Source organism: Rhyacophila brunnea, unplaced genomic scaffold, assembly GCF_057557595.1.
Source record: "Rhyacophila brunnea isolate RB1 unplaced genomic scaffold, BYU_Rbru_1.0 scaffold_10, whole genome shotgun sequence".
Taxonomy (NCBI): domain Eukaryota; kingdom Metazoa; phylum Arthropoda; class Insecta; order Trichoptera; family Rhyacophilidae; genus Rhyacophila; species Rhyacophila brunnea.
In genome coordinates, this window is record NW_028232752.1 from 20,204,834 (window position 1) to 20,326,729 (window position 121,896).

The 121,896-nt window shown below is 31.3% G+C and overlaps 3 protein-coding genes across 11 annotated transcripts in view; 1 reads left to right on the forward strand and 2 right to left on the reverse strand.

The window, feature by feature from the left end:
- Positions 1-9,264, forward strand: part of CAP (Cbl-associated protein) — a 240,131-nt gene extending 230,867 nt beyond the window's left edge. For all 9 annotated transcript variants that reach the window (XM_085951838.1, XM_085951866.1, XM_085951846.1 and 6 more), the window contains 5 exons: positions 1,563-1,820; positions 2,468-2,708; positions 4,075-4,245; positions 6,595-6,721; positions 7,934-9,264. In XM_085951838.1, the coding sequence (XP_085807964.1) occupies positions 1,563-1,820; positions 2,468-2,708; positions 4,075-4,245; positions 6,595-6,721; positions 7,934-8,102 (966 nt within the window). In that variant the 3' untranslated portion in view covers positions 8,103-9,264. The remainder of the gene's footprint in view (positions 1-1,562; positions 1,821-2,467; positions 2,709-4,074; positions 4,246-6,594; positions 6,722-7,933) is intronic.
- An 11,778-nt stretch (positions 9,265-21,042) lies between these two features.
- On the reverse strand, positions 21,043-97,049 carry LOC147078985 (A disintegrin and metalloproteinase with thrombospondin motifs 1-like). The gene is made up of 17 exons (XM_085952203.1): positions 95,623-97,049; positions 90,685-90,818; positions 89,493-89,664; positions 87,469-87,634; positions 81,704-81,856; positions 79,445-79,558; positions 78,124-78,256; positions 77,081-77,241; positions 70,624-70,778; positions 68,846-68,967; positions 66,748-66,880; positions 65,819-66,011; positions 63,243-63,393; positions 27,578-27,843; positions 25,416-25,529; positions 22,725-22,851; positions 21,043-21,430 (listed from the first exon to the last, which is right to left on the reverse strand). Exons 1-17 carry the CDS (start codon positions 96,665-96,667, stop codon positions 21,155-21,157), a joined length of 3,615 nt encoding a protein of 1,204 aa, XP_085808329.1. The 5' UTR covers positions 96,668-97,049; the 3' UTR covers positions 21,043-21,154.
- A 10,261-nt stretch (positions 97,050-107,310) lies between these two features.
- Positions 107,311-121,649, reverse strand: LOC147078986 (uncharacterized). Its single transcript, XM_085948635.1, has 3 exons — positions 121,388-121,649; positions 111,027-111,208; positions 107,311-109,202 (listed from the first exon to the last, which is right to left on the reverse strand). Exons 1-3 carry the CDS (start codon positions 121,437-121,439, stop codon positions 108,846-108,848), a joined length of 591 nt encoding a protein of 196 aa, XP_085804761.1. The 5' UTR covers positions 121,440-121,649; the 3' UTR covers positions 107,311-108,845.
- Positions 121,650-121,896: the final 247 nt, after the last annotated feature.

Consider the following 121,896-nt stretch of genomic DNA (forward strand, 5'->3'; position numbering starts at 1 on the left):
CAAATCGGGGCGAAACGCTTTACATAGCGTCGATGTCTTGCGAGCTCGTGTTGCTAAAATTGATATTTTTTGTGTTAAACATAAAGTCAGTGGTAAATATTTTTGGTTAATTAAGTAGAAAAGATGGTTCTGTGTGTTGTCTTAAAATGTGGTAGCCGTGCTGATAAGCAAGAAGATGGTATTACGTTTCATAAGTAAGTTGATACATGTTCGTGATAATTTATTTGTATTTTATTATATATTTTAATATCAGTGACCTAGTATTTCTTTAAAATAACTTAAATTATGGTTATTTTTATCTAATGGTTGCATTTTGACCGCTTAAAAATACTATATAACGTAAAAAAATAGAAAATTATATTTTAATTCTGAGCGTTTAGTGCGAGCACTTTGGGCGAGCACTAGCGAAATGGTCTATGGTCTCGAACATTTGTAGACGAATGCGTTCGCTCGCTAACAAACCAAACGCAAGGCATGCGGCTTCATTTAGCAATGCAACGGATGGCGTCTAGATGTATCTATAGTCTAAGGTTGAAATGCTAATAAAAATCATGTGGAGAAAATGTATGCGATTTCTAATGTATTTTGATGGGACAAATAAATATTCTAATTAGTTTCTGTTTAGAGTCGTAAAGATGAATCTGATAGATAGATAGAAACGTTACTATTATAATATTATTATTATTAAGTGGCACAATATGCCGAAATAAAATCTCAAATTAAAATAATTTTTGATGGCTGCGAATATTTATATTGAAATGTAGGCATTCGAAAATTATTGCAAAAGCAGGTTGACAGTTAGGTTGGTAGGTATACAAAAAGTCAAATGGCAACATGATTCTCTACTCGTGATGGATTCAGTTACTAGATGTCTCTTCTATAACACACAGTCATACGATAATAGTAATCATGGAAAAATATATTTTATTATACCCTGTTAAAAAGACAATTTCTCTTATCCAATGAGAAATGACAGATTATAATAATGACAGTGACAGTGACAGCTGCCGTGAGGTTAGTGGACCATAAACAATAATAATAACGGTTTTTTTATTATCTCAATTTCGTTTTCGCACAGCTAAATTAATTGTTTTTTGCTGAGTTTATATTATTCTTTTGATGATAATATTTTTTACAATAATTACTTTTATTTTATATCTATATTTTTTTTGTTAATATCCTCTCAAATATCTGTGCTTTAATTTATATTTGAAAGTGAAAGTGTGTGCATTACGTTTAATGAATTTTTATTGTTAATTTATTCAAAATGAATCAAATTATGATTATATGTATAAGTAAACTTTACTATAAATGCGTATCAGGTACCTATATTGTTTTCATTTGTACACCAAAGATTCTTATTAATTATGCTTAACATAATAATAAATAGATCTCTTCCAAACAATTTAATGTCTTTATATTATTATGTATTATTATATTCTCTTTTTTTTTAATAATTATGCTAAGTAGGTACCCAAACAAATAATATTAATATAAGAAAAAAATCTTTTTTAAATAAATAATAAACAAAATAAATCAAAAATACTATTTCCTATTTTCAGGAGTTGCAGGACATGAACAGTCGTAGACATACAGACAACTTCACCCCATCACAAAAGAGCCCGATATCATTGAACAGATACGATTCGTTTGGCACGCGGCAAGTCGCCAGGGCGCTGTTCAACTTTATGGGGCAGAGCACCCGTGAACTCACTTTCAGGAAGGGAGACCTCATCCTCGTACGAAGGCAGATCGACAATAACTGGTTCGAAGGAGAGCATAATTCTAAAGTCGGCCTATTCCCATCTAATTATGTTGAGGTAATGAAATTTACTACCTACTTACCTAATTTTATATAAATTTTTAATAAAATTAAATTAAGTACATACCTAGGTATGAATTTAATTAGATATACGCTAGAACTTCGATTATCCAGGTTGATTAGAAATGAAGGTCCAGTTGAAAGAACTCCAAACGATAATAAATCCGGCTAATCGAAAAAAATTAAACCAACCTTACTTGAAAATCGGAATAATATTGACAGTTTTAGGTACTTGGAGGCTTGAGGTGCTGACAGGTTTAAGGTTCCCTTGAAAAGATTTTGTCTATGCAATAAACCCTCCACTAAGACATATAAAAAATACAGAAATAGTGATGTTGCTAGAATTTTTTTCTGCTTTCCGTGTTTATCAATTTTTCTCAAACTTTCATTTGTGGTGTAAATAAAAATAATATGCATGCAAATTTCTATGCATGTAACACACAGATGTAAATATTGAAAAGTCATTATCACTAAGTATATCCTGTATTTTTATAACAATTATTATAGTCATAGCTCCAATATTATAGAAAATAATAGTGTTGACTCTATAATAATATTGTTTACAATATTTTACAATACAAGATACAAGTTTACAATAGAAGATACAATTAATAGTTTACATTGCCCGATATTGTGTTATTCCAGTTGATCGAGTACGACAGTAGCAGTACCCCAAGCCAAAGACGGCCCAGTGAAGGCAGAGCTCGCGCCAAGTTCAACTTTGCGGCTCAGACCCACTTGGAGCTGGCCCTCCGCAGAGGAGAACTGGTGACCCTGACACGAAGAGTCGACGACAATTGGTATGAGGGTCGGCTCGGGGACCGCAAGGGAATCTTCCCCGTCACCTATGTCGAAGTTCTGGCTGAACCCACTGCCAGTAGATCAAGTGAGTGAATGGATCTTCAATATTTCTATAAACTAGTGAATTATTTTGATCCCTGGGAATAATAATGGATGCTGTAGATCAAAATCAATCATTGGCATCTGTTTCCATCGCATTGACATCAAGCTATGTGATACGCAGGGCAGCTGCGCCATTATGAGTATATACGATGTCAGTCTAAATATAAACATTGTTTGGATTTTCATTTGTGTAAAATTAATATTTGATAATTATTACTTGTGAATTGCTGTAGTAACGAAAGATAAACTGCTTAGGCACGCCTTAAAATTTTATTCTGCTCATACATACCCATACCAAGTAAAATTTCTTAGTTTGTAAAGTAGGGTTACTCGAATGCCACGGATAAACTAACAAGATTTTTTGAATAGATTATAAATCTAACTCTGAGCAGAATTATATTTTCGCACACAGGGAGGTATTGTTAGACTGTGTGCACTATCTGGTATTTCACCTGCCACCAATAATAATTTGCGGTTAACACTAACAGCAATACCCCGTTTACACGTGCATGGATTTACTGCTGACAGTAGGTACGTATTATCGCGGCCATAAGAAGAAAATGCACGCATGAACCAAAAAAGTTCGGAAGCTTCTGAATTTTCACGCGACAGTTGGATTTGTTAAATATCTGCGCCTCCGCAGTAGAACGATAGTGATGAACCTGCCGGTAAAAAAACGAACTACACCGCACAGACTCATTTTGATGTTAACCGATTTTCATCACCTGTCAAATAGTACTATAAAATGACAACATCGCGTCTTGCTTACTCTTGAAGAATGAGATTAGCGAGACAGTCAGCACTTTTACGTGTAAACAGCTATTGTCGCATAAGTAAATCCATGCAAATGTACAGGCACTATTAGATATTTATGCATAGATACATACCGTAGGCCGAAAACACTCTTATTGGTTGAATTTTCCATCGATTTTTATATTGAGCTTAGAGACGATTCTCATAGATGGCATACTCAACTAGATTTTAACCAAAATTCGTTTTTACACCATTTTATTCAGGGTGTTTCAATTCCAGCAGCTTTATTATATTATTGTGATTTTAACTCCAATATCCAAAGAATCGATTACTCCACTTATTGTTGGGAGTGTTATTAGTTTTTAACTGCCAAGTTTGCAGACTGAATTAATATAATATGTGATGTTGGTATTTATTGTAAAATAGAAAGACTTCAGCCGATTGATACAGCAATGTACTTATACTGAAAAGAGATCAAAACTTCACACATTTTAACAAAGTCATTTTTCCTTTACAACGATCTTGAAACAGGGATATGATTAATTGTAAAATTTGAATAGGTAATAATATTAATAATATGATCTTTTACTTTTCAGCTGAGCTCTCTACTCCGATAGTGAGCAGCAAACCAGTGGCTTCCCCAGCAGCACATTCTGTGGTGGGGGCCGCAGGAGTTGCCTCTTTGGGCTCTCATCATTACACCCCGCAACTCAACAGCCCTGCATTGTCCAATAGTCCAAGCAGTACTGCACCCCTAACTTTACCAAGTAACTATAAGATTTTACTAACCATAATCATCATCATCATCATCGGCCAGGGTTCATCCACCGCTGGAAGAATGCCTGCCCTAGATCATTCCACTGTTTTCGGTTCCTAATTCTATGCTGCTATATACTTCCAGCAAACTTTATGGGTTTTAGGGCATCCAAGTGATCGTTTAGTGCCCCTTGTGTACCACCGTATAACTGCATTTGTCCAGTGGTTGTCCACTCGCCGACTGATATGTCCGGCCCATTGCTATTTCATCGCCTTAAATCAACAGATTAAATGTGACTATCCGAATTAAATAATTAATAAAACTTATTATTTACTTTACTTATCAATGTTACTTCTTCTTCGACCATGTCCGATCCTAATAGGATCAAAATTATTATGAGCCTCTACAGAGTGGAGGTTTGTATTAACAGATTTTATTTTTACGAGAAATGGATGTCAGCCACTTGCTCAACCTATTAGGTCCATACTCTGACTCATACACAAATTGAAAAACAATATGTGTACTTGCCAGACCCAGGATTCGAACCTGGGACCCTCGACATTATAGACCGGCGCTTAAGCAAGACTGCAAGAAAACTTTTCAAGTTGCGTTGATATCTAATTCTATGCCTTGAAAATAACATATAATGTTACAGCTTTAGAGCGCGATGCAGAACCATCTTGATTAACTTAGTCGCACTTTGTAATAAACACCTTTAAGAGTTGCTAATTTAGCTCGACTTAGTTAGACATGTCTTGACCGTATCTAAAATGGTTTCATTCTAGGCCACTGCCATTGTTTTGTATATTTACTATCTGCTATAGGACATATCGTCGGTAATTTTCTACAAACACGTACCTATCTCAATTTTTGTCAGTTTTGAGTTGTGCGATGCAATGAATTCAGAATTTGAATACACACATATTCCACTAATACGTATCTCAAAACATACTTTATAACATAAGATTTAAGCAATGACAAAAAACTCGTAACACAATAAAAGACATTTATAAATATTATAAACTCGTATCTTGAGTTACGTGTTTGTAAATATACAGAATACTGAACCACGACAGATGATTATACTGAAGCACATTCTCGTAAGTCAAGATACGTGTTTACTGCAGTAATATTGTGGAATGACTCACGCACGGTAAAGTTGCAATGCATTCTAGTACCTTCGACAATATGACTGATCGGTCGAAAGTATAGTGCGATAGATTGAAGAAACATAACATTTTTTCATGAAAATATGTGTAACTATTCTAAATGGATATTTCATAGAATAAAATTTATTTCTGAATTAAAAACTTAGAGAATAAAGTTGTTATTTGCCTCTCCTGACAAGTTGTGTTTTTTGAGACACGTGTTTGTAGAAAATTAGCGACGATATTACATTATGTATGGCACAGTAGACGACTCCATCTCAGATGTAGTTGCTGCGCTGGGCTAGATGATAGGGACTTGCCTGCACAGTATAATAATACAGAACACTTTTACAGCGCTTTTCGGTTTGTGTGTACAGTTTTCCCATCCATACACACGGATTTCCCGATACAAACCGGTTTGCGCAGGTAAGCTTGTGGTAAAGTATGAGCGTTTAGCCAGCTTAATAGCCAACAATTTAATGAGTAGAATGAAACGAACGAAATGAATATTTTACATTTTTCAAGTTTTTTTTTATTTTTGTAGTTGAGATTCATAAAACTGCTTGTAAATGTTCATCAGTTTGATCGTAAAGAGTTTTTATTCATATTCATCATTGAAAATATGCACGGTTGATCAAAAAATAACCCAACATTTTTCTAGCAGAATCTTTAACCAGTTAAGTGCCCAGAGCGTCTTTGGACGCCTTAATTACACCGATTCTTGTGTTAATTATTATCAATTAACTAATTGTGGCATAGAAAGGATTAAGTTGTTCGAATTTGTCTGAATTAAGTTTTGTAAAATTTGCAGATTTCTTCTCGACGGTGCAATTCATGTATATTATTTAGATTTTATTTTTAAAAAGGCGTTAAAATGTAGAAAAAAGTATTTTTTTTAGAAATACGATTAAAACTCGCGGGTCCTACAAAAATACTTGATAAGAAATACGTAGTTTGCCCAGGCCTGATCTATATAATTAGTATTGAAAGGCAGTATAGATCAAAATGACAGACTTGCTCAGAACATTTTTAAAACTAAATAAAGAAGATTAGCTTGTTTTTCCTTGAGACAGTTTTAAATCAAAATTAAGAAAACTTTAAAGCGAATTATGTATTTCAGAACTTTGCTGGATATTGTTTATAGTTTTTTTTTTTTTAATTATTTTAGATTTTAACAGAACCTGTAGTTAATGATCTCTCTCTTTTTTCAGGTCATGGCATCACCAGTCATCACGCTCGTCCGGCCAGCGCAACTCTTCCTCGAGCTTCCGATCATACTCCTGTCAATCTTAACAATCACGAGCCACTCTATGTTGACACCAATGCAGAAGCTGTGCCGTAAGTCTCACTTGACTATTTGTGTCGCTACATTTCAAAATCAGCCAAGTCCACCTTTAGATATTTTTTACTTTTTTGTGAATTACTGAAGAACTACTGCTTTCTAACATTTCTGCATTATCAAAATGTGGAATTTATTAATTTTAAATATTCTATACTCGAAATAATATAAACTTTCACCCTTGTGACTGTGTATTTGAGAAAACAAAAAGCTGTTTTTCTCCTATCCATCTATTATGGACTTGGCTGATTTTTAAATCTAGCGACACATTTGTTTATAAACTTATCAATTATTGTAAATTCACCATCTATTTAATTGAAAAGTAGACAAAAAGTAAATTAGGTAACATTATTGTTCTTAGCAGATAAGTTAACACTTCAAATTATGTAAAACTTCATGTGCCTCATGTGTAACAACAGAAAAAGATTGCTAAAGGAAAATGGCTTGCGTACATAAATGTATTATTTCCACAGTTGATAATAAATTAATGGTCATCCAAATGGTCAGAATGTCTTCTAAAGTAGTGTTTTCACTTATGCGAAGATCACATAGCAAGTGGGTACATGCATCTGTTCAAGACATTCAGTATGATGACCGTTTGTGATCATCATACATGTAAAAACGAATGTACACATTCAATTTGATTGTTAGTATAATAGCCACTAAATCCCTTCCAATAGATATTTTACACGCTTCGCAAAATTTCTTGTAATCAACAATCAACCATTTTTTTCAATGTGTAATGTGAATGACAGAAACCGTGTATTCATTTTTTTTTTCTGTCATCGACTTCAAAATAATGTTTTTAAAATTGGAACTGTGCAGAAAACCTGCACGAATTTTCGACAACATTTTTTAAATTATAATAATAATAATATGTAAGATAAGCATTGCATTCTTTTGTATGCACCAAAATAATGTTTTTGTATAGTTAGCAATAAATTCAAGTGTACTAAAACCTGTCCGAAGTTGCCATCAAGTCTTGTAATATAGAAAGATTGTTGACTTTTGTTAATATTGTATTAAGGTACAAATTCTTTTTCACTATGCAGGCAAGTTGTTGCTGTCTAAATGCCATCAGAATCTCATTTTTGGTCTTAAGTACACTTGGCTATTTTGCAGATTAAGCAGTCGATATGTAGGATTTTAAAACATTGTAAATTATTGAGTACTTAGTAAAATAAATAAAAAATTTTTTTATGGTGTTTCAGATACCGGGCAATGTACAAGTACCGTCCGCAGAACCCTGACGAGCTGGAGCTGAGTGAAGGTGACACGGTGTATGTGCTGGAAAAGTGCGACGATGGATGGTACGTGGGCTCCAGCCAGCGCACCGGCCGCTTCGGCACCTTCCCCGGTAACTACGTGGACCGCATTTGACCGCCACTGCACTCCTAGGGCACGGGGAGCAAGGGGGGATGGCACACGGGGGAGAAGGGGGTCATGGCGCAGATGAAGAAGCGCATAACCGCCTCCTGGGGTAGGGCCGTCTCGAGGAAGTGAACATTTTTAATGCATATACTATTATACTTTGCTGTTTCGTACAGCGTGATTTTGAAGACAATTTATAGGTACTATTTACATAAATATATTACTGTCAATGTGCTGATACAAGCTTCTACATAAACTAAATTACCATTATAATATTATATATATCTAAACCTCCAAAGATTGAAGGTTAGGTTCTCTGTCTTTATAAATGGGTGGATATTCTCTTCATCACTCCACCGCAGGCAAACATTCTAATAACTGATTAATAATGTTTGTGTGTGGCATTGATATACTACTAGATGAGCAGTTCCCATACAAGTGTCGTTTTAAAAATGTACCACAAAAGATATTACGAATATCGTCTTATAATATTTCCTTATAGGTATAATGCGTTAAGACCGATAACATGGATTCCCGAATTTCACCCGTATTGCCCTGGCTGTAAAACTAAATTTGCGTTCTTGGAATAGTTAGAACCTAAGGGTGGCTGCAACGCAAAGCAGACAGAGCAAGTCGTCATGCGCTGACTATTAGTTAGAGTAAGATGCAAGCTAGATCGGGCTTACTCAGTAAGTTTTAACAAAGGCCGAGTCGCTGAAAATCGCGCGTCATTTTAAGAAGCATATGATTCATCCAGTAGTATATCAATGGTGTGTGGATACTCAATTTCATTTTAATTGTAGAGGCATATTGAGGTAATTTGAGAATTCAGACTACAAATAGAAGGAGCCGTATACATAATTTCTGTTATAAAGCATGGTTATGTTAGTATACTCCACAAATAATAACATCGCTCAATTGCCATTCTGATTTTCTTATTCACGTAATATGGCAGCCATTTTTAATGGTCACTGTGATCACTTACTCGAGTTCATTTATTGTAATAGTCTTGTAGAATTACCGGCTGCACATCTATTTATCATAACGGATTATGTTTTAATATGCCCTGCAAATCGGCAAATAAATTTCATAGCTGTAGTGTGAAGTTCTCTGCAAATAGACCTGCAATGCAAAGTCATTTGTAACTAACTTAATTAGTGGATGATTAGGTGACCCTTTAGAGTCATTGACTTTAAAGTCTTTAATCAACAATATCTCAGTTTGACATTTGTGTAACATAACAATATGTTCTTCTCCTGTTCACTTCATATTAAAGGAGGTTTATTAGGGAATATTAAAGACATGGAAATTACATGATAACATTATGTAATTGTAGATACAGGCTTGTATCAAAACATTTTGACAGACATTAAAATCTAATAGGAAATGTGTAATTTTCATACATTTTTTTTTTCAAAATTTGAATAGATAATAGATATTATTAATTTAATAAAAAAATGTCATGTGGCAGAACACCAGTATTGTAATACAACATTGCGTTTGTTACAATGATTTATAATATGATCCTATCTTTATACAACAACATTAACAAATTATTAATAACTGCTTTAAATATCGATGAAGTAATCTCTTTTTAATTACCATTTTTATGAAATATAATATAATAATATGATTTCCAATTGAGATTACCTAATACTGCATCTCTCGTTACGTTGAATATTCGTATAATGAAGATAAAAACCACTGCCACACAATGTTGTTATGAATTATTATGGATAATTAGTGAAATTGTCGTTTACGAGTGTAATATTAATGTACATTTTTTCGTTAAATGTATAGTATAAGAAACATGAATCGGCACTATATTTATCAAAATATACTCGAGAGTATATTAATATCCTATATTGTGATGCCTTACAAAAGACCGCATTAAATTTCATTTCGTCGAGACGGCTTATAATTATTATTACATTATGTTCTCAGTGCTATCGAAGATAGTCTGAAAAATAGTTTTAACTGTCATTTTTATTTTTATTTGCGTTTCGTATTATGTTTATTTGCTATACCAATCTGTGTAGGTATTAATAATTTATTAAATTAGATTGCTAATTTATTTATTTCACTCTAATGAATTGTCTCATTAACCTTTTGTCTCATGATGAGTGTGATGACAGTAGCAAAGCTCTTACTACAATTGCTGTAATACTGATGGATTACTTGTGGGTTAGTATTTATAGTTAATTATTCCAACAGATGTCACTGTGTGTTTAATTTTTTAGATTATGCAAATCAATCGACAGTGGCTAATAATTTGATGATTAGCCTGTCGATCACGGCCTCATACATAAAAATACACGTGTAAGAGTGAGATTACTCGTTACTAGAACCGGTTAAAGTTTATTTGTCGGAGCCGTTGATTTATGGATAGATTTAATTGTTTTAGTTATCGCGATGTTGAAGAAGATTAGATGGAATCTAAGGTGTTTTTTGTATCAAAATCATTAATGCAACTTATTGCTGGCTGCATAGTAATTCTAACAACCAATCCACACATTAAACATTAAATTTTACAGCTAAATAAATATTGTAAAATATGTATATAATAGCAAACTGTTTGTAAAGAACTTTTCGTGGACTACGTTTTAATCTTTTAAGATTATTTTTTTTGTATTGTAATTGTTACAAGATGGTTATTATTTTTTTTAAATAAAATTTAGTAGGTACCATACTACTTATTATCTATGACCTGTTCCACCGATTTTAATGATTGCACAGATTTAAATACTCCAAGACAATTCTCATAAAAGACTCATTCACTGCTGACTAGATAATGATTTTTTAATTACCACCTTTAAAATGCACGTTAATTACATCGATCGGCCTCCGGGTCATTACGCGCCAGGTGCGTCTTCAGCGTCCAAAGTATTTATTTTTATCATTTAATACTATTCTAAAAACATCTTAGTGGTCTCTTTTCTCATGATTACGTTCATTTATTTAGACTTTAAATTCAGGTTTTCTTCAATGTCACTGTTTACATTATTTATGTATTAAATGTTCAAGACAAATTACGAATTATGAATTGTTAATACATAGACAGATTGGTAAATCAATAATTATTATTTGTTTTTGTTTTGTAAGTTTAAATATTAATTATTATGATTATCACATAAACATTATTTATTAAATCATGTGGCACTCATTAATCACTAAATTGATTGTTGACAATACTAATATTATTATAGATATATAAATTTAATTGTAATTATTAATAATGCAAACCAAAATCTCATCTTATGATAACAATTTTAATTGCCGAAATATCACTAGTTAGCCTGTAATACATTATTATATCGTAATGAGAATTGAAAAATCAGTCACGAGTTGTAAATATGCTTGAATGTTATTATTAAATATGAACTGATTTTATTAATTCTTATAATGTTATTATATCAATTAATAATAAAAATATCGTTAGAAATGCTTTGGCAAATGCACAAAAGATGATTTTTTTTTTTAAAAATTATTTATTTGTAATAATTCTATTAATTTGGTTTTAATTAATGCATAAAACTTCCAATGGATTTCATAAATTTAATAATTGCTATGTGTATTAAATGAAACACAAACAATGTATTAATAATTGATATCAGAGAAAAGTGTTCCAATACAATCAGTGACGTCCCGTGGGCAGATGCGGCAGTTACTCGAAGGGCGGCAAATTGAGGAGAATCATTTGGTATATATAGAAATAGCTACCTAAACTTAGTAATAACGAAAATATCTTTCCATTAATAAATTCAGCTCACTGGTTGGAAACAAAATATATTAATTAATGACTGTAATTTTTGTTGTCGAGTTCGCGATGTCTAGTTTACTTCCGTTGCCCTTCGACGTCCATAGTGACAAGAAACGATACCGTGCATGGAGGATACAAAATACTATATAAAAAAAAAATGGGGCGAGATTTTGGCGCTGCCCGGGGGCGGCATTTTGTCTAGGGACGTTACTGAATACAATATTATGTAATGTTTGTTATATAATATTATTTTTACAATCAATTAAAAGTGACTAATGATGCCGATCTGCTTCTGATGTATCACAACACGACAAGTCAGTCTAGTATGAGTCCGGCGTAAGAAAGAAAAATAAACTCAAATCACAAAGAAAACCATTTAGAGATATATTATGATATGATAATAATCTTACTTAAATATCAATATTAGACACTTTTAATTGTACAATAAAAATATAACTTGAGAAATGTCTCTGCTTAGTTTTAAATTTTGTGTCAAACAATACAGCTGACATTAAATTCATTGCCAACTATTTGTAGCTTTTTATTGTCTGTCTAAAATTTACCACAAGAATATTTGTCAGGAAATATTTTTCTCTGTGGTTGAACGATAAAACAATTGGCATTGTATTATTTACAAAAAAATACTTTAATAAAATAAATGTCATTAGATAATTTTTACTAATTAAGATTGTAACGGTTTTAGTTTAAAACTGTTATTAATAATAATAAAATAACACGATTGATTTTCATCACTTATAATTATTTATTTATCTTGTTTAGTGCACATTGATCCAAACAAGGTGCACTTATGTTTAATTAATAATTTATTTTAATGCACTAAAAAATTGTATCTTTTAATTCATATTTCAGTTTCTGTACATCTAAAATATTAACAGATTTTCGATTATCCATCTTTTATTGAAAGCTGACATGAAAACATTTTGACTGTCCTGTTCAAAACAGATGTACATAGATCTAGTCATTAGCCAAATATATTATTCTATCTTTACCGTAGATTCTTAGATTAAGAAGTTCAAGCTTTCTCGAAAACATTGAATGTCATCTTACACCTAATAATATTAACATTATAACCAGACTATTCTAATGTATAACTCCATTATTGTGTTGTGGGTAGGCAAACTGATACGTTAATTATTATCGGTCATAAACATTAAATAAAATACAATAATTATTATATCTTTTATTAGAATTTATTTTAAATTATACCCCGTTTAAACGTGCATGGGTTTACTGCTGACAGTACGTATTATCGCGGCCATAACAAGAAAATGTAATAATACATGTAAACATAATATCGTCACTGTTCTGGCAGAAGACACTAATTCTAAAAAATGACATATTGAACTAGTTAGTTATACCAAAATGTTCCTTATTTCAAACTTTACCGTCTGGAAACCTTCTTAATAAATAAACAGTCTTTATTTTAAAGTCATCCTTTTTACGATTACTTAATAAACTCACATGATAGACTATTTCAAACATTTTAACAACTTCAAAGTCAAATTACTCAAAACTAGTATTTTCCAGTTAGTGTGTTCTGCGAGAACAGAGACGATATTATCCTGCAGTTGCAAGATTGCAGATTGAACGATAGTGGCGAACTTGCCGGCAAAAAAACCAACTATACCACGGAGACTCATTCTGAGGTTAACCGATTTTTACGACCTGTCAAATAGTACTATAAAATGATAACATCACGTCTCTCTCACTCTTGAAGAATGAGATTGGAGAGACAGTTAGGACTTTTACATTTAAACAATTATTGTTACGATGGTTTAAAATACACACTATTGCTGCCATTCATGCATGGCGTGTATTGTTTTGATAACAAAATGCTAGATGAGTAAAAATGTTGGTACTACCCATAACACTCTAAAAAAAACTTTCCTCTATACTCTATGAAAATTATCATATTTATTATGTAATTTTACCTTATGTATGATTTTATTACATACCTATAGTTGCTTGTAATTATGCAATTTATAAAATACTTCAATGGTAATTTGTTCAATATACCTACTGTTAAATTTATATTATGTTACCATTTTAAAACTGATATTATTAATAAACAAAATGTCTTATGACTGATAAAAAACTGCTATTTATACCCATATTATGTAGACAATTTTTTTTTTACATTACATAATATGTATCTAGCAAAGTCTACCAAATTCGTTACCTTAGTATCCAAATATATAAGTAGCATCTCCAAATATTACTTTAAACACTATATAACAAATTATACGCTCATTATTAATTAAATTAATCCCCCTCATATCTTCAGTTCAGTACAAGACTATAAATAATATAATATTATATTAACAGATTAATCCAGTAACAAAACGTTAATTATTAAAAGATTATTATAATATTTAAATTTTATTTTATTATTTAGTTGTAAATTTTTATGCAAAAACCAAAAATATTGTCAACATATCGTTTCAGAATCAATTAAAATTTTATTGAATAATTTTTATTGAGTCAAATTAAGATTATTTTAAGTTTTTTTAAGTGTACAGTGCTTTGTTTCCTTTATTCATTGTTGCATCATTAAAAATATCTTTTATTTCATATTAAATGTAATTTTTTATTATTATTTGCAGCTATTTTATTCAAAATATCACAATAAAATTTCTTTTAAAAATAACAAAATGAGATGTATTATTTTACCATTACACCATTGACCAAGGAGATTATTTATGAATTAAATGGACAAAGTATGAATAATAAAACTAAGCCATGCCATGCGGTTTACATGGTGCAGTGCATAAAGCGGGTTCGATTCCCGGTGAGGTATATTTAGGTGATTTTTCTCAAAGCTTGGGTGTTGCAACACAACTGTCGTGTTGTAGTGTTATAAAGAATATATTATATGAATAAATATAAATTAGTTTCAAAGTTGGTTACCTACCTCAATATTCTGCTATTTTGAGAAAATCACAACAAACCGGCAGCACATTTTAGTACTGCAAATAGAATATTTTCATTTTGCAAACAGTAAAAAATTAGAGAAATAAAATGTCTTTGTCGTCATTAAAAATTAATGAAATAAACGTCGAAAGATATAAAAAATGGCCCCTCTTGAATATAACTGATGTAATTCAATATATCTTACTAAAAAATAGAGATGGATTTGATATTTTATGAATTACATACATACGATGGAAAACAATCTACTTAAAAATATTTAAACTGTAACCGACATTTAAACCGACATTTAACCGACATTCTTACGTCTGCTTGAGTCAACTCACTTTTTTATATTTAAAGAAACAATTCACAAGATTTAAAAAATCAATTTATTTATTTCATCCCTTTAAAAATCCTTCGATATTAAAGAAAAAAACTCATCGAGGAATGTTTTGACTTCATTGAACTCGTTGAACAAATTTTTTATCATTAAGAAATTTTTGCAGAGATCGGAATAAATGGTAATCACTTGGTGCCGATTATTTCTCTTTGGGTAATTGATGCAACATGTGAAAATAGCACCTTTCCTGTTTATCAAATGAGGTCGTTTTTTAATTAATGCCAGCATAATTTACTGTCTCATTCGAATTTAAAAGGTCATAATACACAATGACTTAAATATCTCACCACACACACAACATTATCTTTTTTCGGTGTATTTTGGCTTTAGTGGTAAAGAGGGATGCTGCTCCAGGGGTTGACCATTGTCGTTTCCACATAATATTGTTGTAGACGATCCAATTTTCATCACCCATTATAATTCGATGAGAATGGATCCTGATTTTGTCTGGAGTGATCCGCAGATAGTCAACATGTCGAGCAAATTCTTCGGTGACTTTTATTTATTCGGGTCCATTGCTAATTCTTTTTTCGGGATTGTTATATGATTGACTATTGAAATGTAACTGGCCAAAATAGGAAGAGGGTGTACCTTTTAAGGAAAAACAAAAGATAACCGTTTACACCATCTACAGGTACCTTTAAAATGGCAAGAATTCATGCACCGGCCTAATAGATAATAATTATTTGAAACACCTCAAAAATATAGGTACCTAGTTGGAAAAATATTAATACAAAAATGTGGTATCAAAAATAAACAACTGAACACCAATTGTTTGTATTAGAGATGGGAAAACTGGTCGATTTTGAAGACTAAGTATACTTACTACCAGTATAAAAAAATACTTAGTATATAAACTTGTTCCAAAATATATAGATCTATATAGATCGTTTGGCGTGCGTATGCGACAAAAGTTTCATACTAAACTGAAACTTAAACCAATTCCATATTATTAGTATTTTAAAATACGTATCGGCTCAGGGAACTCAGACTGTGTATCGGCTTCAATATAATCGCTAAAAATACGCTGAGCTCCGCTTGTTGAAAAGTCCCATTTATTATAAAATTTTAAATTTATGAGTTGTTTTTCTGTTAGGTTATAATAATATTATTGTTAACAAAAATGAATAACAGTGATTTTTTTAAAATTTCAAACATTTTTGAGCGGTATATAACAAGCCTAAGCCTGTGCGTCATCTCACTACTGTGCTGCGACACAAAATTTATGACCTATTATTATTCATACATTCGAACGCAATAGACTAATAAATTAAAATTATATCTATATTCAAGTGCTATTTAGTTTGTGCGCATTTAATGTCAATAGTGTTGAAAGTCTACCAACTGGCGAGTGCACAGAACAGCGACTCGCGATGATATCATCACAAGTTTATTGGGCCACAAATACTTAGTATGGGTAGTTTCATCCGAAACTTGAGTACACAAACTGGTGACAGTATTTCTAACTCACCTCTAGTTTGTATTCTCTACGCCTGATTATTACGTGTATAGGGCAAAGAATTTCCATGAAGCTTTTTTTTCTTTATTTCGTAATGCATAATATTACTAGTGGGGCGTGTTAAATGAAATTTCAACAATTTATTTGTAATATGAACTTTTTATTAAAAAATGTTTATTACAGAATAATAATATTAAAATTAAAATTACATTTGTGTTATAATTATTAATACCTATTCAGTGCATTAAAAAATATAATATTATTTCTTTCCTGTATATGTCATGATCAATATAATATTGTTTTGAAATTATAATAATAATTATAGTTTCCCTATCTGTTTATTAGTTTATTTTAATATCTATAGACGTACGTGAGGTTGAACATATTATAATTGATTGTGTAATGCACTCTAAGGAATTAATATTTATATCATTATACAAATATCTGTGAGTTCGGTATAATATTATATTATCTAATTACATAATAATATTTTAATTTATACCAGTTTTATTCAGGGGCAGTTTTAAACACTTGGTGGCCCCCACTAGCAGGACTTAGAGTACCCCAAAAGTATCAAGAAAACCTGCAATTTCATAAAAGCTTTTATATTTTAATGCTTTCATTTCTCTTCATCCAATCAATATTAAGTACACATAAAATGTCATGTAAATCAACAGCTACATGATAGATTTAATTGATTCTGTTCTCTTCTACAAATCTAAAACTAATGTAGGCGTGGCCCCGGAAGTAGCAGTGACGTCTCATGGGGGTAGGCAGATTGAGCGTCGCTTGGGGGCGGCAGTTACTCGAAGGGCGGCAAATCGAGGAGAATCATTTGGTAAATATAGAAATAGCTACATAAACTAAGTAATAAGGAAAATATCTTACTATTAAAAAAATCAGCTCACTGGTTGGAAACAAAATGTATTAATTAACACAAAAGGTTTAACAGGACTGTATTTTTTTGTCGAGTTCGCGATGCCTAGTTTACTTCCGTTGCCCTTTGACATCCATGGTGACGAGAAACGACACCGTGCACGGATGACACAAAATACTGTGTAAAAATAGGGTGACATTTTTCCGCTGCCCACGGGCGGCATTTTGTCAAGTAGGCCCCCTACAGTAGCGTTTTCCAAATGGTGTTTGAGGAAAAATTAATGGTATTCAGTGTATTTTTTGCGATTTTTTGTATTTTTTAATACATTTGGTTGAATTATGATTAGTGGTTGAGTTAGGAATTATTATTTGTCAAGTATTGGTTCGAATCCTGGGTCTGGCAAGTACACATATTGTTTTTCAATTTGTGTGTGAGTCAGGGTATGGACCTAATAGGTTGAGCAAGTGGCTGACATCCATTTCTCGTAAAAAAAACAAAATCTGTTAATACAAACCTCTACTCTGTGGAGGCCCATAATATGATCCTATTAGGATCGGACATGGTCGGAAACAGAAAAAATTGACATACAATAATCAAAAATTGTATCCCACAATCACATATTTTAAGACGTTTATACTCATGAAGTAAAATAGCACTGCAGGCAACTTTATAACTATTAGAGCAAATTTGTAATGTGTGTTTATCTCACTTATCTGATTGACCTGTCACATAGGGCCACTTGGGCCTGGGGCCCCAGGCTAAGACCCTGCCAGCCCCCCCCCCTCTTGTGGGGGCCATGAATGTAGGTAGGTATTACGGATCAAGACATTCTACAGAGGGCCTTGTCACAGACTGTTTACTGTTTCAAGAATATATTTTCGTTCCCGTTTAAAAATGATTCTAATAAAATGTTTTCATTGTCATTGAATTTACATTGGCGTTCGACGATTTTGAAAAAAGAATTAACTCCCTTGTTTTTTGTTTGTTTGTTTTTTAATTCATATTATCAAGTACAAGTTTTAAAAATCTCATATATTATGTTATTCAATTAATAAATGTTTGAAAATTTCTTATAATTATTGCTCTCTTTATTACGCATTTGATCATTTTCTTTCAAGTTGATGGGATAATTCATCAAAAAAAATTAAAAAAAAGTATTTATTAATACATAGAATTGTCAAGTTTATATGATTTAACGGAATTTAAAAACGTGGTATATTTAAGTTTTCTTTGTCTTGTAATTATTTTGATACTATTTTTTAGATATTTTTTAATTGCATTGCCCCTCCCTACTCATTGTGCGCACTCAGATACTGGTAAATCCGCCCCTGATTGCATTAACCTCAAAGGAAGAAAGCAACGTAAGTAATTAATTAAAACTTATGAATACATGTAAAAATACAAATTTTTAGGCGTATTATAATACTAATTCTAATACTTATTCGAACCATTCAAATAATGGCTACATTAATAACACCACCTATACACCTTTATGATAAAACTATATTTCGCCAGCTGCGATATTACTATGCATTATTATGATAGCACAGCTGTTGAAAACTCTTATCTGCGATTGATTTTAGAGACATCTAGGAACAGGATTACGAGGCATGCAATAATATAATAAAATTTACAGAAAAATTATCATCCACCTTCAAAACTGTAAAAGGGATATATAATTTTATTTATAAAACATGAATTGTAAACCACTTTTTGACAGAATGGCCCCAGAAGATTGGGTTTTATTAAAACAATGCCATTTCCTAAGGTGGGGACTACTTATTACAATACGTTACAATATTAATAATGATAAAAATAAATGACATACTATAATAGGTAGCTTTAAAAAATGAGTTAGGAGCAGTTTTCACATAACCAATAACTACTCAATGAAGAGATATAGGCATACAATTCCCAATATTGGAGTACCTACCTATACACGATGTGCATGATATTGTATAAAAATATCTTTATTATTTTCGTAGCAATCACACTATATAATTTGAATGTTTTGACTTGACTTGTCCTGCCTTATATTCTTTGGATATATAATAATCATTTGAGAATGAGATGTCATTTAATCAACAGTTATCTAAAATTATCACCAGATTTAGCACAGGGCTAAAGCGGCTGCAGGCCATGGGCTCCGAAATGTTAGGGGACATAAAGCTTGAAAAAATTATTGAAAAATCCACGAAACAAATTATGTAAAAGCGAAAAGAAGCATCTGTTTCCAAAATAAGCAGGACACAAGTGGGAAAGTATTATTATTGAAATCATCTGTAACAAATAATACGTCAATGAAAGCATTATACAAATTTAATGCACAATAATTATTAATGTATCAATATTTATATTTTTAGATTTATATATCAATAATTATATATGTTTTGTTTCAACTGAGCATGCGCAATAAAAATAAATTATGATTAAAAAATGTTAATTTTTTGGCCTCCTCGATAATTAATAGCCCAGATCACCTTCAAATATAAATCTGGCTTTGTTTAGCCCATCAAAAACTGGGAGGTATTAGCATGATAGTACCCAGCAGGCCACAAATTTCTAAGAAAAAAAATCTATTAAAACATATATTTTTTGGAAATATATTAAGAGATCATAAAGACTTCTTGTATTTCAACATATTTCCGAGAGATATCAGTATGTGTACCTACAACAAATTAATCAATCGACCAGGGTTAATATTACTATAATAATGAGTGTAAGGTATAGTCCACGCACTTTACAGAGTCACTGTTGTACGCTAAAATTGCTTCGCTTTGCTTTGGTATTATTTGTGTGTATGCATTAAGGCCTGTAATCAAACTCTATTTAGAACCGCCTGCAATCATAACATTCTCACCCATTGGTAAGGCGTGCAGTGTAGGAGAGGAAAGGGCGGAGTTTCTATTGTTATTGAGAGTCCCTGGTAATAAACATGCCATAAACTCATTCTTTGCAATCATCTACAGTGTATATTCCTAATGCCAACTAAATAAATAATAATACACAATGTTTTCATTGAATTGTAACTATCGGTATAAGTAAATAATATATAGGTACCTATGTTCTAATGTACGCATTTTTATTCCATATTTTATTAAAACAATAAGTCATAAAAATATGCTTATTTACCGTAATTCTTCATGCACATCTTGTGTCAATACTACCAAAGAACACCGACACAACTGCAAATCGTTTTTAGCGTACAACTGTGCCGCTGTAGAACGAAACACCTATACATCGTGGTTTTCTATAAGCAGCCCTTGCGCGCACGGAATTGAAGAGCTTATGGCATGGCATACATCCGGCAAGAATTTAAGCTTTGCTACGATTTACTCAACGTGGTCACTGGTGCACGTTGAGTAAATAGTTGAACACTCAGCATATTCTCTCAATAAATTATCAACGAAAACTCTTCAATAAACGTCCATATATACGAGTACCTATATATTGTTGTATGATTATCTTTGATACTTACTTATTTGATATTTTTCTTATTGTTTTGACCGAAGTACATGTGTATTGATTACAAATCTATTTTATTGCATGTCTCATAATGCCACCACTAAATGTATTTAGTATCTACTTCTTATACTATATCTCAAGCTTGTATTACATAATCAACATTGCCTCATCAAACATGCGTGGGGAATTCCCTGAGGACGCCTTCGCAAGACTTGCAGCAGAGCTTCTCAAACGTGGGTACGATGCAGTAGCGCGCAATCGCGGGCAGTGAACAATATTCACTTCTGTCCTTGTTGCAGTGTCGTCTTTCATGGATCCGCGGCCCACGAAGCCCGCACTGGCCGCGGCAGTTTCGCCAACGTGTCGGCGGAGGCGGCCCGCAATTGACACTCCCTGAACAGTACATTGGTCTCGTTGATATACCTGGTCCGCAAGATGAGGAACACTGAAAATTAGTTCAAACAAAATATTATCATTGTATAAAAAATATGAAATAACGAATATATAACTAGAGAATCTTGTGATCGAGAAATCTCTAAAAATGAACTTGATTCCCGTTTCTCTAGATTTATGAAATTTAGAGGAGTTGTAAATAACTTTCTCGTAAATTCAATTTCTTCTGAGGTAATAAACTTAACAGTTCACACACGGTGATAGCCTAAAATATATTAGGATAGCTACATGCGCTTCATTTTTACAGTGTCCATACTTCCATAGGTTGTATCTTCCATTGCCTAAGAAGGCAGGTACTATAGCCTGAAAACCCGACGTTTTGTAATCAACTGAATACCAATGACTGGTGTCTCTACTCGGCGAAGATATGAATGCCGATATACGTGACGAGACAGAGAAACTGGTAAGTATATACGATATATCCTTAATATAGATATCGGAGACGCAAAAAAATAAAATTATTTTGGTGAATTGAATATTACTGCCTCTCCTTCTTCCATGATTGAGGATCGTAGCCCGGGTGATCAATGGGTTGTCCCCAATTTTCTCGACAGTGGAAGACCCATGGCACTCATAAATAGTTGAAATCATCTGATGCATCGAATGTTTGCTTTACTACTCGGCACATCTAAAAACATCGCGGCGCAGACAACACACGCGGACTCTAACGATCCTAATAATTATGACAGTTAGACAACGCTCATTCCTCGTAGTTATAGATGTAGAGTAAACTAGGAATTCATCGCTAGTCTTAATGTATCAATTGTCTAAGCATGGGAAATGTGCCCGTAATGTTAAGGAGTAAATGCGATAGTCAGTGGTACCTGCAAAATGTTGTTAAGCCCGGACCCAACATGAATATTTTCTCGACACTGACACCTCCACCCCTTCATAGCATTTTCTGTTTGCGCGTCTGATAAGAAAAGACGAACAATGGTATATTGCAGTACATTACAATCTATAATATAATTACGTGGAATTGCTGCCAAAAGTTGGTAAGTCGATAATTTAGGTAAATATTTAAAGTTAACAACGGATAATGTGTCTATATATGCTATGCTACATTAAAAAATCAATTTCATCCGATATATAGAGCATGCACGTAAAGCACAAAGTAATTAGCATCATGCCTGATTTTAGAGGGAATGTCAAACTGTTAAGATTGCAATTAGTCCATAACATGATTTCGAGACTTATCAACTTTTGGTAGTCATTATTTCGTTGTAGGTATTCTGGTATTACACTATCATAATATTATCAAGAATCAAAACGTAATTATGTGATACCTGTGTCCATGGACCTTCCATCCAATAAGCAGGGCATGGATTGCTATTACAGGATTTGCTCACATCTGGCTTATTATCGGAACATCGAGTCGGGTCCACCATATATTTCCACATATCTGCAGACGATCTATAAAAATGCAAACGAAAAAAAAATATTATGGTGTTCTTGTGAAGGATCGAAAACTATGTAAAATGATTTAATATTTTTGTAATATTATAATTCAAGTGCTTAAAATCAAACAACGTTATTTAAAAAAAAGGCTTTTTTAGATACACGTTATTTTACATTCTCGGCTATATGATAGTCAAACGACTTAACGTCAATCTTTTCTAGTTTCTTCTTAAATCGTCAGTAGAGCTTAATTTTAACCATATAAAGTTACTCTTGTTTTCATATATTTTTTTAAAACCATACCTATAAATTGTAACATCACCGTAAGCAAGATAAATGTACAATACACAATAAATTATAAAATATGAATATTAGGTTTTAAATAAACATCTCCTTTGTTGAGTTACGTTTTGTAGCTCTCCTGTAATGTGGATTTTTTTTTAGATAGTGTTGTTTCACATTAAGACCTCGAATATATTATGTATGTATTTAGAAAAATACTGTCTACCCACCTACATCTATTTCATAAAACCCAATATTGTGGTAGTGTCCGTTAATTATACGTTCAATGAGGTGAACCGAAGTAGATAAGTAGGAATAAATAATAAAGAACATGTTATTTAAAAATCCAGGTAGGTACCTATCAGAGGCGTGCGGTGACTTTTGGTTGTAAGGATGTTGTTGAAAAAATACATATTTTATAATATGTGTAGGTACATATATAAAAGTTTTTTACTACTATAGAACCATTTGAGAAATTATAGTTAAGGGGAGACATGCTCAGCGTAGGTCAAAATGGAGCTTTTGTTCTATTTCAAAGCATGATCCTGGACATACCTTAAACGTTGTAGATAATCTATTTATATAATTTTGAAACCTTTTTCCCGCTTACGGTTAGGTACATGTTCAAACACGCGCGTTTACATCATTTTACTCCCTACTTCAATTATAGTTTGTCAATTTATGGCCACGGCCGTATGTTGTAGCTTAACTACTGGGGAATGCCAAAAGAAATGGCGTGTTTCAAAAAAATACTTCCTTATTCTTATGTCAATAATTATTATAAAGCAATCATTGTTCGTAGGATGTTTATCACAATTGAATGGTCAAAGACATAGCTTAAAATTAATTAGTATCTTTAGAATTATCTTTAAATGTGTTAATCTTGCCCATTTTTTGAATAATAAAATACCTAATTCTTGTCAAATCTTGTCACCGAGATTATCAATATAATTTTTTATCGTAAATATTTCACTATAATAATGTCAATATAAATTATACTGATGGTTTTATAAATGCGCTTAAAAATTAATAAATGTAAAAAATTTTAACACCACTGCACATTTATGTACTGAAATATGACTATATTTTAAAACATTAGAGCGAGAGGTTCAAAAGAATACTATTTTATGTAATAAAAATACTTTATGCAGTCATAAAATGTTTAAAATAAATATAACGGATAATAAGGCTTAAAAATTATGTAAATAGATTATCTACAACGTTTAAGGTATGTCCAGGATCATGCTTTGAAAATAGGAAAAAAGCTCCATTTTGACCCACGCTGAGCACGTCAAATTACACTGAAAATACACAATATTATAGCATAGTATTTTATCGAATATTTCTGGGCATGCTCCGCATTTACAGCATCTATGGATTGCACGCTACTGGTACCTACATATGCACCAGACTCAATTCATTGGTAAATGAATGCCTCTTTATATAAATTTAGTACCCATATTTAATCCTGACATTCATTATCATATTATCTAATGATTTTTACCTCTACAATTTCATTCTGACTAGGTCTTGACATCTTCCAGCACCGCTTCCCAGTTGCAAGCATCTTTAAATCCTTGTGAGGCAATTTAGCTATCTCAATTTTGATCGTCCGGGTTTTATATTGCTCTCTGGGGAGGCGGGACATAGCCAGTATCCACTATGCACGCAAGTGATCCAGTGCAGTTTTCATAATATTATGTCCCCCATAAAATGTGTATAGCTCTCCATTGCACCTCAACTTGTAAATGCCATTTTGTTTAATAGTTATGGAGATTCCAACCCCATATATCAAAACCATAGATATCTCGGTGTGTAGCAGTAGAGGGTGGCGAATGCAATAATCCACAATTTATGGTGGAGAGATATTTATTTAAAAAGGAATAATAATGTTAATTTATAAATGCAACCGACACCCTTACTAAAAAGACAGAGTTCGACTAATTTGCTTGCCTACGATCTTAGGTGAGTGGCAAGTGACGATATTATCTAATTACCACCCCATCCCGCTTTACCTTCTACCTAAAGGTCCTAAAGCTAGAACCCTTCTCAGAATGGTTCACTGGAAGTAATTTTGTCTCGGCAAATAGTCTGTCACTTTATTATATATTATCCTTAAATCTAGTTAAATGTACAGAAATATAAACATGTTTTAAAATCTCAATAATAATTATTACAAAATAAACTTAGCTAATTCCTAGTTATAAGACTACTAGAGGTAGGTTCCAGCATAATCCCTGTAAATGAATGTTGGTAGGTATAGTATGTTCACTGCTAAATAAATTAAATACACTTACGTATAATTATCGACGGACATTGGCACACAGTAGATCTGTCTGGTGGAAAGTCCCCCTTCCCCACACGTGGTGCTGCAGTATTCCCAATCGCCCGGTGCCCAGCGGAACTTGCAACTGCAATTTTCATTTAATCAATACTGTAATATTCCCATCGGCACGCTATAGCCCGGGAAGTTTCAAGAGTTTTCCGGGAGAATGAGAAAAAACTACCATAAGGTAGTACTAGTTCAAAAAAACCTCCTGTAGAAAAGTGGTGTTTTAGGTTATACGTTTGAGGGCTCTGGAAACGGTTGTTTGCATTTTCGTAAAATCTTGAAAAGTCAACAAAAATATATAAGTGGATACTTAATTTCTTTCTTATAGATATATCTTCTAAAAGGTTGTGTATATACTAAAAAAATCGAATTTGAGATCAGTTTTTTCAGAAAATATACTTATAAGAAAGATATACTTAAGACAATTTTATTGACTTGCTCATTAGTGGCACAGGTGTCCATATAGATACATCGATTTTGTCGTTGGTGTGACATGAATTTTTATTTGTTTTAAAAATTGTTTATTTACATTTTTTATGTATCTGTAATATAACAGAGAATGAATAGTGAAAATAAAATTTTCATATCGTTTTTAAGTTTTGAGATAATAACCGATAATAACAGATAATAACAGCGTGACACTTATGTTATCAATTTATTTATTTTGGATTTAATGGTTTATTAGTAGAATTATTATAAAGTATGATAGTTTTCAATACATATTACACACACGCTAATATTGCATTTTATTCACTTCGTTCTGATTTCAGATGTTTTTTTTTCTTTCAAAAAATAAATCACAGCGTCGATTTTTTCTATTTTTCTGAATAAAATAATTTAACTCATTAAATTGTATATCTGCTAGAACCATTGATTTTGATGTACATAGTTTTGAATATCCATCCTATCAAGATCCATCAGTGTTCTTATTTTCCACATTTTTCCCGTAAAATCGATATTTTGTGCAGCTAGGTGTAATTGCGTGTAGAATCTCCAGTTGCAGTATAAAATATCAGATTGGTTTATCTATGTTCTTGCATTCCTAGATTTCACTTGTGTGTCTGCTTTTAATTGTCTATGATTTAAATTATCGATTGTTCCACCACCATCCTCATCTGTTAAAACCGCAGGATCTGGTCGGTGATGAGATAAATAATAATATTATATTCGTCGACATTCTCATCATCACTAGCTTCATAGAGTGCATCCAATGCATTATTTAACAGCATTTCTCTTTCTTCAATCTTGGACATATCCCAGAAACTAAATAATTTGACAAAATGAGAATAATATATGTTATAAAAAATATAGTGATAACAAACCATAATTTAAATTTGTAGTGTTAAGTGGCACGCGTATCCATATGGACACGCATTAATTCATTATGCAATAACACCACATAAACAAAAATAATTCCATTTCTAATTACATATAATGAAACTGCACACGTTTATAATGCATTCAATGATAGAAATATTATTCTTTGAAACAATATAATCAGAAAACCACGGTTACCTTTAACATAAGTCCATCTTTTTGTGATTATAAAACGAATGGCCACTTTGACACTTGAAATTAATTTTATTATGTCAGCTAAATCATTCAAATGACGAACAATTGAAGCAGTGTACTTATTTCAACTGACTAACGTTTATAAACCAAATTATTGTTTTAAAATAACAAGTAAACTGTACTACAATAATTGCGTGTCCATATGGATACGGGTGACACTAACGTGAGCCATTGGGTCTGGCACTAAAGAGTTTTAACATGATACGAGAGTGGAGACTGCTATTTTTGGTTCCAACGATATTTGGTTTGTCATTTTTGTTCAATGCTACTGCTTGAATTTAAATATAATATATTTAATAATAATCATAATAGAAAAATATTTTGTACAGCGTCTGCACACGTGTATGAACTTACTTGCACCAATAGTGTGTATTTTAAACGTTGTCATTGTAAGGTACTATTTGACAGATTGTGAAAATCGGTTATCCTCAAAATGAGTTTCTACGCGGTGTATTTCATTGTTTTTACCGGCAGGTTTGCCACTATCGTTCGCACAAATATCGCATAGTCCAATTGTCAAGCGAGAATACTGAACTGTGGTGTTAATAATCTTACCTGTATTCGCTGCACTTCCTATCCAGCTCACTATGCGAAGGACACTTGGATGGATGCGTAGTCCTGTTCTCTCTCTGAGTGTCCAAACATCTTCCACCTGGTACTCCGGTGCCGTTAGATTCGCAACTGCATTCATCAGACCAGACGAACCTTGCCGGTGGAGAAATCCGCGAAGGGGTAAACGAAGAGTTAGGCATGCCGTGTATCGTATAGTTCACTTCGACGGACATCTCGACAGTGTTCACGTACTCTTCCGGTGAAGAAACCTGAATTAAAGAAATGTTTGTATAAGTTATTTATTGCATATTTTTGAATTTGTACTCGGCTTTAACCGGAGCATATTAATTGCGGTCATCGCAGCTGACTTCAAAGTAATTTCAAAGTAATAATACTATCACTTTGTCCATGTGTATGTATATATATAATGTGTTTATTAATCAATAAATTATGGGTCGTTTCATCAATTTATTGTCAGTAGTAATGTAAAGGTTTTCCTACCTTAATTTAATATACTAAAACCGATAGCCAACATTATAACGCAATTCATGTAACAACTACTAGTTTAAATCGTCGTAATTAACTAAGAAGCCCGTAGCTTAACTGGAAAAGTGTACTGGCGCAAATCCAGCAGATACAGGTTCAAGTCCCGTCGGGTGTCGTATTTTTTTTTTACAAAATGATTTTTTCTAGTGTAGATATGCATGAGATGTTTTCAAATTATATATATTCAATATATAGAATGTTACATTCTCAAATTTCGTATATATTCGTTGAATAAAAAAATAGTTTATTAAAAAATAATCAGTTCGCAAGCATAATAAATAATTATTTCGTATCTAAAATTGGTTACCGTATCTGGAACGGTTACTGTTACGACTCGCTAATGAGTACCCGGCTTAAGAAGACAGAAAGGTTTCAAGTTGAATATACATAAATTAATATCAATTAATGTGACATTTTGATTTTTACTGCGACTTTCTTATATTATTAGGTTATTATGTACCTATTTAACCTAACTTAATTAATCTAAGATAACAATATTTTTTTTTGTGATTTTACCGAGGCTTTGACTGCGACTCGCTGTCATATCGCCTTTTCTCTTCTAGAAGGGGATCCGTTGATCAGGTCCTCACTTCTATTCTGTTAAATAACTTTACAATTTTGCCTAGCTCTTCCGTCTTACCCACCGCCAGGACACCTTTCAATTCGTCGACATTCTCATGGATATCCGCAATTTGCAACTGTACTCTGTGAAGTTCATATTTTGGGCATTGTAGTGCTATATGTACAATGTCCTCTAAAACATGACATTCATCGCAGAGTTGCGATTAGCTTCTTCCCATTAGGATATCAATTCTTTCGCATATTGTGTGCCCTGTTCTTACCCTCAGTATTAACTTAAGCTCATTCCTCGTCAAAGAAGACTCTACAAACCAGGGCACCTCTCGTGGTGATGGTAGAATAGACTTACTCCATTTCCCCTTTTTTAATGATGCCCTATGGTGAAAATCTATCCACATACTTTGGCCCATTTTCTTTATAGCCTCATTCCAGTTCAGGTTTTCTGGTATCCACTGATATGGTACCCCTGAATGGCCAGCTTCCTTTGCCAGAACATCCGCCCAACAATAAATTAAATATACATAATTTGAAAACATCTCAGAATCGTATCTATTAATTCGAACCCGCATCCGTTAAATTCCGGCCAATGTGATTTACTAATTGGGCTATCTGCACCCTACCTTATTGTGATGAAAGTAACTAATATTCATGCTTCTCAAATTTCCCTAATTTTGGAGACTAGTTTTTGTGGTTTGAATCAAGGTACCAATATGTAAAAGGCTATTACTAGCCAGCGTCAGAAATCTCTCATAATTTTAGTCTTGTTTGTTTTTGAATTTGTTGAATAATACAAAATATTTAAATAAATTATGAATAGTTGATGTGTTTGTAACTATCACTAATAATAGGTGTATACATCGTCAAACCCCTAATAAAAGATCATTAAATATATTCAAGAGGTGTAAAATCGTCAATACTGGGAAAATAGTGGCAACATATTGGTAATTTAATGGAGTTCACTAATGAGATATATCAACACATATCAGTCTTTAAAAAAATATATTAGTTAAACAAATAATGTTCTTACAAGTTACTTACGAAAGGCGAAACCCGTGAAAAAACGACTCAAACGGAATAGTCCAAGACTTAAATCCATTTGAATTTAAATTCAAATTCCATCAAGCACCTTAGGTCGATAGTATTAATACTATATTTAAATATTTGATTTGAAAACGAGCTAAATATATATTATTACAACATTTTATTAGGTCGTATTCTTATTTGTCCGGTGGTTCTTTGTCCGGTACAAATCTTGCAATCGATTTTTAACTAACTTCCCGACTAGCTAGACATTTGAAACTTTTAGAATATATTATCTGAGCACGATGCCAATGCATTTTTTTTAACACGTTTAGCCATCTTTAAGTACAATTGAATTCATTTTCAGTTAATTCTGTTTTGTATGAAAGTTATTTGTCCTAGCAACTAAATTATTAATATATGCGTGCGTTACTATGAAAATCAATATGACATGTCAAAATGAAATTTTTGTGATCGTTAAAGCTAGTCAAGTCAAGTTTATATGATTCAACAGAACATTTAAAAACGTTGTATATATAAAGCTATTTTTATGTTGTATTTATTTTTGATAATAATATGTTGGAACCATCTAACTGAATGTGAAAAATCGTATTTATAATGTTGAGTGTACCTATTATGCAAAGTACATTTTTAAATATACAATAAAGTACCGGTTTGTTATCCATCATTCATAAAATTCTTTCACAAAAAAGCTTTCACTAAAGCACAACACTCCGCTACAACTCAAAAACCTTATCTTACCCTGTTCTAGATACATTGATTAATTATGCGGAATCCTCAACAGTATTGGGAATTCGCTTCCCGAAATTGACCTAATTACCACAAGGGATGGAGATAAGGGGTCGATGCAAAAATACCACCATAGTAAGCCTACCCAAACTATAATTAATAATAAAGTAATCAAGTCGGTGGTCTACTGAACGTTAGCTAGATAGGTACCATAATTAATTACCGCCTAGTGAAGAGTTTTTTATCGACACTTTCCAAAGTGATACTGAACTTATTTTCACATCAATGGAAAAACTACTAGCGACTACTTAGTACTTGGAAGCTTTATAAACCTAGCTCAGTAATTATATATAGGTATATAAATGTTTACTTATATACCGAGATCAATCAATATTCAGTCAAGAATACTTTTGATAATTTTTCTTCGTTAAAAGCTTCTCTGTAATTTTTGATGTGTTCTAAATATATTTCAGGTAAATTGGCGAGATAAAAAAAACTATAGATTTGCTGAAAATGAAATATTAAAGACACTTTATTCAAATAATTCAATTATGTAACTAACTTGGTACTACATCAGTCAGTAAAAGTTTTAAAGTGATATTATCTTAATTGCTTGTCAAATGATACATTTTATGTTATTAACGTTAAAAGACTACAAGACTTACTTTCTTTAAAACTAAAATAAATTTTGGAAAGATCCTGGCACCATCTACTTTCATTCAAATTGGATGTTATACCTTGGACGTATTATACATTTTGATGTAATTAGTATTGCACCAGTTGTTTGTAGTAAACAACATTGGCTGGAATATAATGGATGCATTTTCCAATATGTTTTACCAATTAAGTCACCTGCATGTTACATATTTACGGTATAATTAACCCATAGTCATGCAACTGAAGCGCTTTACGAATTTCGCTAATATTGGCGGCTGGCTTTTGTGGTTTGGATCAAGGTACAAAATTAGGTAATTACTTTGATAACTAACGAGCTACAGGAAGCTTTCCAAATTTTAGTTGCACGTTGTTAATAAAAATATTTTTTATTCAAAAGATTTGAGAATATACACTATATAAAAAACTACTTATTTGTACCCATCACTTTGTATTGTGTAATTGTATTGTGCTTAAACCCAAAGCATGGAGGAAGTGGCTGACATCCGTGTCTTGTAAAAAAAGATCTCCGTTTCTTTTATTCAATAAATAATTGAAGAGATTTGAGAATGTAACATTCCGTATATTGAACATACATAACTTGAAAACACCTCATATATATAGGTACGCACAATAAAAAAAGCATATTTGAAAAAAATACGATACTCGACGAGATTCGAACCCGTATTTCCACTGGTATCGCACCAATATGTTTTAACCAATTAAGTATTAAATATTTGACGAGAGCCGGTTGTCGGTAAGTAATTAAAGTAATTACTATTCCTTGATTTAAAACACAAAAACCAATAGTCAATAATAACACAATTTGATAAGCATTTCAAGTGGGACCTACTAGTTTAAATCATCGCAATTAGGTATGAGGCTCGTAACTTAATTGGTTAAAGCTGATTGAACCGATACTAGTGGATAAAAGAATTCAAATCCCGTTGAGCATCGTATTTTTTTCAAATGTGATTTTTTCTAGTGGGTATATTATATCTTAAGTGTTTTCAAGTTATGTATGTTCAAAAACTTAAGAAATCTTTTTGTGAGTCGGTTAAAATCCACATATAGACTTGATGAAATAAAAAGTGTGCTAATGTGGTACTTACTCATGTATTATAATTTGTTAAATGATCGTAAATAAATATTATATTAATTTCAAAGTGAACACTAATAGTAACAGTTTGGTAAGAAGCCTTCGCGTCATTGTTGAGTCGTACTGACATTTAATTTTTATGAATGGAAATATTTTGTTGACTTATGTATCTAAAATGAGTGGCAATAATGTATATGAGTTATTTTCCTGAATGGTCCGTGGATAATGGCCGGCTATAATTTTATTTGTTCATACTCTCAAACGAGTCCGTTACTCGCCAGTCTGATTCAATTTGCAAGGGAGTCGCTTTGTGGGGTGGCAAGGTAATACGAAGGGAGGGTTGTCTAAATAATTTTTAATTCCTATCAAAAATTAGTGACCAATATGATATAGTGCAAAGCCAATCAAAAATAATCCAGTATTAATGGAATGCCATGATGAGACGTGACGCATCTAGCTTTTAGGTATATGAATATCTCGGTACCTTTAATGAGTTTATTTTCTTATAATATATTTGTCTTGGATTATTTTGCAACATAATATTATGAGAGAAAATATATGAAAACATATGACAGTGAGACAAGAGAAGACATTAAACACACACATATTAACGTAAATTCTAAATTTGAAATGTAGAAGTCATTTATTTAATCGGATCAGAAAGAAAACAAATGATGATCAAATATTTTGACAGATGTTTACAGTGCGGTAATAGGATAACAAGTGACAGACTAACGAGAAAATATTGTGTTATCCTGTAACTGTATCCTGGCTGTAACCTAATGTTACCTTAGGTAATATAAACAATTAATCAAAAATAGAAACATTATGGATGAGGAAGGACCATGAGCTAAGCGTCGCCGCTTGACATATAACGAGTTCAACGATTGTGTGTTCGGCAGAATCTACAAATATTCCGTATATACGTATATACGTAAACGTATGAGAGTGAGATGGAGACATAAAAAAGGTAATATTTTGATAGTTAGCAAAGGAGTAAATAATATTAAAAAAAGGTTGTGCTAACACTAGTGTTCTCCATATTTTTATTTTTATACGGTGTTGAGTCATGGACCCTGAAGGCAAGGGAGCGGAAAGCAATTGATGCCTTCGAGATGTGGTGTTGGCGCCAAATTCTTCGTATTTATTGGACAGATCACAGGACGAACCGGTCAATCATCCCGAGACTGCAAATAAAGGAACGGCTCTCGACAATATGTCTGAGACGCATTCTGCATTTTTTTGACATATTGTCCGGCGCGGACCGGACAACCTGGAGAGACTGGTGGTTTCGGGTGGCCTCCAGAGAAGAGCGTCGGCGCGCTGGAGCGACCAAGCGAGGGACTGGGGATACCATTCATTCTGCCAGAAGAGAAGCGGAAGATCGAGAGGGATGGAAAGCCTTGGTCGCTCAAAGGATGGCAAAATATAAAGGTGGTCACGATTCTCAGTCATGAGGGTACGACAAAGAAGAAGATAAAAATGGCTAAAGAAATAATTCTCCTATGTCGTAATATAAATTTCGTTCGCCTTTGGTTCACTGTCATGCCGAATATATGTATTGTCCATTCATTACTAAAATAAATTAATTGATACTTATGTTATTATTTAAATAAGTAGAGCTTTTTTGATTCTTATAGAATTCTGCGATTCAAAAATATTTGATTATTGAGAATTTCAGATTGGTCTATTGATTTCTCGAGATAATTTGTGAATTTAAAAAAATACAAATACCAACCAGAATCTGTAACAAATTCCGTGAGACTTTTTCAAATAAAATTCTTGGCAACGCTGCTTTCGAATCGTAATTAGTTATGTACTCCTCCTGGTAAGAATTTATGGAATTCTCGACCTTCTCATTGATGATTTCTGATTGACAAATGACAATCTGTAAATTTATGAACACAAGTGTCGAGAAACGAGAATTAACTTACGAAGAATTTTGATGACAAGCTCTACTTATTACTGGTACTGTTTTCAGTACAACTGCTCACGGTGAACTATGATACGGCGAACCGCATACGTATAATTTATATGTAACCAACCGCTATAACTCGGATTAAAGAAGTAAAATAAAATACAAAAATGCGACACCATGTCAGACGGGCTGGGAATATGAAAATAGACTTTCAAAGGGCAAATTGGCGACGTTTTCATAGAACGTTCGCCCACTTTATAATAAAATGATGTTTTATTATCATCATTTAATCTTTCGTTATAATACCATGTAATATTTATAGTGCATCGATACATGTATCGAAGCGATTCAAAATTGCAACTTGATGGGTCCATCCAGTTCAGTAATATTAGTCTCAATCATATCTCAGTTTCAGTATCACACGGCACAGTATGCACTTCCACCAAGCCTCGGACCAGTGCACTCTCTCGAAACATCTCGTTCTGAAGCATTCACTCAACGTGCCATGGACTACAGCTGCACTTCCACTGAGCCTCGGGCCGGTAACATAACTTATGTATCATTAACTATTCTACCAACTGTATACTGTTTACGCACCAATAAACTCTCACTCTTCCATTCATCTGAGCAACTTCCAATCCTACTTTCATCACTACTCTGGTCATCCCTAAAGTCGTCTCATCCCTCTACAATCAGACCGTCTAAAAACTATTAATATTACTAACACACCTTTTACGGTGATAATATTTTGGAATGCGAATTCAAATATTTAAAAACCTGACAGTGATTATCCAGGCATTTTTTTTTTTTTTTTTTTAAATATTACTCAGTATTTTTCGTTTGTGTCGACATCCCTTAAAAATGTGTGGGTGAGTAACTGAACGTGTAACTAAGTCTGTAGATGTTGAACGAATGAAGAAAATGATAAATGTGAAATGCACTCAGCCACACAAACAGGAACAGATGGCCGGAACACTCATTGAGTGCCGTACATATTACAGCAAATGTTAAACTTTTTTATTAAAAAAAAAAAAATACGTAGGTAGGTACTATAAAACCATCTGGATCAGAAAAGCTTTCCAGTACATTCAGTAACGTCGCTGCGAGTAGGCAGGTCATATACTGCGAAGGGGTGTTACATTCAAAAGGGCAGCAAAAGAGATTCTATTTTTATTTATAGAATCGCATACTCTTGTTTGTTCATTTATATTTTTATACAATAATTATAATATGTTAGTTCGTTGTCTTTATTTGGTTTTAGGTTATCGCATTGTGCTTTTATTAGGCATCCTCACCTTTTCCACAACATTTCTGTGTGTTGCAGAAATATTCTTGTTAAGTGTAAAGTTAGAGCCAGAGCCCACTACACCGACGCTGTTTCCGACCGCCCGCATGCCTGGAAATAAAGCTCGACTCCCTCATTTCAAATTGATGACCACGTAGAATGTTATTTAACACCTTACTTTACCTTCCAGGTGGTGAGGCAAATTGTTTATCTATTATATATTTCACAAATTCAAAAAACATTTTTGCCAAATATAGAGGGATTATTTCGGAGTAGATACTTAAAAGAGAATTCATGGATCTAACGACAATTGATTTATCAGATTTTTTATACTATATTTTTTTCTAAAAATCCTAGTTTTTTGAAACGTTGTACTATAGGTCCACCTGAAAAAGGTGGCAACATAAACTAAGCATAATAATATGATGCAATTGAGATTTGTTTCTAGTATTAAGTGTGGGATTTAATTATCAATTTGATATACTTAGACTAACCCTTCGGCATATTTACTTGAGCCACTGACTCGGCAAATTTTATCTTATAAATATATTTTCTTTTTAGGATAGAAATACGGTTTCAGTATTATCACTTTGAGACATATTGTTGTATGTATCTGCAAACTCTACCTGTGGTAAATAAATAATCTCATGTCAATCGGTGATTTTTATTTTATAAGGAAAACGGAACAAAAAAATTAGTGATTTCGCGACTATTGGACAGTCTTAATATTTAGGAACACTCTAAAAAAACTAGAATCGAGAATGTAAGACTTGCTTTTCTCAAAATGAGACGCCTCCTTAGCAATCGAGACCTTAATCTAAATAATTACAAGATAAAAAGAACTTTTTATTTACAAAGTTTTCAAATTTACTGTTGAATCATATAAACTTGACTTGACTGGCTTAAACGATCAAAAAAAATTGTACTTGATAGAAATACTGAATAATTAAATGTCATTTCATATTGATTTGCATAGAAACGCACGTATATATTATTATTTAATAATTTAGTTGCTAGGACCCCCTAGCAACCAATAGTGGTATCGAAATAACTTTTCATACAAAACAGAAATAACTAAAAATGAATTTAAAAGTATTAAAAAAATGCATTGGCATCGTGTTCTGACATATTCTAAAAGTTCCAAATGTCTAGCTAGTCGGAAAGTTAGTTAAAAATCGATTGCAAGATTTGTACCGGACAAATAAGAATACGACCTAATAAAAACGTTGTAAAATGTGACTGCGTTTGATTCGTTATTATATTCTCTCAATAGGTATGGACGCTAAACTATGGTATTTCACGGATAGTTAAGTATTTCGAGATATTGCTGAGGGTGGAGGTAGGCTGTTTAGATCCGCCATAAATAGTGCACATTAAACTTTGTTAGTTATGTGTATTTGTTTTTATTGAACTAACACTACAATTATTTACAGATGGTGTTGGTTAGTTTTTAATATTCAATTACACCCTGTCTAAATCAAACCATAATAGTTTTGGTATATTTTGAGCGAAAAGACAAAATTGTGCATACTTTTTCATTCATACTTATTTGTTTTCATTGGATTAAAAATACATATTATTGGTTCATTTTTTAAATTCATTAACCTCTACCTAAACTAAACTATAATAGATAAAAAATATTATTCTATCCATAAAATTAGTTATGTTTGATTTAATTGCATAATTTTAGATATTTTATAGATAGATGAGTATTTTTTGACTAATATTTATTATAGCTCGGGTTTAATTGAAATTTAAAAACTAACCAACATCGTCTGTAAATTATAGTCTTACTTCAATAAAAAAAATACGTATTATAAAGATTAATGTGTACTATTTATGGAAGATCTTAACAGCCTACCTCCACCCTTTTCCACTGCTGTATAGGTACATCCTCAAAATTCCTTATACTTACCCGGTGACAATTATTATTAATGTTGTCGTTCTCAATTTAAAGGGAGAGGACCAGAACCAGAAAACTACATTACGTTATGTGAGGACAACAGAATACCATTACTCAACTTGTCATCCAAGGAAAGATCAACAGTAAGCATAGCAGAAGACGACGCCGCATTTTGTGACTTAAAAACCTCTGTTATTTGTACGAGCGCAATTCTATTGAACTGTTCCGGATGGCAGATGATAAGGCGAAGATCGCCCTGATTGTTGCCGACCTCTACTAAGGGACGACACGATAAGTAAAAAGTTGTGATCATATTGAGATGCACGTCGCGTACCGTCACGCTGTCACGGCGACAAATTTTGAACTATCACCATCTCTGCAAATTCAATGATGGAGAGTGCCGACTCTAATGTATTAGTAATTTGAATTATTATTCTTTATTCATGCTAATTTTATTTAATTTTAATAGTTTCTATGTGTGAGTACGTTAAAATTACTTGCGATATAACATCTATAGATAATATTTTGAACAGAACCCCACCTGCAGACCATATATAATAGACTTCTTATAGAAAATACATAGTGCGATTTTGACATATGAGTCGAAAATGTGTAGGCATATAGGAAATGATAAAAAACGTTCATTGAGTCATGCAGGTATCGATGCAGTGTGGTACAATGTGAGGTGACCTCATTGTTGTTATGGTGATTTCGGAAGACTTTGCTAACTGACAATGTTCGTTTAAAGGTTCAAAATGTGCTACGGGATGGGAGCATCAGTCTCGTAACATTTTAAACACCAAGAAAAATGACATTACACACACTTACGGCAGCTTACTGTGATGTCACGTGATAGTACGCGATGTGTAGCATTATGTAATCACAACTTAAGCGCGACCCAAATTGAGGTGCATGTCGCCTACTGTCACGGGCTGTTGCTACGGGGAAAAGTATGTAATGTCGTTGTTCTTGGTATTTAAAATGTTATCAGACTGATGCTCCCATCCCGTAGCACATTTTGAACCTTTAAACGAACATTGCTAGTTGGCAAAATCTGCTGTAATCACTAAAACAACAATGAGGTCACCTCACGTTGTACCTACTACACTGACGTTTTAAAGTTTTTATCATATTTCACATGCCTACAATTTTCGAATGTCATGTCAAAATCACGATTTTTTGTTTTTAGCGGTTGGCGTTATATATTTTCGATAAAAGTGTATTATCTATGGTCTGCAAGTTGGGTTTTGTTCGAAATATTATCTATGGATGTTATGCCACAAGTATTTTAACATACGCACACAGAAACTGTTAAAATTACTTTAAATTATCACGAATAATTAATAATAATTCAAATTACTAATACAGTATAGCAGGTACTCTTCATCAGTGTCATTCTTCAGTGAATTTACGGAGGTGGTGCACGTTCAAAATATTATGAAAAATGACGAAACCATAGACTAAATTTTCGCCATGACAGCGTGACAGTAGGCGACATGCACCTCAATTTGGATCGCGCTTTAATAGTATTTATCGATGCATGTTGTTGATTTTCACGATAAACGATCGAGTTCCGATTTCCGTTTATTTCATGGCAACAGCGCAATATCGGCAAGCAACGGAGCAGTTTCAGATAATCGCATTTGAGTCGCCGGACGTCGGTTTTATTCAATTAAGACGTCTCCGCAGCTGAAACTTGCTGGCAAAACGTACGAGTAAACACAGGATTTGCATGTCGTTACACAGAAACTTCGCCGTTCCGGTTTACCCGTATATAATACGCCTGCGTCTAATCACTAATGAGACCCATAGGAGGTACCACTTGGGGCGTATTAAATTTACAATTGTTGATGAAACAACGCTTCAATCAAAGCTGACATTATATCACTTATTATTAATAAGATCAATATGACCTTTTCCTTTACAAGGCGAAATATTTTGTCAGCGTATCTTGCTTAATTACGACGAATTTAACTAGTAGTTCTTTGATAAAATGCTTATCAAATTGAGTTAATAATATTGGTTATCGGTTTTTGTGTATTAAATCCAGGTGGGTAACAATTAAATGCCTTAATTACTAACCGAATAAAATGAATAATTTATTGTATAATTTAATAATATGTCCTTTTAACAGTCCCACGATGGCCTCGCGGTTTAAGCGTCGACCTATAGCGTCGTGGGTCCTAGGTTCAAATCCTGTGTCTGGAAAGTTCAAATATCGTTTTTAAATTTATGTATGAGTCAGAGTATGGACCTTATAGGTTGAGCAAGTGGCTGACATACATTGTAAAAACTAAATCTGTTAATACAAACCTCCACTCTGTGGGAGGCCCATATGATCTTAATGGATCGGAGATGGCCAAAGAAGAATATGTACTCGAAAGTTTCTTTTATTAAGGAGTTATGAGATTAATTATAGATTAATAATTAGTATTAGATTAATTATGGAGAAGTGTGGGAAGTTATGGGAAAATGTATTTTGAAAATGCACTTTATATTAACTTACGAAATCGTCGAAGAAAGTTTTTCAGATACTTTCAAATTATTAAACATGCCTGCATCATTTTTTCTTCATTCAATATTTCATTTCACTTCACGATACCATCAAGTTTTTAAGTTACTTCTTCCCATTTGTTCTTTTTATATTGATGTCTAAATATTTATTGTAAAGAATCTGCCGCTTTTTCACCTCATCGATTATTTTTTCAGTTTGGTTCTCTTCCTTAAGCATGGTTCAGCAAAAAATAGAAAAAAAAAACAAAACATGTGATTTTCTTGCGGACGCTGATATAATTCTGGTAGTAAGAAGGAAAAGCGCTAAACTATTGCTGTATTCTACATTTCAAAGGAAAACAAACGGCTGTTAGGCAGATATGTCTAGAAACAGTTCGCATGGTCGCTAGAGTATTGGTTCAGTGTGCGCATCTCCATCCTGTACTCATGGTCCTGATTAAACACGTCGACTATCTAACCACAGTCATTACTATAGCCAGCGCTTGGCCTAATAATATCATAGAACTAATATTTTAACAAGCAATTAAGAAACCACTTTGTGTCTAATGAAGTAAGTAATTGAATTAAAATAGTGCCGTTTACATTTTACTTTCAGCAAATCGATAGTTTTATTTAGAGCTTTTAACGAAGGAAATTATCAAAAGCACTTTTGTTTTAACTGATTGATCTTAGGGTAGTAGTAAAAGTATATATTTATATATCTAGATTTAAAAAAAACAACATAGATTTTCAATTTTACTTTCAGTATCTCTTTAGAAAGTGTCGATAAAAAACTCATCACCGGATGGTAGTTAATTGTGTTACCTAGGTAATGTGGAGTGGAACCACCGACTAAATTTGGTGGTCACATTACGCAGCGAACTGAAATGTCTTACTGTTTGAATGCGACTTGCTAAGGAGTTCGGAAAGTTCACAGCTAACCACTTCTGAACACCACTCGTACCACTACCCACCGCATCGTTTCCACTGCAGGCTCCTGTAATTTTACCACGTACCTCGTACATTATCCATGTCTAGAAACTCAGCGTATTGATAAGTTATCGTGTGCGCGTGGACGCAACAAACTAATCATAAGAGACATAAACTAGATCACGTGATAATGGGTTTGCTAATGATAACTATGTATATCTCTCTAGGGTCATAACGAAAGTTCAATACTAATACTATAATCTTTTAGGTTTAGTGGCTATTTTTAGTAAAGTTTACCCTTTCTATAATTGGCACGATAAAATTCACCGTCTCTAGACAAGAAAATAAACTCTCGTGGGAGTCAGTAAGGAAATAATTGCTCAAGTTTCTCGTGACGAGAAAACACATGAATAATGCATACAAGTCCAATCTAAGTAATTTATTTTAGATAAGGTGTATCATAGTAAATGTCACAAATGCATTCATTCACTCATAGCATTTTAGTCTGGACGTTCAGTATAGGTTACACCAGTGGTTCTCAAAAGCTACTTAAATCTAAAATCTAACGGCTCTCCGATTTTTTAAAACTATAAAACTTGCTTATAAAACAAAACAGTGAATTTTCCAAAAATCTGATTAATCAGACAAAACGTGGCAAACTATCTAAATACTTTAAAATAACTACATATATTATATTATTGAGCAAGCACAAGTTTTTAATGAATAAACACTATATATAATTGTGCCGAAGGCGACATTTGTGTCTCAAAATATTCAGTAATAGCAAGTTCTCGATAACCTCTGCATAGCTCAAGACATGGCTACATTTTGTTGGATTATACAGACATTATATGTAGATCTAGCTAGAGTTAAAATTACCCCCTTGGGTAAATTTATTGTGTACGATGGTCGAACTGTAACGTGTCAGTTTATAATGTCGTGGATCCCGGGTTCGAATCCAGAGTTTGGTAAATTCAAAGTAGGGACCTAATAAATTCAGTGGCTAGCTTATATTACTCGTAATACAAAAATCTGTTAATACAGATTAATTATTATTATTCTCTTGAGATCGAACATGGTGATTTAATGTAATATAGTTGAAGTACTAATGCGGGTTAAAGATTTCTAGGAATTTGCCATTGCGATATATGTACCTATAAGATAATTCGTATTACCGGGAATAGCTCAATATTAATCCGACAAATCGGTATATTATATATCTATCAACTTCTTTGTCATGTATGATCAATGACAATATTAATTATCATTAGATTGTTTGTACTAGATCGACAAAAATGAAACTCTACAAGTGTGCCAAATTTCAGCTTAATACTTTATTTATGAGATCAAATACATTCACTTTGTATGTTACAGATATTGATGTATTAATATTATTGGTTCCAGAAGATAAAAAAAGTCGTACGAATATTATAGCGCCTGTAGGTACACATGCATGGAATTGCTGTCGGCAACTGTGCTTATTTTAAACTGTCATGACAATAACTGTGTACACGTAAAAGTGCTGACTGTCTCTAAAATCTCATTCTTCAAGAGTAAGCGAGACGCGAGGTTGTCATTTTATACTACTATCTGACAGGTCGTATTGAAAATCGGAGCTCAAAATGAGTAGTTCGTTTTTTTACCAGCATGTTCACCCCTATCGCTCTACTGCGCAGGCGCAGATCGAAAATAATCTTACTTGCGCGCAATAAATCATCACAATTTGGAATCTTCCAATCTTGTTTGATGTATGCACGCAATCTTGCTAACTGCAGGATAATACATGTTTCTCCATACATGCACGCGTAAACGGGGTATTATAACAAATATGTCTCAGTATTAAAATGTATTGTAATTAATTTACCAATGTCACTAAACATAATATTTATATATATTTATTAAAATATGTTTCGTTATAAATTTTAGAAATGTAAGCTAATCTAGAATGTAATAGATATAATATCTAATATAAAAACATGAATTTACGATTCAGTCATATGTATTATAATAAAATAGTAATCTGTATTTTCAATAGTTTTTTATAAGGATGGTGGACCTATGACAAGGGAATTAATTTTAACGTAACTTACGTAAGTTATCTGTAATCTACATTTTTTTTAATTTACTGAATCTAGCAATACTGGAATGTTTTGACGGCATTTTTTAAAAATAGGTTTGCATGTATTTTGGAGCATTTGTAGAAAATAATTTGCCATCTCTGACCTATTATAAAATGTAATTGTTCATCACTTTCCGACGGGATCATTATTTGTAGTTGTTTAGTATTTTAATTTGATAAGATGTCTTAAACTACTAAGTTTAATTGTATATGGATACATTTTTGATTAATAATACAAAACCGTTTTAATGGTTATTTATTGTATACACTTGTACACTGTATGACATTTTGAAGATGTATATATTTAGATAATATTAATTTAGTTATTTGTGTGAATTTCTTAAGGCTATACCTCAGTTGAGGCATGGTCTAAAAATATCGTGGCTAGGCGATGCGCGAATTGTGCAAATGACGCGTGCCAAACGAAATATTATTTGTCATATAAATCCAACATGCGTCCTTTTAATGTTCTTTTTATTGTTCTATTAGTAACAATAATAATATATTCGTTGACATGTTTTCTTTTTCAAGTAAACGGGTAACGTTTTTTAGTCACCTTTTCACGATTTAAGAATTAATACCCCCGTCGCCACCACGAAACAAATTGACGTGTGCACAGCTCAACGTTTGCTCTCCGATTGCCAGCGAGTCCAAAATTTCGTCGCACCTATAGTTGAAAAAATTACGTCATACTCGGATAAACACAGTATGAGTGGAACGAAAATTTAATTGAGAGATTTTTTGTGAACTGCTTAATTGAAAAGTTTGATATCGTCCAATATAATGTAATATGATAAGTTCGATTGACGAATACTTAATTATTGTCTGAGATCGTTAAGATGTTACCATAAATACGTGTAAATTTAAGATTCCAAATACGTTATTTCTACTTAAAACTCTATGACAAAGGATTTTTAAAGCTAATGAACATGCTATTTACTGTCTTTGCTTGCGTGTTACGTGGATACGCTAAATTTTATTATTTGATGAAAAGTGATTTATGATAATAATAATTATTCAACTGTAATAATATAATATTAAATTATTAACTACTAAGTTTAAAGTCCCGCCCTACATTATTTTGTTCACAGTAACGGGTTGCTATTATGTTTTAAGAAACTTACAAGAGTAAAAATTGCACGTATTTATAGACAAGATGTGAGCAAACTCTATTAGCTAAGTGAAAAGTATGGTTGCAACAACTCTCACGAAATGCAATCACACTATTTGTATTTATAGACTATGTGAGATGAATGTTAAAAAAGGGATAACGTTAACGATACGTGAGAATGGTTATTTAGATGCTTTATTACGTGTGGACTTATTTTCAAATTATTATTGGTATTACATTGTATACTTACGTAGTTTACTGTAGATGTAGCAGTATATTTCTTTATATTAACTTTTAAATAGAACCTTTGTTGAGCTTTTTAGAATATAAAAGACTATTCACACGCAAGTTGACAACATTTTTGAATCAGCTATCAGAAAAAGTTATAAAAATGAAGTCGTTATTTGCATAAAAGGTAGGTACCTTAGACTATAGATACATCTAGATGTCACCTATTGCATTGCTAAATGAAGCTGCGTGCCGTGCGTTTGGTTTGTGGGCGAGCAAACGCATTCATATTCAAATGTTCGAGACCATAGACCATTTCGCTAGTGCTCGCCCAAAATGCTCGCACTAGACGCTCAGAATAAAAATATATTTTTCTATTTTTTTACGTTATATAGTATTTTTAAGCGGTCAAAATGCAGCCATTATGTACAAATATTCATAATTTAAGTTATTTTAAAGACACACGGTCACTTGATATTAAAACATATAATAATATACAAATAAATTATTACGAACATGTATCAACTTACCTATGAAACGTAATACCATCTTCTTGCTTATCAGTATGGCTACCACATTTTAATACAACACACAGAACCATCTTTTCTACTTAATTAACTAAAAATATTTACCACTGAATTTATGTTTAACAGCAATTTTAGCAACACGGTTATCGACGCATAGTTAAGCAATAAGGTAAGATTTGGCGGCTACACCGTAGCAAACCATCTCCCACGTCTGTAAACCTTTTATCTTACTCTAGCGCGTATCGCAGAGAATGTAAGGGTGCCGAATACTTTCTCACTCGCACTTATGCATCGTTTTTGTTCAGACCTTGGTAGGTACCAATTAAATCGATCTATGGGAAACTAGGTAAGGTTGATAAGATTGCAGTAAACGGCGTCTACATAATGACTGGAACCCACATTGACCATGAAATTAATATCGGAATTAAAATGGTAAGAAGCACTTTGAAAAAAAAACTCTGGGTACTCGATTAGGTATTACATCTTACCAGTAATAGTCTACGAAATCGAAGACTGAAACCTGGTGGGTTTTGAGATGTGACTATACCATTAAGATATCTTGGGTTAATCATATTACCAATGAGGAGGTTTTAATACAAACCAATACAAAAAAAATAATTATCAGCTGGCAAATCTGCATACTTCAGCCATATTTACTCGATCGCATGCAGGGAAAGGCAGAGTGCAACAGGACCATAGGTAAGAAAGGAAAGATTCGCTTGGTTTTCCAAACTCCGTAAATGCGTCACTATTCAAGGCGTTGGGGATCTGATGAATGGCCCAAGATAGGTAAGATGTACTGCCAGTTGAATCTTCGATAGAAGACTAATAATTAATTTTAATAAATATTTTTGGAGATTGCCAACTTTTTGTGTGATCACGGTTTAACATTATTCGACGAAGTAAGATATTTATTTTAAAGCACAAAAATCAAATTTAGATAAGTTACATACTTGAGTTTATTATAATGGCTATATCCAAATATTATGTTATGTAATTATTAAGAAAATCAACATTATATATCTACTTGTAAAATATGTATAAAATAGGCACAACATAAGTATTATTGGTTAGGCCAATTATGCTGACCCTCGTTTCCTTTATTCCCACCTACGTGAACCCTGAACCGGCTCCAGCACGTGCCAGCCCTCTCAACATAAAAGATCATCCTGGTTAAACTACCCCCCCCCCCCTAGATCCCCTGTAATCCACCAACCAGCATCTTCAAATTACAGCCTACTGCAAAAAGCGCCACTAATTATTATTAAATACGCTGATGCGTCAAAAACTATAGCATGGTGATTATCGATTGATAACGCAAACATGATTTTTATATTTATTTTATATAAATTATATTCAAAATTATATGGATGAAATCCATCTTTTATTAATTTACGAGGTTTTCAGATTGATATCATCATAAAATAAAACACATAGTTTTATTTTGACAATCGTTGCAAGGGAACTCCACGTTAGGAGTACTAGACTAATCTCTTGAATCTTGAATAGGATGTCGTTATTGCTGCCAGTACCGCATTAACATCATCTGTATATTGAATTTCAAGCCCCTGGATTTACGGTATTATACGAAAAGCATTCTACAGCCTAAATAGGTACTTGCATATAGTATATAGGTATGTATATATCATATAGAGGCCAAGCAAAGTTAATATGTGGTAAATAAAATTGATTTTACACGCTGGCATATCTCTACCTCCATAAAATAGTTTACAAGTATCTAACTAAGTATTATTAAAAATGTGGAGCACTTATAGTGCTTACACGCAGTAGAGTTGGAACGATAATGCTTCCCATAATGTAATGTTATCATTATCTCAATCCTAACCTTAAAAATTATTACTACTTAAATATTTGGTATAATAATATCTACTATAACTGTCTTGTAAAAATAATTACAAGATAAAAAGAACTTTTTATATACAACGTTTTTAAATTTTCTGTTGAATTATTATGCTCAATATGCTCAAACTTGTACTTGATATGAAGTAAATAAAAAACAAACAAATATAGAATACTGAAATGTCATTTTGATTTCCATAGTAACGCACGTATATATTAATTATATGGAGCCTAGGACCACCCACTTAGCAACCAATAATAGTGGATTGGATTACGGATTTCTTCCGAAATAACTTTTCATACAAAACAGAATTAACTGAAAATGAATTCAATTCTACTTAAAGATGGCTAAAAGTATTTAAAAAAAATGCGTTGGCATCGTGTTCTGATATATTCTAAAAGTTTAAAATGTCAAGCTAGTTGGGAAGTTGGTTAAAAATCGATTGCAAGATTTGTACCAGACAAACAACCACCGGACAAATAAGAATACGAGCTAATAAAAACATTGTAATAATAACAACAAGGGGGTAGTTATAATAATATGGTGAATAATTAACTAATTATTTATGATTTAAAATTTATGCAAGAACAATAATCTGCAAAATAATAGTTTATAATAAACCATTTCTTTTATTCAACGAATAATGTACAAGATTTTTAAAAATACAACATTCTATATATCGGACATACATAACTTGAAAACACTTCAGATATAATATATAAGCACTAGAAAAAAATCATATTTGGGATATGAACCCGTATAACGATTGGTATCGCGCCAAATGTACATTAAGCAATTATGCTACGAGCGTCCTGTCTAATTACGACAATTTAAACTAGTAGGTCTTACATGAAATGATTATCAAATCGCGCTGTTATTGACTATCGGTTTTTGTGTATTAAATCAAGGAATATTAATTACTAGCCGACGCCCGGCCTCTCGCCAACTATTTTAGTTATACCGTCTACACTTGCTAACAATAATTTGTAATAAACCATTTCTTCTATTCAACGTATAATTCACAAGATTTTGAGAATGTTACATTCCATATATTGAACATACATAACTTGAAAACACTTCAGATATACTGTCCGACAAGAACTTCTTGGCTACGTGCTAAAACTGTGAATTAACAAGCTCCTTTGGTTTTTGCCTAAATCTTCTTGTTGGTCAGTAGTCGAGCACCGCATTTTTTTTTAAATATGATTTTTTCTAGTGGGTATATATCTGAGGTGTTTTCAAGTTATGTACCTATATAATAGTTTATATATAACTTTTAATAGTTCATAAATAATATACTTTTCTAATAAGTATCTAATATATTATTTTGAGAAGGAGGTACTTATTCCAAATTATGTTTGGTGCTTGATGTGGAGGCAGGTAAGTGGGTAACATTTACATCCATCTACACTGCTTGTCTTGATGCAGAGTACAGAGAGTTACACTGGTAAGGTATGTGATCGATATCTGTTTATGATGATGATATTAATGAACTGCGAGACTTGTGGCTCGTATCAATACTAGTGCGTCTCATGACGGACTCGATGAGTTGAGTGAGGATTCGTGCATTGTCCATAATACAGGAAATTAATATTGTCGTAATTAGATTGAGAAAATGCTGACGATTATTATCACTCTACTGATTTGTTTTGACAACAAAACATACTTACATATTAAAGTATGTAACTTATTTAATTCTAAGTGTTATGATTGCTACATAATTATGTATATTTAATAATGAATAATACAATCATAAATTGTGTGACTTATTTTTATTGAGGAAGATTAGGAGTTTGTTTGTTTGTATTTCGGGTGCTATAAAATTAAAAATATTCTACATACCTATATAAGTATCGAATCAATAGCAAAATATTTCATTACATCGTAAATTCATGAAATCGTACTGATGAAAACAATTTATTTGTTCAATTCATGTAATCACACTTTTTACAAATAGTTATAAATGTTTCGCAGAATAATGAAATATAGCGAATCATTTAGTCTGAAATATTTTAAGAATACATTTATCATACTTATATGGCAGAGCTTTTCTTTAAAAGCACTAATGTAAGCTCTTTCTAGCAAACAATGCTGTTGATGAAGACAAAAGCGTCTCAGTTATTATTTAATTACATAGCTTTGTTGGCACTGAGAAACCAGTGATAAGAATGAATAATGCTTTTTAAATTGAGTTTCTCCAGATAATTACAGTGAGTTATGAGTGTGCATACTGTATAATATACTTCTGTAGAATTTTTAAAAATCTACAATCGTGAATACAATATTTTACCATTTTCGAAGAAATGAATACTAATTGAAAATATCACTTTAATTCCTTAGGAAGTGAAACAAAGCTAATATTTAAAATAAGAAGGAATTCTAAGCAATTCCTTCGTGATTTTGATATTATTATCTTTATTGTTATATATGAATATATAAAAATATTACCAGCAATAATTATACATTAATAATTAACAAATTCTAAACGAAAAGTACTCCACACTCAATTTTGTTGTCATTAAAAATTTGTATCACCTCCAATTAATAATAAATAACTTGGAATTTGACCAACTATCCCTTTAGCACACCGCATAGCATCTTTTTTTACTCACATGGCATAGTATTAAGAATATTACCTGTATTGAAGTTAAAATTATCGATTAAGTACCACTTATTCTTGAGAAGTTTATAGCTCAGCCTAATATCAAAGCATTTTTGTGTATCTATTTTTTGAGTGAATATAAGCTGTAAGTATGAATTAATTTACGGTTGAAGCTAACATGAAATATTACATACCCATTATGTATGAAAAAATTCCATTTTTTTTATAATATAATACATCTTGTATAAATAGAATGTAATAGTATATACGTCATTATAATATACAGCAAAATAAGTCTCAGGTAAGACATTGTAGATTAATAATTTTAAAAAAATACGTTGTCTAATAATGTATTTACCAGAGGCGTGCGGTGCGGTCCATACATGCTGTAAATGCGGCGCATGCTTTAATTGTTCCAAGCTATTCATATTAATATGATAATAATAGTATAAACAATAAATAAATCGATACTGTATCATATTTTAGTAAATATGGTATAGTATAGTATCTATTTTATGCTTTAAGACAAAAACGTTAACGTATTTTTAATTATGGACACTTTAACGGTTAAACTAAATTAATTTATTTTGACAATCTGCCATCGAGTATTCAGTAGAAAAAAATTGATTTAAAAATTAGAATATACAGCATTACATGTGTAATCTCAAAATACCTCTAATGATTTTAATATTATGTAAGGCTTGAAACGGACCAGAGCGCACTGGAGCGCAGCTCAGGTTCATGAAATCCCATCGTCTTGTAAAGAAATGAATTTTACTGTCTGAGATAAGTAGGAAATAATAAAAACATAAAGATAACTTTTTATATACAATGCTTTTAAATTTTCTGTTGAATCACATAAACTTGACTTGACTAGCTTAAACGATCATAGAATACTGAAATGTCATATTGACATTTCATTTTGATTTCCATAGTAACGCACGTATATATTAATAATTTAGTTGCTAGGACAATCTGCTTAGCAACCAATAATGGTGTCGAAATAACTTTTCATACAAAACAGAATTAACTGAAAATTCTACAGATGGCTAAAAGTAATAAAAAAATGCATTGGCATCGTGTTCTGATATATTCTAAAACTTTCAAATGTCTAGCTAGTCGGGAAGTTAGTTAAAAATCGATTGCAAGATTTGCACCGGACAAAAAATCACCGGACAATGAACCACCGACAAATTAGAAAATCTTTGTAAAATAACAAAACATCTGACATAGTACTTATTTAAAAAAATATATATTATATACAATAAGATAAATATGTTATTATTTTCCGAAAATTATCGAGCGCTCCAGTTTGTATCATAAAATTTTATATTTAGATTATGTGTTATTAAAATGTGTAAAAGCATTTGTACAAAAAAAGATTTTGCTGCAGAAAAAGAGCAATTCTGAAAATCTTTACAAGATATGAAAAAAAAATATAAATTCAATTGCAATCCTTGAGTAACAGGTCACCTGTGCTCTGAATTTCATTTCAAAATATTAAAAAATAACCTACACTCGTTTTTTTTCACTCAAAAATAACTTGCCCTTACGCTTTTGGGGCGACGATATGATCTCAAAAGTGTCCGCACGCCATTGATACTTACTACTAAAAAAATGCTATTGTAAAGGAAATAATGTACCTGCAAAAATACAATTATAAAAAATAAAATAAAAGAAAACTTTCCTTAAAATCAACGGTAAATTTTCAATTATGCAAATGAATTTTTCGTGAAAATTTGAAAAAGAGAACATGGTGAGAGTCCGTGGGGAGAGATTGGTATAATTAGTGCAGATTAAAGGGCCACAATCAACCGGACTGAAAAGAAAGTTTGACGACAAAAGCAATTTGAGTTTAACTTTATGATTATTTCAATCGCACCTCTCCACCAAAAAAGATAAAAGGACTAACGAGGCGAATGAAATAAATTATTTTTTTAATATAAAAAATATATATTATATTACTCAAAAAATTGAGAGCACTCTAAATAATCGTCAAATTCACAATAATTATCATTGTCTAATAATTTAAAAAAATATTATTCAGTTCCTAAGTATTAACAAGTAAGTTAAGTTGAGTTAAATTAAAGTTAAATTGAGATGCATATCGCGAACTGTGACGCTGTCATGGCGACAAATTTAGTCAATGGTTTCGTCATTTTGCAGAATATTTTGAACGAACATGATCTCTGTAAATTCAATAATATTTTGAACGGAACCCAACCCGCAAACCATAGATAATATAAAACATTCTTATAGAAGATACATAGTGCCAACCGCCTTCAATTATTTTATTATATAGCTGCGTGACTTCGAAAGAAGACCCATAGATGGCGCTGCCCATTGACTGGACACCGCAAGCGCTATGTGAACGGATGAGGATTTAACTCTATGTTAACTCCATAATATTAATCTTTCACCCGACTCCTCTGTAGACTCATCCATTTCAACTCGTGACACTCAGTATGCGGATACATAGGGCGCTTAACATCAGCGGACAGCAGAGCCAGTCCAAAAAGATTTTTTTTCTTCCTTTCTTAACTTTCTTCTTTAAGCACTACGATGTATGGTTGTAGCGTCAGTCCCGTGCGGCTCCGTTTCGGGACGGAATGAGCACTTAAAATCACTTCTTTCAGACACGTTTATAGTCTCATAGAAGGCGGCCGTGCATATCCACAGGTGTACATCAGACATGACGGGTGGTGGTGAGAAAATAATGTAGTCTTACAGCCAGTCAGCTTAGTCTGATTTTGAAACTAAGCACCTTACACAATCTAGATTTGTTTTTAATGATATTGTGGTTTCTAGTTGTCAAATGTGATAACTACCTGAACTGAACTAATCCTTTGGCAAGTTCACCTGGTTAATTGGTCGAGTGAGTCATCATATCTTGTTAATCTGTTTTCGTGTACCTTTTGCAGTATTTTCTGTTATTATTGATTAATCTCTGTAAACTCCTACTAAACCCGGAAGTGTTTATATTTTATAAATAAAAAATTTCTTCTTTTATTTATTTATTAGTAGTTATTAACAGAATATTAATTTAATATTAAATACGTTTGACTTAAATGCGATTAACTTAAAATATAATATATATTCTAAGAAGAGCTATAATATGAAGAATCATAAATAAAAAGTGAATTATATATATGTCGATTTACAAAAGTAACAAAGTTAGAAAATGTATCCTGAATTCTTTTCAGAACCATTTTGCTCAGGTTTTCTATTTAGTTCAAAAGCAAAGTTAAATTGGAAACGAGTGGCAGTCGGTGTGTTGCGTTGAAAGATAAAATTTTTGATTACACGCCATACCAACATTCTATAGAATTATTTATATGCACATTGCATTTAAGTCACAGACAGTTTTATCTAATACTATTTATATTAAATTTTCTCGCAACTCTTGCAAAATCCGAAGGACGTTTTAGTATATTATAATATATTTTTAATAAACATGTTACGTATTTTAATTATCTAATATTAATACGTCAAACTTTCATATTATCATCTGTTTAATATGGCATAGATAATTCAGTTGCGAAGGATGGAGATAGGCTGTTAAGATACGCCATAAATAGCGCACACTAAAATTTGTCAGTCATACGTATTTGTTTTCATTGAAATAATACTACAATTTACAGACGGTGTTGGTTATTTTAAAACGTTTTTATTAGCTCGTATTCTTGTTTATCCGGTGGTTGTTTGTCCAGTACAAATCTTGCAATCAATTTTTAACTAACTTCCGTACTAGCTAAACAGTTGAAACTTTTAGAATATATCAGAACACGGTGCCAATGCATTATTTTAATACTTTTAGCCATCTTTAAGCAGAATTGAATTCATTTTCAGTTAATTCTGTTTTGTATGGAAAGTTATTTCAGAAAAATCCGTAAAAAGTAAAAGACTATTATTGGTTGCTAAGGGGATGGTCGTAGCAACTAAATTATTAATAATATATACGTGCGTTACTATGGAAATCAAAATGAAATGTCAAAATGACATTTCAGTAGTATATATTTGTTTGTTTGTTTGTTTTTTATTTACTTCATATCAAGTACAAGTTTGAGCATATTGAGCATACTAATTCAAATTAGCTTGTAATTATTTTTAAATTCAATTAAACACTGCGTTTAAATAAGCGCGTAATATAAGAGTCTTTGCCACTGGTGTATACCATTTACAAGCATGGTTTTGGTAATCTATTTCTACACGCTCACAACAAAACTTTAAAAGAAAAGTTAATTACAGCTAGTTACGCACTAATATAGTTATAAATAGTGTGGAGACGTAGCTTATGTATATAGGAGAGGTGTACAGCTACGGCAAGATTCGCTTGCAGAGTAAATGTCAAAAATTCTAATAAAAATGAAAAGACAACGCATTTAATAATATCTAGATATGGAATTTGAATAAAATAGTCTTGTAGACTTACCTGTAATTTGATTTCTAAATTTTGCTGTCTGCAATATTCGTCTGTCTATTCCAGGGATCCTTAAAATATTATTCATATGCCGCTCGTTATAATAAAATTGAGAAATATATATCACGATCCGCCAGACTATTTGATTATAGTACTCATATATCATGATATGGTGTAAGTATAATCGCGTACATATTATATTACGATAAGAAGTGAAATTATTTTTCTTTGAAAGAAAATTGTAATATGAATATTTTATAAATCAGTGGCAATGAGTGACTGTTGAAAGTAACTAGCTGTGGTAGATAGCTGAAAAAAGTTCAATGAAAACCATATTTACAGCACCTACTTGAATTTATATTATATTAAAAAAAATATATATTTAACCCCTTTATGATAGATATTATACGAAAAAAAAGACGACGGGCATTAAAATAAATATTTAAAAAAAAGTAAGGTCTAACCGCAATTCGAACTCGGGCTAGAAGATTAGGTGGCCATTCGATATAATTAGCATGCTATTTAAATGTGCTAATTAAAAAGTATCTATCTACTCAGCAGTCAATGTGTTTTAATCGAGTTATCACTAGATGCTATATTTGGATGTGAAGCATCGGTAATTGTTTACGCCTGGGAGTATCTCAAGAACAGATGCCCAAAACTGAGGTCACCACGCACTCAAATGTGCTTTGACTGAGTTTACAGAAACTTTCTAATAAAGAGAGAGGAGCACAGAGAATTAACAAAAAGAAACGATTATAGTTAATTTAAATATAATATGTAAAAACAAAGCTAAAACAATACAAACATGCTAAATAAACTATGTGAAGAGGCTGATCTTCACGTCCGCAATGAGATGCCGCATTTTTAAAAAAGCATTTTGACTTCGAGACTATTTGGCATCGAGTTCAGCGCGCCTAAATGAATGTATATAATATTACTTCGCTTTAAGCATTAGGCTTAAATATCTACAGCCTCAGGTCACGTGATAGTATGGAACTGGTTTTGACATTGTACGTTTGTATTTCTTACAATACGTGTGTATGTGTTGTATGCGTAAAATGTTACTTTATTACTTAGAACTTTTTTTAAATAATTGTTATAGTCTTTTAAATAGTGATATAGCTGGTTACGTGTTAAGTTAGAGCCATGTATGTGTCTGTCTGGTTATGCAAGCGGATAATCAATTTATAATACATACCTACAGATGTTGTTGGTAAATTACATATTTTTATAGATCATATAATAATGACGTTATTAATTATTACAATGACAAAATATTTTTCTTGAGAAGGTACGCTTTAAATAAATACCTAGTATGTAGTCTTTGTCACTGTATAATTAGTTTTCGCTTTAAGTGCCGAGTTATTTAATAAACTATAATATTTATGTTTTATAACATAAAAACACGTATTATCTGGTTGGGCCAAATATGGTGGCCGTCATCCTTTATTTTCCACCTACCTCACATCCTTATTTATTATTGTCACAAGACCAGGCAAACAGCAATTACGGGTCATGGCATGACCGTGATTGCAAATAATATTCAGTTACTCCAAGGCAGCCGAGCGCGTAGATTCGTTAAGGGGGGACATGCTCAGCAGAAGTAAGGAGTAAGATCATGGTAACGCGCGTGTTTGAACATGTACAGTTTAAAAATAAATCGGTTAGGTACATGTTCAAACACGCGCGTTAACATGATCTTACTCCCTACTTCATTTATCGTTTGTCAATTTATGGCTACGGCCGTATGTTGTAGCTTATCCAATGGGAAACGCCAATAGAAATGGCGTATTTCAAAAAAATACTACCTTTTTATTAGGACAATAATTATTATAAAGCAAACATTATTCGTAAAATGTTTATGACATTTGAATTGTCAAAGACATAGCTTATAATCAGTAACTTTAAAATTATCTTTAAATGTGTAAATCTTGCCCATTTTTTGAAAAATAAAATGATTAATTCTTGTCAAATTTGGGATCACAGAGATTATCAATATAATTTTTTATTGTAAATATTTCACTATAATAATGTCGACATAAATTTTACTAATGGTTTTATTAAAGCTTTTAAAAATAATTAATATAAAAAATCTTAACACCACTTCACATGGAGGTACTGAAATATGACTATATTCTAAAACATCAGAGCGAGAGGTTTAAAAGATTACTATTTTATGTAATAAAAATACTTTATGCAGTCATCAAATGTTTAAAATAAATAAATATAAAGAATAATAAGGTTTCAAAATTATGTAAATAGATTATCTACAACGTTTAAGGAATATCCAGGATCATGCTTTGAAAATAGCATAAAAGCTTCATTTTGACGTACGCTGAGCATATGGGCCGTTAAAGTAATTGCGTTATATATATATACGATATGAACGAGGCCGCGTTAAGAGGGGGCTCAATAGAAGGAGATTGAAATATAAACTAGTATAAAAAGGACATCGGCGTCGTTAGGACGTTAATTTAGATCGATATTTTCGCAAAAATCACTAATCATCGGAGATTTTATTTAAAAAAAAAATATATATATTATTGGTATTGTCGGCCGTCTTACACATTATTATTTGATAAACAACTGCACGTGTCCGCCGATCAGAAAACAGGGCTGTCGAAATATTATATGGATTAATATTTTTAAAATGTTAATTTCGTCATAGTTTTTAATCAAACCTGTAAGTACATACTGATAACTTGGGTGGATATCGTAGCAAACATACTATTGATATATCTACGGATATATTATTATTATTACCTAATTCAAATTGAGCATAGGTTGATATTCAAATATTATTATAGTATGTTTATGATTTCGAGAAAATAATACGATGGTATATAATCCATATCAATTATTTGAAAACATTACATTTGCATGTATATGTATAATGAAAAGGTCAGATACCTGTTAAATTTGCAAGATATCAAAATTTGTATATACTTACCGAAATGAAGAATGACATTCATGAGTGAGCACGGCTCAAAGCTTGGAAAATGTGTTTTTTTCAATTTGAAAATATTTTAATTGTGTATTATTTTATTACAGATTCATAATAAATTATATAACTAATAGAACATAATGTTTTTTTCTATGAATAAAAAAGACTGGACGGAACATATTGTGTCACGGCAATCAAGAAAGACCGGAAAATATGGCCAACAATGCATGATACACAAACATAAAATACACAAAATTACCTATTTAAGTTTACCGCACACGTGCAGACCACGCGATATTTGTTTACGCAAAGTCGTCGCTTTTCAAAATGGCGAATTTGGTTGCCAGTTTTTATGGCGATGAATCAGTATGTTCCTTCCTGTCTTTTTTATTCGTAGGTTTGTTTACTATGTACAACAAGAAATTTCCATTTATAAAATCGGAAATGAGTTTTGGAATATAATGCAACTAAAACTGAAAAAATTCTATCATGGGTGTTTACTTCTTGAATTAGTTGACCCCAGAAATAACAGGTCCATTCCACTACGTGAACCACAGTGGATATTATGCCGGGTCCACATTGGCAACATGTCGCCGGCAACCTCGTTAAATTTTACGATAAGTATGATAATTATCGTAAAATTTATCGAGGTTGTCGCGCGACATGTTGCCAGTGTGGACCCGGCATTAGATGTACAAAACTTGAATAAAATATATTATAAATAAAATTTAAAAAGTACAAAATAATTAATTGCGTCGACAGCCCTGGCGTCATTTTTTATACGCCCGCCAGTCGGATGGACTAATAAAAAAATAATGTGTCTAGTGACTGTATGTCAATAATTATTTTAGGCACTCATGATATAAATTATTTCGCCCATTGGCTTTACATAAAATAATGGTACTACCTACCACTTGATTCACTAGTATAAAAGTGAAGTTGCGCAGGCAATAAAAAGTCACTTTCTTTTTATAATAGGCAGACACTAAATTCTACGTTTTAAAAAATATGCATTAGAATTAAACAATACCTATTATTTTTAATACGTAGGTCCTACACACTATTCATTAGTAATGTTTTTTGGATAGCACATCAAATAAAAATGTAGGTAGATATGTATTTCAACATCCTTCGTATGTTTAGTTCTCGGACAATTTCAGGTTAAAAAGTTATTAATATATTATTAAGTTTATATCGTGGCTAACACATAATCAAAAAAGTTATCATATCCATCATATCAGTTGCAATACTTCCCACCAAAGAACTGATAAACATATTGAATTTAGTAACATTTATTAGAAAGTACTATTTTTTGGTCACCCCATAGCTTCACTTCACAAGCTTCACTTGGAGGGAGTTTATTGAGACAAACATTGGCGGCAACCTTTTTATATTAACTAGTAGACCAGTTATTATGGACCACATGTAAAAAAATCATATTTTCAATTCTCAAAGCCGATTCTGTAGAGCGTCCCCTTAATTACAGAGTGATTCATAGAAAATGCATCTGTTTGACCTTCAATGCGCTAAATTTGATACAGTTTGAGCGAACGTCGCGTCTATCATTCATCCCAAAAAAAGTGAAACCGTGAGAGTGAATTTCTGAACCTGTGTAAACCCCCCCCCCTAGATCCATAATCCACTAGCAGCTCCAAAATGAGACATGAAAAGAGTCGTAGGAAGAAGGGCTGTATAGTACAACCTAGATTTGCCTTATACTTCGTGGCTGGACTGTTAAAGAGTGATGGAATTTTGCATGGAAGCAAGCCTTAATATCTCAAAATATTCAAGCCAATCAGTATTTAATAGGAGACATGCCTCTAATACGTCGATGGGCGCATATATATGAATTTCGTAGACAGTATATTGGCAAGATTTTCTAACTTGCCGTCTAGAAGCATAAAAATGTATACACCAAAAAAAAAAATAGGCGGTCGATAGGTATGACAGTCAGTCAGGCGATCAGACGATATTATGAAAATAATATGATACAATTTTATTATACTTACTTACAAATTTCGCTATCTGAATTCTTCTAACGTCTTGTCTCCCTGCAGGTTTTTATTCACATTCACAATATTTAAAAACAATCTATTTATTCAATTGGCTAAGATAGAATAAAAATCAAACAGATAAATTAATATTAAGTATATTATTACAAAATAAATATAATTATTAATAATTAACTATTTTTTTATTAGATTTAAGACTGTGACATTCTAATTATTGAAAATACCTACATCATTTTAAAAACTATATTTAGAATTCTACATTCTTGAATTTTGTGAATTATTCGTTGAATAAAAAAAATGGTCAATTAAAAATTATTAGCAAGCTCCAGTAAGTTACAATAAAATATCTTGGAGTGATTCGTGACGTCAGTTAGTAATTAAAGTATATCTACTTTGATTTAAAATACAACAACCGATCTTCAATTCAGAAATCATTCAATTTAGAAAGCGCTTCAGTGAGTATTAAAAGCCATTAGGTAAAATTTGTCGTAATTAAATATGACTCCTTTGGCATTGTAGTCAATATGCGTGGGAGCGATACCCGAGAGACGCAGGTTCGATTCCTGGGAGGTGTCTTATAAATATTAATAATCAACTATTTTTTTTATTCAACGAATGATTCACAAGATTTAAGAATGTTACATTCTAATTATTGGATATACATAATTTTGAAAACACATCTGAGATCTTTTTTCAAAAAGATTTTTTCAATTGGTTATAAGTTATAATTTATTTTCGGTCGTTTAGCGGAGATATTTTATCGTAATCTTACGTAAGTCCATCTTATCTTTCCATGAGAAATATTGCAAGCGAAATAGGTAGGTACGAGGCATTTTATCAGTTACCTTCTATCTAGATTATAGACTAGGGATCAAAATTATACGTATTTTGTAAACAGCACGACTAGGAACTGTTTTTAAAGTTCACAAATGTTTTACAGAGTCTACAAAATGAACAAGGGCCTCAAGCAAACGGTTGTTGTAATGAATGCAAAATTAAAATGCCATTTGAAAGTGACAGCTGAGGCAGCCATTTTGAATGGCGCGTAACGTCAGATTGCTTACGTCACAAACAGTGCTATACGTTATATGATGGAAAATCGGTTAAATAGCTTATAAAGAATTTGGGAATCTCATACATATGGCCCTCAGCGTTTTCAAAATTATGTATGTTAGATAAATTAATAGTAAGTATATGATTACAAAATACATATACATATTAATGTATTGTCCAAGAGATTCGAAATTCTTTCTCGTTCTTGAAATTTATCGTAATTTCGATGTTTTTTTGTACATTGGTGTAAACAAATTAAATATATTATTATATTGTTTTCGCGCTCATTGAAGAAATATGAATCCTTCCACAATTATTTCTACTGACGATGTTGAATGTTTTTTTTCCATTGGATTTTCTACTTATTTTGCTTAAATTTAATATTCAAAATACAATTAATAATAATACCAAGGTATGCTATGAAATTTGTTCTAATAAAACGGTTATAGAAAAGTGGTATGAAACATATTGTTTAATATTGCATTGTAATGTCTCATTATTTTAATCGTCATGGTAATATAATATTTATTATAAAATTTTCTACATTGAAAGAAAAATAATAAATAATCCTCGCTTAGTAATGTCAGACATAACAACATTAATAAAATATTCTAATGCAGAACAAGTGATATCGTAGAGTCATAAAATGCCTTTTAGAGATCTGTTTCAAGGCAACGAATATGAGCAAATGTAAACAAAAACCAATCTCTTTAACTGAAAAACCCCGGCTTCCTTATGCCGTTATTATTTTTCGATATGGCTTTTTTATGTCCTTGCTTTTTAAATAACGTTATATGGAAAGTTAATAATGTGAGAGAGCCATCTTAAATATTACTTCCAAAAACTACATTAAGAGCTTTTATATTTTTCGTGAAATATTTTTAATAAATGAAAATTTAAACTGTCCTATACGTATGACTGTGGAAAAATGAAAAACATCGAGGATTTATTTCTGTCAACCACTTTCTACGTCTCCATAACTGTTATAAAGAGATTTTTAATGTGGTGAAATGAATATTAGATACTCTTCAAAGTTTTGCCGAAAATTTCCTTGGAACAAACTCCCAAGTTAATTTTTTCTTAGGTGCATTTCATTACGTATTCTGAGTTGAAACTGAAATGAGTGAAAACTACGCCTCAGTTTAAAATGCGTGTATTTACATTGTTTCTTTCTAGGAATCACACGGCAGGCCGTGAGTTATGCAATACGAATCAAGTGATACGATGAGGTTACGTGGGCTTCCCCGTGGTAAATTTGAACGACTTTCACGTAAGTGTATTCTATTACCTATTCTGAGTTAATCTATTATAGTAATGAATTAATCAATACGATGGCAAGGGAAACTATTCCTCAGTTTAAAACGTGGGGACTTACATCGTCTCTTTCTCAAAATTATACGGCAGGCCGTGGGTGATACAATACGAATCAAGTGATACTACGGGTCACGTGAGCTTCCTCGTGGTTAATTTGAACAACTTTCTCGTAAGTGTATTCTAATGCCTATTCTGAGTTAATCTATTATGGTAATGAATTTATCAATACGATTGCAAGGGAAGCTACTCCTCGGTTTAAAACGTGCGGACTTACATCATTTCTTTTTTGCAATTCTACGGTAGGCCGTGAACGATACAATATACGATGTAATACGATATAAGACAAAGTCACGTCGGTTTCCTCATGGTTAATTTGAACGACTTTCACGTAAGGTGGTTAAGAAAATAAAAATTAGAATGGTAAATGCTTCCCTTTCAAAATCTCAATGAAATAATTCCAACTTAATTATGGGTCGGGTCTATGATGTGATCGACCATAATTTAAAAGTGTTGGAAATGCCTAATATAATATAATAGCTTGACTGAGGTTAAAATAAGGTTAGTTAATAAATGATAAACTTGGACCATAAGACTAGGGTGACTTCAGGGATCAGTTTTAAGAAAGGTGGCATGAATTTTCGTAGTACCTGCCGGTTCGTAAAATCGGCACCTTGACGACGCGTTGACCATATCTGATAATATATAAGCATACATTTTCTATGGTAAAATAAGAAGAACATTGTATTCTTAAATAACCTAATTTATAACTTTTGTATTTATTTTCTAAAACACCCGTGAGGTAAATAAAACACAACAGCTCTCAAAAATATTAAATATTTCCGAAATAATGGCGAAATTCTGAGTAGGTACAATCACTTGCCTTGGGTCTTTTTCGAAAATTTTAATATTTAGCAACGCTTCCGGAGAAAATATGGAAACGATTTCTTGTAGCATTATATTTAAAAAATACATATTTTATTAATAATAATTTGTTCGGTTATAAAATGTAATTATGAATCGTGAAGATATTAATATCACACATAAGTACCTACCTATCGTTAAAAATATACGTAGATATAGAAATAAATCAAAACGTTCGAAGAAAAGTATATTCAATATCGAGAAATAACTCCATTTGATCTGGTAAAAAATTTGTATTGGTAAAAAAATCGCTAGACGTCATATTAATCAATCAGATCTGAAGCAATATTATATTTGCATGAATTTACGTATGTACAATATATTATATTAAATTATATAGTATTATAATATAATTTATTATGAGGAAGGTACGCTGAGTATTGTAAATTCATAGAAAATTGAAGACACAACAAGAATACTAAATGATAAAAATATTATTGAAGGCAGCTTCTAGAAGCACAGAATTTCGTAAAATCAATTGTTTTATTGCGTAATACTGCAAGCCACACTCGGTCTTAATCAAGCGTATTGTGAAGCCTTACGTTTGGGTATGAAGCATCAGCAGTTTTTAAGCGTGGGAAGGTCTCAGGAGAAGATACCCAAGACTAAGTTCACCACGCACTTAAGTGTACTTTGTCTGAGACTTTTTAAATAAAAGTGCCCATTGGAGAGTGGAGAATATTGAATTAACAAAAAAAAAGATTCTAATTAATAAATATATAATACAAATAACAATATGGGCAAACAAAACTATGTGAAGAGATCTTCACGTCCGCAATAAGACGCCGCAAGTATTTTAAGCACAATCAAATTGGCCTTTGTGGCGACCAGGTTGGGTGGCCCGATAGTCCCGACAGCTGGTAGGACAGATTTGAGCATCTCTTCTCTTTCGGACTACATTCTCGGACATTATCAGAGGATGTGGGATGCATCCTGCAGTTATCTGCCACATGTACAGGTCGGGTGACGTGTAAAATAAATCTTTAATCATAGTGTGTACGTTATGCAAATATCGCGGCATATCTGGCTCAGTTAGTCCACGGTGGGTATCAGCACCGTCAACACGCACACTTACAAGTCATACAAAGTTGTCCTATGTTGTTACTTATATCATGTTAAACTATCGTCTTATATAGTATAATCAACTCAAATATAAAGATATCAAGAATTTACACGTGTTTCACCGATGAACTATCAAACAATCCCACATATATATTATTTTGGTCAACTCAACACTTATTTTGTACATCAACTCCCAGAATCCTGAGTAAATAGTGGTAACAAAGGCAAGGCTATTATTTATCTCCCTCTTCAGAATCATAGCAATAACAAGTTTGTAGACTTGTAGAAAAAGATATTTAAAAAAAATACGTTACCATGATGACGAGATCTCCAGCCAGGGGGCCTGTGGCTGCCAAGGTGAGAGCCCCGGGAGGTCTCGTGGCTCTGATGGCCGCTCCGGCCAGGACTGCCGCTGGACCCTCTGCTGCACCGGCTCCTGCACGCAAAAGGTTTTCCGGCTCTGCCCTAAAATATAAATTAAATTACCACATTATGGTCACAATAGTCAAGATCTATTCCATATAATCAAAAATAGATTTCAAGTTATACACATTTTTACTTTCTAGAAAAATTATGTTTTTTAAATTAAATATAAAATAATTACAAGATAAAAAGAAGTTTTTTTTATACAACGTTTTTAAATTTTCTGTTGAATTATTATGCTCAATATGCTCAAACTTGTACTTGATATGAAGTAAATAAAAAACAAACAAACAAACAAATATAGAATACTGAAATGTCATTTTGACATTTCATTTTGATTTTCATAGTAACGCACGTATATATTAACAATTCAGTTGCTAGGACCACCCCCTTAGCAACTTATAACAGTCTTTTACTTTTTACGGATTTTTCTGAAATAACTTTCCATACAAAACAGAATTAACTGAAAATGAATTCAATTCTACTTAAGGATGGCTAAAAGTATTAAAAAAATGCATTGGCATCGTGTTCTGATATATTCTAAAAGTTTCAAATGTCTAGCTAGTAGGGAAGTTAGTTAAAAATCGATTGCAAGATTTGTACTGGACAAACAACCACCGGACAAACAAGAATATGAGCTAATAAAAACGTTGTAATAACTATGAATGATTCGAAAATATTTGAAAAAACTTATTAAACTACATTTTATCGATAACACTATCCATATAAATACTATGACCTAATAAAAATCGGACACATTTTATATAGATTTTTTAAATTATATGTGCTTAAAATATATTAGTAAGTATTAAAATATTTAATAATTAAATATGAATTACTTATCAGAAACATGTATAAAATATCTCCAATAAATTCATGAGTAAATCGAGATTCAGGCTCCAATCCGAAAAGATGTACATATATATGAGGATTATGAATAGTGTGAGGGTAGAGAATGAAAATGACAATAATCAGAGAGGGTTGCGAGCAAGAAATGAATTACCCGTTTATTTATCTTCCCACATAAAAATTTTAATACAGAATGTTATTATAAACTCAAGATAGGAAGATTTCGCAGATAAGAAATTCACTACTATAAGTAGGTAGCAAGAAGTGCTGACGCGATACTATTAAAAATTACATAATTGAGTGACGTGTAGTGATTTTAATGAACGTCTCGGAGAGATTGATTGAGAGAGTGTCTGAAAGTACATGTTTGTATAGCATATTAATAGATTGAAAAAATGCATAATACCGCCTGTACACATGCATGGAATTACTGTCGGCAATTGTGCTTATATTAAACTGTCATGAAAATAACTGTTTACACGTAAAACTGCTGGGTGTCTCTCCAATCTCATTCTTCAAGAGTAAGCGAGGCGCGATGTTGTCATTTTATACTACTATCTGACAGGTCGTATTGAAAATCGGAGCTCAAAATGAGTAGTTCGTTTTTTTACTGGCATGTTCGACCCTATCGCTCTACTGCGGAGGCGCAGATCGAAAACCTACTTGCGCGCTGAAATTTGGAGCCTTCCAAACTTGTTTGATTCATGCACACAATCTCGCCAACTGCAGGATAATACATGTTTCCCCATACATTTTCTTACTGTGAACAGTGAATCTATGCACGTGTAAACGGGGTATAATGTTACTATTTTGAAATGACAATGAAATGCATGTTTGAGTGGTCAGGTCTGTTTTGTTTCGTAAATTGTAAATAAATATGAATACCACTTTTGCTAAATCAGCTGTCTCTTGAAATTTAATTGACCTACATAAATGACTTGACATAATTGATTCCAGAAGACTTACGCTCGTGAATTTTCATTAAGTAGTTTCAATTATTGTAGAGATGATGCTATGAGTATAATATACATTTGTGACAACTGATAATAACTTTAAAAAGTCTGCCTCAAAATACTATGATAACGACTTGTTGGACCCACAGTATGGGCATTTGTGATGTCCTATTCACCTTCTCTCATTAGCATCTCTTCAACCATTAACACTAGTTAAGCGAGTTTCTAACAATGAATTCCTTCAATAAACATTTTTTTTATTTAATGAATAATTTACAATAAATGTAATCTTCTTTTATTGGAGACACATAATTTTAAAATACTAAGCGAATCAGAAAACGCTCCAGAGGTATTATAAAAATCTATAGTTAACTTCATCGCAATAAGATATGACACGTATACCTTAATGGACGTAAATTCTGGGGGGGGGGAGCGCAGGTTCGAATCCTACTGGATGTATTTTCTAGTGGTTATATTAAATGTCAGTGTTTTAAAATTCTGTATGATGAATTCTTTCATTAAAGTTTTTGAAATATAATTTAGGATCCACATGCTATTCAAAGAGGATTTCTTAATAGGCGAGGTGAAAACAGCCCTGTTGAGGTTTGGGTTAGGTCTCCCGAGATATAATGTCAACAAAAATACAATTTGTATGAGTATCACACCTGTGTTGTAGCAACTGCGCTTGGTCATTAAAGGTCCTCGCCATCATTCTGTATAGCCTCTTGGACTTATCTCTGACTGCCAGATGAAAGAGGGAGTGTGCCACAATCTGGTTGGTCTCCGGTGAAGAATGGAAGGTCACACGGACTCTCACATGACGAGAGCTTCTTGGTAAGTTTACCAGTCTAGTCAGGTCTGTTAAAAAAACATTTTTTTTAAATGGAGGTACCTAACCAATATCCTCAATTTTGTCACTGACAACATAACTAGGGATTGCAATACCGAATGAAAATGTCAATACCGGTTTTTCGGCATTTATTTCTGAATACCGGTATATCTTAACATAAAAAAACAGAAGTTGGTGCTTATCAATAAATATAGCTAGTAAAATCTTTTTAAAACATTATTTTATAGAAAAAACCTACATACCTACATTTATTATGTTGACATTTAAAAATATGTATTCATCATAATTGTAGAACTAGTGATTTTTTACAAATAATTTGAATATATTGATAATTTTAACTAAACCCTCAAAAGTTCATTGTGTGCAAATAAGTCCTGGCTGCAGGAAAAGCATATTAAATTCAACGCTTGCACAGTCATCAATTAATAATTATAAAATAATTGAATATTTATATTTGATGAAATTTGTTTTATTATTTTTTCACCTCTGTTGGATTCACTCAATATATTTGCATTTTAGCAGCACATAACTTACAATTCATTTTCAAAAACGAAAACGAATGTGCTTTCTTAATACCGAAAATTCCGGTATTTTGGATTTTTAAAACCAGTATTGATAAATAATGGAATACCGGTTTTGAAATACTGGTATTGCAATCCCTAAACATAACATTACATTTTTAAATTACTGTTATTAACAAAATACTTGATAATAATATGGTTGATATTGTTATTTTGACCTTACCTTTTTTGATAGTCTTAGCAAATTTCAAATTGGTGTTCGTGCACGTATCGTCCCTCCCACCGCATACCCCACAAGAGTCCTCTGCAAGGGTGGAATTTTCAATCCCATCACAGCCCAGCCTGTGGCAATTACCCTAAAATTAAAGCCTTATCAGCCGATATTCATCTACGGTAGAAATTCAAAGTGATAATAATAAATTTTATCGTACGAGAATCGTAAAATTATGATTATCCTGTATGGGAGTGGGTACTTAATTATTTTAGTTGTAAATAATCAAATTTAGAACATTTCCAATTTAGTTATTGAAAACGTTATCTAGGTATTGAATTCATTGTTCGCGCGCTAGTTTTCCACTATAATTCTTATTCTTCACACATGCAAAAAAGGCTTGGTATAAATGCATGTTTTTGTATAAAGTGTGATGGTGTTTATCTTTGACTAGGGCATTTAATTAACCGGTTAAAAATACTATTCGATTGCAGTTTTTTTTAATATAATAAACCGATTACAGGTTTAAGCCGTCAGAATTTTTAAAAATATTTTCCATGTAAGTATAAGTATTTATGATATAAAAACCTTTCATTTTCAGCAAAAGCAACATATGATTTCTCATAAAATAAGCAAATGGAATAAATATTCTGTGAGTAACAAAGTGCACATGGGTTATGAACTAATCTAAGTAGGAGTTGTGAAATTCTATTTGCATTCGTAAAAGGATTAATAGTTGCCACTGTGCTAGAGTATCTCTCAGCAATAATAATAAAGAACAGTTAATTTGTCAGGTAGTAAACAAATTTAAAAGGTCATATGTTATTTTTATCATACCGTGGTATATAGTTAGTTATTGATGTGTCTTATTACATAACTAATTCTATTTTTGTTACTAAAAAATAAGCATTTACCCTCCACGAATTCGGTCAGTTGACCGCGTAAAATTACCCAGTTTTCAGTCAATTTATAAGCACGCAATTACCCGGTTTTAACCGGTTTCAGATTAAACCGGTTCGGACGCTCTAATTGAGATTTTAGAACTGTCTACGTTATTATATGAAACGACTAGTACTTCTACAACAACGCTTAACTGTCTTTGTGCATATTTTGTAACAGCTATGTTGTTTCGCGCACATGAGACAAAGTCCGGGTGGCTTGCCGGACAAGAAGCCCAACTAAGTCGTAGATTTTTTAGCGCAAGTTAGATTCCTGGTGGACAGCACTTTTTTGTATAATATCTATTGGTACTGTTCGGTTATCAGGAATACAGCGGAAAACACATTTTGAAAATAGCCGATAAACTGGATTATTTGTTAGGTTAACCTAACTAAACCTTACCTTACCTAACCTAACCTAACCCAACCTAAACTAACAAATAATCCAGTATATCAGGTATTTTCAAAATGTGTTTTCCGCTGTATTCCTGATAACCGAACAGTACCTATCTATTTTATTGCATTATATTTTTTTTTAGTAAAATATCTTTTATAATGTAAAATATAATATTTGAGCAGAAAAATATTAAAGATGAAATCGTCTCACAGCCTATCTTCCTTCAACAGGGATCCCAATCCATACCAGCGCTGGTATGAATTAGGGCTCTACCAGCATCAGTCGTAGTCAGAATTATTTTTGGCAAAGTGATTCTAGGTTATTTCCTTTTGTCTCGTTTCTCTGTTATCTAGGTATTTCTTACGATATGGGTGATTGAATGAATACAGAAATAGATAGCCGTTGAAATATAATATACTTACGTTACACCTGTAATTTAATTTAGTAATAATTAGTAATGGTTCCACTTAACGTAGTGGCTTTATACTTAGCATATAATAATATTTAGAGAAATAGATACTAGGGCATCCCTATTCATTTAGCTATTTCCTGAAATTTATTTTATGTATGCCAGTGATACTTAATTAATAATTACTATTTTTATTGTTTTAATTTATACAATTTTTCAAAATAATATACTTAGTGAAATGATGAATCAAACATTTCAATACTGTATAAATATATTTCATGGAGAGAGAAAAATGTAATTTGCCAGAAGCGACATTCGAACCGACTGGTTGACGGTTTCAGAAGCTGTCATTTGTTGATAACTTACATTAATACAGATGTGGTGCTCGTTGTCATAAGAGCAAGGAGTTCCATCAGGTAACAGTTCACCGCTCCTCATCACTTCGCCAGAATCCCATTTTATGCACACAACTCTGCAAAGCATATCCTCTGAAATAAATAAATAAAAAAAAAACTTATACACCTATTATAACAAAATATAAACATTGCATTGGCAAGCTACAAATTAAAAACATATACAGAGAACACACCAGAAATATGACATGTATATAAAATCTTTCGTTAAAGCGTTAGGGTTGGTTTTTTCCTCTCACAACTAAAACGTGTATTTTCCATACACTAAAAAGTAATTACTAGTAGTCGTCTGCGTTTATTTATAGATATTTTTGAAGTTATACTACTTTATGCGTATTTGTTAAATCAGATCAGAGTGTATTTTTGGCGTGTGACATGTAACACATAATTTATATTTTCACACACAAATAAACGCACTCGATTGGATTCGAACCATCGATTGTTCGGTTATCAGCCGAACGCACTACCATTACGCAACAGTATGATACTTTAATCGTGACTATTATTATATACAGTATAATATTATAGTTTAGAATTGTTCCATTGCCTAGGCAGCGAATTTATTATTGTCAGCCATTTGCAATTCCTTACGTAAAGAAACTATTAAACGTCATAGTGGCAATTGTTACTTTAAAAATAAGAACAACGATAAATAATTATATAATTTAGTAATATAAGTTAAAGTGTATAGAAATAAACCAACGGCGGTCCAATAAGCGGTCCTTTTTCTTGAATGTGCAATTTAACAAAATAATTAGGAGCTAGTCGAAGTATCTAGGTTATCACAAGTTTTGTTTTTGTTTTGTTACGCCAAAGAAGTATAACTTCTAATGCGCGTACATAAGTACACACACCGATTTTTTTTTAAATTACGGAACTTTTAAAAATACACAATTAGTCGTATTTGTTTTCAAATTTGACTAAAACATCTCTTGCACCATGACTTGCACAAGGCTTAATATTTATTTTAGAGATATATTTGGTAAGGAAGAATATTATGAAATAACCTATCGACTGGTTTTCGTAATTTTATATTTGAAAACAAAGATGTTTGGCCATTTTAATTTCAGTGAGACTGACCGAGTTTGAATGATTTTTTTCATATAAAATAATATATACTACAAAAATTTAAAATATTTTTATTACAATAAAAAATAAGTCGCATTGAAACTAAATACAACATTGTACCTACTTTGGCATATTATGCGACTATATATTAGCAAAATACATCTTACGTTATCTGAAGTCTTTCTCTTGTCAGACGTTTTGGAAATTAAATTATTTAACCAATACCTATGTCATTAATTATTGTTAAAACATCATTAATTTTGAGATTGCTTACAGTTTCACGTTTTGTTATTCCAAAAATAATTTACTTCATAATATTGCACCTTTTTTATTGGTTTAAAGGAGGAATTTAAAGTTTGAAACTCATCAATGAAACATATCAGTTTCGTAAATATTTTAAAACCAATAAAATGAAGCCATTGTTGTTTTTATTTAATAAAGCGCAATTTTTTTGTACCTAGTAGTTATTCCACTTTTAATCAATAGATTAGGATCAGTTTCGTCCAGAAAAGAAAACAACAATATAATGCAGTTTCACCATGAATTGACAGTTAACAACATAAAAGAAAAAAAATAAGCCATATTAAGATATAAACTTAGATGCAAAAGCAATTTGCAGATTTGGTTTGACGCCAACTGATAATAGTTTAGCTTTACCCTCACCTTCGTCCGTATCATACGGAAGCCAGTGTCCCGTAAGTCTGTTGCAGAATTCAGCTCTGGCATCTGAATCTGCTGACCCATCGCAATATTTCTCCTGGCGACACGGAAGAGCTTCCTCCGTTTCACCTACGCATTCATCGCCTCCTAGTTCAGGACTGAAAACAATAAATTACCCATCTATAAACTTTTAACTTAAAGTTGAGTTGCATACTGAAAGATGAAGCTTTCTTTGGTTGCCATGCATCAAACAACTCTTATAATTTTGTCATTTAAAATATTTAATGAATTTGGCAGGAATCATATTTACTGATCATAAACCGACCAAAAACCTCATAATTTCTTCTTGAACATGAGTAAATGCGATTTCTTTAGAGCGCAGTAAATATGAGGGGTGAATGTGATTAGTGTTACGATTGCTATTTCTTGACTGCATCGATTTTTTGGTCAGTGCAACGTTTTCTGTGAAAACTTCCAAACCTCACGGTGATGTGGTATGTTTATAGAATGGTTCTATACTTTATAAATTTTATCCGTGAGTACTTAATATTTTATTTTTTAATCTTAATATACTAATTATCTATTATCGGCATCTGACGTGTAAAAAATATTTCTATCGGAGAAGTATTTCCAATCCTGATTTTCCCATAATTGATTATTTTGTTATTAACACACTAATGTGCATATTAATTGAATTAACGTTAACATTGTAGACGTAAACAGCCATTATAATGGTTTTATTGTTTATTTATAACAGAATTAATGACAAAAAATATATAACTTATAAAAAGCTTCATTCTGGTTTTCTAAACTTAGATATATTATGTCATGTGTATATTATGTCGAGAGCAGCCTATTAATTACGAAATTGATTTGTAGCTAACTTAATCAGTAAACAACAAAACAAACAAAAAAAATTAAAAAATCAGTAAAAAGGGTTATTTTTACAACGTTTCTCTTAGCTCGCTTTCTTATTTGTCCGGTACAAATCTTGCAATCGATTTTTAACTAACTTCCCGACTAGCGACACATTTGAAACTTTTAAAATATATCAGAACACGATGCCAATGCATTTTTTTAATACTTTTAGCCATCTTTAAGTAGAATTGAATACATTTTCCGTTAATTCTGTTTTGTATGAAAAGTTATTTCGACACCATTATTGGTTGCTAAGGGTCTGGGGTCCTACAAACTAAATTATTAATATATACGTGCGTTACTATGGAAATCAATATGAGATGTCAAGTACAAATTTTTTGATCGTTTAAGCTAGTCAAGTCAAGTTTATATGGTTCAACAGAAAATTTAAAAACGTTGTATAGAAAAAGCTCTTTTTATCTTGTAATTATTTGCTTCATGTTCACACATAAAAGAACATTTTCTTCTACATCTTTGTTTTAAACTAAATAAGATAGTGTTTTAGTTTGAAAATAAATATGAATATATTATATGCGATTTTGGTAATACATAATAATATTATGGCAGAGTAGAATTTCGTGTAGAAAAAACATAACAGATTTGTAGCGGCATTGTTTCGACAGTGTCAGAATTAGCAAGTCATTTAACTATCGTAATCATCCCTTCTACAGTCAGCATTATTCTACACGCATACCATTATTTGATGAGATTCAACTACCTCGGGTTAGGTTATCGAAACGCTTGAACTTGCAATAATGCAGAGGCCAGCAGATTTTCTAATTGTAGACTACATCAACAATGACTCCCTTAATTTACCGAATATTTATATCAATCTTTCTTTGCACAGCATCTCATCCACCGAGCCTCGGACCTCGGACCAGTAACATAACTCTTGTAACATACTTTTGTACCGATTATTTACGCTGCAATAAAAACTCGCTTCTCCATTCATCTCTTCATTCTCTCAACTTCTAGTCACTTCCTACAGCGATCTAGTCCCTTTAAATATAAATATAATAATACGACTCTTAAACACTTGTATTTTTAAGGAAATAGCTAAATTATTGTAGTAAAGTAATGAGTCTTCGCTACCTACTGTTAATCACTCATATTCTCATATCTATTAATAATTAATCTAGTAACGCATCAAGCGTTTAATTGCATCTAATAAATACATTCATAGCAATATCTGACTACCTGTACCTCTTCGGGTTATGTAATAATATGGGTGGTTCAAAATAATTATGGATCAAGTCCATCAAAATGGATCCTGAGATATTTGGATCTAAAGTTAAAACTCCTTTTGTAAAATTCAGGAATGTTTTCACTGTATATACTTACCATATTTTGATATTACATGGATCAATAATTCATACAAATAGTCAAAACGTCAATTATATTCAGGCTTTATTAAGATTTGCAAATTAACGTTAGCAAATACCTCTTTATACTGCTGAAGGAACTGCCAAAATGGACATGATTCACATTCAATTTGATGTCTTATCAATGCTAGTATGTATTTCCATTTATGTGGAAAATTGTTGAGCTACGATTTTGATATTAACACACATTAATATATAATTCTGTTTTATTTAATCACTGAAATAAAAAAATGAATTTTATGAAAAATGGACTAGATCACCGCCATCTTTAGATTAATAAAGCCTAAGCATAACTTCTTGCACAAGCCACGAGTGGTCCATTTTTCAGCTGTCAAAATCAGATACCAGACTGCTTGACATATTGATTCGCCCTTTCTCGTTTCAAATTGAATTATAAAAAAATCTCAAATCAAATATATTAACTATCAGTATTATTTATAAATAATATACATTCCTGTTATTAATCAGCTGTTTTAGTCAGACTAGTCCTTCACACAAAAACAGGTGGTACCTAATATCGATTTTCAAAAAATATGTAGCATTGATCTATGCATTACATTTTTAGAAGGTGTGTTAATGCTAGTGTATTATTAATCATGTAACTCATCTACCCAAATAAAACCATTCCCTGTGTGAAACGACAGACGCGTGAGTATGAGCATTCTATAGAACAACGAAAGGTCATCCATAGACAACAACGGGAGGGGCGAAAAAAGTAAGACCAGTCGTTGTGAATGTATCGGTTTTCTACTTGAGTCGGTAATGACTTGATCCATAATTATTGTGAACTACCCATATATTACTCGACGTCCATAGAGATGTAAAAGGTGTTTCGGTTCTTCTTGGCAGATAAATAATTTTTCGATATTTTTATTTTATATACAATATCAGTGTAGTTAGTTATTTAATGATACGATACGTTGATACAATAATTACATAAATATCGATATCTTTCTGTCGAAACGATGTCAATATTAAATATTGATACTTTATTTTGATTTGACATCCCTTCTCGTGCTTACTAACCCTTGCCCTTTCGATTTATAGTATACTGTCGGTTTGTAGGTAATGGTAGTAAACGGTAGGTAGGTACCTAATAGGCTTACTGATTGCCTGTTAGTTAATCTCCTTTGAAAGAGGTCGCTCAAAGACGCAACCGCGGCCCGGAACTTGTCAATTCCGTACCAATAAATCGCCTATCAAAACCACGACACTGCTTATCTGGTACGTGTTAATTATTATTAATTTATTATTTATCAGTACGTTAAAGGGATTAACACAGCTAATAGATATTACATGTTTTAAATATAAGTGAATTTGTAGCCGTATAAAAATATATTGTACATACTCTGATAGCTACTGATGGCAGAAAAGAACATAAATTTTAGGGGTAGGTAATTGATAATAGGCACTTGATATTCCGTCGTATACATATTATTAGCACGTATATAATAATATAATATAGCAATTGTGTCGCTACATTTCAAAATCAGCCAAGTCTACCTTTAGGTATTTTTGACTTTTTTTTTGAATTGCTGAAGAACTACTGCTTTTTAACATTTCTGCATTATCAAAATGTGGTATTTATTAATTTTAAATATTCTATACTCGAAATAATATAAACTTTCATCCTTGTGACTGTGTATTTGAGAAAACAAACTGTTTTTCTCATATTCATCTATTATGGACTTGGCTGATTTTGAAATCTACTGACACAATTATACAGGTTATGAATTTTGTTAACTTATTGACCGAGAACACAACATGGTCTCTCGGCCTAAAAAAACAAGCCTCGCAAAGTCACATATTTTGATCAGCTAATAATAAAATTGTTAACACAGGTGGATAGCAACAGACCCTTTTCTCTCTTCCTGCCTAAAATCAAAGCACTTATGTTGGCGCTTTTCACAACTTGCTAAAAACACGTAAATTTAAAATAAAATCAAACTGAGTCAGCTTTGGTCAATCGTTTATAACTACAATAATATATCGATTCACAGGCATTGTTGATATATTATTACGATGGTAACAATACATATTTTGAGAACTCCCCAGAAACATACCCGTAATATAAAATATTGTATAAAATACGACGCCAGATAGGACATAAACCTGTATCCATTGGATTTCAGCAAATGTACTTTACCAATTGTGCTACGTGCGTCCTACTTAATTACGATGTAATTAATTAGTAGTCTGAAATAGCACATGTAACAGACAGATACCACGCGAATATTTAAGACAATGAACTGTAAATACACGTATTTTATTAAAAAAAAAACACACACATACAACGAAAGTACTTGAAAAAATATTTTCTCTCTCTCTTTAGAGTCGGTCTAAAAGCTTAGCGAACCTCGCTCATTCTCTACATATTCTATATCCCAGCAATCTCTCAAAAGCTCCTAGTGCATCCGGCTAAAGCTCGCATCTACGTAAACCAGTCATTTTGTATGAGGTATCTGATTCTAAGGGCCGTGAGGCATTGCCGAGATTTTCCTGTCAAGGCTTAGCGATGGCGTAATACGATTACTTGGTATCAGATGCCTAAGATTAGGTATTTATTTTATTACAATATAAAAATATTTTGCGTTATGAAACATTATATTATTTCCTAGTGAGTACTGGTAGTGTTTTTAAATTGCCAAGCATACCAAAGCTTTGAGTTTATTATAATAGAATTAAATTTAAATCTATCCAGAAAATGAGAAAGATATTTTTAATATAAAGTCGAGATAATAGTAAAAATGCACCACGCAGTAATATTGTATTGTAATATTAAAAGAGTTGCTATTTTGTTTTCATTCAAGTTTTATCCAAGCTCAGTATAATTAAATTCTTATATTAATATACTATAATACATCAGGAATGCTACAGTTACGGTAATTGCTTAAGGCAGTGGTGTTCAATCTGTGTGATCTGGTGCTCTGGGGTGCCGGAAGTTATTCGAAAAAAAATATAATTATGGAAAGTTAGCCGAGGGTACTTGATGGAATTTGAATTTAAATTATAATTTAATTGAGTTTTGTACTAAGTCATTTTTTGCGACACAGGTTTCGCCTTTTTGCATCTTCAGGTACTAACTACTTTTGCACTTACTCAACTAGTTTTTTTCACATGGTTTGAAAATTGTGTAGAGAATACTGGGCTTAGACATTTCACTGCTTAGTATTTTACGGTAACTAATAAAGACTAATACATATTATGTTTGGGCAAAATAAATGTTTCTAATTTCCTTCTTAAGGGCCCACATGCTCAGCGAATATCCAGGGTTATGCTCTGAAAATACCATAAAAGCTCCATTTTGACCTACGCTGAGCATGTGGGCCGTTAATGGCATAACATTTACGGTGGTACAATATACTCACATGTCACACCGTAGCGATTCCATTACACATCAGTGTTAAAATATTAGTACCTACAATATAGCTTGTCAATTATTCGGGAACACGAATATCATTGTCGTTTTCCTTCCATGGATTATTGTTAGACATAAAATTTATATTCATAAAAAGTAGGATACTATATTATTTGAAATCATGTAATATAGAATTTTGTTATCTATATAAGGTCTCACACCCACGTTGGCCGCGCCGCTTAAGCGTTGTCCTATTGCCTCGTGGGTCTCATGTTCTATTTCTGGGTCTCACAAGTACACATATTATTTTTCTATTTGTGTATAAGTCAGAGTATGGACCTAATAGGTTGAGCAAGTGGCTGACATCCATTTATCGTAAAAACAAAATCTGTCAAAACCTCCACTCTGTGGAGGCCCATAAGATCCTATTAAGATCGGACATGGTCGAAAGAAAGAAGATATAAAGTCTTGTTGTGCACGAGAGAATAAACAATCATTTCCACAAGTGACATCCTATGAAATTGGACTATAGTGCTATAAATACCTGCAGAAGAACTTCAGTGTATGCTTGGACCATCTTCGACGACACACAATATAGATAAAAGTATTCTTAAAATCTATCTTCTACTAAGTATTCATAGTAAAGTAAGTATGTTGACAAGGATATAACTTAAAGAATTTTCAGGCTTTTTTGATAAATATTTCGATGCGTGAATAATTTCATAAAATAAACCATATTATAATTAACTTCTGTAGACTTAATAAAGTACAACATCAAAATTATTACAATTAATCTTCTTACCGTGGCGAATCACATTTTCTGACACGTCTCCGAACTCCATATCCACAACTCCTGGAGCAGGCAGACCACGGAGACCAAGGACTCCATCCCCCGGACCTGGCTTTAGGCATGCGACTTCCGAGTCGAGAGTCAACAAATTGACAGTATCCATCCACACACCACTAAAAATTAAACAAGAAATACTATTTTTAAAGCAATATAAATGTTTTTCGAAAAATTCACTGCCGACAATTCGTTTCTAAGCAATTCACCACCGAGGTAAATCATTGCGCCTACAATTTATTCATAGCCAACAATTCACCGCCTGTACATAGTTATAGTTATAGTTAATATTATTAATTGACAAATACACTATATATTATTTTTAAATATAGTTGAATAAACCCATTACACTTCTTCAAACTAGTCTCTGTACTCAAGTCCAACTCGACATAAATAATGATGTTACATATTTGAGTATTTTTTTAAAATTAAAAAATGTGAACATCGTTGGATTTTTTCAAATCAAATGATAATTTGACACTCAGCTGTGAAGAAATTATTTGGTAATGGTTAAGAATTTTCTTCAAGAAAGAACTTTTGAACAGATTAGCAGCAAAAATATATTTTTTCGCCTGCGACACGTTTATTTATATATCCTTTGAAATATTTAGGAAATTTCTTTATGTTCTACAACATAATTTGTGTCGCTACATTTCAAAATCAGCCAAGTCCACCTTTAGGTATTTTTGACTTTTTTGTGAATTGCTGAAGAACTGCTGCTTTCCAACATTTCTGCATTATCAAAATGTGGAATTTATTAATTTTAAATATTCTATACATGAAATAATATAAACTTTCACCCTTGTGACTGTGTATTTGAGAAAACAAGAAGCTGTTTTTCTCTTATTCATCTATTATGGACTTGGCTGATTTTGAAATCTAGCGACACATTTTAAAAAGATTGTGTGATTAAAATACATGTAGTAGGTTTTATATACAGTTATTTTGCTGATAATAAGTATTGAATTAATCGACGGTTGCTTAGACTCAATAAAATGTACCTTGTCAAATCCACATTGAGTTCCTTCTACTGGTGGACCCTTCTTAGTGATACAATACAGTGAAGAGTTCTGGTTTCCACACCAAAGATGTGTACACGGCTCGATGAGTTCAAACGATTTACACAATGAGTACCTAAAAAATTACATAATATAATCAATCTTTCAAAAAAACTTATGTTGTATTGTGTAATATTTACTCATTGATTCTATATATAGCAGTGGCAAAGGGTGCCTGTTGAATGCATATAAGCTATTGTAGGTAACTGAAAAAAGAGGCAACCATAGTATGTACTGGACTTAGTTGAATATTTGAAGCGTTTATACAAACCCGTAGTATATACATTAGATACATACTATTAATACATACAGTAGGCAAAGTGAAGTACAGTGAATAAAAAATAAATAAAGCTAATTTTATTAAATTCCCAACATGTTACCTAGTTACATTGCTTACCCGTAATGACATTTTAATGCGTTTACTGTATACGGGTTTTTACAAATACTCTAAATATTCAAAATTTGTTTATATACTTTATCTTATACTTGGGTCTAGAACGATTTAGCGGCCGGGACAACTGGACGCCACGCAATTCGAAAATAAATAGACGTTAAGTACTTATTGGTACTTTTAAAAATATGTTTAATATTATTATTTATATTTAAATTATTAAATTATGATTTAATAGTTGGTGAAAATTTAATTATGCACACGTAAATAATGATTTGATCGACATATGTTTAAGTTCTAACGAAAAAAGAGTTTTTTTATTTATATAAAGCCTTAGGAATGGTAATTCTCAATCTGTAATAAAAAACATTATGTTAAGAGTAAAATGAAGTAAAACTACTAAGTAGTAGATAGAAACTGATTAAAATTTCTCGTCTACTTTTTGTAGACGTGTCTACGACAGTGCGGCGTCCAATTGTCCTGGCGTCCTGTTGTCTCATTCCCTTATACTTAGTTACCTCAATAAAGTTTTTAATTTACTTTATTATATTTATTTATTATATAAACGAGAAATAACTGTATTTTGTAGTCGGTGTGCATTTGTCATTGGTGAATGCGTATAGTGCCAGATAATCAAATTTTATTATTGAAGTTTTTATATTTGTGAATAAATAAATACTTTTTTATTAAATATTAAAATACGAACACTTACATCTTACAAGACAGTGAAGGACGTAGACTGAAATACCTACCACAGTTTAGGACATTTTTTTAAATGTAATTAGATATAATATTAAAATAATTTTCATAGGTTGTGCATATGCAGTATTGAATACAAAATTTAATGATAAGAATTATTATTCATTCACCAACCCTTCACCATATTCCATGCGGCATTGCTCGTCCATCGTAAAGGTATGCGTGGCTCCCGGTATCAGATATGTGGAGTTCTTTCCTTTGGGAGGGTTCATTAAACACGTCCACTGCCTTCAAATATTCAAAAACATAATTAAACTTCTACAATAACTTAAACTTTATATATCCAAGCGATGATAAAAAGTTTCAACATGCCCACAGAGTACACCTGATAAGTTTTATGAAATAGGTACTTACCGCGTAACAAGTAATTGGTTCAGAATAGGATTAATATGAACCACGTCTAGGAGATACCTACTCCATATCAATACAGTGCTAATTTATGCATTGTTGAGGGTGAGTGACGTGAGGTCACAATACATAAATATAATATGTGATGTTTCAGTAAAGTTGTTTACATCATTTTGATCCTAACTAAAATGGGTGATTTGTTTGTTGATTTCAGGTTACAGGAGTTAGTTTATTATAAAAATCGTAGTTATACAATAGAACAAAAAACAGACAAGCATTTATGCATTATGATATTCAGATACTTCAAGATTATAATATTAACTATTTTTACGACATAATTATCTTTTTAATAAATGAAAATATTAATGTTTCTCAATTACGAGTACAAAAGATTAGATATATACAGTGTAATTTCCGTTTATTCTCGACACTCTTTCCCTTACAACTAAAATATATTTTTAATAATACTAGCAATTAATATAACTAGGTATTAGTACCACCTGTCGACATTCATACATCTTCGCCCTGTCTCCTTCTCTCTCATACTTTTACATATGAGTATTTGATTCTGTCTTACTGTCTTTGTTCTGGTGTTTCAGACTCAATAATTTTTCAGTGAGTTGCTGCACCAGTCTGGCGGAGTCTGTGTTCAGTGGTTCTTCCTCTTCCATATCATATTCCTATTATACCGTTAAATTTATTGGATAACATACTAATTTATCAATAATCTAATCACCATGTATGTTAATATCACACTGTAAGCTTCTGTCAAATTATTATAAGAGTACAATTTGTCTTTTTTCACGACCGATTGAAATAAACGATTTCTCTGATTTTTCAAATTTAGATTTTGAATTTTATGCGTTTATGTTTAATACGTCTTCTTCATGTCTCTCTCTCTTTCTCTCTCTCTTATATATGTTTTCTCCCATGCGTTAGAGATAATTCAAGTTAAATAATTATTATGTATGGTATTGTTTTAATAAAATTAAAATACACGCAGTAATGCATGAATAATATTATTATTTCTTTCCGTTAACAATCAAAATTTTGTTAAACCATGGAATCAATTTAGATTATCTTTTTCGTGATTTAAACATACATTTAAAAAAAAACGTATAGAGAAGAGTGCCGTATAACCGGAAAGTACTTGAGTTATTGCTATCTGTGGATGACAGGAGTGGAAAAAATTACTAATAATATAGGAGATAAATTTTCCTTGCTCAAAATTCAACACTAAAATGAATCCCAAATACGTACGACATTTTCTCCACAGTTATAAAGGCGAAATTTTAAGGTTTAAATAAATAATTACATAACATGTCGTATATAATATTACTGTGTTAGTTCGCTTTTTATATTTTCTTAACGTGCAATATGATGTTAGTTTGAGTAAACCAAGATTTATTATAAAGGGATGAAATATAAAAAGCTTTCACCGAAGAACAAAATCACATAAACATATTAATATTATATTATTATGATACTTAATTACAATAAAAAATATTTTATCGTACGACACATTATAGGAATGGGGTTGTCAAAAAGCTTATTTTAATAATGGGGTTTGAAGTATTCGTAGTAGTTCGATGTATTTTTTCGTTTCGTTTAATATCATATTATATTTATTTTTTGTAACATAAATAGTGGTGGCGAAGGGTGTAGGTAGGCTGTTGAGATCCGTCATAAATAGTGCATACTAAAGCTTGTCAGTAATAATTATATGTTTTCATTGAACTAATAATATAAATAATATAAAGACGCCCACGGTGGCCGCGCGTCTTAAGCGTTGTACTATAACACCGTAGGTCCCAGGTTCGAATCCTCGGTCTGGCAAGTACACATATTGTTTTTCAATTTGTGTGTGTTTCAGGGTATGGACCTAATAAATCATTCTTCTTACAAATTTCGTTAACTTGAAAGTGGTTGACCATTATATTCTGATAAACTTTATTAAGATTTACCAACGTAAATTTTAAAAAGCTGTAATTTTATTTTCGATAATATAAAAATGATCACACTTACTTAACGAGTCTATGAAATTCCTTTTTGGAACACGATGACCATGAAAAACGATGGAATGTAGCAGTAACTGTTGGAGCCATGATGGTTCCTTTTCCAACTTCATCATAGCATTGGTTTCCTGCTTTTTCGTCTCCATCGTGAGTCAATCCTAGGCTGTTAAATTAATAAATTAAACCAATAAGATTAATACGAGTCAAACATTATGTACAAGTCAAATATTGCGACCGAGTTTTTAATATACCTACGTCGGTTAGCGAATCAGGTATTCAATAGCAATGAAAATATGGGTGGATTAATGAAAAATTTTGCCGCCATATTTAACTTCATGTTAAAGAAAATTAAGAAACTATCAAGAAAAATTTACAAATATTATTATCCGAAAATAGTTTAAGCTTATTTATTGGTTAAATAATTTAGTTTTATAAATAAGTATCTTTTATATATCTACAATGTATTGTATTACCACGGAGAATAAAACAAATGGTTATTTATATATAAATGCGTTATTTGCATCAGTGTCGAGTATAAATATGTTTAAAAAAGGTTAAGTTAAGTGGTATATATTATTTTTAAACCTAAATTATCATTATATAATATGTCAGGGACAAGTCACATTTGGAATAATTTATTCATAACAAAAACCTGAAATTCGCAAAACCATTAAGTTTATTAACATTGAGTACATAAAATTCACAAGTTGTATTTTTTCTAAAGTGTTTTAACTAAATATATACCTACCGATTCTCAGTTACAAATATTATTATTAGCAATTCCTCTATGGTCTATGTCTATGATAGAGTTACAACTGGCATCTGACAAAAAAATGTAAAATCATCTGTATAGCAATGTAGTTGTACATTATACAATAATTATGTATTTTTTACAAAAATATTTGACGTATACAAATTAACGAAGTTAGAAAATTGACCATTATTACAATGCAAGTAGTGTTAATTTATCACTTTCATACGTGTTTATCTGTTTTTCATGAAAGAATAACATTTGTATAAGAGGATTCTGGCAGATTAAAACGTATACGGCTTGGTGTCATTTTTATTTTCACACACTTTGACATTTTTTAAATATTAAGCTACGAAGTCTCGGTTGAGGCTTATTTAGCTGTACATGGCCAACTACAATGATTTATAAAAAAATCGCGTTTTATTACGGACGTGAAGAACTCTTTACATAATTATTTAGTATGTTCGTATAATTTTAGTTTTGTTTTATTATGTAAATTGATTAGAATCTTTATTTTTGCTAATTCTCCGCGTTCTTCTCTCTCATGGGGACGTTTATTAGAAAGTCTCTGTAAATTCAGTCAAAGCACACTTGTCCTAGTCTCTGCTCCTGAGACATTACCAGGCGTAAACAACTGGCAATACTTCACATACGAACGTAGGGCCTCGTGATACGCTCGATTAAGACCGAGTGCGGTGCGTAGCGGATTGGTTTGGAGGAAACTATTAGGTGTACATTTATAATGTATATAAGATTAATGATTATACAAATGAAAACAAAAGAATAGATATTATTCATAATGGGCAGGTATGTATAGAATAATATTATTAATTCCATGTTAGCTTCAACCTTCAACCATGTGGCATTATAATTTATACTTGCTGGTTATATTCTCTCAGAAATAATACAAAACGCTTTGATGTTTGGCTGAGCGATAAGCATCTCAAGATTAAGTGGTAATTGATAATCTTGACGTCTTAAATTTTCAAGGAGCTTTCGTATTTGACTATCACACAGCGGACATTGCTTAACAACGTGATTTACTACGTCAATTTAATACATAATAATATATAGGACTATGTAAATATTCTAAATAGTTTTATTAGGATAACAAAAAAACTATGAAATAATATTTTTCTACAAGTATTAAGTAGATACCTTCTGCTGTATGTAACCGACACACCAGACGTTAAGAGAATGAGGCTTTCTTTGTACTTCCTCAACGTCAGATTTAAAGATGATAAAGTGTACAGGAGAAGGTTGCCAATATGTTATCGTTTCGGCAGACCTTAAAATACTTTTACTCGTCCAACTGTACGAGGAAAATGATTTGTAGTTACCTGGATTGCGAATTATTTTTTATGAAGATTAAGTTTTGCCATTCCAATATCAACAAAGCATTTACACTTAATACAATTTTTACACACTAGAATAGTTAATAAAAAAATGAAAAAAATATATATAATCGATTCTTATAATTTAATGAAGATTACGACTAGTTTCATCAATTTAATATTCTAATGGATTTAAGTTTTGTACTATTCCATTTAAGTCGTTTTTGGCGACTCGGGTTTCGCCTTTTGGCAACTTCAGGCACTAAGTGCATTCACCAAAAGTTAAATAAACACTGACAACGAATATAATTAACTCTAAATTACATAATAAATTAATAACTTTATATTATATTACTATATTAACTCAATTAAAGTGCTAACACAGTGACTGGTGCGTTTGGAGTCGTTGGCCATTATATATAATTAACGTATTATTTAAATGTGGTTATTAAAAGGTAATTAAAAGATTATCAGTGATTGTGATAAGTCAAGGATACCAATAAAAAAAATTAAAAAATAAACTTTTGAATAGTTAAAGTGTTGAAGTGTTGAAGCCCCCTATCACTAATAACACAATCAATAAGCGTATAAAACTCAAATAATAGATCATTAAATAATAACAAATAAAACTACTACATTCAAGAGGTGTAAAATCGTCAATACTGGGAAAATAGTGGCAACGTATTGCGATTTTAATGGAGTTAACTAATGAGATAACTATCAATAATATCAGTCTTTAAAAAGTTACAATAATTAAACAAATATTCTTACATGCTACTTTTTTATACATAACAAATCAAAAACAAAAAAACAAAACATAATAATTACAAGATAAAAAGAACTTTTTATATACCACGTTTTGAAATTGTCTGTCAAATCATATAAGCTTGACAATTCTATGTATTAATAATTTAGGACAAATAAGGCAATTAATTGTCAACAAATCATTTTTTTGCTATTTTGCAACAATCAAACAAATATAGAATACTGAAATGTCATTTTGATTTCCATAGTAACGCACGTATGTATTAATAATTTAGTTGCTAGGACTCCACCTCCTTAGCAACCAATAATAGTGGATTGCATTACGGATTTCTTCCAAAATAACTTTTCATACAAAACAGAATTAACTGAAAATTAATTCAATTCTACTTAAATATGGTTAAAAGTATTAAAATAGTGCATTGGCATCATGTTCTGATATATTCTAAAAGTTTCAAATGTCTAGCTAGTCGGGAAGTTAGTTAAAAATCGATTGCAAGATTTGTACTGGATAAACAACCACCGGACAAACAAGAATACGAGCTAAGAAAAACATGGTAAAAAGTAGCATGTAAGAATATTTGTTCAACTAATATAACTTTTTAAAGACTGATATCATTAATATATCTCATTACTTAACTCCAAAACTTAAATCCATTAGAATATAAATTTAAATTTCATCAAGTACCTTCGATCGATAGTATTAATATTTAATATGTATCTAATATAAAATCAATCAGTGAAAAACATGACGAGGTGTAACTAGAGATGTTACCATGCAGGCTTCTCTATGGTGCCCGATGAGAAGTTGCCACCTGGGGCACGCAGAGCTTTGCAGTTTGGAGGATAACGAATCGAATATAAACCGGAGTTACAAGGACCAAAATATGAAGAAGTGTGAATACTTCGATGATTCCTCCGTCGAGGGAATAGTCTGTCCGTTCGTTCCATCCAGCTGCACTATCAATTATATAAGTATTTGAAGCCAATGACATGGCTATCACCGTGTCCAAGGCATGATTAGGAAAAGTCTAGGCGCATTCCTCGTATGGACACGATGAAATAAGTATAATAATGATCGTTACTGCCAAAAACTACGTGTCGGCTTATAATGTCGTGGGTACCGAGTCAGAATCCTGGGTCTGGCAAATTTACATGCTGTTGCTGAATGTGATTTTAAACCCAGAGTTTAGACAAATTGCATCTCTCGTAATAACCATAATCTGTTAATACAACCTCCACTCTGTGGATACCCATATTATGATTTTCTTAGGACCGAACTTAGTGATGTTATGTGTAATGTAATACGATACGTTAATGTCGTTAAGTGTTTATATGTAATACCATGAGTGCATATAACAAGTGCACCAGAGTATATGAAATCGCGTATGATATTTATATTTTTTTTGTGGAATTTTTATATACTATATTATATATTATTATTGTGTTTTATTTTAATTAAATTTATGTTTTCTAACTTTGTTATTATTTTATTTTAAAAATTCGTTATCAAAAATTTTGTTACGCCATTTTTACTTACGTAGTCGAGTTACATTTGATATCAATACATATTTTATGCTAAGGGTAGAATTTAAAAGTTTATCTTAATATAAAATCAATTAAGTACTTATGGCAATTTGTAGTCGGATTAAATTGGCATTTGTGTGATGGAACTGACAGTGGCAGTACGCAGCAGCTTAATTTAAGTGAATCGAGCTTTGATGCGGTCGTAATCCAAAAGCTCGAATCGATATAAATTAAAAGGAAACGTTTTAAAATTTTGAAAATACATTACAACTATGGATAATCTTATCTAACGACGAGTACATTTTAAGATAAAAAAAGGTTTAAAATACGATGTAATAAAAATCAGACTTTCAATGAAAAAATATTTTTCAAGTTTTTTATAATAATGTAGGGTACGCCCACGATGGTTGAGCTAGCAACGTGTAAAAAAATTGTTTTCTAAATAGTGGTTGGACCCAGAGTATAGACTTAGTAGGTTAAGCAAGTGATTAATATCAATTTCTCGTAAATAAAAATCTGTTAATCCAACCTCCACTCCATAGAAGCCCAAAAGATCTTTTTAAGATCGGACATGGTAAAAAAAAATATTTAAAATTAAAGTAAATTATCAATAAACTGTATTACTTGTAGCTTTTAATAACACTAACAGAGGTATTACAGTCGCATATAAGCCATTAGCTAAACCTATGAGGTCCATCCTCTGGATCTAAATACACATTAAAAATATGACTGAATTTGCAAGCGCAGGATTTGAATCCGCCACCCACTTATATCATACTTTATATCCACGTACCTATTAAGAAGTGGATATTGTGTGATTTTTGAAGTTATACTTCTTTTGGCGCGTTTCGGAAATCATATCAGAGTGTATTTTAGGCGTGTGACAATATGTAACACATAATTTATTTTTTCACACGAAAAAAAATGCACTCGATTGGATTTGAACCACCGATTGTTCGGTTATTAGATGAACGCACTACCTTTACGCCACAGTATGATACTGCAATTGTGACGTTTATACAGTATAATATTATAGTTTAAAATTGTTCCGTTGCCTTGGCAGCGAATTTATTATTGTCGGCCATTTGCAATTCCTTACGCAAACAAACGATTAAGCGTAAGGGTGACAGTTGGTACTTTAAAAATAAAAACAACGAGAAACCATTATATAATTTAGTAATACAAGTTAAAATCTATATAAATAAACCAACGGCGTTCCAATAAGCGGTCCTTTTTCTTGAGTGTGTAATTTAACAAGATAATTAAGAGCTAGTCAGAGAATCTAGTTTATCACAATTTTTGTTTTGTTACGCCAAAGAAGTATAACTTCTAACGCGCGTACATAAGTACACACACCGATTTTTTTAAATTGTATTTTAAATAAAGGGGTTATTTACTTACATGTGAGCCATTTCGTGAGCAATTATAAACGCGCTGGCGAGACCTTCATCTTTATTGAGAGCAGTACTTCTGGATCTATCACATGCGCCACCAACAGGAGCGTATCCTGATGGTCCTCCAAGGTATTCCCTGGTAAGCCAAACGGCTAAGTCATGAGAGGCGTCATCTATTGAGATAATATAATAACATAATTTAAGGATATAGTATTATTATATTAGCAAATAGACATAGTTAGGGTGGGCAATATAGGAATTGGATACTTGAAGAATCTAAGTACGTTTTTAGGTTAGGAAATTCTGATTTAATTTGAGACTTTAGATATCTATAATATCGTATAGACTGTGTAGAGATTAAATTGAAGTATACATTTACTGAAAAAATGTGTCCAATGATAGTTTTTTTTTTCTATTTTTACAGTATAATATATGAGGGCTTTGGAAATAAAAACGGCAGTCTCCAGTTTTTCAATATGTTGGCGAGTCTTTAAAAATATTTCTTTGAAATTTTGTTAATATACTAATAAAAATATATAATACTTTTTTCAGATATAATACCTGTAATAAAGATGTATGAGATTTTTAATGATTCGCCAGCCTTTTGCATAATGGAAACTGCCGTTTTTATTTCAAAAGCTCTCATATTATATATAACAGCTTAAATTTGATGGTTCATAGCTATATCTATTTGAAGTTTATTAAATTTCGCGTACATATTTACCTTGTGTCCAATAAATATATCAGTCGCCCTAATTACACTTAAATTTGCGTGGTAGTATAATTATTATATTACATAAGTAAAAGGTTTCTACAAATAATAGTGATCGAATATTGATTTCGCAAAAAAAAAATTGAGTTCAGAGTGTAAAACTAAAATAATAAAATGAAAACAACTTTACAAAACACTAGACTTATATCAATACGAAAAAATAGTAAAATGAAACGTTTCCAAAATAAAAAAAATATATATGTTTTTTAATGAATCGATAGGTATAAGGTTAATATAATAAAACTGAAGTTTAAGATACATTTAAATAGTTATCTGAAAATATATTGTATCTCATCTCTTCAATCTCGAATTAAACTATTTTCTACATTTAATATAAGACGATACTCTCAAATATCCAGTGTTTCCTTTTAGGTTTTTTAGCGTATTTCCCGTATACCCAGATACTTTAAATTAGATATATGTATGTGATAATGCGATTACAATACTTTTTTTAATATTTAGGGCGTTAGTCCAAACAACATTTTTTTAACTATTGTATTTTATATTTTATACTAATTTAATTATGCTATTAATCTGAAGCTTTACAAATAGATTCTTCATGGACGATTTCCGAATAGATGTGTAAAAAAAATGGATGTTGTCAATGTATTTTTAGAAGTAATGAAACTTAAATTATACAATGTTAGAAAAGAGGAAATGGAGTAAGTCTATTCTTCCATCACCACGAGAGGTGCCCTGGTTTGTAGAGTCTCCTTTGATCAAGAATGAGCTTAAGTTAATACTGAGGCTAAAAACAGGGCACACAATGGGCAAAAGATTTGATGTCCTCATGGGAAGAAGCGAATCGCAGCTCTGCGATGAATGTCAGGTTTTAGAGGACATTGTACATATAGCACTACAATGCCCTAAATATGAACTTCACAGAGTACAGCTGCGAATTGCGGATATCTATGAGAATGTCGACGGATTGAAGGGTGTCCTGGCGGTGGGTTAGACGGAAGAGCTAGGCAAAATTGTAAAGTTATTTAACAGAATAGGAGTGAGGACCTGATCGACGGATCCCTTTCTAGAAGAGAAGAGGCGATATAACAGCGAGTAGCAGTCAAAGCCTCGGTAAAATCAAAAAAAATATACAATGATTTTGATTGTATAATAAGTCAGTACATATATACGCACATGGCAGAATCTATTAAGAAATTATTATAAATTATATTATATAAAAATCTCAACTGAAATTAATTATATTATTATTATCAGTAAAACTATAATGAATATATAAATTTTTAAGTAATACTAACCATATCCAATTTTTCCTAAAAGTTTATAATTCCATCGGTTGACGGCTTCCAGGGACCTTTTAGCGTTTCCCTTTTTCACCTGAGAATCTTTTTTATCGTCGTAAAATATCAGACGCGCCATGACAAGGTGTAAATTTGCATCTAATGATGGGTCTTTGTATATTGCACTTACCTGCAATAATTTGACATAGAGCGGTAAATAATGCAATAAAGAATCAAAGTCATTTATACTGAGTGCTTTCAAAATAACCGAGAAAAGGTTTCACAATGGATACTAACTAAAAGCACTAAATGGATTAAAATTGAAAAGTTTTACTAAAAGCGCATGTTTATAAGAGAGCGAAAGAGAATGCAGATTTAAAATTCGAACACAATTCGTAAGTTTACCTATTGTAAATAGATAAATTATTAACATGAAACTGAAAATAATAGTATAGACTGGGATAGTCACACTTATATTAATTAAATATTAATATGATAACGTCATTATTGATGAATAAAATATACGAAATTGATAATGACAGCTTTGAATGCTTTTTTTTTTTATAAAATCAGTATATTTGATCAACGATCAAGGGTTCACGTATCGTATGAAGATCGAAAATGAATAATTTTGGATATATTTTGTGAGCAAATCCTTAATAATTTGTAGACTGTAGAATACAGAACGAAACATTACGAATGGACTGCAAACTACAATTGACAGTTTACCGAATATATAAAAAAAAACTTTAAGCTCATTTTTGAAACCACGAAGTTTACAATAATAATGTCTGTGTTATATTTAGTATGAATTATAATATGTTGAAAAAATAAACGATATCATGATGATATAACCATATTTTATATAAAGACTTACCTCCCAAAGATATCTCAAATTATTAATTATCGACTTTTATACAGCACGTTGGCTTTTGTGTAAATACATTTTTATACTGTGTTCACATGTATAATATTATACAATATCACAGCAGTCATAGTATAATGTACTAGCATTAACATCGTAGTTTGTATGACAAAGGGTTTGTCATATAGGTACTTAAACATAATATAGTCGTATCAAAGGTAAAACTTATTAAGTGCAATGTTAAACGGTTGCACTTAATAAATTTTACCCTTGATACATTATAAACTAAACGCAAGCTTTGTAAGTCTCGCTTATTATTATTATTATATAAAGTATGATACGTACAATGTTCATCAAAGCCATTATGTACTGCCGTATTCTGTCTTTTCCATGAAATTCGATGACAGTATAATCCACGGCAAGTGCAATTTCAAGCCATCTTTCCTTGGTTGGTTGACTGGAGTGATATGATTTTGACTCTATAAAGGGATTTATTATAAAAGAATCAATAAATACATATTGTAAACTAAATCAACCACACAAAAAACCAAAATAAACTAATCACATTAGTGTACGCGCAGACATAACTACAAATCAAAGCCACCTGTGATTGCCATGTTATTGAGGAATGACTCAGTCGTATAGAACAGTGGTCGGTAAACTCATTAGTCAATAGAGCCAAATATCAACAGTACAACGATTGGGATTTCTTTTGAGAGCCAAATTTCTTAAACTTAAATTATTATATACGTAGGTAGTAAGTAGCTACACTGATAATTTACTTAATAAACTTTAGTTATAGTTTTAAGTCCTAATTAAATTATAGGTAGGTACACTGAATAAAACTGAATATCATACGTAATAATGATCTTATTTATTAATAAAAATTAAATTGTAAGTTAGGTATCCATAAAATTGAATCATGACAATTACTGACAAACTCAATGTGAATAATGGCCTTGCATCTCTTTGTAAAGCTTGGGTAAGTCAGGTTCGTATGTTGTTGATTTAATTTTAAGCACGATTCCAGGTTCTCATCGATAAATCGATTTCTCAATTGACTCTTGTAAATCTTTTTAGTAACCACAAAACGTGCAATATTTATATTGTTGAAAGATTTTATTCAGTACCTAATTAAATACGAAACTTGATTTTTCTTGACTCTTCTCCTCAGCTGCTTTCTTCCTTGCATCATCGACAAAATATTTAGTGCAAAATTACGAGTTTTTAGTTGTAGTATCTCTCTAAATTTGAATGCGCCAATTTTTCCCGACACATAAATACAGGTCGGTAAACCATTTAAGTTTTGAAAAAACGCGAAGTCTCGGTCCATTCAACATTACATTTACGGTTATCCTCTTCCATTTTCTTTGCTTCTTCTTTGTAGCCATGTCAAATATGGGAGAGAGCATCTGTGGCAGAGCCGCACTCAAGGGGCCAAAGAGCCGCATGTGGCTCACGAGCCGCGGTTTGCCGACCACTGGTATAGAACATTCACACACACACACAGTGTGGCTACAATAATATACGCCTTGTTTGGTTAGTTGCAGTCAAAGGGTAATAATTGGCTTCATAGCTTTGTTGCACTTTGGGATAGTATTGTATCATCTATGAGTGACAAACAATTTGGAGAAAGGATGTATTCGAAATACGTAATTTATCTAACAAACAATTACAGAAGAATCATTGTAATCTAATAATAAATGTGAAAAGCTATTATTAGTAAGTTATTTCTGAAAGTTGAATATTTTTGGACATTAATATTCGACGTCGTGATTTAATGCAATTCCCAAAATTGGTAACTTTTGACATTTTGATCAGCTACCTCTGAATATGCAAGATAATTTTTCAGTGATATGATACTTAGATTTATGAATATCTCAGATTGGGTACAACCAATTGGAATGAATGCAATTGAATTACAATTAAATTACAAGACAATCTTATATAGCAGTAGGTCTATTCTATGCACAAGGTGGCTATCGGCAGCTATCAGTAGTTATCATATTTATGTATTGAGGTATTATAATTGAGTGTAGTTATATGCAAAGCAGCTAGTCCACACAAACCTCAAACAGAGATAGAAGCACTTTTTTGTAAAGAATGTTTCTTTAAATCCACAAAGCCTCTGTGTACTGTTTATACCTTTTGAATGAAAGATATTATATATATATATATGATTTTGTGTAGCTTATAAAGAGATAAAAGCATAAAATCTATGAAATTTTGGTGTTTTAGCAGTCCAGGCTGTTTTGAGCAAAACGGGTTTTTAGAATGTTCATTCTTGAATGCAGCCAACTCTTATTTTTGTAAGAAAAATCGTTATTTTTACATCTATTTTCTTATAAAAAACTTTCTAAGTTATTCAATTATAATGGGAATTACAAAGTTCTGAAAATAATTCGAAAAACTTGTAAATTATACATTAATATTTAGCTGCCTGGCACTAAATTTACATGAAAAATCTATATATTATATTACATATAATAAAATGAAAAACATATAATGTAATCGAGAAAATAATGTTTATATTAATTGAATGTAGAAAAACACACATTACAAATATTAGTACATAATATTATCATGTGGCTGCTTTTTGCAGATCGAATATTTTATTATGGTATATTTTTAAAACGCATTTATATGACTTTTTGTATGACAGCAGCTTGGTTGCTTTATGCAGACCGAAAATGTCATATTCTGCGATTTGAAAAATCTTTAAAACGCATTTATATGAGATTTTTGTATGACAGCAGCTTGAATGATTTATACAGAATGTAAAACAAACGTGTGAGATTATGGAAATCACAATAACTCATTTTTTTTCAAAATTGTGGCCTGGCTGCTTTGTGTATAACTACGCTCAATTGTTACAATAAGTGTCTAAACTGACAAAACTGTCTATCTCGCTGTAAAAATTAACACAGCCAAGAGAGTGACTGTTAAAACATATCACTTTTTGGCGGTTAACTTATTATAAAAATTAACCGCCTCAATAAATAAATATGATGGACTACCGTCGATAGCTGCCTTATGCTTAAAATAGACCCACTTAGAGAGAATGTGATACGAGAGTTCAAACAAAACAAAGATAATTTCTAGACGAGTGATGAAATTGCGAGTATACTACAGCTCTGGTAGAGAGGTCATTTATAAATTATGGCATTTCCCACATCTCATGATGAATCCAGATATTTGCTCTCAAAAAAGCGTATAACCGTTTTAATATCGTGAGTAGAGACAATCTTCGTTTGTCGCTGACAATATTGTTACCAAAGAATAAAAAACTTGTTAGTTCGCCCTAGTCACAACGATCATAAAACTTTAATTTAAAAAAAATATTATTTTAAAATAAACGAGCAACAATTATTATTAACACAAGAGGTAGCCATAGACTGAAAAAGTTTGTGCAAACAAAAGTGATTTGATATTTTCATGTAAGACCTACTAGATAAAATTAAAGTAATTAAGTAGGAGGCCCGTTACGTAGCTTAATTGGTTAAAACATATTGGCGCGATACCAGTAGATAAACATACAGTTTCAAATCCCGTCGGGTATTGTATTTTTTTTAAATGTGATGTTTTCTAGTGGGTATATTATATCTGATCTGTTTTCAAGTTATGTATGTTTAATATGTGTATTGTATAATAATGAGTATATATCGTTTAAGTTGATCGAATGGCTAATAACCGTTTCTTGAAAAAAATCAATTTACAAACATCCACAAGAGGTGGTAGCCAAAGTCCATATTGGATTGTAAAACAGACAGTTATAACATAACATAAATGTAAAACTAATTTGCATAAAATAATATGTTTAACATGTTATTCTAGTTGTTTTTGTTATATCAAGTTGTTTTTTCTCTAAGATTGTTTTTAATATATTTAACATATATATTAAACAATGTAATATCCTATTTGTATGTCGTATGCATAATATAAAATAACTGAGTAATTTATATAATAATAAAAAAACCTGGACACTAACTTTTGGTTAAAAAAAAACTTGAAAATAAACTTGTTTTACGTAGGTACACAAAATTGAATATTTAAACAACTCCTATTTCATTAAAACCATCAGAACTATATTGTTTGTATTATTTTAGCTTTTTACTCAAATAACTCACAAAAAAAAGAGATACGGTGTTAGGTACTTTTGCAAAAAATCTTTTGATGAAAATGTAAGTTAACTTTGAGATAAACTTTCAATTCACTGCTTTTAAATATAATATTATGACACCGACTTCTTGAAAACAAATATTTTTAAGCCAGCCATTTGTGTTATGTCATTTTCCTTATGGTGAAATAAAGATTTATTCTTTTCAAACTAAGTGAAGAAACAAGTAACTTGGTATGTGCTTGAAATGAAGATTGAAGACATAACAAATAATAATTATATCAAATGTGTTTAATAATATTATGTCTACTGTAGGGGGCAGATTGTTTGGTTGAGACTGGCCTGATTTTTTTTTTGTCAATATTAGTATTAATATAACAATTAATAAATAATTTTATCGAATATTTAAAGAATGAGATTGTGATTATATGTTATCAATGTAATACCACAGGCGGCTTTCGTGGTGGAGTGAGTAAGGCGCTGGCTTTTCATCCGAGAGTTCTGGGATCGATCCCAATAACGACACAATATTTATGTGTTTTTTTCGAAGCCTGGGTGTTTGTAATTATTCAAAAAATTACTAACAACCACCTTACACGAAAAAACAAGGACATGGTTTTTAATAATTCTAAAAAAATGCAATACTTACGACTATAATTTCAGGTTTCCTTTTTTTGTAATTTAGAATTTATACCTTCATAAATGCGTTGTTAATTTTAAATTAATAATGTGTTTAGCATAAATTTACATTTAGAAATGGTTGTCTTGCCAAAATTACTTTGGGGAGACCATTAGATTAGTTTTTCATTGCATACTACGACTAATGTTTCTTTAATATTTTTCAAGAAATGATTCATTTTAGTATAATTAATTGAAGTGCTGAGGATTCTGTAAATACAAGTGCATCGGTGACCATTTTAAATATTAATATCGGTTATGCGTTTTTTTAATGTTTTCAGTATTTTATATAAGACAAATCAGTCCAATATATTCAAATTACATATTGTTACAATGAAAAAATGAACAACATTTTATATACGTGAGTTGTGATCGTGACAAATGTGGTAGAGCACCAATTAATATTTATTTATTAAATAATTATTATTTACTATTGATTTCAAAAAATATAATATACGATGTAAAATAAAGTAATGCATTTAACTTACGTGGATACGGTCTTGTCTCCCAAGCAGTATCGATAAAATATCCAACTTCATCATCAACATCATGCTTTTTAAAATGACGAACTATTGGCTTTTCAGGCTTTTCTGATTCTCTACTTTTCAAAGCATCTTCAGTCAACTTTTTCCTGTAAGCTTCTATTATTTCTTCTTCACCGAAATTAAAATCGATCCCCTCAAAAATTGTATCCCCGGTCAAGTTGAATCCGCCATTATCACAATTTATACATCTCTTTTGTTTACCAACTTTTCCAGTAAGCTCACTTACATCTTCTTCTATATAAAAAGTACGCCTCATTTTTTTTTCATTTTCATTTCTCGTAGTATCATTAAACGTAGAACTATTTTCACCTGACTTATTTACTTTAGTCAAATTTACCCTACTATTTGAATCAGTGAAATTTTCTCTAGTAGAATTATTATCATTTGAATTAAATTTCCCTTCATAAAAGCTCTCGTGTGATTGTGGAACTTTTGCTTTATAAACAATATGTCCGTTCAAAGGATGTCTAGTTGGTTCCACAAAATATGACTTTGTACCTGCCGTAAAAAATCCATAGTAATAATTTTTATCGCATATTGTCATAATTGCTTTAGATTCGAGTTCATATAAAACAATTCCGGTATAAAATTTACAACTTGTAGCTTCATCACTTTTTGTATTTTCTTTATTTTCGTAAGAAATCCATTCTTCTTCAAAACGTTTTCCGAATGAAAAATACTGATTTTCTTCTAGAAGCAATATCCAGTCTTCAATTTCCAGCGTCGTAATGCTGGGTGAAGATATTTTACTTTTCAAATCTTTCTCAACTTCAGCTTCGCTATTGAAAATTGCATATCTTTTGTGACGTTTCAGTACGTCTTGAATCTTAACAGAATCGTAAGATTTCGGTTCGACCAGTAAATTATCTAAATAATCATCAGGATTATTATCAATCATATAAAATTCACTATTATCAAACGATAAAACTGACACACAAGTTTTAAAACTTATAACACAACACAAAAGTAAAACTTTTAATACACTCATTTTTAAGTCTTTTATTTAACATGCATTTATTTGTAAATCAATATTCAATTATTAAGTAAAAAAAACAAGGTTATGCAAAATTCTTGAAATTCAAAAGCCATAAACTTCAGACACATTTAAGCTTATAACAAAGAACACAAAAGCATTTTCTTGAAACTTTCGAGAAACGTACAATCGAGACACGTCTTTGTTGTATTTTTTCTAACAGCCGATGATACAATCTTCCGAATTAATACAATTTTTTTGGTAAATACTTTCAAAAGGAATTAAATTTATTATTTATTCATCTCTGGTGTTTCTTTCTGTGTGTTCAAATAAGCAAATGAGCAGATATTTCAGTAGACAGATAGATGCGGTGGCTGCATGTGAGAGACTTACTTATTCTCATGTTTTCGGTATGGGAATGTTTTACAATCATAAATATATGTTAGTATTAACAAATTGGTGAGATATATTTCTTCAATTTACTCTGCCGAGTCAGACTATAACCACTTTTGTTACTCATAAATTATATATAGATTTATAAAGTTATCGAAAGAAGTGTTTCCCAAACTTTTTAATGACATGACACACTTTTCAAATAAATAAAAATGTCAATCACTTTTTGAAACATTTATCGTATTTAATTTTTTTATGACTGATTTATGACTCATTGAAAAGGCTATTCGTAATTCCTGCTCATTCAATAAATTTATAAGACGTTCTTTTTGAATTATTGGTGGATTTGTGTGGTCATAAAATAAATGGTCAACCAGAATACATACAACTGAACTTCGAGGCTACGGACATTTTTTTAAAATCTAAGAACTCTTCCTTATTTTCGTAGAATGATAAAAAAAGTTCGAAATATTTTGAGATTTTAATGTATATTGTAGTTTCTTTACAAGCATGCAAAGATTTTTTTCAATAAATAATTTGCCCCGTGGTGACGCTTTTTATGTGGACTGTATTTAAGGTTGAATTCTGGATACTGGGGAAGGCGGTTTATACAAGATTCAATCCAGGCACTAACCGTGATGTCGATCGGTTGCATTACAGAATCAGGTCCTGGGTTCACGCACTCACATTCCAGTATGCTGACTTTTCGATTATCACTCTCACGATTACTCTTTGGTCCTGGGATGAAGATGATGAGTTTATGATAGATGTTAGACCGATGTTTGCTCAAATCATAGCAGATTTAGCGTAACAAAGCTCTAAAGATAAGTTCTGGATGAGCCACCTTGTGTCGCGGCGATCGACGCTCAAAACTAATGCCGGTAATGATGTCTCGACGGGCTTCAGGTAAACAGGTTTTATGCCAATAAGGTTGAACAGTGATTGACGTACCTGGTGTACAAAGGATCATTGTAGGAGGTAGGTTAGGAATTTATAAGGGATTAGAGCCACTATAATTGGCCCAAACACTCAGAATGGACAATGGAAATATTGTATAGACATTTAAATAAAACAAATACAAGTTATATTTAAATCTGTTGTATTATATATTATTATATTATTATTTTTATATATTATTTTTATTTGGTTCTTGATTTTCTATAAATAGTTTTATTGCCAATGTCATCGCAACAATAAATTATGGTTGGGTAAATGATTGAATTTTAATTAAGTGCGTAAAATATGGAAAGCAAAAGTAGACATATACAGAATAAAGAAATATACTGATTCAATTTTATTTATAAAAAAGAGATAGACAATGGTTGGATCTAGGCACGCGTGCACCGACCTATACCTACTCGTTATGAATTGCTGCATATGCGTTATTTTCGTGCGTTGAGTTATCGTGATAATAGTCAAGATGCTGATTAAAAGGTAAACATTTCGGATCATCATAGTCTTAATCTTCGCGCGGCTTAAGCGTTGGACTATCACGCCGTGGGTCCCAGGTTCGAACTCTGGCAAGTACACAACACGGCAAGTGTGTGAGTCAGGGTATTGACCTAATAGGTTGAGCAAGTGGCTGACATCCATTTCTCGTAAAAAACAAAATCTGTTAATATAAACCTCTACTATGTAGAGACCCATAAATGATCCTATTAGGATCGGACATGGCCGAAAAAAAAATTGCAAAAATTGACTTTTCTGTCACTTAAATCAATTAATACTAATCTTTTATAAAATTCATGCAATTGCTACCAAAAGTTGATAAGTCGATAATTTAGGTATATAAAGTTAACAACGAATTAAGTATGTGTATACGAGTATATATAAATAATTATGTAAAAAAAAATCATTGTTATCCGATATATAGAACATGCACATAAAGCAAAAATAAATTAGCATTTTGCCTGATTTTGGAGGGCATGTCAGACTTTTAAATTGCAATTATTCTATAACATAGTTTCGTGGCAGTAATATATTGTAAAAATAATAAATAGTTTTCATATCTTTAATATTTTTTTTACCGATGTCTTCTGAAAAGTTCTGAAATATAAACTCTAGCACAATTAGTAATGTCTTGTGACTCGGTCAATTTACTGGCATGTGTAGCTTGTTGACCTTAAACAGAAGCTTTAGACGTCATGTCAGTGAAGTAAAATAAGATAAACAGAACAGAACAGTAAATAGAATAAAGAGACTCTCTGTTCTTTGCTTTGCAAGCAATTAAAATACCAACTCATTTAATGTACACACTTGATAATTTGTTTCTTCAATAAGGTCAAAGGATACGATTTCATTTATTATAAAAATACAATATAAGTAAATATATACATGATTGTGAAGTATCACAATAATTCATATTAAATCTTTATTTATGTATTGATAAGTAATTGTGGGTTTGTTCCTTCTAATTTTGAATTTACCACAGATTAAGATAACATTTGGATACCTATCTTTGTTTCAATTTTAGACTATGCAGAATTATGAATCATGGTAATGAGCGAGTAGAACTATTTTGTTCTGTTGCCTCTTTTAAATTAAATTGCTCAAAAATTTACCACTCATTACTTGTTGGCTGTATTTTTTTCTTATATGATTGCCTGTCTTCTCTTCATATATAAATATAATTATATATTATGTTCTTAGTATATTATTCTATTTTTAATTTTTTTATAGGTACTACAGTGTTTTACTCTTTTAATCAATTTGGGAATGTAATTTCAAAATTGTATTATTTACTACTATGTTTTGAAGGTTACCATAATATGCTGAATACAAACAGTTTTTTTTTAATATATTACATCAAACTTGTTTAGGAAAAAGGGCGTAACCCACACAGAACAAATTTTACAGGAGAGGCAAAAAACGTTTTATGAATGATTTTGGTTCAACATTAATAAAAAAAATAGGCACAGATATTAGGTGCATGATGATTGATGATTTGGTGTAATATCTTTTCGATCTAATAAAAATTAAAGAAGTTATTACCTACAGCTTTTTTCCTTAAATTAAAACTTAATTAAAGCTCAATAATTAAAACCCGAATTTAGATAATAAATCGGCATTTTCGGCTTACCTCCTTTTTACAGAATGTGTATTTATTTAGTTGTATACATTGTTATTTCTAATAAAAGCACTTTTCGAAAAATCGAGGGTTACATCCTTTTTCCTAAACACAGTCGACATGTATAATCTGATCTCGGCTGATAATGATAATATTATGATCAAAAAATGTCGATTTCTATGATAAAAAATGTATGGAATAATAATGGCATATTCCGAATATAGCATAAATCTGAAAATAAATATAGCATAAATCTACATACTCATATTTATTATATTGACATTTAAAAATATGTATTGAACATTTTTTCACGGATGGTTTCTGTTTCGAAATAATATTATGATAATTCATCGCGACAATTACTTATACTTATATAAATACATTTGATGAAATTTGTTTTATTATTTTTTCACCTCTGTTGATTTCACTCAATATACCTATTTGCATTTTAGCAACACATAACTTATAATTCATTTTCAAAAACGCAAACGAGTGTACTCTCTTAATACCGAAAATTTCGGTATTTTGGATTTTTAAAACCGGTATTTTGGTATTGATAAATACTGGATTACCGGTTTTGAAATCCCTAATACTGAGGGGATAAAAGAAATGATTACGATAATATACAAGCGGGAAAATGATACATATATATATTTCTTTCACCCTGCCACATTGGGGCATAGGGCAAGCGCAAGTTCGCGCCAATTCACTCGGTCTATCGCCAACTTTCTCTTTCATGCCAGACCTGCAGGGCGTAGATCGCTTTTGTAGCACCGCTGCTGGGTGATAAAGATCCGGCCACTAATTGATGCTGTGTCACAAGGGTACGAAGTATTGCACTCTCTGGCGGCATCCGGAACACATGTTCCAACCACGTGAAGCGTCTCTTCGTGATTATCTCAATCACAGATTTCTACCTAATGTTATATATTTATTCTATTTATAGTAACCTATAAACAATAAAATTGACGATATTCATCAATAAATAAAGTAAAATTTAAATATTAATTGAGTCAGCATTTACTTGATAGAATACCATTTTACAAATGATATAATATATTATATTATATTAAATCCTACAGATATTTTTTTAATCGATAGCTATTTTGGTTGTAACACCATTATCAAGATTACACAAATAAACGACGTATAAAATTGATAATGCCTTAGGCCTTAGAGCACAGAACAGATTACTACATAGAATTCAGATAAGATATACACTACACCAGTGGTTCCCAAAGTTGACTGGGCTCCGACCCATCTAACAAAAATTTCCAATCTTGGGACCCACCTCTTAGCTGTCTTCCCTAGTGGCGAGTCGTGGAACTATTTAATGCTGCCTTATTTATTCTAATTAAAATAAAAAAAAATATAAATGTTACCAATATGAATGAAAAACTGTTGAAATAAGAAACACAACTTAAATAAGAAAAAAATATTACTTAAATACCTACACCTGCAAGGTTTTTTTACAAAGTTATTTCAATGGGAAGGATGTATTTGTTTCTTATTTTTCTTCATTACAGTTTTAGCATCAACTTCAACTTTAGTTACTTTTAATCGCAGTGAGTTTGATATATCCAATTTATTTCGGTATTTAGTTTTAATGTTAACCATAGCCGAAAATCCGACCTCACATAGATATGTGGTAGTAAAGAGGAGGAGGACTTTCATAGCTTCGTCGAACAGGCAAGGATAATTATCAGCAACTGAGAGCCAGATTTTCGTTAATTGTTTACGATTAAAACTATTTTTCAGTGACGTATCTTCTGATAAATCTATGAGTTCTTCACTTGCTTTTGTTGACATACTAGTTGGTAAGTCGTCTTGAAATGGGTTACAAATCCAACGCAACGAATCAAACTTTTTGATCTCTTCCCCAAAATAGTCTTCAAAGTTATTTATAAACAGTGATAAATGAGTGGAAATTTCAGACAGTGCGTTCATCTTCGCAATAATAATAATAATAAAAAATAATAATAATAAAAGCATTATAGACGTGCAATAGTGTATGTTTCAACCTTCAAATACACACATATTGAATGAGCGTCAGTGCATAAACCGAGAGCAGTTGTCAGAATGAAGGACAAGCTTAGAATGGCGTCTTATAGACACATGTATAAGATTTAACACCCACGGTGGCCGCGCGGCTTAAGCGTTTGACTATAACGTCGTGGGTACCAGATTCGAATCCTGGGTCTGGCAAGTACACATATTGTTTTTCAATTTGTGTCTGTCATGGCATGGACCTAATAGGTTGAGCAAGTGGCTGACATCCATTTCTCGTAAAAAAAAAACTATTAATACAAACCTCTAGGTACTCTGTGGAGGCCGATATGATCCTATTAGGATCGGACATGGTCGAAAGAAAGAAAAGAAAGTATAAGATTATCCCATATTCTTCCACGCACGAGATTGGTTTCCTCTTACTGCTCACCCGTTATGTATTTCAGTTCCTATTAGTTATGTGTTCCCTGCCCTAAGCACCGGCTAGACGCTGATGTTTTATAAGTATATTATTATATATATAATAAATAAGTAAATATAATATACAACGAAATAAGAAATACCGTTTACCAAAACCTCAAAAGTGTTGTTTTTCCAATACTCGATGCATGGCAGAGTTCTGTCACGAATATCATCTGTAATAGATCTTGGCATTACGTTTGAGAGTAAACTGACATTTATTAGCCATATAGTTAGTTACCATTTGTAACAAGGCGCTTAAAATGTTGGGCTTCGTCATGCGTACTTCCCAGGTCATTTAGGATGTTACGGTATTAAAACTTTTATTTAATTCTTTAGTTCAAAGCAAACTTGAGAGTTGGTCTATTGTTTGGGCACCGCATCAGTTGAAGTATGGCCTTCTGGTGGAAAGGGTTCAGAAGAAATTCTTGAGACTCCTTTACTTGAGGTTGTATGGATACTATCCGTGGCTTTATCCAACTGACTTTCTCTTAGGCATGCTTACATACTGCAGTCTGCAATTTAGAAGAAATCTTTATTTAGCTACGTATTTTTTTCGACTTATACGAGGTATAAATGAGAACTCTGCCATTCTGGGCAGTGTTGACCTGTATGTCCCTGATAACTATCTTAGAAATAGAGGACATGAGTTGTTTATTCTCACAAGGTGCGGAACCAACCTGCCACTGGTAATGCCAATTGGGAGGGCGGTAACTATGTTCAACGAAATTGCTTCGGGTGTTGATATATTCCACCTACGTGAGGATGAGTATATAGGAGGACGTTGTTTTATAAATTCTTAAAATAGGGTCTGTTTAACTCATCCGGTGTACTTTCTTGTACCTATCTAATTTATATTTTTTGTATGTACATATTTCAACTGTTTAATAATATACTATCTATCTCTATACTGATCTATCTCTTTTTTATGTAATACTGTTTTATATTTCTTTGTTTCTAAATGTCATGTTGTGAACGTCTTAAACTTATAATTTGAAATGTCCACAATATGTTAAAAATAAATAAATTGAAATTGACAAGCTTACCTGCGCAAATCGATTTGTATCGGGAAGCCCGTGTGTGTGGACGGGAAAACTGAAGCTCGCGCTAACCAAAAAGCGCTGTAAAAATCTATACTGCGCAGGCAAGTCGCTGCCGTCTAGCCGGCGCATTATAGCATTGAATGACTCAGATTCTCGGAAACTAAATGAAATTATTTGTTATAAATTATTATGATGTGCGTAAGAAGAAGGGGAGTAAATAAAAATGTTTTTTTTTATATTTTTCAGATTTATTGGGTAAAGAGCAATGCGCATTTACCTTAATACTAATTTAGTTTATCGCATAGCGTAATACATTAATTATTTATAATTAAAACATTACAATTTTAAAGTCTATCTAATCTCCAAAAATTTACATTAGTTATTTATGTATGTATCACTTTACGAGACCTTAATTCATAATTGGGCCCTTGAAAGCTGAACAAATTCATTTATGTGAAATACAACAAATTGGCAATTATCAAAAAACACTTTTTATGGGTATTTTACAGTTATTATGATTTTACTTCAAACGGAAAAAACGGAGTCATTTTTTATCATGAGATACCATATTTGAAAGCTTTATATTTTTTTTGAAATTTAAAATTACCTTAACTATTAAAAACTTAAACAAAAATAGCATCGGTCACATGTATAAACAGGTGAAATAACATATTATAATAATGATAATGCTATACCTATGTCAGAAGTAGGAGTAGAAGGTCGGGTGTCCGTTTTTTTCTTACGTCATTCTTAATTGTTTTTTTCTCTGAATATTGGTAAAAAAAATGAATACCCTAAAATACAAAATACCTATGTAAAGTTACTTTATATGTCCTGGAAATTCTGTAGTCCTGATATCTAAAATCTAAAATAACATAACAACAATAAATGGAGATTATTATCACACAGCTGTTGCATTATTTTACATTTTGCTGATTTTTGAAAAATCTGACACCAGACCATTTATTTCTACGGTAGGTACATCATTTTATTAAAAAAGTCATTTTAAATAGAACATCATCAAAGATTTGTGACGTAATATTGAATGAATTCTTTCTAAAAAGAATTATAACTACAACAAAATTATAAGTCTAATCAATTATTGTTAACTAGTTTTGGCAGTGTATTTTTTCTTAAATAATACATTTAATATGAATTCAACTAAACATTTAGTTATGTTGTATTTGGAATGATGTAAGTATTCAATTACTACGTCGTGAAATTATTTATTGTGTAACCAATAAATATGTTTTAATAAAATATTTATTTTTATTTAAAACTAATTTGAATGTTTGGCATTGTTATGTTAATTTTTTTTGTGAAAAATATTTTGGCAATCAGAAATAAGAATATCTAATTAAAATCATTCAATTTAATATCTTTATAATGTAAGTACTCGCAAAATTTTTTTCATCACAATTTGATTAAATTTATTAAAAATTTATTGTTATAATAATAATTGATTAATATGAAAGCTTTCTTCGTATAGCTTCAATTAAAGTTTTTTTTCTTAATACTTCTAGATTATACAAGTTTGCTTTCAAAGGTGAATAAGAATCGAAAATATTATAGAAATTTTAATACAATATCATAATAACACAGCAATCCATCTCTAAACTGATAATATAGTCAGACAAAAATATCTTATCAAATATAAAGCAGTTACTTTTAAATGCAGCGATAATATTATTTTGCATCGTAGTTTTAATGGTACTTCTTAAGATGCAAGGAAAACTTGTGAGTTACAATAAATTATTGTGTATTTATGACGTGTTTATGATTGTTCCTGAAAAATATTTTTTGTTAATAATCCAGGTTTCCTTGTCTTTGGTAACAAAATATTATCTATCGTGCCAATAGTGCTATTTATAAGACGAAGTGAAAAAAATGTAAAAAAGATTCGTATATTAATGTCTTTTATATTCGATAAGAAATTTTGGTTCGAAAATATTTATTACTACTAATGTCGAAGATCAAATTTTATTGTAGTGCATAAAAGAGATAAGTTCCTACTTGGTAATTTATTATTTCGATAAAGTGTTTTTTTTTGCATATTTAAAGAGCCAATACAAGCAAAATTTATATTTAAAAATTGCTTTAAAAATCTTCGCAAATAATTATGTATTTTATGATATTATTTAGTAAGTAATAAAAATAAAATTTCTACTCGTGAAGAATTATATACAACCTATTAATTATATAATATATACTATACTTTAAAGTAATTTACAATCTTATTTAGATGGATTATTCAAGGAATGTGCAGTATTATTGTAATTATTAAAAAAAGATAAGTACATAATTAAAAAAAATAGTAACATTGTATCATAAGTGATATTTTTGTTATGTGAATACATAATAATTAGCGTACGAATAAAAAAATCAGGCAAGTGATTTGGATGATTTTACTGTTTAATATGAAAACTATAAAAAACACACACAGAATCACATTTCATAATTATTGGTAAAAAGACATCAAATGCGGATGCATTCATTCTTACGATTACTATTTGCTTCTGACTGAAGTACAGATATGCGGTAGTCGCTCAAAAACACTCATTTATCTGTAGTATTATATACATAATAATACATCTGTAAGAGATGAAAATGAATGCATTATAATTTCGTGTTATTTAGTTTGCTTAAAAAAATATTTCAGTTTTATAATTATTCTGTTATCAGGATAAATAACCGCTATCTAGATGCTTCCCTGATCAATCTTTGGCCGATAACTTTGCTCCGTAACATGAAAATACGTTTAGTTAAGTATAATTAAAATTGTCAACAAGTAGATTTAACTGCCATTTTTTCAGGGGATTGTAATTGAATTCATCGCTAGTAATGTCAATAGTTTTATTTTATATTCTTCTTGACCTAATAAACCGTCCACATAGAACTTTATTTCGTAATTTCATTTATCAATCAATCAAATTTAAATCATCGACAAATAATAGGACAGAAGGATATATTGTATCACAATACATTATGTTAATTTAAAACTACCAGGAATAGAAGAACCCCGCCCCTTTAATAGAGATCTATGTATTCTTCAGTAATATTAACTGTTAAATGTTATGTGCCCTTTAACCTAATAACTCATCCACAATATGAAACTTCAAAATATTAATAATACACCAACCCCTAAAATTGAAATCCTCACCTGAAAAATAACGAAAAAAGGGGAGGTTTTAGCAGATACCTAATAGTATAAATAATACGTTTTCCACGATTTCTAGATTCTGTTGTCACTTGACTGATTTTTGATTTGAAGTTATTGTTTTTTATAATGCGTCAAAAAAATTTAATCATTTTTTTTAATAAAGAAAATGCGATAAATATTCTTATCAGTTATTAGTTGTCACAAAATGTTTTGCCACATACTTTCCTTATACAAATTTATGCAGTTTGCTGTGAGAATTAAACATAACAACATAATATTTGTATTGGTCGTCCGAGTTTATTTAATAATAAAATTAGATAGAGAAAATTTTTAAATCACTATTAAAAATTATCGAAATTTTCATAAATTACTAACACTCCGATAACCCTGATCAATATTCGTTTTCAATCGAAAAATCGTCACTCCAATATATCATAATAAGTATATAAACACGCGAATAATTGAAATGTTTATTTTCAAAAACCGATAAGTCCACATAATATGGTCAAAATACACCATAAAATATCTAGGTCCATGGTACTTAAATATTTAATTTCAAAATCATATGAAAACAATCATCTTTAAAATGTAATAACTAACAGAAATCGATTAATGATATAAATTCAGATATTCATAAATTATATTTTTCTAATATTAATAAGAAAAAATAGATTTATTGACAAATTTCAAAGTTCATTCGAAATAATAAACAATGGTAAGACCAACCATTTGTACTTTAAACAGAAAAATTTCATCTACTACCAATATTATATTCCGGACATATCGGGTTTTGAAAATATACGTCTCAATTATTCAATCATTGTAGGTATTAAGAGTATTAGTCGATTTCACTTATACTATCAATCTTCATTGCCAAAATGACGATTTCAATAATTATATATTTTATTTAATGTGTTTGAAAAAAAAATCATTTTCATATTGAGTAGACAATGAATAATTAATATATTATCGCGGATGCACAATGCCAATCGATTAATAATTATATTATGGTAACATAATTGTGTTGCGCGAATTTAATCAAATTACCTAAAATGCATTGCCCGTATATGTCTTCCAAAATCTCATCTGAATGGACAACATAGATTGGCGCCACTCTCCCAAAAAGAACAATACGGAATTCAAACGTACTTTTCGAATTTAGAATATTCGAAAAATCGATTTTATGGTTGTTTTTTAATTATATAATATCTTCTTAGTCATAATAAACTACACGTGTTATAAATATAGTAGACACATTTTCGGTACATAAACCCACAACAGACAGCGTGGTTACGTGATATTTATTGCCAAGTGCACACAAAAGAAGACAGGTGTCGCACTGCTCGGATTTGTAGCGAAATATTGAAATGGCTATCTTTCATTATCTAAAAAAGAAAATCGGAGGAATATTTTTTTCTATTTCTATCTAAAAATCGACAAACGAAAAATTGATTTGCGAAGACTGCGGATCGATGTGAATAATAACAAAAAAATCATGCTTCTAGTGCTGGTAAACTGACGTATCCAATCCGCGCGCCTATTCCGCTGTCAGACTTATATTATGGTTGAGTAGTCATTTCGCTCATAAAATTTACACCCACTTCGCCTTAAAACTCAACAGAAACTGCAAAGTTGTAATATGTATATTTTCTCTCATTTGTTGTATGGATATTTTGTGGAGAAATGAAAGACATTTTGCTATTCTGTGTTGGTCGACAAATAATTTTAAGTGATTCCCTTAACCATTGTATCTTTGGTATGGATAAGCACACATCAGATAAGCCATTTAATAATATCGGCCTACCAAATATGGGATTTCAAATTTTGCCAGAATAGACAATGACATCTAGACGGGTAAATATTTTTTTTATTATTTTAATCTAATCGATCTACGTCATTGGCACTTGACTCATGTGATCTACGGTTTTATATTATAAAAAAGAATATGGCGTAAAAATTGAAGAATAAACAGATTTTATAGATCGAATTCTGTACTCTTAATACCTATAATGATGAAATTTTAAATGATACACTAAACATCGATCAATGTCTGTATTAGTTTTATCATAAAACATTGAATATCCAATTGATATTTTGCGTTAGGACAATCGAAGAGGAGAAGCTTATGATTAAATTGAAAAAAGTTGAATTCGTAGCTTCGTCATGAGCCACTGACTTTGTGAACAATATCGCAAATAATGATGCGATTAAGTTGAAGTTTTGGGAGGTCCTACCCCCTTTTCCAGTCCCGTTGTTGCAGAGGGATGTTTCACAGCAGGATGTACAGGCGTACAGTTTGGTTCGTTCCCCTATTATAATGCACCCCGGCTCGCAGTGCTTTGTGCAGTTTCTCTCCAGTGACCACATTTTCAGTAGCGACGTCGAATTTTCGTTGGACGTCGTATACGAAAAGCGCTTTACCTGCAAATTAAACACAACGATGTAGTGTTTTATTATGTTAAGTTCTTAATTCCATAATATTCCGTAGCACAGTGAACAAATGTTGCTACATAGCTAGAAAAGAGCACAGAAACATAATAATACGTGATTGTTTATTTAATTAAATCATTTGTGGCTGTTATTATTACTAATTTTAAGTTCTGATTATGTGAATACATAATTGATTGAGGGATAGAACTGTTTATACATAATGATTGTTTTTTTTTTGTATGCACTTATTATACACTGTATTACATTTTGAGGATGTATATATTTACATAATAATACTTTAGTCATCTATGTTAATTTAGTATTTAATAGTTTTATGTCACATTAGGACACATTATGCGCGAAACGACTATTTAATTCAGAGGTTAATTTTGAACCGCAAGATCGAAAGGTTTGATATTGACTGATTAATATGATGTTCGAGTGACGAGTAATTAATTATCGCCTGAGATCGTTAGTTATAATTTATGATGATCGATCATACTATCCATATACATTTTGTACAGGTATTGAATTTTACTAACATTTAATTGTTATGCATCACACCTTTATGCTATTCAATTATTATTCTTCATTTAAAAATAGTATATTTTATACTTACTAGAAAAATTCTAGAAATACTTTTGGATCAAGTTAGATTTACACACTCACGGTGACCTGGTTCTTAGAGCAGCTATCTCTGAAATTGTGGATCGCTTTTCGATCCTGTGTTTACTGTATTTTGTTTTTTTTTCAGTGTGTGCTTGATCCCTTGCAAGTGCCCAAATACACTATGTGCTTTGCTTAAGAGCAAACGTGATAACCACAGGTTGAGTTTGAAAACACATACCTCCTAATATTTAATTTGCCGGGCGAATAATTTAACCATTAAAATACCGATCCAAATACCCTTCTATAATTGCTGACTCCTACATAACTGATGATGTACTCAATTTTTGAGAATATATAAATCTAGTTTATTATTAACAAATACAAGGCGCCACAAGTATATTTTGGAGTAAACCTGATGCAATTTATTTAAGAATACAATATTCCTAAATCTTGTATATGGTTAGTAGGTATTGAATAAAAAGTTATTATAAAATAAATTATTTCTACAGTTTATAGTGATTTTTGCTGACTTATTTTATGTAAAGCATTTGATATCTTTATTTTATTTTTTTAATATTATGCTACATGAAATAAAATAAATGACTATACCTCTACTTTGTGACTGTTTATTATACCGTATCCGGAAATTTGTACGTAAACAGTTCACCACAGGACACTTATTCGTGCGCCATGAGTTCGTGTAATATTTAATCAAATGACGAGTTCTTCGTTGAACATTTCACCGTGGAGTATATTTGTACGTATGCTACAACATGTGGAGATGTCTTTACTATGTTAGGTTAGGTTAGGTTAGGGTTAATCTAATTGGAACAGTACTATTTGCAAACTATCGCCGCATTTTGTAAGATACGTACAAATGTATTCAACGGTGAAATATTCAACGAAGAATTCGTAATTTGATAAAATGTTATACGAACTCATGTTTCACGTACTGCGGCGCACGAATAAGTGTCCCACGATGAACTGCATACGTAGAACTTACATATAACCTTATTATACATATTCGTTGAAAAACATAAACAAATACAAAATAATAAAATAAAATAACCTAGGTAACTTGATTGTCTAACTATTCTAGGCCATTACAACGCAACGCTTAGAATTTAATTGTAAATTTAACATTTAAGTTAAATATGTGGCACCGCGAAAAAAGAGTACCTAATAGTAATATGACAGTCAACGAACCATGCACATCCGCTTCTCGTCCTTGCACTTGTGAAGAAGCGCCGTGTGGTTTCCTCGAGGGTCTGCGCAGCGGTCCGCTCCGTCCATGGTATGACACCTGTAACACCACAGGTCATTGACGGGACGCTCTGCCGCGGGAGTGCGGTGGACGCTGTCCGGCTGCAGCAGCTGGGCCCCGGCAGCTGTAAGCATAAAAATTAGAACATATGGTTTATAAAAGAATGTAATATATATATATATATATTAATGTTTTACCCCCATAAAATGACTGTGATAGTAACATTAATTTGTAGGATTTATCCTACAAATTAACGCTGACAGCATATTTAAATTCTGGGCACGACGGTTAAATCCAGTGACGCCCCATGGGGGTAGGCAAATTGAGCATCGCTTGGGGGCGGCAGTTACTCGAAGGGCGGGAAATCGAGGAGAATCATTTGGAATATATAGAAATATAAAAATAGCTAAAATTATGCCGTTTATATCATGTACAATAATAACATAGTAAAACTGGTATGAATAAATAGAACCTCAGACTCTTGTGATTTGGGTGTCTAACTTAATTACCTATATTATATTTATTCGCTTTTTATATCTAAATTCAATTTTCTTTGTTTTAGTGGTATATATTTTGTTAGTAATGTATCCATACTACACATTTATTAGATATTAGAGTCGAGAAAGGATGATAAAAAATATTATATAAAAAAATGGGGTGGCATTTTTGCGCTGCCTAGGGGCGGCATTTTGTCTAGGGACGTCTTTGGTTAAATCCAATCGTAAAAGTAACTGTTTTTAATCAAGTTAAAAACCGAAATTATTTAATTTAAAATGCATGCAGTTTTAATTAACATTCGTATTATATTATTATGCCGTAACAAGTTACGTCTAATTATTATTCATCGCTAAATGGAAAAAAAATAGTTTAGTAACGTGGTAAAATAATTTTAATATTTAGATACCTCCATTGAAAAAAAAATGATTTCATTATAACTAATCCTTTTTAATTCTTGAGTTTAGCATTGAAAAGATGAGATATTTGCTGAAATCAAAAACGAAACTCACAGTGTTGAAAACGCTTAATTTGATTTTTGTTTAACTAACGTAAGCGCGTAAACAGGCACCGTAAAATGAGTAACGGAAGTATATTATTAAATTATATTTATTCACAACTTACAATGTGAATCAGAAAGATTAGTAGTTAATGGGAAATCTATTAACAATATACGGTATGCCGATGACACAGTGGTGATTTTTGATAGCTTAAAGGGTTTACATCAAATAATAGAAAAGGCTAATGAGGTCAGCAAATTGAACCTCTAGAAAATGAAATTATTAACAGAAACAAAAATAGTGACACCAAATACAGCAAATAGATTGAACGTGTGACCCACAATGAATATTTATAAACATGGGTCAATGAGAAATGGGACCAGTATCATGAAATAAAAACAAGCAATGAGTATTTTCTCGAAATGAGACGCCTCCTTAACAATCGAAACAACATAGGTCTGAGACTACGTCTGGTTTTCTGTTGTGTTTTCTGAATACTTTTATATGGCATGCCAGGATAGCAAGTTGAGGCTTTCGAGATATGGTTGTATACACGCATCTTCGAAATTCATTGGGTGATAAATGTTGACGTCAAAATCAAATATCAAAACTAGAAAACTGCAGTCCCTCGGCCACCGTTACTTCCCCAACTTGATATCAAAGGACTAAATTTACGTATATTGATATGACTTTACTAAAAGCTTTTTGTTTTTGTACTAGTACTGACGTGAGGTGGAGAAAATAGACTTTTGTACAGCTTATAATTAGATAACTGAAGACATGGTCGCAACAGTTTTAATGACTTTGAAACTATGAAAAATAATGAGAAACTACATCCCCAGTAAGCATCATGGCTCTAAAATCAAATTGCATGACCTGAGTCCCTGGCATCACCGGGATAGCTATGAGCATTGCAACCTGAAATGTTCATTTAATCTTAGAGATGTAGCGGATAGTTGATATTTTCGAGACGAAGCTATATAGTAGCACACCTAAAATTCTTTGGAGAGACCAGGTGACAAAATATACCGACGTTCTCAATCGAATAGGAAATAACCGAGAAGATCTAAGCAGTATCAAAACCAGAAAATTACAGTACCTTGGCCGCATTATCAGAGGACAAAAGTATAATAGCACTCCGTCCGAAATATACGTAGCAGATAACGGTTCTACCAACATATTCCGGGTAGCAGACGATAGATCAAAGATTTCCCTGATGGTGGTTGATTTCCGTTCGTGTCCGGAAACTAGTAAGTATACAGTTCGCCGTATCACACTTCACCGTGAAATGTTGTATCGGAAATGTAATATGGCTGTATATTAACTCATTCGCTGCTGAGTAGATAATGATTTTTTAATTAGCACCTTAAAAATGCACGTCAATTACATCGATCGGCCGCCTGGCCATTACGCGCCGGGTGCGTCTTCCGCGTCCAAAGTATTAAAAACCGTCCAACCTCTTAGAGTCGTATAGTATCTATTGACATACAATTAATGTCTAAATAAAACACGATTCTTTCGGTTTACACGTTACAGGAAGGCAGCAGCAAACAAATTTTGAAAATAGCCGATATACTGGATTTTTGTTAGGTTAGGTTAGATTAGGTTTTCATTCTTCAATTCATGAATGTTGCCAAAATCACCCATGAAAATTGAATTGAGACCGTATAGTATACGGTCATCTATTTTCGATAGGAAAGCTCACGGCGATCTGTGCCACGGTGAAATGTTTTACGTAAAATTTACATGTAACCGAATTTCATTAGGGGATGGCATGATAAGAAATAGATTCAGAACAAAAAATAACAAATATTGCTAGTTATAATAGACGTAATATACATATAAAAAATAAATTTAAATAATGTTATTGCATACTTTGAGAAATATTATTATAAATTGTGTATTGGCTGGCGCCATTAGTCGTTAGTATAATGCGCTCGGCAGCCATTTACTTAATTCAGTCAATTAATTAAGAACACTTTGCACAACACGAACAACTTGAGAAAACAAAATAAACACCTTTTACTATGGCCATTGAATATTATTTGATTGTTTATTTTATTTCATATTAAATTATCTTTTATCTTTTTAATGATATATTTGGCGTTTAATTTTTGGATGATTCCGATTAGTTGGTATATAATATTTCAATAATACTTATATTAATATTTGTAAATAATAATAAAAAAATTTACAACTTGAAACCTTTTTGCTAATATTGTAAATATATGGTTTAAAGTCGTGTAGTCTACACCCACGACGGTTTACGCGTCAGCTTATTATAGTGAAGTCGAATTCTGGAGCTGGCATACACACGTATTGTTTTTCAAGTTGTGTTTGGAGTCAGATTATAGACCTAATAGGTTGAGCAAGTGAAAGTAGTGAAGTAAAAAAAAATCAAAAGTCTGTGGAGGCCCATATGATCTTCCTAAGATCGGACATGGTTAAAACATAGGAAGAAAGGAAAATTTTACAATACTAACTATAGTATTTTGAAATTTTAGGTTAGATATTAGGCCATTATTATAATTGAAATAGCGAGAGTTTTACTTGGGAGAGACATTTTTGTAGCAACAATGAATGATGAATAAAAAAATGAGTTATGCGCCACCGCCTACTACGCATCGCTCATTTCGTTTCTGTCAAATCTTTTAAAAATTTGTACGTTAACGAAGAAAGGTACCTACAGTAAAACAATGATGAAGTATTTTTCTTTATTAATTCCATTTTAGTTTTACACAATTTGGAAGTATGTGAAAATAACTCGCAATAAATGCAATACTTTTTTTAAAATATTTTTGTTAAAATTTGATCGTTACCTACCAACAATTAATAAATCTACCCGGTCATGCGTTGTTTGGAGACGGCACATTTAAGAGGGTAGAAAGTCAAGGGAATAATGCGACTATGCAACTGTTCGGAGAAAATTACGTATTTTTTAATTTTCCCTTATGAACCTGTTACATAAGGGGCTACAAAAAGGTTGGAAAAAATATATAGCCTATTTGTGTTTATATTTATATGGACATTGTTCTATAAATCTTTAATATGTGATCAAAATAATTATTTTCTTTCCTTACTTAGGTTTCTTGCATTTTATATAATATGCGCTCAGTAACATTAGTTGTCATACTCAATATTTTTTTTATCTGACACGTGGAGAAAGTTTTGAATTTAATATTGATAATATTCACAAATAAATACAATTAGATACACTATTTAAAAATTATATTTTTTAGATGATCTTTGAAGATTTTAAAACCAGATGTCAATTTTTAATTAACTCCGCTACACGATTTGAATCATGAACACGTTCTAAAAAAGATTTCATAACAGATAATTTTACAAAAAAATAATGTTACCCACTTCGGTCCATTTTTTTAATCGAAATACACATTGAAACGTAACATGTGAATCATCCAGCCATGGAATTCGAGCCAGAAACTTACTCATTCAAAACCAGACACAATCATTTTACATAATAATTTAATATAATATTATGTATTTCATTAATATTGATATTACATCATAATTCGACAGTCAAAATTAAATTTTAAACACAGAACTCTATAAATAGTATTAAAATATTAAAATTATTCCTGTTTATTATAAATTACAATTAAATGGTATAATACAGTTTGAATATATTATATTATTAGTTTCACAGACAATCACTTAAAAGCCTTCAGATTATTCATACATACAATAACAGCAAACCCTGTATTAGCATACATAAACATACTATAAAATAATATAGGTATGTAGTACAAGAAACATACAACTTATAACTATAGGCATTGAAGGCACTTGTTTTTCCCTTCAAAAAGTTGGCTGCGTGCCAAATTTCTTCCCAAAATAGAATTTATCTTTAGGCATAACGTGATTTATCTGTTATTCCTGCTTTGTTATTTTACTGTCGGCTTTATCAGTTTTGGTTATTATTTATTGTCAAAAAAATCAACATAGTATTACTTTCAATAATATACTATAAATATATATAACACGTTATATCTTTAGTATTAATTTTATGTTATGAATTTATTTAACATTATTCTATTAAATAGGGGGACCATGCTCAGCGTATTCAAAAATCAAAAATTCGGTTAGGTTAGGTTAGGTTTATCACATTTGAATAGTCAAAGACATAGCTTATAATCAGTATCTTCAAAATTATCTTTAAATGTGTAAATCTTGCCCATTTTTTGAATAATAAAATGCCTAATTCTTGTGAAATTTGGGATCACAGAAATTATCAATATAATTTTTTATTGTAAATATTATTTCACCATAATAATCTAGACATTAATTTTACTAATAGTTTTATAAATGCTTTTAAAAATTAATAAATATAAAAAATCTTAACACCACTTATCATGGACGTACTGAAATATGACTATATTCTAAAATATTAGAGCGAGAGGTTTAAAAGAATACTATTTTATGTAATAAAAATACTTTATGCAGTCATCAAATGTTTAAAATAAATATAAAAGATAATAAGGCTTGAAAATTATGTAAATAGATTATCTACAACGTTTATGGAATGTCCAGGATCATGCTTTGAAAATAGCATAAAAGCTCCATTTTGACGTACGCTGAGCACGTAGACCATTAAGAAAATTTAGGTGCTGTGGATTGAAAGAATACATATACATAGGCGTACATATTCAAAGTAATAATAGTAATATAGTATTTGAGACTTATACGGTGTTTTTTTATTATTGTAATATAATATGTTTGGGTTGTCACCGCATGTTCTTCTTCGTTTTGAACTCAATGAAGATGCCATTCTCAAGATATAACAATACAATCCATTGAAGACATATTTAAAAAGGGAAAAAGATGTACCAACAGCCAGATTTAATTGTGTAGTAAATTTTACTATTAGAGTTTAGGTACTAAAACTGCTATAACGCTTTTTATCATTTAAGTATCTAATTCAAATGTGTATTTTAAAATTGTGTACTTAATTATAGAAATATTTAGAATTATAAATTATCCATTTAAATTTGTAGCGTTTGAAGAAATTTCTAAAAATAATATTGCTAAAATAAGCGGCGCCTAAATTGTCCGCAATCACTTGATTAACAGGGGCGTCAAATTTGGCACCAATTATTTCGAATACCTACGCTAAATACATTATCTTTTGAGAATGACTTCTACAACGATCACTGAACGTCGATGAAAAATATGTGATTAGAACACAAAAATCTATTAAAACGATTTAAAATCAACATTCTATATTATATAAATGAGAGTTCTTCTTTTCGACTTATACGAGGTATAAATAAGAACTCTGCCATTCTGGGCAGTGTTGACCTGTGTGTCCCTGATAACTATCTTAGAAATAAAGAACATCGGTTGTTTATTCTCCCAAGGTGCAGAACCAACCAGCCACTGGTATGCCAATTGGGAGGGCGATAACTATGTACAACGAAATTGCTTCGGGTGTTGATATATTCCACCTACACAAGGATGAGTATAGGTGGACGTTGTTTTATAAATTCTTAAAATTGGGTCTGCTTAACTCATCCGGTGTACTTCCTTGTACCTATCTAATTTATATTTTTTGTATGTACATATTTCTACTGTAATAACATACTATCTATCTCTATACTGATATATCTCTTTTTTTTATGTACTTTACTGTTTTATATTTCTTTGTTTCTAAATGTCATGTTGTGAACGTCTTAAACTTATAATTTGTAATGTCCACAATATTTTAAAAATAAATAAATTCAAATTCAAATGATACATTATTACGGTTCTCCGAAAAAAACATCTTTACTTTTTGTAAGTATTCAATGGAGCAAAATTTGGTATAAACATTAATATAAAATACGTTCATATAAAAATAATAACGACATTTTATACACAAGGCTACATGTAATGAAATCCTAAGTGAGTAATAAAATGATAATAACCTTTTTATTAAAGTCAGTTATTTATTTGAATCCTGTATCACGCATAAATGTGTCGCTACATTTCAAAATCAGCTAAGTCCACCTTTAGGTATTTTTGATTTTTTTGTGAATTGCTGAATAACTACTGCTTTCTAACATTTCTGCATTATCAAAATGTGGGATTTATTATTTTTAAATATTCTATAAGTACTCAAAATAATATAAACTTTCACCCTTGTGACTGTGTATTTGAGAAAACAAAAAGCTTTTTTCTTCTATTCATCTATTATGCACTTGGCTGATTTTTAAATCTAGCGGCACAAATATATTGGTTTATGGTGATGTGAAAACTGCTCTTTCATTTTAATCTACAGCCCTCATTTATGGCGTTATTAATAAATATAATAATTTTGTAGTGGTTAGAAATATATTAAATTTTCATAAAATTTAAAATATAATATTCTAATACGTAAAACACGAAATCTTTATAACATAATAAATAACAGGAAATCCTAGAATTTAATAGGTATAAATTTTTGCCCAATTCTAATTTGCTAAAAGATCAATTATATTTTGTGTCTTCTCCGTTATTATATTTTATTTAATATTTGGGATTGTTATAACATAACTTTATATATTGTACATTATTTATTATTTAAATTTTTATTTAATTTTGACTAATCATAAATATTTGTTGATATTATTGTTATTGTAAGTGTTGATTGTTTCATATTTTGTGGTTTGTTCATATTTTGAAATAATTTGTTTAATGGCCCAGTGGGTCTATTCTATGCTTATCGACCGCTAAAGTGATAAAGTGAAAAATATTATCAAACTTAGGGTAGGTTTGTATCAAAATATTAGCACTTATTGTAACAATTACACGAAGCCGGTTTTTATTGTTGCAATAAGTGCTATATTTTAACAGCACCTATCTTGCTGCTGTTAAAATATCGCACTTATTGCAACAATAAAAACCGGCTTCGTGTAATTGTTACAATAAGTGCTAATATTTTGATACAAACCTACCCTAAGTTTGATACTATTTATCAATTTAGTGTTCGATAAGTATAGAATAGACCCACTGATGTAGTATTAAATATTAATGTCCAACCTCATTAATTTTAAAAATAATTTGTTATTGGGAAGGTATTATTGGACGGATAATTTATGTACCGATTGTTATATTATTTCTGTCGCTTTGGATTTTGTTTGATAAATATTGTTTGAAAAAATGTATTCAGTTAAAAATTTTCCTCTGAGGCGGACGAAACCGGTCTTAATTTATTGATTAAAAGTGGAATAAGCACTACAAAAAATGCGTTTTATTAAATTAAACAACAATAATAAAAAAAGTATATACGATATTACATGTAGAAATGCATATAGTTACCATATAGCTATAGTTATAGCTATAGCTATAGTTAAATAGATGAATTAAAACGTTTACCTAAAGTTTGTGTAATAAAAATTTTATCGAAAAAAAAACATGTCAATATTATTGCGATCCCGTTGACAAAACAATCTTGTAAAAGGGTTCCAGATTTCGATAAGAATATAAAACACCGCTGAAAAAGACACAATAAGCTTATTTTTGCTTTTTATGAGATTCGATGTATTATACACTTTATACATGGGATGTTTTCCTAGATTAGTTCATGTGTTATGAAAGAAGTTTGTCGTGACCTATTTTTGTGGGAATTTATTCGTCAACACTTTGTGACATGTCAAATAATATATAATACCATTTCTGCGCCAAAATCATTGTTATCTATGGTTACATAGCTATTTTAAAAATAGATTAAAAATCATAGTTTTATTTTATATATTTAAATAATTACAAGATAAAAAGAACTTTTTATATACTACGTTTTTAAATTTTCTGTTGAATCATAATATAAACTTGACAAATATACTTATTAATAAATATTTTTTTTTTGTACTATACTAATAGAAATTTGTACTATAATATAGAAATACTGAATAAATATAGAATACTGAAATATCATTTTGACATTTCATATTGATTTCCATAGTAACGCACGTATACATTAATAATTTAGTTGCTAGGACCTCCTTAGCAACCAATAATAGTGTTTTACTTTTTACGAATTTTTTCCGAAATAATTTTCCATACAAAAGAGAATTAACTGAAAATAAATTCAATTCTGCGTAAAGATGGCTAAAAGTATTAAAAGAATGCATTGTCATCGTGTTGTGATATATTCTAAAAGTTTCAAATGTCTAGCTAGTCGGGAAGTTAGTTAAAACAAGATTTGTATTGGACAAACAAGAATACGAGCTAATAAAAACGTGGTATAATGGTCATACTTGTCATTATTATTGTTTATGTGTATGTAGTAAAAAAATTAATACTGGTAGTTTAAATAATATTTGTAGATAAAATGTAAGATTATGAAATTTATTAATTGTGCACTTCTTTAGATAATTATTTTTTTAAAAGCTTGAATATTATCTATCTTCAAATTATGTTTTTATTCTTATATTTAGCTGTAATACTAAAAATAAGAATATTTTGACAATACATGTTAATAAGACGAATTGTATAATCATTTAAATATACTTGTATACGAATATATTATGAAATTAAATCATAAATAATAAAAAAATATTTCGGTATATCCAAATACGCTTTGTTATTTTTTATTTCGTATAATAATCCCTTTAACAGATAATATTTACATTTTATACCTAGTCGAAGTTAAAAGATTTCAATTAAAATCAATAAATAATACATACTGTTATTCTAAGCCGTATTTTTCTTTGAACGGTAATATTTTACACAACATTGTGTCAAATAAGAGATACAATGAACCAGTTGCGTGATGCCATTAATCTTTAACTGATAATGATGTTATAACAATCTTAAATATTTGAAATTTATACTTACTTTTATAATTTATGGTAATATTATAATAAATAGACGCTTTGATTTGGATTTGGACAAACATGCATATAGTAACTTAATAACTAATGAATAATGTAAATATATATCGCAATTTTATATATTGGGTAAAGTTATATGTATTTAATTAGATATATATCTATGAAAACAAAAAAATATACTATACTCTAATAATAACTATATTAATAATCATATGAATGCACATTTTCAGTCAGCTGTCACACAATGAAACGAATACAAAGAAACGTTTATCAGAAGAGAATATAGACAATGTTTTGTATCAAACACTGTAAATATGTTGAGTTTATTTAATTTATATTAATAAAAGCTTTGCTTTGCATGCGAAAGCTTAAAGCTCGCGAGCAGCATTAAACAAATTAGCACTGCGGCATATGTTGTTATAAATAATATAACTCTACACCATGAAAAATAAATGAATATGCGACAAATATATGGATTAATAACTAAGCTGTACTAACCTGATGCGACATTGAGGAATACCAAGACGAGGAAGTTGAGGTCTGTTATCATTTCAAATCCATTTATGCACCATTACAGTTAGTAGGCCAACCGATGACATTTAAAAATCGTAAAGCGAATCCGATATCAAACTGAATCCACCATGTTATCAATTGAACACAATTTGTTACGCCTAACTAAACGGATCGTTAGGAATACTTGCAGCGTGGTAAAATAGTAATACCATAATAGAAAGGGTGTTTGATTTGGTTCGCATTGTTACATGACTTGAGCTGTCATACTGCCCGCATGTTGGTCGGCCATGTTGCTTTCAAGATGGCGACGTTGCAGGTTTTTTGCGCCTGCGTAAATGTATTTTATCTTTGAAGGAAACATCAAAGGAAAACACATCGTACCTATTTATAACTTGACTTAGACCGAATCCGCATCATTTTTAAAAGCCATTCCTTTACTCACTACTCACCGTAAAGTGCTTTAAATCATATCACGTTACGTTTTAGATTTTATT

Excerpts from the sequence above, each read along its gene's own strand:
- LOC147078985 (XM_085952203.1), bottom strand. The coding sequence starts at position 96,667 with ATGAGTGTATTAAAAGTTTTACTTTTGTGTTGTGTTATAAGTTTTAAA. Across the intron at positions 90,819-95,622 it reads GGAGACAAGACCGTATCCAC|AGTCAAAATCATATCACTCC; the intron begins GTAAGTTAAATG and ends ATCCCTTTATAG. Across the intron at positions 22,852-25,415 it reads ATGTCCGTCGATAATTATAC|ATCGTCTGCAGATATGTGGA; the intron begins GTAAGTGTATTT and ends GCATTTTTATAG.
- LOC147078986 (XM_085948635.1), bottom strand. The coding sequence starts at position 121,439 with ATGATAACAGACCTCAACTTCCTCGTCTTGGTATTCCTCAATGTCGCA. Across the intron at positions 111,209-121,387 it reads ATTCCTCAATGTCGCATCAG|CTGCCGGGGCCCAGCTGCTG; the intron begins GTTAGTACAGCT and ends TTATGCTTACAG. Across the intron at positions 109,203-111,026 it reads ACGAGAAGCGGATGTGCATG|GTAAAGCGCTTTTCGTATAC; the intron begins GTTCGTTGACTG and ends TTTAATTTGCAG.